We start from the raw sequence: 144,179 nt of genomic DNA on the forward strand, positions 1-144,179 counted from the left end.
AAATGACGCTTTTTTTTTTCAAAATTTTGGCGCTTTTAATAAATAAACACAGATTCTATCGGTCTTTTTTTCCACCTAAATGAAGTACAACATGTGGCGAAAAAACAGTGTCAGAATCGCTTGGATATGCAAAACCTTTTTGGTGTTTTTCCATGCTAAAGTGACACGTGTCAGATTTGCAAAATTTGGCCTGGTCATTAAGGCGCAAACAGGCTTGGTCACTAAGGGGTTAAAATAAAAGTTACAACCCCTCTTCTTGTTTAGCACACAAAAAAATAAACAAATGTTGTGGATTAAAAAAGCCAGAATTGTTTTTGGATTTCTCACACAAACTGGAATAAAAAGTGACCATAAAGTCATTTGTACCCCAAAATGGCACCAATAAGCGCTACAAGTTCTGCGAAGAAAGTCAAGTCCTCAAACTCTAGTAGCAGAATATGGCAACACAAAGATCCCCCCCCCCCCCCCCCCCCCTTTCCTCCACTTGGTATCGCCCTATTCACTGACCTGTAGAATCAAGGTTAGCAAGTAATTCTTCTACGTGTTGAACAGTATAAAAATAGTGTCCTTGCATTTTTCTCCATTCGACCAAACAATCTTCAATACATTCACTACATCAAATGGAGCCATTAAAAATTACAACTCCTCATACAAAAAAAGGCGAGGCAACTAAAAATATAAACCATTGTATCGGGAATAATGGTTAATGGATGGACAAATGTAAAATGTACGCACTTAAACTTCTCCGAGTAGAAAGGTGTTTAGGTACATTTATGTGCCAAAGCTTATTTCTTAGATCGTGGGAAGAGCAGACTGTCAGGAGTACCTGGAATGGCTTTTGTTCTGTGGTTTTTAACATGCCAGTTTTTTTTTTTGTTTTTTTTTTTAACTTTAGGATGGCCTTGGCTCCGCATCCCAAATGTTCCCCTCTATGATGCCATACGATGACTTAAATGTGCAGCCGCTCCCGAACTCCTCATATGGATCTGGTTTGGATCATTCCAAAGATCTCTCAACAGACTTCTCATCGGTAGACCTAAGCTTTCTGCCTGATGACTTGAATCCTGATCATGAAGCAAAGAATGAAGTTCAAGGGTCACAATTTTCCTCACAACTACAAGATAGTGGGATTTGTCTGGACTCTTCTCAGTTATCGCGGCCATGCACTCCATTTGAGAACAGAGATGCCTCGTGTGAGGCACCTAACCTCTGCCCCATGCCTATCACCCCCATGACCCCAATGACTCCCATGACCCCGGTTTCTGAGTCCTCTGGAATTGTTCCTCAATTACAGTAAGTCTATTACATAACTATTGGAAGGGGGGATTGCATTACCTATGGGATTAGCTATTTGAGCCACATTCTCCACTGTCAATTGTTGACTAATTAGCTTTTGGTAGTTTATACTAGCTTTCTCTATATGGGAAAAATCTGTAGAGTTAAAAGACGAACAATTGGGCTCTCTCCACTAGTATTAGACTAGACTACATGGCTTAATCTTTAAAACTTGCACTGAAAGGCTATTTCTCACTCAATGACATTTCTGTGAGACTATCTGAAAGATAGTTGCTCCATGTCAAGGTAACTTAAAGAGGTATTTCTATCTTGGGAATCCTATTGTAATATGTTTGAAAACACAAAACAATGCACTTGCCCAGAAGATGTCTATTTCCAAAATTATCCGTTCTCCGTGTTTTGCAGATAGATTCCTCTACTTTCTGGGTGTTTACTATGTGTTGCCAGGAAAACGGGCTACCATTTATTTTGGAAAAAAGAGCAGAGCAGTACCTGGTATCTATTACACTCCTGAGATCCCGGCCATCAGATTTAGATTTTAGGGGGCGCAAGTGCCGGCCTCCTCTCCTTTCTTACCACAGAAGGGGTTGTCAGTTTCCTGAGCAGTAAACAACCAGAGGATAGGGGAATCCACATCTGGAGAACAGAGCACTTTGGAAACAGTGTGTGTTTTTTATTTATTTATTTTTGTACACCTTGAAATAGGATACCTGAGATGGGAATGCCCCAATAACTACGGTAGTTATTCAGCTCAGTAAAGGCTGGGAGCAAGGTCTGTACTACTGATTTGCAGTTAGGGGCTGCTATCTCCTTTTGGACCTGCTACAGTACTGCCTCTGTGTAGGAGACTAGGTATTATAGGTAGGTACAGTCTTCTTAGTTGTTGGGCAGTTTGGGTGGCCACCTATGTTATAATCGCCATAGCTTCACACAATATAAGTGGGGCAGAAGTTGTAGTCACATTCGTCCAAGAGGCGTTCCCTCTGCTCCATATAAAGAGATGGCAGTATTAGACCTACTAATTTTGCACTACAGTCCAGGAGCTTCAAGTTATGACTCTATAGTACAGTGTGCGGTATTCCTCTCCACACCTCAGCCTTTGCAAAGCTTCTGCGTAAACACCATAAATACCCCTTTTTTTGCCCCCAGAAATATTGTATCCACTGTGAACTTGGCCTGTAAACTTGATTTGAAGAAGATTGCCCTGCACGCTAGAAATGCAGAATATAACCCAAAGGTAAGACAAATGCATAACCTAATCTGTTAACAATCTGTGTGCGAAATGCCTATTAGATTTTTTTTTTTTTTTTCTGATTCCAGAGGTTTGCAGCAGTTATCATGAGAATCCGTGAACCCAGGACAACTGCACTGATATTCAGCTCTGGCAAAATGGTCTGCACTGGAGCAAAGAGGTAGGGCTGAAGTAGCCTTGCCATGATCGCTACAGAAAGTAATCACCCAAGTGGATGTTTGGTAACCGTTGGCATAGGATATGTTCTCATGACAAATTTCACCCCGGAATTTACCACATAGAACCTACCTGTAAAACCGCAGCAAAAATCCGTAGCTATACTGCAGCGGCTCTGTACGTAGATTTAGCCCTGTCAATAGGTCAACTCGGCGTATGGAATTTCCGCCATGTAAACATGTTGGAAAATCCGCATGTGGGTCTGCAGAAGAAATTCGTAGCTATGCTGCACATTCCTACCAGTTTTACAGACTAATTGCGTGTAGAAAATTCTGCAGCGACATCTGCCGTGTGAATATGCCCTTGGATTCCCTCTCTCAGGCTACATTCACACAGGCGGGTGAGAAACTTCGTGTGTGTCGATGAGAGAGTGCTACAAATTGCATGTATGTGAAGCCCATGGTTTCCAATTGGTCTCTTCACATTAGTGATTTTTATCACTAATGCTATGTTGTAAGGGGGGGGGGGGGAAGTGCGGTTTGCTCCAGTATTTGAGCAACTTTTTTTTTTTTTTTTTTGGTGGCCCACATTTCCCTATGGAGCCTTCTTGTTTATCCCATCTCACAAACTAGCAATATTCGTGCGCTGCAATAAATTTCCCTACCCCTAAAATAAGCCCTAGCTGCATTCCCTGGTGGGGGAAAAAAAGGAATACTTGCCTAGTAGGCTTGGTCTGGGTCCTTCCACTGCTATCTAAAGCTCCGCCAGGCGTCCTGTAGTTCTTGTTCGCCCACAGAAGCTCAGTTCCTTGTTGTAGGATTTAAAAATCTCACCTCCAGGAAGCGATGGCTCTGGTTGGCTGAGTAGCACTGGATGAATCCATTAAAGGGGTTGTCCCGCGCCGAAACGGTTTTTTTTTTTTTTTTTCAACCCCCCCCCCCCCCCCCCCCCCCCCCCCCCGTTCGGCACGAGACAACCCCGATGCAGGGGTTAAAAAAACACCGGACAGCGCTTACCTTAATCCCCGCGCTCCGGTGACTTCTTACTTACCCGGTGAAGATGGCCGCCGGGATCTTCTACCTCCGTGGACCGCAGCTCTTCTGTGCGGTCCATTGCCGATTCCAGCCTCCTGATTGGCTGGAATCGGCACGTGACGGGGCGGAGCTACACCGAGCCCCATTGAGAAGAGCAGAAGACCTGGACTGCGCAAGCGCGTCTAATTTGGCCATTAGACGGCAACCATGGAGAAGAGGACACCAGCAACGGAACAGGTAAGTGAATAACTTTTGATAACTTCTGTATGGCTCATAATTAATGCACAATGTACATTACAAAGTGCATTAATATGGCCATACAGAAGTGTATAGACCCACTTGCTGCCGCGGGACAACCCCTTTAATGCAGTGCTCGATGAGCCAGTAACAGCCCTCACATTTGGTTCATCAAGCTCTGCACTAATTGGCTGAGCAGAGTTTGAAGAACAAATCGTGTTGTGGAGGTGGGATTTAGGAATTGGCCAATCAATGCCACAGCTCAGCCAATTCATAAATCCTGCCTCCGTGACTGCTTCTTCAAACTCTACTTGGCCAATGTGATCATCTGGGCAAACGAGGACTGCAGATGCCCACTCTGGAGAGCAGGAAGAGGACCCAGACCAAGCCTGCTAAGTAAGCATTTTTTTAATTAATTTATTTTTTTGAGGGCATGCAGCTAGGGCTTATTGCAGTTGTAGAGCTTAACCTTCTCGTGATAAAATCCAATTAGTTTATCGCAGGCAGCAACAAAGTAATGCATAATTTTTTCACAAGAAAAACGCATCACTAACTCTACAAAATCACAGGAACACGGCTGATCTTGTAGCGGTGATGTCGCCTGTGTGAAAGAGGCCCTAATCTTTATTTGGACTGTCTTGGCCATATTTCCCTTGCCAAACTGCACCCCCAAAACGCAAATTGCAACAGTTCCCAATTTTCTCATTCCTCTGTTTCCATGTCAGCAAGACATGATCAAGACAGGTTTTCAGCCACAAGGTCGTGTTAGCATTTTCATTCAAATAATGGAGAGAAAACAATACCTCCACAGCGCCACCTATTGCAAGGCAGAAATACCTAAAGTCAATGTTGGAATCTTTATACAAGCCTTGTAACAATGACCAGGAATTGAAAGCAAAGTCAGAGCCCATGCACATACAGCTGTTTCAGGGTTTTTGCCCTTCATCAGTGTGCTGTAGGATTCTGACTTTGCTAGAGAAAGGCCTATGACGTAGCTATCTCTTCTCCACCCATTTTCATTCATTGATGGCAAACAAATCTTTTTAGATGATGATTATCTGTTTAGTCACATCCGACCTTCGGTTACTCCATGGATCAATGTTCTACACACATTTCTGTCTTTCATGGCTTCTTTCAGTTCTGCGATTGACATGTTCGTCTTGACCTTGATTGTATCTAGCCAACTTGTTCTTTGCCATCCTGATCTTCACTGACTTTGCCAAACTTCAATAGAGTTTCCAGTAAGTTTAACTCGCATCATGTGGCCAAAAAGAGAGCCACTGTTTGATGATTTTTGCCCTCTAGTGATATTTCTGGTTTGACGCGATCTAATGGAATCTTTCACCCATCCTTGTTGAGATGCTTTCCTTATCTAAGGAGAGCAATAAATTTCACTCCCCTCCCTTCCCTCTTCTGGTCAGTAGGTTTGCAATTCTTAAGTCAGCTGCCTAGTCAATTGGAACCTGATTAGCCACTCCCAGTTGCACCTTAACCTTCACTATAATATCAGTGTAAGCATGTATGCCACGTGACTATGTGCTGTATTAAGTATGGCTGGATGAAGTGTGATGCAGTTTGACCATGGCAGTTCGACAGAGTAGGAGACAGGTAGGCCATAAACTCTGCCTAAATGCTTTACACTTCAAAGCTATCGCTAATGCGGTCACCTCTGTTCTCATCCTTGCTGTCAGTTTCAGAACTTCTTTCTTGTGCCCATCTCTGGGGCACTCTATTCACATTAGCCCCTCACCTATGCACAGCTTGCATGCACTCTTTACTTTCTTACTTAGCCTCGAAACCCTCTAATACCACTAACTAACATAATAGTCGCCCTCCTAAATCTCCTAACCATCTGCTCACCATTGCTAGCTTGCTGTTACTAGCAGCTGGAGAGATCTCTCCCAATCCTGGCCCACCCTCCACTGCTCCTAGCTATCATCCCCCTACCTGACGAACTAAGAAAATCCCCAAGCCCAACTGCTAGCCCATGCATACCCTCCCCTGACTCCTTTTAAATGTGCGCTCTGGAACTGCCAGTCAGCATGCAATAAACTCCCCACTATCCAACCATTTATTTATTTATTTTATCTATTTTTTTTTTTACCGCTCAATCTTTAAATCTGCTCGATCTCACAGAAACCTGGATACAGCACACTTACAATGGCCTGCAGTTGTCCCATACCCCAAGACCAGACGACAGGCGCGGTGGTGGAGTAGGTGCTCTTCTCTCCCCAAATTGTACCCTCACTCACTTTTCCACCATTTGAGGTACATATGCTACGGCTTTTCCGCCCACTGTCCATGCAAGTAGCAGTTATCTACCGCCCCCCAGGTGCTCCTCGCCTGTTTTTGGACCACTTTGCTGCCTGGCTCCCCCACTTCCTATCCTGTGAAATTCCAACCCTCATCTTAGGGTCATTAGTGCGGATGTTAAAATCGCCTGTCTCCCAATCTGCCTCTCAGCTTCTTTCACTCACCTCCTCCCTTGGTCTCTCAACTCACAGCCTCTCCCACTCACAGGGATGGCTACACTCTTGATCTGGTCTTCCTCCGTCTCTGCTCTGCTTCCAACTTCACTAACTCCTCTCCTGCTATCAGGTCATAACCTCTCTTTCTGTCACGCTCCCTAACATCTCTCCAGACCCACCTACCGTACCTACAGGAACCTTAAGGCCATTCACACCCAGGACTTTGCTGAGTCCCTACAGTCCTCTCTCTCCTCTCCTGCCCCAACCTGGCTGCCGCTCACTATAACATTGCTCACAAACATGCCCTGGATGAAGCGCGCCCCCCCCCCCCCCCCCCCCCCAGGACCCAAGACATCCGATGTAGAACGCTGCAACCCTGGCTCGCACCTCAAACGTGCTTCATCCGGCGGTGTTCTAGAAGTGCTGAACGACCCTAGTCTTGTCAGCACTGCATCTAGCTCCTGCTCACTGTCTGTACTCAGACCAACGACGGAGGAATAAGTCTCCAAATTGCTCTTCTCTGCTCGCCCCACCACCTGCACTAGCGACCCTCTCCCCTAACCACCAGGGAGAGGGATCGGAGGTGGTGTGATCTCCCACCTCACCACTATAGTCAACCTCTCTCTGCCCTTACAAGGGTATCCAACGATCTACTGACAGCCAAATCGAGGGGCGATTACTCCCTACTGATCCTCCTCAACCTCTCCACAGCATTTGTCACTGTTGACCATAAACTCCTCCTCCGTATGCTTCGCTCCATCGGCCTAAAGGACCCTGCTCTCTCCTGGTTCTCCTCCTACCTCTGACTGCTCTTTCAGCATCTCCTTTGCTGGCTCTAACCCTCCTCCTCTTCCCCCTTGCTGTTGGAGTACCCCAGGGCTCTGTTCTCAGCCCCCTTCTTTTCTCTATCTACACAGCCCCTATTGGACAAACCATCAGGAGATTTGGCTTCCAATATCACCTCTACGCTGATGACACCCAGCTGTACACCACTTTTTTTTTTTCTTCTCTAAATTGCATTAATTCCTGAAAAATCTGTGGGGTAAAAATACTGATTACCCCCCCCCCCCCTCCCCTCCCCTCAGTGAATACATTAAGGGGTGTAGTTTTTAAAATGGGGTCATTTGTGGGGGTATCTATCATTCTGACACCTATGAGCCTTTGTAATCTTGGCTTGGTGCTGGAAAATAGTGTTCCTCAAAATGCTGAAAATCAAAGTTGAATTTGCACGTCTCTTAAATGGTTAAAAAAAACACTGAACATTTTCTAATGTGCGCCCAAAATAAAGTAAACAGATGGAAATATATATCTTATCAAGAATTTGTACAGTAGGTTTGTACATATTTGAGATATCTCAGTTGAAAATGTGAAAAAATTAGACTTTTTTTTTCAAAGTTTTCCCAATTTTGGTGCTTTTAATAAATCTACACAAATTCTGACTATTTTCACCACCTAAATGAAGTACAACATGTGACGAAAAAACAATATCAGAATCACTTGGATAAGGAAAACCTTTACGGAGTTATGCTATGTCAAAGTGACAATGACCAGACCAAATTTTGGAAATCTGACATGTAAGGTGCAAACAGGCTTGGTCACTAAGGGGTTAAGACATGCTGCAAAATTTTTTTGGTTTTTTTTGCATGTGCAATTTCTGTATGCATAAAACCACATGTCTGAAAGCACCAATTTACTTTTAATGTGTTCTTGTGCTGTCCATATTTAGACCATTAGAAGCCTGACAGTATGCCCATCATGTAAATGGACCCTTAGTGTGTTTTTATTTATTTATTTATTTTTTTTTTTTTTTTTCCATACCTGAAATTCCTATAATGCTCTGTACTTCATGTTTGTGGTTTGTGCAGAAGTCAGCATAATGTCTATCATAAAGCTGAGTTCACATATTTATTAAATGTTTCTGGTCCATCACAAGAAAGGAAAACAAAATGGACAGCCTAAACAGTCACATAAGACAAATAGAATGGATCTGTCATGGTGTCTGTCACTTTACAGAGGGGAAAAAATTGGGTAAAAAGCAATATGCTGCTTTTCTGGCACCTCCAAAACAGATATGAACCTAGGTTAACATGGGTGACTTGAAACAATCTGAAGACCTTGAGACATATATTTTGATGTCCTTCAACAGTGAGGAACAGTCCAGACTGGCAGCGAGGAAGTATGCCCGTGTTGTGCAAAAACTGGGTTTTCCAGCAAAATTTCTTGACTTCAAAATCCAGAACATGGTGGGAAGCTGTGATGTAAGGTTCCCAATACGGCTGGAAGGTCTGGTCCTCACTCATCAGCAGTTCAGCAGGTAAAGATCTTGTCTGTCAACTTAAAGTTGTCTACTTCTTCTATTTCAACCATGAGACACTAAGGCGCTTTGACCGCCGTGTTAATTGTGGTATAACCCTCCCATTGAAATCAATGGGGTCTCGCAGACAAGCGCTCAATCGCAGGACGGTGCTCTCCAGTGCCGCCATTTTCAAGCACTGTCTGCTCTATCTTTGGCTATTTAGCACACCTCATCTCCCATCACAATGATGGGGTGAGCTAAAACACGCTGTCAGCCGCAGGAAGCTGCAGTTGAAAGCGAAAGTAAAATCACAGCAATGTGCCACAATTGAAATCACGGTGCTTTGCCGCGTTCGTGTGAGAGGGCCCTAACTGACCTGTACAAATATCTACAGCAATCAAAACTCACAGGGACTTTTCACCTGGGCTGAAATTGGCTATTGTGGAGGAAGACTCTGCACCAAAATCTGCTGGGGAAAAAAGGGTTTTGTGTTTTAAAAAAAAAAAAAAAAATTTAATACTTGCCTATTCCTCCCCAGGCAGCCTTCTTACCAGATTTTCTCCTGCCCCTTCCCTGTATGTCAGTGTAAACTGTCACCAGTGACGTAGCGTTCACTGCCTAGCGGGGAATGCCGATGCTCTGCAGCCTGCTTTAGCGCGCATGCGCAATGTACCGCCGCTAGTGTTTTGTATACTATATGAAACCCTAGTGGTGAGATATTGCGTATGCGCACTAAAGCAGGCTGCCAAAGATCTGGCATTCACTGCTAGCTAGTGAATGCTAACATCACTCCTGGCGTTCACTGTCCAGCAGAGGAAGTGAACTGCAGCTAATGGACGCTTCATAGCAGGAAGAAGAGTATCTGGCCGGCTGGAGGTGGTCCCCCGGGGGGACTGGAAGGGCCTGGAGAAGATGGGTGAGGTGAAGATCTAATATGAAGACTGCCTGTGAAGGAATAGGTAAGTACTGAGGTTTGTTCTTCTTCTTTTTTTTTTTTTTTTTTTTTTTTTTTTACTAATCACAAAACCCCTTTAATTCTGCTGGAAACTCTGCATTTAAGTACAACTTCTGGAAATCTCCTAGTCTAAAGGCAACAAAACTTTAAACCAATCACTGTGTAGTAAAAATGACATCTTTGCTTTATTCTACAGATCAGTACAGCTGTGGTGATAGAAAATGTATAACTTTTACTGCAAGTGACAGGGCATCTAAGGGGTTAAGTGGCCAGAATCTGAGTTCTCTGATCCTGGCCACTGCAGGTGGGTGTCGGCTGTTTAAAGCAGCTAGCACCAGCCATGTGTGGTTCAATACACCTCCTTCTACAGTAGATCAGTCATTAGGAAGGGGTTGGTGAACTTTACCCTCACTGGAGTATATGTTGGGGTGTTTTGAATAAATGTGGATCTTCTTGTTTGCTTCCAGTTATGAACCCGAATTGTTTCCAGGTCTCATTTACAGGATGGTGAAACCAAGAATTGTACTCCTTATTTTTGTCTCTGGAAAAGTTGTGTTAACTGGTAAGGATCTGGCTTATGAATCTTAACTTGTTTAGTTGTGATTGCACATAAGGGTTTATTCACAGGACCGTATATCGGCCGCTATCTTCACCCTTCCCTCACCGCCTTTCTCCTCCCCTCCGACTCTTTGTAATGGGAAGGGGTGGTGCTTAGCTCCGCCCCCATCCCACTGCAAACAGCCAGAGGGAAGGGGGAAGACAGCTCAGATGGTTGTGTGTGTATACAGTGAAGGAAATAAGTATTTGATCCCTTGCTGACTTTCTAAGTTTGCCCACTGTCAAAGAAATGAACAGTCTATAATTTTTAGGGTAGGTTAATTTTTAACAGTGAGGGATAGAATATCCAAAAAACAAACCCAGAAAATCACGTTGTCTAAATTCTATATATTTGCATTTTGCACAGAGAAATAAGTATTTGATCCCTCTGACAAACAAGACTTAATACTTGGTGTCCAAACCCTTGTTGCCAAGCACAGCAGTCAGACGTTTTTTGTAGTTGCTGATGAGGAATTTTGGTCCACTCCTCTTTGCAGATCATCTCTAAATCATTAACCTTTTGAGGCTGTCGCTTGGCAGCTCTGATCTTCAGCTCCCTCCATAAGTTCTCTGTGGGATTAAGGTCTGGAGAATGGCTAGGCCACTCCATGACCTTAACCCTTTCCAATCCACTGACCTCCTGAAGACATTATGATTTAAGGCTGTACAGCTCCGATGTTGGAAGACGTCTGTCGGAGTTCTTACTGTATATTGACAGCCTTTCTGCTGTTGGTGCCTATCCAATCTGTCACCTCATGCAGTACTGGCTTTAGCCAGCATATAGCGCCGTTGTATAACGGCAGGAAAATAGTAAGCCCCCTAGGAAACCCAGGATAAAAATTGGATTGGAAAGGGTTAATGGTTTTATTTTATTTTTTTTGAGCCACTCCTTTGTTGCCTTGGCTGTATGTCTTGGGTCATTGTTGTGCTGAAAGACCCAGCCATGACCTATTTTTAATGTCCTAGTGGAGACTCGGGATGTTATGGTCCCATTTTCCCATTGATGTGGTGAAGTAGTCCTGTGCCCTTAGCAGAGAGACCCCAAAACATAATGTTTCCACCTCCATGCTTGACAGTGGGGACTGTGTTCTTTGGCTCATAGGCAACATTTCTCTTCTTCCAAATACGGAGTTAATGTCAAAGAGCTTTTTTTATTTTTTTTTTTCTCCTCTGACCACAGCACCTTTTTCCCAATCCCTCTCAGAATCATCCAGGTGCTGATTTGCAAACTTCAGACGGGCCTGCACATGTGCCTTGAGCAGGGGGACCTTATGGGCACTACAGGATTTTAATCCATTACGGCGTAATGTGTTACCAATGGTTTTCTTAGTGACTGTGGTGCCAGCTGCCTTGAGATCATTAACAAGTTACCCCCGTGTAGTTTTAGGCTGATCTCTCACCTTCCCCATGATCGAGGATACCCCATGAGGTGAGATTTTTGCACGGAGCCCCAGATCGATGCTCATTGACAGACATTTTGTATGTCTTCCATTTTCTTACTATTGCACCAACAGTTGTCTCCTTCTCACCCAGCGTCTTACTTATGGTCCTGTAGCCCATTCCAGCCTTGTGCAGGTCTATGTTCTTGTCCCTGACATCCTTAGAAAGCTCTTTGGTCTTGCCTATGTTGTAGAGTCTGTGGACAGGAGTCCTTTATACAGGTGACTATTTAAGACAGCTGTCTTTTAATGCAGGTAACAAGTTGATTGGGAGCGTCTAATTGGTCTGGAGGAGCCTGAACTCTTAATGGTTGGTAGAGGATCAAATACTTATTTCTCTGTGTAAAATGCAAATAAATGCATATAACTTAGACAATTTAGTTTTGTTGTTTGTTTTTTTTTTGGGGGGGGGGGGGGGGGTATTCTATCTCACTGTTAAAATTAACCTACCCTAAAAAGTATAGACTAGTCATGTTTGACAGTGGGCAAACTTACAAAATCAGCAAGGGATCAAAAACTTATCTCCTTCACTGTAGGCCGGCTGTGAGAACGGCAGCCAATATACGCCCTGTGAACAAGCCCTAAAGCCAGGTTCGCCTGACCTGGTCGGATTCTGGCTGAGAGCCCACCCAGGGACACTGTACAATGCGCAATGTTATTGCATATGACTATGCACGCGTGCAGGAGGTCATACGCAGTACAGCTTTTTTTTTTTTTTTTTTCTTTTTTTTTCTTTGTTTGTATTTCTTGCACTTTTGTTTAGCATCGGGCTGCGGGTGCCCGCGTTATACGCCATGTACATTTATTTTTATTTTTTTTTTTTCTTCTCCCTTCTAATTGAGAAATACACAATTTATACCTGCAGATGTGGGGGGAAACTTTGAAAATACCTGCCTTTTCAATGCCAGCGTACTACCACGGAATCTGTAATTCAAATCTGGCCGTGTGAGACTGTCCTAACCCTTCAGGACTAAGGGTCATTAATGCCTTTATAGGGCATCTGTCATCACCCTTGAGCCTGATAAACTAAATTATGGGGCTCAAAGGTGATGGCACAGGGAGTCCAGTGAGATGGTTTTTATACTCACGGGGTGCCCTGTTCCAGCACTGTCCCCATGAAACTGGCATGCTTGCACAGCCTTGTTGCAAGGAGTCAAACTGTGGGTGCCAACTTCAGACACCGGGCTGGACTGGGACACCAAGTAAGTATTTAAAAGCAACTTCCCACTCATCTCTGAGACCTGTTACAGTGTATGGGACTCAAAGGTAATGACAGATGCCCTTTAAAAAAAACAGTGTTTTGGTCCTAAAGGACAAGTTTCCCCCCCCCTCCCCCTCCTTAGGCTAGGTGCACATACATGGGCATGTGTTTACTGCACATTATGTGGGCTCTGTATGCCCACTTGCTATGCAGTAACTTGCAGGCAATCAATTGCGTTGTCTTACGCAGTTTCCATCACACTAGTGTGTTGGAATTGCTTAATACACAAGTTCAAAAAAGGACGCAGCATGTTCTATTTTGCCACGTATATACGTGAGCTAGAACCCATTGTTCTCCTATGGGGGGGGGGGGGGGTGTAATTGTGTATGGGCTGTATAACTTTATATCCCTCAAAATTCTCTAAGTCTCCTAAGTATAAAGATGGCAAATATTTAAATGTAATTTTTGACCGATGCAGCCATTACTGCACCAAAAATCCTCATTGCAGGAATATTACCTGTAGTTTTGACCCTGCGTTGACAGCCTTGAGCGCAGAGGAACAGTCCTGGAAATGGATACTGACTAGGTACACAGATGGCTGTTATGTTGAAATGCCCATAATTAATTTATCTCTAATTTTGTAGGTGCCAAAGAACGTTCAGAAATCTATGAAGCTTTTGAAAACATATATCCTATCTTGAAAGGTTTTAAGAAGACAACATAAATGTTCAGCTTTTTTTTGGGGGGATGGGGGGGGGGGGATGTAATATTTATGGAAGATGATATACAATTAAAGGTTTGTAACACACATTGTGCTCCTGTGTCTGTGGTTATTCCTCCCCTGAGTTGCACTCTCAGCTGTCATATCGTTGGGCACAAAACTCCTCATAGTCAGCACATGGACCCATAATAACCTAACACCGGGCGTCTGAATGTGCTCTTAAAGGAGTTGTGCCAAGTTATACCTTCCCCACAGGATGGGGGATAACATTATGATCAGTAGGGGTCCAACTGCTGGTATCCCACCGATCTCAAACAGTGGACTCAAAGGCTTTACTATGTTTCCCTGAAAATAACACCCTGTCTTATTAATTCTTGCCCCGAAAGAGGCACTGGGTCTCCTTTTTGGTAAATGTCTTATTCTTAGCAGGCTCAATCTAGGTGACCCCTGCTGCTCTCTGGAGCTCCGACGTGTCTCTTACAGTCCTTGGCTGCCCGCAGATTACTTCCTAGTTACGGGGATTCATAAATCCTGCTTTCAGAAAGCGATGGCTCTGATTGGCTGAGCATTGCTCAAGAACCAATGAATACAGCACTTGATGAACCAATGCGATGCTGTGTTTGGCTGAGCAGCAGTCTATGACATCGATGCGGTGTTCGATGAACCAATCACAGTGTGGAGGCGGGATCTAGAAATGTATGCAGCTAAGGCTTATTTTGGGGGTAGGGCTAATATTTCAAGCCTCTCCGAAAATCCCTAAAAAATCAGGGGCGGGCTTATTTTCAGGATGGGTCTTATTTTTGGGAAAACTTGGTAGATGAATGAAGTGGCGGTTGTGCAGGTTACATCATGGCTCTATTCACTTCAATCTAGCACTGAATATTGCAGAGCGCTCATGTTCTGTAATTTCTGGTGCTCCTATTGAAATCAATGGAGCAGTGGCACCCATGTAGCAACTGCTGCTTCTAGCAGGAAGCTTTTGAGATCTTGGTCTTCAGAATCAAAACATCTCATGAGTGAAAACATCGCTAATGGGAAGGAAACTATTGTAAATCATTGGTTTCATAATCATTTTTTTTTCTCTCGCGACGCGCAAAAAGTGCACGATTTTTCTTGCCTGTGTAAATGCACCCTGACTCTTATATCATGAGCACCATGATTCCGGGAGTTTGGGAATATGGCAACGCAGCAGTCACCTGACTTTCAGTGCCTGCCACTGTCATAACAAATTCTGTGAGATTTCATCGTCACCCTCTATCTGGACAATCAGCATTTATTGCAGCGCTAACCTGAATGAGACTTTCAAAATTTTGTCCACAATTACCAAAAAAAAATAATCCACTGAAGCTGCGGGATTTAAATACGTAATATGTAAATTTTTACAGTGGCTATGCAGTGTGGATCCACCCCTTCAAATGAGGGGGTGAAGTCCGCATCAAATTCCATGTCCAAATCCGCTCCACAGTATGGGTTTTGTGCTGCAGGTCTGCTGTAGAATGTCTGTTGCAGGCGCTCCGCAGCAAATTCTGCCCCATGTGAACATAACCTTACTGTACAGAGTACTACTAACCAGCAGCGCAGGGAGAGCGCGCTGATATGAGGATACACAGTCCAGCACTAAAACCTTTCTGAAATCATTTTTACTAAACTGACGGCTGATATCGGCGCCTCTGCCATTATAACACGCAGCTTCCAGGACCTGACGGGTTCCCTTTAACTGACAACCCTGACAGATTCCTTATGGAGATAGAAGATATGGCGCCATGTTGGATCTGCACGCTGTGGTGGAGGCTGATCAGAGATGATGGAAGTGGGAGGGGATTATGACTTTCTTGCGTCACTAATATATAATATGACACTTCCATGTACCCGTATGCTTGATAAAGACCACCTGGCCGAAATGTTGCTGCTATGTGAGGAATAAAGACTCTTACATTTTGCACCTTGAATGCCGTCACGTCTTCCTTCTCTGGTTCTAGATTGGATCTGTGGATCCCGGTGACTAGATACATGTTATCTCACTGCTGACGTGTTCTGCATTGTGTTGGTTTCTATAGGTGTCTTTATGGTGGTCATACTGGTTGTCAGTCATCTTGCTGTAGCGCAGTGATTCCCAGGCTGGGAATGACTCGGGTAACATTAAATGGGTTTTCCACCTGCTAGAATACCCCTGGGTCAGACCGGACACACTGCTCCACCCCGGGTAGTGGCCAGCACTTGTAATTGCAGTTGCAGCTTGTGCTGTAATCAATGCAGCAGTGCGTCCGGTCCGACCCCCAATGCATGCCGGCGAGTGCTACCTAGAAAGCCCCTTTTAGGCTGGGTGTACACAAGGTGGATTTGTTTTGCGGAATCTCCGCATGGAAATTCCAGAACCTTTATAGTAGCAGCAAAGTGGATGGGATTTTGAAAATCTCCTCCACAAGCTGCAGCAACTGCTATGTAGTGTGCAATTTTTAATTCCGCAATCTGGCGATTTGTATTGCTGTTCCCGCTGCGGCAGACACCTCTTACTGAGGGCGGTGGATGTAACCTGCACAACATAGGCAGACACTCTTGTAGGGACATCCGCCGGGCCGAAGAAAAAAAGATCTGGCCGCAACGGAGGGCAGATCCGCAGCGTCCGGACACGTAAGTAAATTCTTCTTTTTAGGCCTCATGTCTGTCGGAAAGGAGGGACCCGCTGCGGGATTCTGCATGAAGAATCCGCGGCGGGCCTGATCTTCCCCGTGGACATGAGGCCTTAGAGGGGCTGTCCATGTGCTCAGGAAACACACTTATGGCAGATGTGCTTAGTTATATGACTGCCCAAGGACCCCCCAGTCACGTGTCAGCTGGCTGGGGAGCATTAGGACAGAGGAAGAACGAGCAGCGGCGGCGCAGGAATCCACATGTAGGTCACGTGCCTCCCGCCTGCCAATCACCCTTATCCCCGCCCCCTTTTCCCAGTATGCACCTGCTTGAAAACAAAGTCCCACGTGACAGCCGGTGAGAAGAAGCTGTCATGGCGTCTCCCAGTGAGCGGGGAGCCCCGAGCTGGCAGCACCTGGCGGGGGGCAGCGGGAGCCCCCGCAGAGGGCCGGAGCTGGTGGACTCTGTGGACGACGCCGAGGGGCTGTACGTGGCGGTGGAGCGCTGCCCGCTGTGTAACACCACCCGCCGGCGGCTGACCTGCGCCAAGTGCGTGCAGAGCGGAGACTTCGTCTTCTTTGACGGGCGGGACACGGAGAGGTAACGGGACCGGTGGGGAGGGGCGCCGCTTACATCCCGGTGGTCTCTATAGAAGGGTCTAGCATGGCGGTAGGACAGCGCGGCTCCATGATGGCGGGGTGCCCGCCGGGGGGTGTTGATGGCGGTGCTCCTATACCTGGAGGACCACTTGTTGGCTCTGGGGGGCGCTAGAGCTGCAGTCCTGCCAGCACCTGTAGGCCGGGGTCACCTGGTGGTGTCTGCTGACCGTCCCCACGGAGATACCGCTGTATTATTAAAACTGGGACTAACCAGCAAAGTGGGTGAGATTGGCAGAAATCCCATCCATGTGCTGCGGCCATGAAGGCCCATCACCATGTACACTGCCGCCTGCTTCTCTCTATGGAGAGGTTTCCACAGCGGAATAAAGCAGTTTCAGTCCAAATATCCACCAAAGCAATCTTGCAGAATTTCCCCCCCTTGGAAGCTGCCATAGGATTGTGTTAGAAAACGCAAACCTATGCAGACGGCCGTGATTTGTCCGCGCAGAATCTTGCGCGGAAAACAAACCGCAGCATGCTCTAATTCTGTGCGGGTCTCGCAGAGGCCCGCAGAGAAATGTCACTCCCCGGCCGCTGGCTCCGCTCTGTGCATGCGCCATCTGGACGGCAGCCGGCACATCACAGAGCCGGAGCCGCGGGAGAGGTGAGTGCTGCCTGCGCTGGTCCCTGCAGGGGCTCGGGTCGGGTCCCACTGCGAGAATTCTCACAGCGGGATCCGACCCGGCCGTCTGCAGGCGGCCTTAGTTTAGTTACTGACAGCAGATTTTGTGTCTGGAGACCTCGGGCGAGCGCCCCAATCCTGCCTTAGTTGTGGAGCGGCACGTTGCCCCCTGCTGGTGTGATGGTCAGGAGGTACATTGCATTTGACAGTCGGTCACCCCTAGTAGTGGTACCAGGGACAATGACAGCTCAGTGATATGTTCAGGGTGTCCTGCCGTCACGTGTTCCTCTCATGACAGGGCTTCCAGCAGGAGAATGCTCGGCCGCACACATAAAGGGGTCCCAGAAAGCCCCCACAACATTGTCACACTTCCGTGCTGCCCGGTCACCACATTTATCACCAATAGAACATGTATGGGACCATCTGGGAAGCCAACTTCAACAACCTACAAGTTGCACGATCTAGAGGCTCAGCTACAGCAAATGTGGACTGATATTTACAGGATACCAAACAGAACCTGTATACCTCCATGCCCACCCTTATCACATCTTGTATCCAAGCTAGAGGTGGCCCAACAGGGTACTAGAGCCTCCATGCCCGTCCGAATCACATTTTGTATCCAAGCTAGAGGTGGTATAACAGGGTACTGAAGCCTCCATGCCCGCCCGTATCACATCTTGTATCCAAGCTAGAGGTGGTACAACAGGGTACTAGAGCCTCCATGCCTGCCCGTATCACATCTTGTATCCAAGCTAGAGGTGGTACAACAGGGTACTAGAGCCTCCATGCCCACCCATATCACATCTTGTATCCAAGCTAGAGGTGGTACAACAGGGTACCAGAGCCTCCATGCCCGCCAGTATCACATCCTCCATGCCCACCCGTATCACATCTTGTATCCAAGCTAGAGGCTGTACAAGAGGGTACTAGAGCCTCCATGCCCACCCGTATCACATCTTGTATCCAAGCTTGAGGCAGTACAACAGGACACTAGAGCGTTCATGCCCGCCAGTATCACATCTTGTATCCAAGCTGCAGGCGGTACAACAGGGTACCAGAGCCTCCATGCCCGCCAGTATCACAAACTCCATGCCCACCCGTATCACATCTTGTATCCAAGCTAGAGGCTGTACAACAGGGTACTAGAGCCGCCATGCCCACCCGTATCACATCTTGTATACAAGCTGGAGGTACAACAGGGTACTAGAGCCTCCATGCCCGCCCTTATCACATCTTGTATACAAGCTGGAGGTACAACAGGGTACTAGAGCCGCCATGCCCACCCGTATTACATCTTGTATACAAGCTGGAGGTACAACAGGGTACTAGAGCCTCCATGCCCACCCGTATCACATCTTGTATACAAGCTAGAGGCTGTACAACAGGGTACTAGAGCCTCCATGCAAGGGTTCAGTTTTCCACAATAAGTTATCCTTTTGCTCTGATATTGTAATCATTTACTTATATCAACATTACAATCACACATAGAAGGTTTCATTCCATCCGACAACTCCTACTAGGGGCGTGATATTAATGTTTTGACAGTAAATGTATTCCTATAGTCAGAGTGGAATCTGCAGGCTTCCATTATAAAATGTTTACACCCTCCCACATACACACTGTGATATACATGTCTTGGGTATTAATGTATCTTGATGCCACCGGAACTGTGGGTGGTGACAAGATACAGATAAGCTTGACGGCCTGGGCACGCCCCCCATTTCTCATTGGCTGCAGGCCTGCCTCCCCCTGCTTGGCTCACTGGTCCTGCCTCCCCCTGCTTGGCTCACTGGTCCTGCCAGTAACTAAGAGCAGCTTCTTCGTTGTATCCGGTGGCTGTGACAGCAGTCAGTCGCACATCCTGGCCCGCTGTTGCCCGTCTTGCTCCTGATGGTGTGAGGGAGAAGCCACCGGACGCAGCCGACGCCCGGTACATGTGAGCTCTGCTGAGCTTTGGTCATGCTGCTCATGCAGTGGTGGAGAAGCCACTGGCCACACACATGGGTCCATGCAAGCGCTGCTGACTCCTGCTGCGGAGAGCCACTACAGCTGGCAGCCGCAGAGTAGCGCAAGGGAGCCCATACAGTGTAGTGGGAACATTCACTCACTGCCCCAGGGAGGCCGCAGCCGCAGAGGGAAAGTCAGTGACAGCCGGTGGTGGCTGTGATATAACTAATCCTAGCACCTTCCAGAACCTTCATCTTGCACCTATCGGAAGCTAGGGGTGTGACAGGGGCGTTCCTCCATGGAAGCTCTGTCAAACCCCTAGTTTCTGGTGGTGACAAGATACAATAATACCCATGTCTTGTATTCTGTACCTTGTAAAGATACGATGTAAGTGTACTATGCTGTCCTACACCAATATATATGTAATTTGCTTTATGGAGGGATTTCCTCCCATAAATGTCTGATAGGTGAGGATCCCCCTATAGAGAGCTCCGCTGTGAGGCATTCATTTGTAGGTGATTGTGTCTCTCTATTCTGCCTTATGGGAGACCCTTGTTCTGATCAGAGGGAGTCCCTACCAGCAATGTGAGGTCTATCCTGTGGGTATGCCTGAGGCTAATTTCACACAGGCCAGAGTGGTATTGCTCTCGCCAACATGCGCTTATTTTTTTTTTTGTATCAAAATCGCCTGGCATCGCTTTGGTGAAGTAGCGATTTCGGAGTGTTTTCAGTATGAAGCCTTGCATCGCTTTGCATTACTCTGGTGTACCTACCAGCAGGTGGTACGATGCTGCCGCCGGCCCCATTGTGAACAACGGCCATGCGAGGGCACGCCCCGAAGATAGGACGTGCCACAATTTATTTATTTATTTTTTTCTTTCCCACATCGCGGTGAGGGGAAGAATTGCTTGTGTATGACTCAGTTCAAAAGAATGGGGTTCATATTTGTACGTCTCAGAACGCGCATATCTCGTCTATGTGAAGCTGGCCTAAAGGTGTGTTCACATATTGCTGATTCGCTGTGGATTTTCTCGGATTTTGGCGCAGATCTGCAGCAGATCTCACCCTTTAAATGAAAATCAAATTGAAGGGGTGAAAACTGGCGGAAGGAAATATACCCAAAATGAAGGTTCAGATTCCGAGAACTAGAATGGCTTCCCTTTTCCCTTCTGGAGACAACCTAGCTGTATAACCAAGTCCTAAAGATGTGTGTAATGTCAGCATATGATGATCCCCCAGGAAATAAGCGGCTCCCGGTTGTCCGGTGGATGCCTATCTCCCCTTTCCCCTCCCCATTCTCCTTGTTATAATTAAAAGGTATTACTAGTTGAGCTCTGATTTTTCGAGTGCTATAATGGTTGATGCTAGACAGACATATTTCTCTTCTGACACCCCCTAAATGATGGGGAGTAAGGGAACGGCTGATGAGATCCCCTTCCCCCCCATAGGTGTCCGGCATCAGCTTATCTCTAGAGATGAGTAAGCATACTCGCTAAGGGCAAATACTCGAGTATACGCGAGTATTGTCCTTAGCGAGTACCTGCCCACTTGTGAGAAAAGATTAGGGTGCCAGCGGGGGTCAGTGGTGGGTTGTGGGAGTGGGAGGGGGGGGATCTCCTCCACCCCGCTTTCCCCCGCCGGCACCTGAATCTTTTCTCACGAGCGGGCAGGTACTCGCTAAGGACAAGACTCTCTCGAGTATTTGCCTTTAGCGAGTATGCTCGCTCATCTCTACTTATCTCCCATGGAAACATTTTGGAGTCCACATGATGGTGCGTCAGATTGTCTTCAGGTTTAGGTGACTTTATTCTCAGGTTTATGGGCAGATAACTGGGAGCGTACAGTTAAGGTAAAACAAATTCTTACATATGAGCCATGTAGGGCCACATCCGTCCTCATAGTCCTTACATAAGAAGGTGCAACGTGAGCTCTCATAACTGGAGGCCAGAGTGATGAATGTGATGTTGTCACCTGCCTGTCTCTGGTCTTAGTCATATCGCCACCTGCTGGTACACTCATGATTTTGCAACAGTCGAAATACAGATAGTCCCTGCCTTGCGAACATTCGATTTATGAACTTTGCAAGGTGCGAACAATCTGTTCTGCACAGTATGAAGTAATGCTATGGCATTACATCATACTGTGCAGGGACCGGGCAGGCTTCTATCAAGCCTGATAGAAGCCTGTCCGGTCAGATCGCGGGACACTGTGCGGTTGCTAGGCAGCCGGGGGCCTACTGAAATGCCCCAGGGCTGTCTATACAGAGCGCCTATCAAGCCGTGCGCTTGATGGGCACTCTGCATAGGCAGCTCTGGGGCCTTTCAGGAGGTCCCCGGCTGCCTAGCAACCGCACAGTGTCCTGCGATCTTATCGCAGGACACTGTACGGGCCCCCTGAACGCCGGGTGCAGGCTGTTTCTTACAGCAGACATCCGGCGGAAGCAGTTCCGATGAGCCGCGCTGCTCGTTGGAACTGTTAGCACTTTAAATACCGCTCTGGCAGCGATATTTAAAGTGTTAACAGTTCCGACGAGCGGCGCGGCTCATTGGAACTGCAGCCGCCGGGTGTCGCAGATGTAAAGCTGGTTTCTACATACACGAACTAAGCTACAACAGCCAAATGGCATAAAAGGTAGAAGAACGCTTCAAGTTTTTAATGCACCTTACAGGTGAGGGCTTCTTCGTGCCCATACTGGCCATCTGCCCTCCCTTCTGTTTACCTTCTTCCATAATGGAGTAGAAAAGACGGAATCCCTAGTGCCTATGTGAATATAGCTTAACATTGGGTGTGGAATTACAGCAGCGCGAAAAAGTTGGAAGGTGTGAAACTGTGGAAACTGCACCAAATGTGTTAGATGGGAACGTACCCTTAAAGGCAGGACATAATATTGTGGCGTTTTTCTTCACATTTGGTTAATTTTTGGGGATCCGTGTGTTCCCCCCCAGCTTACTCCAGTTCTGGCGCTCTTCTTTCTTTCTTTCCCGGCGTATTCCCATAGACTTCTCTACAGAAAAATAAACATCTGACAATAAAATAAGCAGCTGTATAATAATTCTGACAACCCCAAAAACTTGCTAAAAAAATGTAATTCATGGTGGTGTTTGCTTTAAAAAATGAAATCTAAAAGCTGCTGGAAGAAACCCCTCTCTGAAGGTTTATAGGGCAGCTGCCACCCATTTGTGGCATAGTAACACAGCGCTGTAGCACTTGCAGCCTGTATGGTAGACGTGGTTTTATTGAAATCGCCGCTGTGTTGTTCTGCCAGCAAACTTTTTTTTCTTCTTTTATTTCTTCCATCGGAAGGGTATGCTAATAACCTCCCTGGAGTCATCGGGGCGATCCTGAGGGCGTGGAGTCATCGGGGCGATCCTGAGGGCGTGGAGTCATCGGGGCGATCCTGAGGGCGTGGAGTCATCGGGGCGATCCTGAGGGCGTGGAGTCATCGGGGCGATCCTGAGGGCGTGGAGTTAGTCCTCCAAACGCGCCTGTTCCCTCTTTCCCCTGACGTTGGTTCTAGCAGTACTGTTGCACATAAAGAAGTCGCTCACCCACCTTGTAACGAATGTAGTCCTTACACAGTTGGATGGAAGGGGAGAACTCCAAGAAAATCTTCCATATATCCAGCACCCAGTTGAAAGTCTTCTGTCTTTACTTTCAAACTACAAATAAGACCTCCATTAGCACTTGGGCCACTCTCTCTCTCACACACCGTGCCTCCATTGATTTCAATGGGGATTCTCAGCCCCCGTGCCCCTGCAGTGACCTCCGGCTTACCTGTCTGGTGTCTTCTTTGCACTGTGGATATGCCGGCTGTCGCACATGCGCAGTGTAGAGTCAGCGCGTCATAGATGATGTGGCTGTGTAAGCCTCTGGGGGGCTTGCACTAGAATAGGACATGCCGCGATTTCCACCCCGCGAGCGGAATAATGCAGTTGATTTCCTGTCGTGGGCATGGAAATGTGTTTTTCAATGCATGTCCTATGGGCTGTATTTGCAGCGGGCAAATACGCCCGTGTGCATTGGGCCATAGATGAAACATTTCAGATTTATTTCCAATGTGAACGTTATCTGTATAATCCCATTGAAAAACAAAGTGACTACTTTTAGGGTGGAAAAATGTAAAAAAACAATAAATATGCACACCCTAAAACTAATACTTTAACTTCATGACAGCATTCAATCTTTTAGGGTTGGTGTCTATCAGCATGGCACATCTTGACTTGGCAATCTTTGCCCACTCTTCCTTGCAAAAGCAATCCAAATTTGTCACTGTTAGGGCATCTCGTGTGTAGCGCCCTCTTCAGGTCACCCACAGATCTTCAATGCCATTCAGGTCTGAGCTCTGGCAAAGCCATTCTTTTGGTGATTTGGTGATCTGCTTTGGGTGGTTGTCCTGCTGAAAGGTGGAATTCCTCTTCCTCTTTTTGGCAGAGGCCTGAAGGTTTTGTGCCAAAATGGGCTGATATTAGGGACTGTTAATAATCCCCTCTGCCGTGACTAAAGCCCTGAATGCAGCAGAAAAACAGCCCAAAGCATAATGCTGCCGGCACCGTCCTCACTGCGGGTATGGGGGCTTCTGGTGATGCGCAGGGTTGGCTTTGCAACAAACTTGTTATGGAATTATGGCCATAAAGTTCCCCCTCGGTCTCAGACCATAACACGTTCTCTGGCAGACTTCATGTAGGTTTTGGTAAAACATAGCCGGGCCTGGATGTTTATCTTTGTTAGAAGAAGCGTCTGTCTTGTTTCAGTCCAGTTTTGTACTACAGACTCCCATTAATGTCAGTTGGAGTTGTTCCTGCAGTCCCAAACCAGGCCAGTACAATGTTAATGGAGCTATCCGCTTCCAGCGTTGTCCACACTGATGGTGGGCCGGGTGGACAGCCGATCAGTAGGGACCCTGAGCCGCAGACACCTGCCAATCCTGAGGATAGGTCATCAATAGTATTTATTTATATCTCGGACAACCCCTTTAACTAGATTCAGATGGACACATACAGTAGATCTTTACAGTTAAATGAGTGTTCCAGTAAAGTTAACCCCATAGCCCACTTGTAGAGCCCTTGAGCAGCCAAAACAACAGAAAACCCCCACAAATGACCCCATCTTGAAAACTAGACCCCTTAACACATTCATCTAGGGCTGTGCTGCGTATTTTGACCCCACAGTTTTTGAATGAATCTGAGCAAAGCAGAAGGAAAAAATTACGATTTTAATTTTTTTGGCAATTGTGCCATTTTAAAAAACATTCTTTCAGCTCAAAATGGATTCCCCCCTGATAGGGATAAATCCATGTTACGTTAATATGCTGTGGGGCTCCAAATCAGAGGTGGTTATGGCAGCCACCATGAGAAAGCAATAGACACTGGCATCACGGTCGTGTCTTAGAGCAATCTGAGTTTATTGTGTACTTTGTCTTTCTTATACAAAAAATAGTAGGCGTATCAGAGGTTGAACTGCTTTACAGAGGTCGACCTGTTTTACTGGTACATAATTTTGTCTTCTCTATAAACAATGCTTTATTTGTTTGTATGTAGACATCGTGTCTGGTACCCTGATTATCATCACACTCTATATATTAATCACATGCCCTACCTAGACAGCAGACAATGATCAAAGCATTCCTCACAACCTTTGTAAACAAAAGCTAAACAAGATCTTGGAGACATGATGGACATTTAAGATTACACCTCTACTTCATTTAGCAGAGCTTTTCATAGGACACAGAATAGAGTGTACAATTTAGGCCTACAGCCTCCGGAAACGTATATCAAAGATACATACATATATAAATTAATATGTTCATAACCCTCACAATCCCCCATTTTGAAACAGTCCATCTTGAAAAGAGCCTTTGTAGTGGTACTATCAAGGGTGCTAAGCCACCCCCGCCGGTCTTTCTATCCTCTTCGCCGGATCCCCACTGTTGTTGCTCTTTTACGTATGACTGTTTTAACGATATCGTAGAGGGAGTGATTCCAGATAATTTGCTTGTCTCCGTATCCCACAGAATTTCCATAAATTGCAAACACTCAAAAGAATGAACAAAAGAAACAGTATTAGTAAAGGGTGAAACATAAAATCCATCATCTTTCCTGCAATAGGTGACCATTCAGTAAAAATATCATACCAGTTATACTCTGTGTCTACCTGGATCTTAGTACCTAGGCTGACTAGGTTATCTCCTACCCATACATTTTTCTAATTCCATAAGGGAGAGGTTAGTAACATCCAAATGTTTTTAAAGGTGTTCAGTATCTATCATTAGTCTTACAATTCTACCCAAGGATACAGTCAGAGTTGACATAGGGATAGCATCTGGGTGCTAGTAATACTTTATTGCAGCTTCAGCATCTGGCAAAAAGGTGTAAGTTTCTGTAAATCTATGTATCACCGATATGTTCTGTATACATCCAGACAATGGAGTGATGAGATTATACATACTGGTGGTTCCAGTTCGGTTGGCAACAAAGAATATATACATATTGGGGGCCAACTTCTATCAGCATATAGAAGAAGCAGGTAACACCGTCCAATCACATATGCTGATTGAAGGCTGCTGGAAACATGGCTCATATGCGGCTGTACTCCGTCCGCATGCTAGGCCATCCAGTGTTTCTTCACAGTTCTCTATACCATGGGTTTTATTTTCACTATAAATCATCATACCTGTGAACTTGGGCAACCAATATTGTAAAGCATATAGAGGCGGTCCGAACACCACAGGTAGTACTACAGACTTACACATCAGGCTTGTTTCCTTTACATCATAAAATCATTTCCCCAGTGCTATACTCATCAGAGCATTCTACACCATCACCCCCGGGCCGTATCCAGGATGCTACTGGAATTACATTATTGAGAATATTTCTCCACAATTTTTCATTATTTGTCATCACATCTGACTGCTTTGTCCCTCTCGTGAATCATATATACATATTGCAGGCTACATTGTGTATAGTTCATGAATTTACTCATATTTACAAACAAATCCTTTTAAACCGCAAAACCAGATTAAAAAGCGTTAATACATCCTTATCATATCCTAATGCAAGACATCGGGGGAGGAACAAGGAAGGCATGCATTGTGCCTGAACATTTATCAATCTAGAAACATCCTGTCCTACCCCAGCCATTTTATTCTTCATCACCTCTAAATCTATAGAGTTTAGAACCCCTACACCTGTACCAATTCCCCCTAATAGGGTATCATACCATTTTCGTTTTCCTCTGGTGCAGGGTTTCATTGCCTGAAGAGAAATATTATAATGCACAATGGTTTTCTGGCTCTTTGTGGATGATAAGGGGTGTCAAATACCTGGGAGTTACCCAGGGCAGACATGAAGTGTTGCATTATTTCACCTGTGAAATGTGTACCTCTATCTGACTCGATTACCTCTGGTACCCCGTATCTGCAGATTACCTTATTCATGAGCTTCTTTTCGGTTACCTGCTCATTTACTTTTGTAACAGGGTACGCCTCCAACCTGAAAAACATCAACAACAAGCACATATTCATACTTCCCAACACGTGGGAGCTGAATGTCGTCAATTTGCAATCCCTGAAATGGGTAGAGTGGTCCTGGCAAGTGCCTTTGTGGTCAATTTACTTCTACCCTGTTGCTTACGGCATAGCTCATGCAAAACTGGACAAATGATGTAGCAGCTACAAAGAACCCAGGGGGCAACCCTTTCTCTCTCAAGCGTAGGTAACATAGCTGCCTTCGATAGGTGAGTCTTTCCATGGATCAGCTGGGCCATCATGGGGTACAGGGATCGTGGTAGGCAAGTTACTGACTGTTTGCCATACACCACCCTGTTCTACTGCTCCCATATTAGTCCATTTATCTTTTTCTTCTTTGCTGGCTTGTGACTGTAATGTCTTTAGTACATCAATGTTCAAATTTTTATCAAAGTCCAAATCATAGTCTCTGACTTGTGCGGTCAGTATCTTCTTTTCTTCTTTCTTCCACGGCTTGAGGGCCGCTGTCTGCGTTGAAGTCTGCTAGGGCGTTGCCTTTTGCTTCTGCACTGTTGGCTTTAGTATGAGCTTTCACCTTCAGGATTGCTACTTTGTCTGGTAGGAGTAGGGCTTTCATAAGGTTCTGTACTGCTACACCATTGTCAATGGGTTGTCCTACAGAAGTTTAAAAATGTCTGGCCTTCCATATTGGGCCGTCACCATGATCTATGCCGAATACATACCAGGAGTCAGTGTAAATGGTTACCTTCTGTCACTCTACACGCCTCAGTGAGGGCCTTCAGTTTCGCTTCTTGTACTGAGACATGCGGAGGCATTCTGCTTTTAGAGATCTTGTTGTGTGAACACTGCATATCTGGTGTGGAGTCATCAATCACCCTGGTACCATCTATAAAAACAACTCAAAATATGTATTAACAAGGGGTTTCAATAACTCTTTAAAACTTAAACTTTTCTTGTTGCATCAATGCTAGACAATCATGCTGATATTCTATTCCAAATAGATCACGTTCTTATTTGCAAAAATTTTTTAAAAATAGCTGATCTGTAATACATAGATCACCTATGCATCCCCCTCCCCCATTTGATCACCTATGCCTCCCCCTCCCCCATTTGAAACAGGATACTCGATTGGAAGAAGAGTAGCCGGGTTCACCATTGAAAAGAAATATTAAAGGGGGGGGGGCATGAGCAAAGCACATTGCAACCTTATTTGACGAGCTAGAGACAGATGTTTAGGTTGCACTTGAGTGAGTATACTCTGGATGTCATGAGGGGTGAGAACCACTAGAAGGGTAGTTCAGGACCAACTCAGAAGACTTGTCAACCACTACTTGTACTGCTGCCACCGCACAGACACAGGAGGGGGCTCCTCGGGCTACCGGATCCAATCTCATGGAGTAATACCCAAGTGACCGTGGACATCCTCCATGTTTTTGCGTCAATACTGCTGTCGCATGAAAGGCCAGGGACGGCAGTATGAGACAAGTCCCAAAAAGGTGCGAAGCTTTGGCAGCAGAAGAAGATACAGAAATGGCTTGAACTGCAGCCCTGCGTCGTTCTGTGAGATGTCTGCCTTCTTGAGGTAGACAACAACCTTTTGTTTACAAAGCTGTAATTTTTCCTTTTTAAGCCTTGCAGCCATTTTCTGCTAAAAAAATTTTTAGAAGAGAAATGGGTGCAGATTGACATGTTTTCATATCCTCAGCACAAAGCTGGAAAGTCATTAACATATTGCAACAGCACAGTCCCCTCAGGCGGAGTCCAAGCCTGCAGGACAGTTACATAAATGCCCTTTTGTCTGAAAAAGGGCCGGAGATTCAGACTGTCTCCACTCTGGCTTATTATCTATGACCTTAGGGATTCCAATAGACCTTCTACAAAGGCCATACTAAGTACATGTTTGCCCATCTTTTCTATGCCCCTATACCCCAGATCTGACTAATGTTGTTGAAGGCGGGCATAGAATTGTTTTACACTTTCTTCCTTCTCTTTGTGTGATATTAGAAAGAGACAAGGAGGATTCTCTCAAATTTTTTTTTTCTTTTTCCCCAATGTTTCAGACAAATTAAAAATATTTTACCACTTCTCAATTCTCTATGTTTAATTTTATCCCAATCTGTGCCACAATAGTTTTTCACATAATTTTAGATTATCGTTCCCACTGCCTTCCCTGTTTTACATCTGCTCCTATTCCACCCTCCGCTCCCTGCATCTCTTTCTTGTCCTCATGCTTCCACTCACTAGCCTAGGATCTAGTGAGCATAGGCATAACCGGTTTGTGCCGAGGAGCTCCGCAAGCAGGGCAGCTCTCTCCCCAATCCGGGTTCTGTTGTCCACAATGCCAGCAGGTCCATCCCTCCAGTCCAATGTTTGACCTTGGAGTGGATGACTTGGCATAGGGTGGGGAGGAGACGGTTGGAATTGAGATGAAGGAGGGGGTGAAGATGGAAGAGGGAACTAACCCGACAATGAGAGAACATCTTTGAATTCTTTTCTCATTTCATTTTCAGCTACTGAACAGTATATATATATATATATATATATATATATATATATATATATATATATAATACAACATACTTCCTGTGTAGCCAAATATAACCAATTCTTAATTCAGATTTCTTTGCAAAGACAAGTAGGTCTTCTAAAGCCCAGTACTCCACCCTTTGAAATGTATCTTATCTTCTATAGAACACAGAAACTTCTTCAGACAAATAGCTGTATAACTGGTTCCACTGCCTGTAAGCATCTTCTATTGTGCAAATAACCTGGGCGGACTATTCAAAATGAACTTAGAGTGTAATACACTTGCCCCCACCTTACAAAAACTGCAAATTCACACTCACTAAGGGGGGTTTTATTCATTCCTATACGGACTGATAATATGTGAAGTAGAAATTGGGATTGTATTTACTGTACACCAGATTTCCAATAATGAGCGAATTATGTATAGATAAGAAAAACTCTTAGTACCGCGGTTTTTACACAATTCGCTCAGAATAGGCTACCCAATGACAAACACAATACAACTTATGCCCATTTCTACCTACATACTGATATTCACCACACTGCGACCACTCAGCGGCCAATATATTATAGGGGGCTTTATTCCACCCTGGCATTATTAACAATTCATCGGACACTTCTTTGTTCTTAGCTACCGACATTTTCGTACTATTGCGGATTTTCTTAAACAGCGACATTTTCACACTAAGCCCGATTATCACAAGAAATTCTTCAACTATCAGTTTATCAAAATTTTCCTTTAAAACAAACTAGTGTATTACTCTCTGCGTAATCCTGTTCACAGTGCCATTAATATATATTGCTGCAAGGAGCAAGACTTAGTTCAAATTACGCCTCAAAGAGAATAAGACACTATGAAAGGTTCATACTGTAGTTGATTGGGACCCTAATAAGTGGGATGGGGACCAATATTCATTTGCCAATTTCTTTAGCTATCTTTCACACCTTATCCTCTTTACCAGCAGTATGGACAATGGCTGGCGGTTTATGTACACCAAGAGGCTTATTGTTTTTATTCTTTCACACACATAAAACAATTGTTTGTTTCACTATTTTCTTATGCAGTCTTCCATACCTTATCCTCTTTACCAGCACTATGGCCAATGGCTGGCGGTTTATATACACCAAGAGGCTTATTATTTTTATTATTATTTTTATACACTCTTCAAATAAAATACTGTTGTTCATTGAAGATGAATTACACTTTAAATAGAACTTTTGTTATTAATTTGACTAAAGTACTTATCAGGTGTTTCAAGTACACAATTATCTCATATTAATATCTAAATTCAATAATATTCAAATTAACACAACTCAATATTTTTGAATTCCACATATTCCACGAATCTGTATATACATATATGCACTGTGGTAATCCTGGGCTATTATCTCACACAACTAGTCTCAGGAATAAAATTAGATGATTAGATGCCCCTCCTTTGGTCACTCCATTTGTTCAAGTGAGAGACTTAACATGGAGTCTAAGAGTGACCTTCACTCTATACATTACCACAATATACATATATATACACCAACATCCACTTAAAATGGAGACACACTTCTCACCTAGGCTGGACTGTGTGGAGGGTGGAGCAAGACCTGTTCCTATTGTTCTTCCCTCCCATCTCCTTACATCACCTAGCTCCACCCCCTGTGGTCTGGCTCAGCATTTGGTCATTTTTGCTTCATTTCGTTTCTGGTTACCGGACAGTATACACCATATAACACAGTCTAACTCTCATACAGGTCCTTCCATTTATACACACACATAAAGACAAAAACATTTGCATGTCAGTTACAATTTTTTTATTTTTTATTTTTTTTTTGTCAGTACTTTAAGTGTCAGTACTTCCTCACTTGTCTAAAAGTGTCGGTACTTCCCAACCCTGCTTATTTCCCCCCGTCTCAACTACTTCTCTTATACCTATAAGAGGCTCCCATCAGGGATTTTATCCCCTGAAAATTTTAGGCTTCCCTGGTACAATTTATACCATGCCTTCCCGAGATCGGCAAGCGGGTTTCATATTCTGTACTTCCTCACCCTGCATATTTTACCTCGTCTCTACTACTTCTCTTATGTTAATAAGAGGATCCCATCAGGGGTTTTATCCCCTGAAAATTTTAGGCTTCTCTGGTATAACTTATACCATGCCTTCCAGAGATTGGCAATAGGGTATCATATTCTGTACACTGACCATGCAAAGTAACAAATAAAGACAATAACAGTTAAACACCCGCACAGCATATTCAGCCCACCATATGAATTCTTAAAAAGCTTGAAGATTTATAAGAGGCATGCACTTCTTACCCCTCGGACAGGAAAGGAGCAGCCAGGAAGCACGGATAGATTGTGGCAAGATAAAACCTTACCTTACTGCGCAGTTTTTGTCAATCCGTGGTTCCGAGTGGCTCCTTATCCCATCTGGGTCCGGGGGGGTTCGAGGTGTAGGTGGTCCTCTTGTTCCATCAAGCCCCGCGATCGGGCGCCAATTACTGATAGGGATAAATCCATGTTACGTTAATATGCTGTGGGGCTCCAAATCAGAGGTGGTTATGGCAGCCACCATGAGAAAGCAATAGACACAGGCATCACGGTCGTGTCTTAGAGCAATCTGAGTTTATTGTGTACTTTGTCTTTCTTATACAAAAAATAGTAGGCGTATCAGAGGTTGAACTGCTTTACAGAGGTCGACCTGTTTTACTGGTACATAATTTTGTCTTCTCTATAAACAATGCTTTATTTGTTTGTATGTAGACATCGTGTCTGGTACCCTGATTATCATCACACTCTATATATTAATCACATGCCCTACCTAGACAGCAGACAATGATCAAAGCATTCCTCACAACCTTTGTAAACAAAAGCTAAACAAGATCTTGGAGACATGATGGACATTTAAGATTACACCTCTACTTCATTTAGCAGAGCTTTTCATAGGACACAGAATAGAGTGTACAATTTAGGCCTACAGCCTCCGGAAACGTATATCAAAGATACATACATATATAAATTAATATGTTCATAACCCTCACACCCCCCGTTCGTCCTGTGTTCAGAAACATACCCGTTGTGGCCCTAATTCTATGTCCGTATGCACAATGGGGCGCAAACCGAAAGGCGCATCAAACTTCAACTGTGTCTAAACTTTTACGTCATCGCCATTATTCATTGGATAACAGCGATCGGGGACCGCTCACCGCGGCCTTCAGTCACTGCTCGAGGATCTCGGCTACCTTTAGTAGCCAGGAGACTTTAAATTTCCCAGGACTTCGACAGCTTCTGCGCTTGCGTCCGCCATTTTGCTGATGGGCACATGCGCCGAAGTTGGGGAAAGGTCCACGGATAAAGATCCCATCCGGGGACATTGCCAGAGGCCTTAGATAAGTAATTTCACCTCCCCTCACAGATTGGATCTGTGATTGGAGGTGAAACTTGTAACTTTTTTTTTAACTTTTCTGTGATCGCCTTTTTTGTATTGGACCAGGGGCTGCAAATTGCGGGCCCCTGTGAAATCTCCAGGCTCTTGGCTATGTTTGCTATCCAGGTGCGGGGAGATTTTGAATTACCCTGGCAATCTGTAGCTTTTGCACATGCGTCCGCCATCTTGTCGGCGGGCGCAGAAGCCATGGTAAGGTCCACGGATAAATCCGGGGGCCTTAGGTACGTTATTTCATCTCCCCTCACAGATGTGATCCGTGAGGGAAGATGAGACTTAAACTTTTTTTCTTTTCTTTTTAACTTTTTTTTTAACTTTACATGATCGCTGTTATCCATTGGATGGCAGCAATCATGTGACCTGGAACCGCCTACAGCAGCTCCAGGTGACCTCTCTCTGCTACACATGAGAGCCAGAGAGTTTTTAACTTTCTCGGGCCGCGTGCCCTTCTGTGTGCGCCCGACGTATTATGTCCAGCACGCATGCGCAGAAGGCACCTTCGAGACCCGGGAGGCCAGGACAGCGCGGGACAGTGCAGAGAAGGCGGCTGAGTACTTTCGGCTGCTCTGATGAATCCGATCCATCAGGGCAGCTGAATCTTTAACTTTTTGTTAACTTTTATATAATCGCCAGTATTGGGTAAATGCCGGTGACCGGGGGAGGGGTCATGCAGCCCGGAATGGCAGCTCCAGGTTGCCGGCTACCTCTGGGAGCCAGCAGCAAGGAGCTGTCTCGTCCTCACCTCCAGTGCCTTAATCCCTACAGGAAACATGTTTCTATGTCCTCAGGGATTAAGGCTCAGCAAGCTAGGACGTAAAAAGGCAATGGGCTGGTCACTAAGGGGTTAATTTATCCTTGATCCATGGGATAGGGGATAATTAGCTGATGCGTGACGGTCAGACTACTGTAACCCCCACATTTACCATAACGGGGGTCCCACATTTCTCTGAGAGACTGGCAAAACAAATTAAGTGACCATGCACATGCTCACCCACGACTCCATTAATTTCAATGGGAGTGCTGAAAATAGAGTGCAAATGCCCGACAACCTCTGGTGCTCTTCGTTCAAATGAATGGGGGTGTCAGAGATGTCTGGGCGCTTGCACTCCCATGGAAATGAATGGAGCGGTCGCCACTCCATTCATTTTGCCAGTCTCTGAGGGATATGGGACCCCTGCTCTGCCAATGATTGGGGGTCCCAGCACTCAGACCCCTACTGATCAGCTAGTTGTCTGTGGATAGGGGGTTATATTGTCCCCTTCCTCCTGTGGGCTGGTGATGACTTGCACTCGTTATCATTCTTGGCGGCGCGTGTTAGTTGTTCTGCAGGATATGTACATGTCAATTAGATTCTCTTAATGACTTTGTAGTGATTATGGTGGCGGAAGCTCTAATTGCAAGGCATTAGGGTGACATCAGCGGTTATAAGTGTGTAGATTGCAGGTCTGACCATTATTTATATTAGAAGGTGGAAATATCAGCAATAGAGATGAGCGAACGTACTCGGTAAGGGCGATTTCGCAATCGAGCACCGCGATTTTCGAGTACTTCACTACTCGGGTGAAAAGTACTCGGGGGCGCTGTGGGTGACTGGGGGGTTGCAGCGGGGAGTGGGGGGGAGAGGAAGAGAGAGAGGGCAACCCCCCGCCCCACAGCGCACCCGAGTACTTTTCACCCGAGTAGTGAAGTACTCGAAAATCGCGGTGCTCGATTGCGAAATCGCCCTTACCGAGTACGTTCGCTCATCTCTAATCAGCAATTAAAGTTATGGGTGATGGAAGTAAAATCTGTCAGCGAGATATCAGCAGTTAGCGGATGTAATACCACCCACCACTGACTGCCCCCCAGAGACGGTCATTTTCGTATAATGTGTAAAGCAACGCAAATAATTGCAAGAACGTTATTATAATTTTTTCCTAGGGTTTGGGAGAGGCAAATCAGTGAGTTCTAGTTGCTATTGAGGCCCATGGTGCTATTTCCCGCAGAATTTCCGCCCCTACCCGCCTGCATAGGATTGCATTACAAAACGTAATCCTATGCAGATGGCCGCGATTTGTCCGAGCGAAAACACACGCGGAAAACCAATCGCGACATGCTCTATTTCTGTGAGGGTCTCGCAGAGGCCCACACAGAAATGTTAGTGGTGACGGGGCCGGCTCCGCTCTGCGCATGCGCTAGCTCATAGCAAAAGATGCCGGGAGTGGGTGGGCAGGCGGGTGAGTCTGCAGGCGGCCTATATGCAACTTTGTCTATTCTTGTAAGCTTTTGATTTGAGGCCCGTCCACACTGACACTTTCATGTACGTGAAAACTTATCTGTGGATAAAATGCTCGTTGACAAGTGCTATATTTCGGGCCGAGTTTCTTGGTCCGATATGGCGCCCGCCTGTGGGAGTGTAGCCTAAGGTTGATTTCACACGGCCAAGAAACACGTGCGATATTTGTGCATTGCGTGACGCACGAATATGAGTCCCATTCTTTTGAGTGGAGTCATATACATGAGTGACGTTTTGCAGGAAAATATCGTGGCATGTTCTAACTTATTGCCCTTCTCGGAACGCATCACCCATTGATTTTAATGGGGCCTCTAATGCATGGCATGGCTCCTGCATACTGTGTGATTGAGGGTTTCCCATTGAAATCAGTGGGAAACCCGTCCAATCCTCTATCATGCGAGAGGATCAGAACTTCACAGATGTGATGTGGGTTTTTTTTGCCTGAAAAACACCTCGCGTCCTCAAGTAAACTATACGTTCACCAGCGCGATATTGGGCCGAGTTTCAGGGCCTGATATCATGCTCACCCATGTTGGGGGTAACTTAAGGGTACATTTTTAAATCCCAGACGGCCCTTTTAAGAGCCCAATAGTCTTGGTCAGTAAAGGGTTAAACCTACCTGTTAACACTGCTATATAGGAACACAGAATTTAGCTCTTTGTAACTGAATTTATCATTGAGAAGTCTATTAACGCTGGCAGTGTCTGGGTTGGAGCGGTGATGGGGTGCATACTAGTGCTGGCGGTGATCTGGGTTGGAGCGGTGATTGGATGCATACTAGTGCTGGCGGTGATCTGGGTTGGAGCGGTGATGGGGTGCATACTAGTGCTGGCGGTGATCTGGGTTGGAGCGGTGATTGGATGCATACTAGTGCTGGCGGTGATCCTGGTTGGAGCGGTGATGGGGTGCATACTAGTGCTGGCAGTGTCTGGGTTGGAGCGGTGATGGGGTGCATACTAGTGCTGGCGGTGATCTGGGTTGGAGCGGTGATGGGGTGCATGCTAGTGCTGGCGGTGATCTGGGTTGGAGCGGTGATGGGGTGCATGCTAGTGCTGGCGGTGATCTGGGTTGGAGCGGTGATGGGGTGCATACTAGTGCTGGCGGTGATCTGGGTTGGAGCGGTGATGGGGTGCATACTAGTGCTGGCGGGGATCTGGGTTGGAGCGGTGATTGGATGCATACTAGTGCTGGCGGTGATCTGGGTTGGAGCGGTGATGGGGTGCATACTAGTGCTGGCGGTGATCTGGGTTGGAGCGGTGATTGGATGCATACTAGTGCTGGCGGTGATCCTGGTTGGAGCGGTGATGGGGTGCATACTAGTGCTGGCAGTGTCTGGGTTGGAGCGGTGATGGGGTGCATACTAGTGCTGGCGGTGATCTGGGTTGGAACGGTGATGGGGTGCATGCTAGTGCTGGCGGTGATCTGGGTTGGAGCGGTGATGGGGTGCATGCTAGTGCTGGCGGTGATCTGGGTTGGAGCGGTGATGGGGTGCATACTAGTGCTGGCGGTGATCTGGGTTGGAGCGGTGATGGGGTGCATACTAGTGCTGGCGGGGATCTGGGTGGGAGCGGTGATGGGGTGCATGCTAGTGCTGGCGGTGATCTGGGTGGGAGCGGTGATGGGGTGCATGCTAGTGCTGGCGGTGATCTGGGTGGGAGCGGTGATGGGGTGCATGCTAGTGCTGGCGGTGATCTGGGTGGGAGCGGTGATGGGGTGCATGCTAGTGCTGGCGGTGATCTGGGTGGGAGCGGTGATGGGGTGCATGCTAGTGCTGGCGGTGATCTGGGTGGGAGCGGTGATGGGGTGCATGCTAGTGCTGGCGGTGATCTGGGTGGGAGCGGTGATGGGGTGCATGCTAGTGCTGGTGCTGACCTGGGTGGGAGCGGTGACTGGGTGCATGCTAGTGCTAGTGCTGGTGCTGATCTGGGTGGGAGCGGTGACTGGGTGCGTGCTAGTGCTGGCGGTGATCTGGGTGGGAGCGGTGACTGGGTGCGTGCTAGTGCTGGCGATGATCTGGGTGGGAGCGGTGACTGGGTGCGTGCTAGTGCTGGTGGTGATCTGGGTGGGAGCGGTGACTGGGTGCGTGCTAGTGCTGGCGGTGATCTGGGTGGGAGCGGTGACTGGGTGCGTGCTAGTGCTGGCGGTGATCTGGGTGGGAGCGGGGATGGGGTGTGTGCTAGTGCTGGCGGTGATCTGGGTGGGAGCGGTGACTGGGTGCGTGCTAGTGCTGGCGGTGATCTGGGTGGGAGCGGTGACTGGGTGCGTGCTAGTGCTGGCGGTGATCTGGGTGGGAGCGGTGATGGGGTGTGTGCTAGTGCTGGCGGTGATCTGGGTGGGAGCGGTGACTGGGTGCGTGCTAGTGCTGGTGGTGATCTGGGTGGGAGCGGTGACTGGGTGCGTGCTAGTGCTGGCGGTGATCTGGGTGGGAGCGGTGACTGGGTGCGTGCTAGTGCTGGCGGTGATCTGGGTGGGAGCGGTGATGGGGTGTGTGCTAGTGGTGATCTGGATGGGCGCGGTGATGGGGTGTGTGCTAGTGGTGATCTGGATGGGCGCGGTGATGGGGTGCGTGCTAGTGCTGGCGGTGATCTGGATGGGCGCGGTGATGGGGTGTGTGCTAGTGCTGGCGGTGATCTGGATGGGCGCGGTGATGGGGTGCGTGCTAGTGCTGGCGGTGATCTGGATGGGCGCGGTGATGGGGTGCGTGCTAGTGCTGGCGGTGATCTGGAGGGGCGCGGTGATGGGGTGCGTGCTAGTGCTGGCGGTGATCTGGATGGGCGTGGTGATGGGGTGCGTGCTAGTGCTGGCGGTGATGGGGTGCGTTCTAGTGCTGGTGGTGATCTGGATGGGCGCGGTGATGGGGTGCGTGCTAGTGCTGGCGGTGATCTGGGTGGGAGCGGTGATGGGGTGCGTACTAGTGCTAGCGGTGATCTGGGTGGGAGCGGTGATGGGGTGCGTACTAGTGCTAGCGGTGATCTGGGTGGAAGCAATGATGGGGTGCATGCTAGTGCTGGCGGTGATCTGGGTGGGCGCGGTGATGGGTTGCGTGCTAGTGCTGACTGTGATCTGGGTGGGAGCAATGATGGGGTGCATGCTAGTGCTGACGGTGATCTGGGTGGGCGCGGTGATGGGGTGCGTACTAGTGCTGGCGGTGATCTGGGTGGGAGCGGTGATGGGGTGCGTACTAGTGCTAGCGGTGATCTGGGTGGGAGCGGTGATGGGGTGCATGCTAGTGCTGGCGGTGATCTGGGTGGGAGCGGTGATGGGGTGCATGCTAGTGCTGGCGGTGATCTGGGTGGGAGCGGTGATGGGGTGCATGCTAGTTATCCCAAACGATGAGTCCTCTTATGTTAGAAGATATCAAACACATTAGATTACCATAAAGTGGTAATTATTTTCCTGATCACAGGAAGTGGATTGTGTGACGGCGTCTCATACTGTGTATAGATCATGCCTGGAGGATATGTGTGTATGCCAGCACTCGGCATGTGATGTATAGAGTCATGGTGATGTCACCTCGTTGGACCTCATTCCACTCTGCCCCACCGATCCTGCAGTTGTGACAGATGCCAAACCACATATACACCAACGTTTTCATGGCCTGTAGGATCAGTGAGGACGGAGTGTACCGGCTCATGAAACACGTCTCACCGTTCCTGCAATGACTATGAGAATGGGGGCGATATTGGACAGCGATCAGCTTAACTGCTTTTCATACTATAAGCCCAGTAAAGGGGCGTTCACACTGCGGTTTTTGTATCTGTTAAATATACACATTTTTTTTATTTTTCTTTTAACTTTTTATTTTTTTATTTTTTTTTGGCATTTTAAGGAAAACATACGTGGGTGTACTTTAACCATTAGGCCGCCTGCAGACGGGCGGGTCGGATCCGGCGGCGAGGGGACCCGACCCCAGCGCCTGCAGGCAGGAGCGCGTACTCACCCGCGCCTGGCAGCCCTGGCTCTTTCATGTGCCGGGCAGCCGGCGCATGCGCAGACCGGAGCCGGCGGCCGGGTGAGTGACGTTTCTGTGCGAGGCTCTGCGAGCCCCGCACAGAAATAGGACATGCCGCTGTTTGTTGCGCGAGATTTCACGTGGCCAAACCGCGGCCGTCTGCATAGGAGTGCGTATTGTAATGCACTCCTATGCAGACTTTCAGTGGCGGAAATCCCGCCGCGGGATTTCCGCCCGTGTGCAGGCGGCCTTAAACAAAGTTCTGATCACATAATATACAGTTCTGTTACAGAAGCTTTTTCTTCTTGGTTAAACTTGGGGTTTATTGCTTATAACACAATGTCATATTCCCATACATATCTTCCATTTATATATTTTCCCCTTAAACCCCCCCTCCCCCAAAACTTCCCGATTCTTATAGTATATGGTTTTATACTTTTTACGGATACAAAAAACCGCAGTATGAACGCTCCCTTAAAGGTGAAGTGTAGATTTTGGCCACCCTCGGACCCCTCCTCTGACCGGATTGGCTGCCCTGAGCTACTTCTCTTCGGTAAAATAATGCAGCAGCTAAAATGTCATCTATGAAGGACATATAAAGGCTTTTCCCAGTAGTCACAGGGACGGAATACTGGCTGCCACAACTACATAGATCAGCAGCTGATGGCATCCCCTCCGTGCGTGTCAGCAGAGGTGGTCGCTGACCGATACTGACCACAGATAATGACATCAGTCTCCACACGGGAATATGAGGCTTCACTTACCGGTAGTAGCTGGGATGTGACTGCTGTGTGCCACTTCCTGCCAGCAGAGGGCGTACTGTGGGAGTGTATAACAGGTGAGAACAGGTAAGCAGGTACTGCTGGACCCAAGAACCTGCTGTCACACTGGGTCATAGAGTAAATGGCTGGCGCGAATGTACACGATGGAGGAGTGCCGTAGTAGAACTTGTAGATGGATGGATATCGCACTCTTATATCTGCGAGTGCAGTGTATTTTTGTGTGAAAATTGCTTGTTACAATAAGGGAAAAAATTAAAAATTGCATCGAACTCTGATGTAGAAAAGTTTTTTTTTTTTTCTTTATTCTTTTTAAGGGGTTTTCTGCGTTCTTGCAAAAACAAAACAAAAAACTTGCTATCGTTTTTTTATCTTTTAGCATTGCTGAGAGAGGAAAAACGCTTGAGTAAATTACCCTTTGGAAACAATGGTGTAATACATCACACGACTCTATGCGTCGTGCAAACGCACAGAACTTGTACGATTTTCTCGTCCACGTTAATAAGCCCTTACCTGGGGAAGAGAGAGTGCACTAAGAGCAAACAGGACCCCCACAATAACACGGCCCCCCCCCTTTTTTCCCCCCCATTTTCGTTTTTTCCTCTCCCCCTTTAAAAAAAAAAAAAAAAAAAAAAATCATAACCCCTTTATTTATCCATCAACGTCGCTGTATGAGGGCTTGTTTTTTGCGGGACGAGTTGTAGTTTTCAATTGTACTATTTAATGTACCATATAATGTACTGAAAAACTTTAAAAAAAAAAAATCTTAGTGGAGTAAAATGAGAAAAAAAAACCATTACACCAACTTTCTACGGCGCACAAACTGCAACAAAAATAACATAACTTTATTCTATGGGTCGGTACGATTACTATGATACCAAACATATACTGTATATACCGGCGTATAAGACGACTTTTGAACCCCCAAAAATCTGCTCTGAAGTTGGGGGTCGTCTTATACGCCGGTAATACAAAAAAAAAGAAAGTGTCAAAAAAAAAAAAAAGATTACTCACCTCCCCCCGGCGTTCTGCGGCGCTGCTGCAGGCTGTCGCTCCCTCCTGGTCCCCGGCAGAGCATTGCTTTCTGAATGCGGGGCTTGACATCCCCGCCTCCAGAAAGCTAATACTGTGATTGGCTAACACACACCGTCAGCCAATCATTGAATGGCTGTGATTGGCTCAAGGCGCACGTGTGTTAGTCAATCACAGCCATTCAATGATGTCATTGAATGGCTGTAATTGGCTGAAGGCACGTGTGTTTTAGCCAATCACAGCCATTCAATGATGTCATTGAATGGCTGTGTTTGGCTGACGGCGTGTGTTAGCTAATCACAGTATTAGCTTTCTGGAGGCGGGGATTTCAAGCCCCGCGTCCAGAAAGCAATGCTCTGCCGGGGACCAGGAGGGAGCGACATTCTGCAGCAGCGCCGCAGAACGCCGGGGGAGGTGAGTAATGATTTTTTTTTTTTGCTCCGCTGTATTCTCGGCGTATAAGGTGACAGTTGGGGGGTCATCTTATACGCCCCGTCGCCTTATACGCCGGAATATACGGTAGTTTTGTTTTTGTTTTAGCTGTACTACTTTTATTTTTTTTCAAAGACATTTAATTTTTTACAATTATTTCCTGCCGCCATCTTCTGCCTGCAATAACATTTTTATTTTTCCATCAACATCTGGGACATCCGGTAGTTTGTGTTGGTACCATTTTTGAATACATTCGACTTTTTGATCGCTTTTTATTGCATTTTTTTCTGGGAGACAATGCATTTCTGGTGTTCTTTATTTATTATTTCATAAATATGGGAAAAGGGTGGGGTTTTGTTTTTGTTTTGTTTTTTTATATATTTAGTAAAACTTTTTTATTCAGATTTTTACTTTTTTTTGTCCCCAACAACTAGTGATGCTTTGATCGCTCCTGCAGTATGATGTAATGCCGTAGCATTACATTAAACTATCAGGCAGGCAGTCTATCAAGCCATCCCATCGGCATGGATTGATAGGCAGTCTGCTAAGACCACCCTGTGGCCTTTTGGAAGGCCCCAAACTGCCATAAAAACCCACGTGGCTTCCTGTGATTTTATTGAGGGGCCCTACAGGACCCCCAAACATCTTTTGGGAATTTAAAAGTTCTGACAGCGGCACTTAAAAAGATAATAGTACTGATCAGCGGAGCTGTTGACGCCGAGTAACAAGCAGCCTGCGCTGCCTCTTCATACATACCCCAAGGCTGCAGGATGTAAATGTATGTCCTCTAGAGGGAAAGGGGTTAATGATTGTGATGCTGTGGAACATGTCCTGCTGGGTACAATATCAGTACAAATGTTCACAATCCTCTAGTGCTGCAGAGTGTTAAGGCAGCAGAATGCAGTCCTAAGCTCTCGCTCACGACCTGAAGGTTGCGGGTTCAATCCCTGCATGTCTCAGGTAGCTGGCTCAAGGTAGACTCAGCCTTCCATCTTTCTGAGGTCGGTAAAAGGAGTACCCAACTTGGTGGGGGGTAAAAAATAAATTACCTGAAAGCGCTGCGGAATAAGTTTGCACTATACAAATAACAAGATATATTCTTATTATTTATGAAATATTTTCTGGAATGCCAAGGTACCCTGACAACAGCGACCGGTCTCTCCTAATAGCGATAACCGCAGGACCCCCTTATAATAGTGAGTGGGGAGGCTGGGAAAACCCCTATAAGTGATCCTTAGATCAGATCTGTATTTTGCTTCAGTAAGCCAGAAGTGGGTCAAGAACACGGATGATGTGCAAACCTTTCCACTATCCTTAGTTCTACATAAGTTCCACTGAAGTCTAGCAGTGTATTGTAAAACCTATCAAGTGTGGTGAAATAGTCCCTTAATGGGACAAAAATAAAGTTAAAGGATAGAAAAAAAAGTAAAAACGTAAATAAACGTCAAAACCCCACGTTAGCGCCAGATCTGCCTTGTAGCTGCTTATCTCTATCCATAGAAATAGCATGCCTGTCTAGAGCAAAGTTTGCTCATCTGGATGATATTTCTGGCAATTGTGACCAATTGTATTTAATCTGAGATGACTTTGAGCGATAATCGTCCCTTGTAACTGGCCATAAGTCATCAATAGCAGATCAGCAAGGATTTCTCACCTGGGAGCCTCACCAGTCATCTGTTTGCCAGGTTGGTTGCGCTCATGCACTGAACTGATTTCTGCAGGAAGCAGACAGCTCCGTTCTCTTTGCAGTGGCCAGGCTTGGTATTACAGGCATTAATGTGATTGGAAACTTTGCCTGTAATACCAAGCCTGGCCACTGCAGTGAAAACTGAGCTGTGGGCTTCCTGCAGAAATCAGCTGTTGCATAAGTGTACCATGCCAGAGAATAGCTGATCAGCAGAGCTCCCATGCAGTTTACACCAGGACAACCCCTTTAATCATTGAGTAATGCATGCACTTGTTGCAGAGTAAACACTTTTAACATTTATTTTTTTGTTTTTTTTTCAGGTTTGCAGACAAGAGGGAAAGATTAAATCGCTTAAGGGAAACGCAGCTGGATTTTCAAAAACAGTAAGTGGCACTTCACATAAAACAGTGCACTTCAGTGACTGAAAACTGCAACTATTAACATTCCTGCTGCGGGTTGTGTTCTGCGATCAGTCGTCTCCTCACAGCGGGAGTGCGATTACAAACAAGAATTGACACGATCTGTTTAATATCTTGCAGTACAACATCTGAGACTGGCATAAGAAAGCCAAGTTCATCTTGAGCTATACCAACTTATAAACCCCCTGGCAGGGTGTCCTTACTTTAGAAGGAAACATCCCTCTTCGTAATTGATATTAACCCCTTTATAGCATACCTGTCATCTCATCCAATACAAATAAATATATGGGCCTATAGCCTCAGAATGTGTAATGATGTTCCTTCCTGAATAGTGCTGCTGTCCTGCTCCATCCATCCACTCATTATCATTGGGCAGTGACCTGCCTGAGGGCTCTATACATGCTGGTACTACCTTTCCCTCCTGCACTTGACCAAATGGGGTCTCTCCTCTAAGACTCCGCCTCTCTTCCCTATACGGAGAGAACATAATTTTAAAATAAAATAAAAAAAATCAAAACCAAAATCATACCCTATTTGGTATCGCTGCATCCATAAACGTCCGATCCATCAAAATAATGTGTTGTTTTTCCTGAACAGTCAATATTGTCAGAAAAAATATACAAAATGCCAGAATTGCACTTTTTGGTCACCCTGAAAATTCAATAAAACACAATCAAAAAGTTGTACGTACTCCAAAATGGTATCAATAGAAACCACAGACCATCGTGTAAAAAAACCAAAAAAAACGCAGCACCATCAACGGAAAGATAAAAACGCCTATTGCAGTTAGAAGATAGCGAAAGAAAATATATATACATATATAATTTTTTTAAAGAGACTTTTTATTTTTTTTATAGTACAGAAAAATATACATTTGGTATTGTCGTGATTGTCATACAGGATACAGTTGTGTAACTTTTGCCATAGTGTGTATGCTGTAAAGGCAAAGTCACCCCCCCCCCCCCCAAAAAGAGACCGAAGATGCCTTGCACTGAATATTGATATCTGAAAAAATGGCAAAGGATTGGATTGTAGATCGCATTGTTCACATCTGTATTAAAAATACGTCTTCCTTTTTTAGGGTGGCATCAGTTGTGGAGGGCAAGCTGGCAGCAGATAAGCTGGTGAGTTCTGGGTTAAAAGGAGCCACAAAGGACATGAGGCTTAAAGGGATTATGCTACGTTGGCATGTGAACATCATAAAGCAGGTCCCCCACTTGTGACCCCCTTTACGTCCTTGGACAGAGAGCCGCTCGGTAAGATAGGCTCCTATCCTGGCAGACCTTCTGCTGTCCTGCATTCTCATAGGAGTTGTGCATCTTGGCACAATCCACTTAATGCCACAGTTGACAGGTTTACATTGTGATGTGATTACTCTAAAAAGTTTAGAACATGGTCTGTGATCGTCAGTGGTCAAAACGGATCAGTTTACAATCTTTATACCTTTTTGTTATTTTTATGTATGTGAGCCCCTTCAGAGTACGTTCACACATCGCTCATTTGGTCCCAGATTTTGGTGTAGATCTGCAGTAGGTTTCACCCTTTCAATTGAATTTAAATTGAAGGGGGGAAATCTGTTGCAAATCTGCAGCAAAATGTGCCAAAAACATACCCTGAAGGTGCTCTCTCATTTCTAGCGGTTTTGCTCCAAGAAGTGTGTAGTTCTGTACATTGTGCAGTGGCCTGGGTTGGTACTGCTGGCCGAGTCCCATTTTCTGCAATAGGACTCATCCTGCAGCACTGACCTGGACCACTGTGCAATGTATGGAGCTGTCCGCTTCCTGCAGCAAAACAGCTAGAAGTGGGACAACCGCTTTAAAGATGTTCTGCCATCAGTCACAACTTCCTTCAGAATGCAGCACAAAGTCTACAAGAACCAAACGACTTTTTACAAAGAGGCTCTCTTTTACAGGTCATATAGGAGGGTCTGGAACAGGGAACCCTGCTCTATAACTTCATGTGCCATAATAGGGCATAAGAGTAGTTATTGCCATCTTGTCCCAACCCCTTCATGACATCCAACATGTACATGGGGTTTGAGCGGAGTCTGTGTAGAGGCCAGTGCTGGTGATTACAAGTGCAGCTCTTATTAGTTTTATCCGGAGCTATAACTGTAGTTACCAGTGCTGGAAACTAGACTTGTCCGAGCGATCTGCTTCCTCCCCTTACAGTGTTGGGGCTCTGACAGCGGGCGCTCACACAATTGATTGTTCCCGGCCCCAAGCGGTAGACCCCAGCTGATCAGCTATCGATGCCTTATCTTGAGAATAGGTTATCAATAGAAATAGACTGTAAAACACCTATAAATATACTTTTGTCCAGTATGACTGTGTCCTAAATCTGTATATATATACAATAATGGTGGCAGCCTTTTCTGATCCTGTTGTGACTGCAGACCTTTCTCTTTCAGAAATGGAAGATCATGTCTTGTAAGATGAGGATTGAGCAGCTGAAGCAGAGCATATGGAATGGCAATGAGGATATTGCAAAGAGTGAGTAGATTTAGGCTGTACACCCAATCATAATAAGTGTTAACCACAGTGTAAAGGTACATTTACACACAGATGATCGCTCAAAATTTGTGAGAAACTGACAGTTTTGAGCGATCATTTTGCGTTAGCTACTAATGGGTTAATTAGCCCATTAGAAGCTAAGTAGCTTCTTTTGCATTTATTTAGAGAACAGCGTGTGATCTGTTCTCTAAATACATCACTTTTGTTCTCCAGCGGGACAGCTGCTGAAATAATGTTATCAGGGCTGCGTGCGGTCCGACGATGGATTTTATGCTGAGCTGAACTCGGGAATGGACGAAAAGTGCACGATGGGCACACATTTACACACAACAATTATCGCTCAAAAAATGGCTTTTGAGCAAATTATTAGTGATCATCGTTGTGTGAAAATGTAGCTTAAACTTTTTATTTTTTATTTTTTTTAAAGCTCTGTATTTGGTCTTAGTCATGTGCTAAGAGGTAACAAATAGATGAATCTGTCTGATTTATATGAACTTTGGCCATAAACTGGTCACATTGTTGCATCTAGGAGATGAATGGCTTATTGACTAGTAACGAGTGTACTTTTCTTTCGACAAGCCGATGTTTGGATCGTGCTTTTTATACGGGATTTGTCCCTAGGGGTGGTGTAAAGAAAAACAACGAAAAGAAACTATGCTATAAAGTTATTTATTTTTAAGTCCTCACTGTGTTAAGTAGACTGTGTTCCCTGAAAATATGACAGGGTCTTATATTACGTTTTGCCCCCAAAGAGGTGCTAGGGCTTATTTTTAGAGACTGTCTTATTTTACTTACCTGGAAGGCTCGGTCCAGGTCCTCCCCGCTGCTCTCCAGAGCTCCGACATGGTTCCCGCAGTCCTCAGCAGGCCACACTGGATTACTTCTTGGTTACAGGATTAATAAATCCCACCTGTGATTAGTTTTTCAAGCGCTGCATTGATTGGCTTAGCTGCGGTGCTTGAAGAACCAATCACAGCCACCTCACCTCCACAAAGCGATGGCTGTGATTGGCTGAGCAGTGCTCGAATATAAGCCCTGGATCTCACAGGTTTAGGGATAAATCCAAGGGTTTTCAGGAGCAGTTAAAAACATGTAGTTCAGAATGTGGCAATGACTTGAGTCATAGGTCTCCTCCATCAGGGGAATATACTTATACACAAAATATATCAAACGCAGATCATTTCCTCTCCTTGTAATCAGGAGCAGTTTTTTAACAGCACAAAAAGTGTTCACGTTTCAATAAATATTCTAATACAACAGCATTTTGTAAGTACTTAACCCTTAGTGTCAATGTATGGTGTGGGGAGATACCACCATAAAGTTATAGCGCTGTGAACATTGGGGCACAGTTGTTGTGCCCACACAACCACCCTTGGAGATTGGGGCCCAGGGGTGTTTGGTTGTGAATTACAAATGGCAGCATCACCTCAGATCAGAGGAAGCTCTTTCCACATCCCAACATACATGTACATGACTGTTCTCACATGAAGCAAGAAGCTGTGCCTGCTGGCAATGTGTCAAGTAGTAGGTCCCCACCACTCAATCTGATTGGTTGACTTCAGACTGACTGTCAAGGAAGTCTGTTGTTCCCTATTGAGAGGGAGCAATAAGTATGTACCTGCCGGCTTTTGTGATGTTTAATATACAGACGGACTGCTGCAGCTAATTATCGTCTACCGCTGAAGTCTATGACTGCTGCAGCCAATCATCGTCTACCGCTGAGGTCTATGACTGCTGCAGCCAATCATCATCTACCGCTGAGGTCTATGACTGCTGCAGCCAATCATCGTCTACCGCTGAGGTCTATGACTGCTGCAGCCAATCATCGTCTACCGCTGAGGTCTATGACTGCTGCAGCCAATCATCGTCTACCGCTGAGGTCTATGACTGCTGCAGCCAATCATCGTCTACCGCTGAGGTCTATGACTGCTGCAGCCAATCATCGTCTACCGCTGAGGTCTATGACTGCTGCAGCCAATCATCGTCTACCGCTGAGGTCTATGACTGCTGCAGCCAATCATCGTCTACCGCTGAGGTCTATGACTGCTGCAGCCAATCATCGTCTACCGCTGAGGTCTATGACTGCTGCAGCCAATCATCGTCTACCGCTGAGGTCTATGACTGCTGCAGCCAATCATCGTCTACCGCTGAGGTCTATGACTGCTGCAGCCAATCATCGTCTACCGCTGAGGTCTATGACTGCTGCAGCCAATCATCGTCTACCGCTGAGGTCTATGACTGCTGCAGCCAATCATCGTCTACCGCTGAGGTCTATGACTGCTGCAGCCAATCATCGTCTACCGCTGAGGTCTATGACTGCTGCAGCCAATCATCGTCTACCGCTGAGGTCTATGACTGCTGCAGCCAATCATCGTCTACCGCTGAGGTCTATGACTGCTGCAGCCAATCATCGTCTACCGCTGAGGTCTATGACTGCTGCAGCTAATCATCGTCTACCGCTGAGGTCTATGACTGCTGCAGCCAATCATCGTCTATGACTGCTGCAGCCAATCATCATCAGTTGTTTGTCGAGGCCATACCTATTTTCAGAACTGAAGAGAAGTTGCAAAGTTTTTCTCAAGTATCCTGTATGCCAAGGTTTTTCTTAGTTTTTTTTGCTTAAAAAAAAAAGATACATAGCTGTTGATTCCCCCCAAATATTTTAGATAACCCTTTTAAGAAATGCTACGTGTGGATTAGGTTGTATCAAGCATTGTGATGATGGAAAAAGTTGTGTAACTAGCAACAGATGATATGAAGCTTTCCTAGCCGTCTCTGTCCTATGAGAAGAGTCCTTGCTTTCATTCCCCATATACCCTGGGAGCAGGGATAATGTTGTACTGGCGGAGCGCAGAGTCAGCACATGGAAGGTCTGTCCAGCGGCTTAATATTAGAAATCTGATACATGACACGCTATGCAAATGTGCCTGGAATAAAGTTCTTACGGCTCAGACATCTGATGGGTGGACGTTACAAGAAGACTCTTGTTCTTTTATTAGCACTTTTAATCTTCGGCTTAAAATAGCTATTTGTAGACAAACTTGTGGAAAGTTCCATTCCGGATGAATGAGTGGAAAATGTCTTTATAAATTAATTTTAACCTAAAATTCAACTCAAATATTTATCTGAGCTAAACAAAACTTCTCTCCTCTTCATTGGTTGGTTTTAGAATGAATCCTTAGAAAATCACTTTATGAAAACTTTATGCGGCCTATGGCTTGTGTGTAACCGTGTTAGAGCTGCACTCCACTAGAGTACATGCAGGCGCAGGGTTTGACCGGTAACTACATGGCTTTGTATTCTGCATGATCTGTTCAACACTGTAAGGCTGGATTCACACAGGGCGGATTTGCCGCGGAAATTCCAGACGGAATTTCCGCGCGGCAAATCCGCCTGCGGCCGCTAATCTCGGGATTAGCCAGCCATGTGGACGAGACTTCCCAGAAATCTCGTCCACGCGGGACGGGCAATCCGCTGCTGTTAATCCGGCCAAAGCTGCGGCACGGCTTTGCCGACCGCAGCATGTCCTTTCTTTTTTCTTTCCGCTGTGGCCGCGCTCTCCTCTATAGGAGCGCCGGCTGCAGCGGAAGAGCGAGCGGCTGGGCCGCTTCAAAGCTGCCGCGGGTTTTTCCGCGGCGCTTCTCCCGGCGGAAATCTCGCGGTTTTTGCTGCGGCCAAACCGCGAGATTTCCAGCGGGAATCCGCCCCGTGTGACCCCAGCCTTATATCTTGTTGCTTTTGTTTCCATTGTGATTCCTTGATATATGGATATTACTTTGGCATATAGTATGATTATACAGAAACCATAGTCTTAGTACAACATTAGGTCGTCCGCTGTGGAAAGTTCTAATAAGTAGATCAAAGGACATCTGAGGCAACCTGGCAGTAAGTATTCAACTCCGTGGTCTCCAACCTGTCTCACTTTCTGCAGCTGGATGGAAACCAATGATTATAATGTATTTGAACCATTCTCTTAAAGGGAAACTCTAGCTGTTTGAACTATTCAGATGCTGTTGAATGCAAAGAGTCTTCATTTCCATTAATTACCATTTTTCTTTTCTTTTTTTGAAGATTCTGAACTTCTTTCCAAGTCCAAGAAATACAACCAAGAACTATACCTCAGGAGTCAAAGGCATCAGGAGAAGAAGGAAAAGATACAGAGGCGGAACCATAAGCTCAGTGTGGTAGTGGAGAAGAGGAATAAAGATCTGAAGAATCGGCACGCAGAGTTGGCCAGTCTTCGGCGGTCACATATCTTGGAGCTGACTTCAGTTATATTCCCCATTGGGGAAGTGAAAAATATAACAAGGTAACGCAGGTTTTCATACTCAAAGTATAGCGTACTTCTGGATCGTCTCATTATTTGTTCTTATTGTACTTTCAACAAGTTCTTACCACACAACAACTTTCATCTTGTTTTCACATGATGCAAGAGGTCTAGCTGGTGCCAGAACAACCAGCAGTAACCGAGCAAACAACCACTCCGTTGTCATGATAGAACAGACATTCGTTAAACAGAACCTGTCGTCGCCTATAAGCATCATAAACTAAGTTATGGTGCTTAGAACTTAAGTGATGCCGAGTGCAGTGGGGGGTGACCGCAGGAACGGGGAACCATGTGAAAAGCAGATACAGCTCCCTGCACTCCACATCACCTTTAAGCACCATAACTTGGTTTATGGTACTTCTAGTTGAGGATGGGTTCCTTTTAATGTTATTTAGAGAGCATGCCAGGTTTCTATAAGGCCTTCTCTACTTGTAGACAGTGACTGCACGGCAGTGCCCAGCAGTTGTGAAGACATGTACTAAGAACTCTATAGGCTCTATGGATATGGCAAAGCTTTGTAGAAACAAGCCATGCCACCTCCATACTTGGCCAAACTGCTCCAACGGGTACTGAATGTAGAGAACCTTGCCTCAATACCTCTATACATACAGAGTCCTGATACGTACTGAATCCCACAGAAAAAAAGTCTGTTGAGGAAACCTGAGGTATGCAGATGTAAAATGGAGGCGCTATATACCTCTGTGAATCATGTTATAGCTCCGTACAGAACAGAGCCAAAATAAGTGCATGATGTTATTGGGGCACAGTAATACCTATAGTAGCTAGAGAAGCAAACCGGGTGCCCAACAGTGTACTGGTGAAGAAACGCTGATTTAGTAAAAGTGGTAACAATGTAAGATTTGCTAGGGTTCGTTGTTTATACTATATATTATACCTATAGTTTACTATTCTGCACTGCTATGTAATTGATGCAACAAGATTTTGTGTAAATTGTGTACGTTTTGTGTTGTCAGAGATCCTGCCGACGTTTCATTTGAGAATGACAATGCAATGACCTCTAGCACTGTGAGCAAGTTGGCCGAGGCCCGGAGGACCACTTACCTTTCTGGAAGATGGGTATGTGATGATCACAATGGAGATACCAGCATTAGTATTGCCGGACCCTGGATAACTCTACCCAACAATGGGGATTACTCTGCCTACTACAACTGGGTGGAGGAGAAGAGGAGTACGCCAGGACCTGGTAAGGACCACGGCATTGGGAGTATACAAATATTATTCAGCAATTTATAGGTTTCATGAAATCACTGTAAGGAACAGAATCCATGTTGAAATTAAGTATGCTGTGATTTTTCTTCTGCTTGCGGAATATGCAATTCGTACCCGTGAATGTGAAGGAAATGCGTGCCTTTCATTGCCCGCATTTACTGCAGATCTTCCGTGTGGACGGCGATCACAGAATTTGCAATTCAAATCCGTTCCTGTGAGCCCGACCTAAGAAAACTGCCAACTCTATTTGCATACAGCAGATGTTCTGCACAATAGGCATGTCTGCCCACCAGAGACAAGTGGCAAAGTGTGGCCATTACCTAGTGAGCTTGAATGTCAGTGCTGCCTTCTGCTGTGATCAGCTTGGGTATATTGTTTCTCTAGGTGTGATTATTATGAGGGGAGCGGGGAGAGTTCTGGGTGTGATTATTGTGGGGGGGGAGAGCTCTGGATGTGATGACTACAAGAGGGGGGAAAGGTTCTGGTGGCTGATCTTATTGTGTGTGGGGAGGTGTCTGACCGCAGAATATATTGTGATGGTGCGGGACTGATGGCTCCATTTATTTGTGGTCCCAGCCCTGAATTGGAAGCGATTCAAAGAGATTTCTTTTCTCCAGTGCTAACAAAAACAAGTTGGGATCGGCTGGCCTAATGTATACTTATTAGTACGTGTCTTAACATTTTCAGATGAATCCAGTCATTCAATTCCCTTTACATAGGGGTTAGGTGAGACTATCTGGGGCTCCTTTACCTTTGATGGCAAGAGTAATTGTCCCGTGTAAACGCGTGCAGAAAACTGAACGACAAGCGTTTCGCGTAACCGGCAGTCATTCACTTTTGAGCGAAAGCTTACCCTGAATGGAAGCGGGTGGTGGGAAAGCGCTCTACGGCTGCTTCACCTCCATTCAGTCAGTGATGCTGGTTCCTGTGTAAAAGCACAGGAATGATTATCGCGGGGGCGACCTGTCAGGCATCTATGGCCCGACACACCATCCCGTGTAAAATCGCCCATAACAATCAAAAGGTAAGTGAACGAATTACTGTTCATCAATCGGACATTGGCAGCGTTTACATCTTTTGATTTAGCACGAACAGCTATCAGGGTCCTTACACAGCATAAAGTGCTAATTTAGTTATCTGAATGAGACAAAACTTGGTAATAAACCTTTTTTTTTATTTGGATTGATCACCATTGACATTTTAATGTTTACATAAAATTTGAGTTTGTCATCAATACTTCAGAAAGTGTCCTTTTGATTTGCTTCCAAACCCGGATAAGACCCATTTGAAGATATTTGGACATAGACTGAGCTTGCAGGACTACTGATGGTTTCATTGGATTGTTGAAGTACACTATAGATGCTAAGTACTTTCTTCAATTTGGATTGGATCAGTCCTCCTTCGGATGTTTATGGAGCCTTCAGCTCTTGGTTCTCATTAGAGGAAACCAAGATCTGACAGGATGGATTTTTCTTTATCTGATCTCTTTCCCTGGAGATGAGTGGTGCCAGAGGTAGCCAGTCGCTGCTTATCCCTCCTGCTGTATTGAAATGACATGCATGTCTATGGGGCTCGTTAAAAGGGACCTCTGGACTTGGCTTCAGAAAGAAGAGCTTCTCTAACTGTCTGTTTTGTCATCTTACAGATATGGAGCACAGCAATCCTGCGTACACCATCAGCGCTGCGTTATGCTATGCAACTCAGCTTGTCAATACTTTGTCACATATATTAAATGTCAACCTTCCAAGAAAGCTTTATAATAGGCAAGTATACACCCTGCGGTAGCAAGCCAACCAACATGGCGTAATTGTTTTATTTCTACGTAACCCTCAGAGCTGCGCTCTTTTATACATGCTTTGTGATATCAGCCGCAGGCCTGATCTAGCAATGAACACTCAATGTTTACTTGTTACGTCTAAAGGCCCTTTTACATGACAAGGTAAACTGGAATGAGTGTGCAACCGGCGGTGAAATAGCGATCGTATCGTCGGCCCTTGTAAAAGGGGCACAAGTATAGATACCGTATTTTTCTGACTATAAGGTGCACACTTTATATCCAGAAAATGGAGATAAAATCTCTGTGTGTCTTATATGTGAATGTACCATTAAAAAAATGTTGTTCCTGTCCTTTTTCAGGGAGGAGGGGGAGGTGTAATGTCTTAGTAACAATCTGAGACAGTTCTGATCAGTCAGCTAGGTCAAGAGGGGTGTTGTCTCTCCTTAAGGAGAGCACCCAAGAAGTGTTTGGAGATACCTATGGGGTGAGTGGGTTAGGAAATGGCATCTTCTCTTCCCAAGGAGAGCACCCAGAAGGGGTGTAAGGAGACACCCAAAAAGTGAGTGAGGAGACTTATAAGGCCATGCTGGCCTTAGGAGGCATGCTCCTCTCGGCAGTTTATGCAAGTAAGGAAGATGGAACAATACCTATGCAGCACCAACTATTGGATGACAGCATTCCTGCAAAACAATGTATAACTTTTTAATAAGGTTGTAAAACACTGATTGGGAATAGGAAACCGAGTCAGAAAACCATACACAGACAGCTGTTTCGGGGTGTTTGCACCTCATCGGTGTGCAGTAGGTTTCTGGCTTGGCTGGTGAGAGGCCTGGGATGTGGGTCAAATAAGGAAAATGGAACAAAACCTCTGCAGCACCACTTATTTGACCCACGTCACAAGTCTCTCACCAGCTGAGCCAGAAACCTAATGCACACTGATGAGGGGCAAACACCCCGAAACAGCTGTCTGTATATGGATCACCAATCATTGTTTTACAGACTTGTAAAAAAAAAGTCGTACATTGATTTGAAGGAATGCTGCCATCCAATAAGTGGTGCTGCAGAGGTATTGTTCCATCTTCCTTATTTGCATATCAGTCAGCTGTAGTTGTGAGGGCAATGTGGAGGCTGCAGAGATTAATTGGAGTCTTCCGACAGCTTTGTTTCCTTGCTGCTGTCAGTTTGATGGCCAAAGAGGGATCTCATTGCAGTGAAAATCTGGCACTTCATCTCTTGGTCCCGGCTTCCAGCAACCTACATCATCTTTTAATCCTACTTCTGATATTTCCAGCACCACGTGGTTTAGGGGGCTTGGAGTATAATACTCTCTGTCCCGCAGGTTTCTCTCTTCTGCTACACAACATTCCCTGATTGGCCAACCTACCTGTGTACATAACAATGGGAAGCCACCATAATAGTACAAGTACTGCTGCTCCATATTGTTAATAGACAGGCAAGTTATATAGGAGACAACCAGTGTAATATTCAAGGTACAAATCCCCCACCCCTCCTTAATATCTCCATATATTCTGCATTATAGTAAAGACCACAATGTCCCTATATCAGTGTCGGCTGCAGATGTCAACTCTATTAAACATTGTTGCACACCATTTGGTTTGAAATATAATATATATATTTTTTTTTTTACTTTTTTCAACAAAAAATTAAATGCGTCTTATGATCCGATGTGTCTTCTACCCCAAAATGTACAGGGGATATGTCCATATAACCCATAATATGTCTGTAACCCTTTCAAAAGAAGAGTTGACTAGTTTTTGCCACTGCCGGGCTCCAGCACTAACCATTTTGACTAGTTGAATACATTCTCATATTCCTTTTTGTGTTTTCACAGTGAATTTTGTGGAGAAAATTTGAGTCGGTGGAAATTTAACCGTGCGGTGAATAAGCTGAACTCCAACATTCTGTATCTGTGTTTTTCTCAGGTCTGTATTATCATAAGAGGAATATTAAATGAACGTATGAAAACGTGACGATTATATAAAGTGGTAGCGTAGATCTGGGAAGGAAATGGATGAAACTTGCTGCTGTATGTTATCCTCCCCTTTGTCCATAGCGCATGTTCCTATACACTCTCAAATCATTGCCGACAGTATCAGAATGTGTAGGGCCTCATCCTTTAAAGTGTATCCGAGTTTTCACAAGTTTTCTAAAATATACCAGGTTCTCTTTATCTTCTCATTTGCTGCACTTTGCACCCTGTTTCATGTCTGTAAATTCTGATTTTTCAGGTGGTCCTACCCATTTTTCTACTGTTTGCAACCCACTTTCAGGGAGGAGTGTGTAGTAAGCCTAGCATTCTGCCAGTAGTTCAGTATTCTGCACTTCCTTGCCTTTACTTTCCATGCTGCACTGCACTGTCTCTGGTCCAATCAGCAGCGAGGAAGTATCTGAATGACCGTCCCTCTGCTTTCTCAGTAGGATTCAGGCATTTAGAGTGGGTATTCAGAGCATTTGGCCACAATGTCTCTTATGTGTGCATAGACACGCGGAGAAGCTGTAACAGCAGAAGAGGCTAAAACAGTGGAGATTGTTATCACAGTGTCTGCAGATCTGTCAGCCTGTGAGTGTAGGGAAGCCACCTGTGAAAATAACCCCTCCCCGTTTTGCTATGGAAATGTCCCTGTGTCCTTACTACTACAGAAGCTCTGTACCGAATGACTAAGAGTAGATTAAAGAGAAGCTGGAAGGGAGACCCCTAATGACAGCCACTTAATATACCTGCATTAAAAATATTGCTGCTTTACAACAGTAAATCGTATTTTACCATAATATATTAACATTATGCAGGAGACTAACCTAATGTAGCAGATGAGCAGAAGTTGTCTGAAAAGTTAGTTCCCCTTTAATGATACATTTCCAGTAATGACAGTTTGTTATTTGATGAGCAATACAAGTATTTACTAAAACAGTCATGTCAGGAGAGCTGACAGCTCCTCTTAGTACATATATATATATATATATACTTTGGTTATTTGTCTTGTGATGTTTCTTGTTTGCTTAGATGCTGCAGCATAATCCAACTGAAATAATAACGGTGTGTTTCCTCTGCAGCATGTGGACTTGGATCTGCTACATCCACTACATACCCTCAGGAATCTCATGTACCTGGTTAGTCCAGACAGTGAAAACCTAGGCAGGTGAGCTTGAAATTGTTGCTTGAGGTGATTCCTAATGTTCTCATTGCAGGCAGTGACAGCGTGTCGCATTGTGTTAGTGCAGAGTTTCCTATGTGGTGGCACATGATCCTTTTTGTTTGTTCGCTGGAACATCAATGTAATTCAGCGCTCACTCACAATGTAACTGCTCGTACCTCTTGTACATGAATGAAGGCACAGCAGCGATCACATGACCTGTTGGGTTTGTACTTTTTAATGGAAGTAGTTTTAACTTGTGTTGAGCAGTTCACAGTACTAGGGAGTTTTAGGTTTGGGAATAATACTTTTTAGTTGAGTTTCTTACTATATTGGTTTGATCATGCCATAGCGGGTTGATAAATGGTGGTCCCTGCTATCTCAGGAACCCTGTTAGTGCTGGAGAGGTGGCCGTACATGCACAGTTACTCCATTTTAGTGGGTAGGACAGACGGAAGTAAGCCTAGTCACGCACGAGATCACATCCCTCTTGATCATCCCATGCAGTCAAGCGTGCATGTGTTCTCCATAGGGAGAGAAGAGTAAGGGCCCCCATTTACGCTGAACCATTATCATTCAGTTAATCGTTCGATTGTGCGAAACTAATGATGATCGTTCAGTGTAAACATTGCCAAATATTGAAGGATTTATTCACTTATTGTATGCATGCACAAAACTGAAGAATAATCATCCCATGTAAACAGGCAGTTCATCTATAAACGACTGCCTGTTTACTCTGAATGGAGATGGGCAACCAGAAGAGCTCTTGACTCCTCCATTCGGTAAGCAATAACCTGCAACAGCTGTCAGGCACTTAAGCACCTGACAGTCATCCTGTGTAAAAGGACCCTAAGGCGATGCCGGAGACTTCTAGTGGTGGCTCACTATCTTGAGTAAAAATGAATCTGGTTTGTTGAAATCCGGCTGTAGTAAAGTTTAACTTGGCACTTAAGGTGTTAATTAACTGTGGTACAGAACTTTTTCTTGATTCTTCAATGGCTTTTAAATATTACAATAACATGGTGTAACAAAATTGGACCAAATGCTAATAACTTGCTACAATAAGTTGGACGGGCCCGCTGAAATTGGGAGGTTTGCCTGACATTCATCCAATGTGTACAGCCACCCTAAAACTGTCCATTTTCTGTTATATAGGTCTGGACCTTTTGAAATTAGTGCTGATCTTGAAGACTCCATGGAATTCGTAGATCCCAGTGGTGCTGGCGAGAGTGATGAAAGTGGAGACGAGCACATAAGCGATGAAGAAACCGACCTCGGCACTGACTGGGAAAATCTGCCAAGTCCCAAATTTTGCGACATCCCTTCTCAACCACTGGAGATGCAGGAGAGCCAGAGTACGATGATGTCTCAGCCCATCGCTAGCAGCAGTGCCGGTGGCATGATCTCTTCCGCTGCGGCCTCCGTTACCTCCTGGTTTAAGGCATACACTGGGCACCGTTGACTTGGCTCTGAAGGACACACGTTACCTCTCCTGTCACTAACTTTTTACACAGGCAAGATAAGTAGTTTTACGTCTGGCAGAGAACAAACTCTATATAGTCCTTTTTTCTTTTTGTGCACGGATGGAATTTTGTAATGTTGACACTGATTACCGCTAGATTCTATAATCGGTGGTAAGTCCTCGGCTCTGCTTTCTGGACAGATGTGCTACCAAGCCCGGGAGTGCTAAACATGTTCAAGGCGGCTTTTCTTTTGAAGCGATCGATATTTACAGATTTGCACTAAATATATAATGGGCAGTTGTATTGGTTTGCTCTTCTTTTACCATTAGTGATGGTGCCATGATACGATTTAGCCTACGTTCACGCCAGAGACCTGCGTTAGCTGTGCACACCAGGAAAGCTCCCAGCGTATAAATCCTATGTATCCAAACCTTGCATTGGTCACTCTATACCCATTTTTACTCTTTTAGTCTATGCGGGTGATATATCATTTTATATGGCCATGTACACGGAGATGTCTCACCCCAACACTAATGATCAGTGAGACTGTCAGGCTCATAGACTGGTGCCCAGCGAGGGTCAAATCCTTATTTTCTATGAAAAAGGGATGGATTTCCTAACCACAGTTAGGTCTTATTCAGACTGACCCATCCATGTTAACTCTGCTTACTCTGGATGTAACCCCTCCCCTGCAGTTCTGCAGAAAACAACTTGGCATATAGATCTCTATTATACATGGGTCTGGGTTGTACATTGATTAAAGCTTTTCTGAATGATGCCATACGGTTTCCATCATGTTGCATGATACTAAGCAGATTTGGTTGTCACAACTCGTCATTCCCCATAAACCGGCCTAATTATTGTATTAGGTCGTCATGGACATATGAATGGCTACCTTTATTTCCTAACCACCAAACTCGCATCAGCTTTACCTCGGGTCTTGTGGGAATCTCTTATATGGAGGAACATACTTTTTCAATCAGTGTTTACTACTTCAAGTAGTAGTCGGGTTCTTACGTCATGCTGTCTTTTTACTATATATTGGCGTAGACCTTTTAAGTAAACTTGTCGGGGGATTTTCTGCTGCCCTTTCTGAGAGTAGGATGCTGTAAAGAAGGTGAGCTCCGCCATGTTTAGGTTTATGATTTTGAGCAGGATGTCTGAGGAAAAAAGTGGAGTAAATCCTGACCGGACTCCTAGAAGAGAGATTGAGTCTGGATTACCCCTTCAACACACAATGATTGACAACCTTCTGTGTATACACTGATACAGGAAAGCTGTCCAACAGTGGTGGAGGTCAATCAGGTGAGCCTAATCAGGATGTATATGTAATGATGTGTATATATAATGGTGGCCATCGCTATGAGCAAAGACCCCTGAAATGTGTGAGTTTCCTCCATTTGACATCTATCACTGTACCGATGTATCTTTTTTTTTTTTTTCCATTGGATGTATTTAATAAAGATGAAGATTTTATCCATTCAAAGTGCTGGTTATTCATTTGGTTCCTATACACCATCCTGCCAAAAGTAATTGGACACCTGGGCAAGAATCAAAAGTAGAATTTATTTCCATATGATAATTAGTGGGGTTTCCTTTGACACTAATGACATCAGATACTCTCTGTAACATACTTTTAACTAACATCTGATACACTTCATGATATTTCCCTCCAATCATTCTGCAAATGTCTGGTGAGTTCTCTCGGAAAAGATGGATGCTGTTCATAATTCCTAACTCAAGGTTCCAGTTCATCTCCAAGGTGTTCAGTCAGGTTCAGGTCGGGACTCTGTGCAGCCAGTCTAATCGTGGAACATCCATATCCTCAAACCACTGTAAAACAGCGTTAAATATGTGACAAGGCGTGGCGTTTTGTTGGAAGTATTGCTGACTCTAGCATATTGTCTAAAGTGCCATGGTACACATTTCCATCGCTACAACCAATGAAACCATGCCACGTAAACCATCCCCAGATCATAACGGGACCTTCATCATATTTAACTGTTGGCACAGCACACTCAGGCAAAAGGTGTTCCCCAGCGTCCTCCACACCCATCTGATGTGAAGATGGAGTAATGTTATTCATCACTCCATAGAATGTTCTTCAATTGCTCAACTATCCAATTACTACGCTACTTGCACCATTGTCTAGAACTTGCTAGATGTTTGCAGGATGAATGGAGGGCTATACCAGCTGAAGTGTCAGATGTTAGTGGGGCCTCATTTGGCCTTGATGACATAGAAAATATGCCACAGAGAGTATTAATATATGAAAATCAATACAATTTTTTTTTTTCCTTTTTCTCAGGTGTTCCATTACTTTTGTTAGGGTAGTAGATATCCCAGAGCTCAGCTTCTCTCACTCAGTCATATCCTGCTCTCAGATAGGGTAGCACAAATCACCTAACAGGTTTATTTTAAGGTTGTAGTCCTGAAAACTACATATTGGGATTGTAGTGTAATGAAACTTCATTTAATAGACACATAAATGTTAACGATTTGTACGGCCCCCTCCCCTCTAATGATCCCTAGGCAGTGAAAAGCCTGACATCATTCTATCCTAAATTGCCATAATAAACTTGGTGTCAGCTTCTACCCCTAGTGGGAGGAGGCATGTGCCATACAGCTGCATGTGATCACTTGTCCCTCCCACGAGGACTGGTGCCTTACACCCAGCTCAGTGACCAGCTGCGGGATGAGTATGGAGGATGGCAGATATTTTTAATTTCTCCAGAGGGTATTTTGTAAATCTCCTCCAGTATGTAAATAATTGTAAAGGATCTGACTTTATTTTTATAGCTGTCCCTTTAATTTGCATCTAGCAGCACGTTTCACAGTGATGGGAAGATTGTTCTCTGTAGACCCCCTTCTTTGTCCTATACCATAGCTACAGAGTGCTAAGGCTGCAGCGTCTTCATCCTTCTGCCTTCGGTACTCAGGGTTGTAAACATCGGCCAAGTATCAGTCAGATGACAATCTGGGGCTGGAAACTTTTGTAGCTCTCGCCCTGTTGCTGAACTACACTTCCCATTATGCTTTGCACGACGATCACCACACCCTGAAGCATGATAGTAAATGTAGTTTGACCACCGCTGGAGCGGAGAGGTGTGGCGGGCCTAGTGCTAGATCTATACAACCAATCTGGCTTGTAGGTCCTTTGATAAAATGCTAGTATGTCCTATTCCCATTGGCTGTCGTCCTGATCCTGTGTGACCTGTCACTGATAATGCCTCTGCTTGTCTAACTGGGCAATAAAGTATTTATTTCCACCTTTGATAAGAAGCGAAGTGCCTTATTTGTGTTGTGATGACATTTCCACGGATTATTGTAATGTTATTACAGAGGGAGCAGTCAGCATGAGGTACACACCAGGAACTAGTGACATCACCGAGACGTCTCGTGCCTCAGCAATGCCAGATTCCTCAGGAGCTGATCGTCAGCATTCTCATTAATATTGATTTACCTACTACGTGCTGACGGCCGTGTATGTAGGGCAGGTGTCTTGGAAGTCAAGTTGTGTGACTGTAAGACAATTGCACTTTGAAAATGGTCCCCAGCACCCCCCCCCCCCCTCTTAAAGTCTGTCTGCGAAGAATATGATCCTTGCAACTTTTTACACCTTTAGTTGATAAATCCCCTTGATTGGAGGCAGTGTCACAATAGCAAATACTATACATTATGCTCTTTGTAGCTGCTCCAGCTCAATAGATTAGGGGCCCAAATGAGAGACCCCCCCCCATGAATAAGCAAATGAACTTCTTGATGCCTTAATCACAGGATATTTCCTGCATGAAGAACAAATCATTAGTGGTAATTTCTTGATCATTGCTCAATAATAGACATGTTCTAATTACCATGCATGGAATTTTCTGTTGTCTTTATCTGAAGTCATATCCTTACAATGTTAATATCTTCCTGGAAAGCCGAACTGAAGGCAACGCCTACTCGGCCAGCAGCGGTACGATATCGGTTTATTGGGCTTGTAATCTTTATGTATAATACATTATATAATGTCATACTAGGCTGTGTCTGCTTTTTTTTAGCATCTATATAATACAGGGGTGGCTTGTAGCAACTTACCTTATTCATAAACCAGCTGGTAATCAGCTAGCTTCACTAGGTATGGCCACTATTAACCCTTTCCAATCCACTGTCTGACGTCTTCAGACATTCTGATTGAAGGCTGTAGAGTTCCGATGTCAGAAGACGTCCGGCAGGGTATTCTTACTGTATATTACTAGGCGTTCTATTGTCAGGGGCCTCTGCATCATGTCACATAACACAGTACTGGCTCTAGCCAGCAGATGACGCCATTGTATAATGACAGAAAGAGAAAGCCCCCTAGGAAACCCTGAATCCAAAATTAAATTGAAAAGGGTTAAAGAAGCATTGCCTGCCTGAAAACACATTTTCTCATCCCTCCACCTCACCGGATTCCCTATGACAGGGTTCCCCAACTCCAGTCCTCAGGGACCAACAACAGGTCATGTTTTCAGGATTTCCCCAGTGTTGAACAGGTGATGTAATTATTGTCAGTGCCCCAGACATTGCTACAGGTGTTTTTATCATAGGATATCCTTAAAACATGACCTGTTGATGGTCCCTGAGGACTGGAGTTGGGGACCTCTGCCCTATGGCACACTGGAGGTCTCCTATCAATATTGCAGTCACTTCCATGCAGTGCAGCCTCCTGCATCTGTCACCATCGTGATGTTACTTTCACAGAGGTTTATTTATTTTTTTTTCGTACTATCAATCCCATGATGCAGCTGCACAACATCACTGGAGGAGCTGCAGCGACCGTACCATCTTTGCCTACTGGGAGGAAAGTGCAAATATTAACCTCTATATTCACCTACATAAGCATAAGAAGATAAGTATACCGTTATTGAAGATGAACTACCATCTCTCTCATTATAACTGTGCGATAAGAGCCTCTAATAATCAGCGGGAATGTGATAGAAGTTACTGACCCTCCCTGAAACCAGTCAGTGTGATATAGTCCATACAATTTCATCACACAAGATGTGCTAGTACTCCTATTCGGTACTGATGTACCTTGACGGCACTGGAAGCAAGGGGGTTTGACAGGGCTTTGATGGAGAAACGCCCCTGTCACACCCCTAGCTTCCGATTGGGTAGCAGCGCCTGTATTGTTTTTTTGCCTGGGCTGGAGAGTTCCCTCTAGGGCAGTCAAAAAGCAATACAGGCTGATTGCCTTGGCTGCCAGTCACATACATCTGCAGTCAGCAAAGCGCCGGCAAGTGTATTGTTCCTGCTGCTGCTAGGCGCTGGCCGAGTGTGGAGGTGCAGCTGCTGAGGCGCTCGTGCCATAATTTACCTGGCCCCCCTGACAGCGGTCCCGCTCCTACGCTGACCCCCCGGCCCTCAGCCTACTCCCGTAGGCGCTCCTGCGCTGTGTCTGTCCATGAGATCACATGGCCCAACCAAAAGGGAGTTTTCCCAGATATATAATAGTATTACTTTATTCTATGTAATTATTACAAACTTATAGCAGCAGTGTTTCTGGTGGCATACAGCTGTGCTACATCAATTGTTCAGCCTATGTAGCAGGGATGAGAAGCAACCTATGATGATGGAGTTGTTATGCTCTGCCCCTCATCACGACGGTGACGCCCATCCCAAGTGAACGACTCACATATGCTACCCCTGATCACATGATGATGACATCATCGGAGGTCCTGCATCCTTGTGCAGAATACAGGAGGACTACACACCCTTTGCGGCCTCAGTTGATATGGAATACTAATGAACACGTAGCCATGCAGCAGCTGTGTACGTACAGGACCTGTGATGTCATCATCATGTGATCAGGGGCAGAGCCGGTAACTACCTCACTGGGGATGAAGGACCTTTGATGACTTCATCGGCATGTGAGCAGGGGCAAAACATGTAAGTCACTCACACACAGACAGGTCATTGTTAGTAGTTTGATATTAAAAAAAAATAATAATCAGGGAGGGGAATAACATAACAAATAAAAAAAAAACAGAATTCAGGGGAGCGCATCAACATTTAGTATCCGGACCTCCTCTGTGCTCACTTGTCTGGGATGCTGAGAGAGGAGAGTTTGCTGCATCTGTATGCTGTAGAGCTGCCGCCACCACAATATGAGTAGGGATATTTAGGTTAACTGTGCAGCCATTGACAACCAGTCAATGCTTAAATGAGTATCGTAGGAAGTCACAGGGACCTGCATCACTAATGGGGTCAGCGGAGGCATTTGTGCTGCAACGCAGTGAGATGGACCCAAGGCACAGTCAGTACCTGAAGGGATTCACACCCCTCTAAATAAGCCCCATCTTAGATGGCTAAACTTACCTGTTTGAGGGCAGTCAGCTAGTGGTGCTATTACATGCGATTTCGTGCCAATTGTGGGGCCACACCAGCAAGTTCAGCGCAGCAATTATCTGAACACCTGAGCACTAGTGACGACTGCTAGCACTTGTGTAATAGCACCCCAAGAATACAGCTCCACATCGCAGCCGGTTGGGTTAGGGTAGTGATGTGGCTGACTGATGAAGTAAGTCTTTACTAGCTGTTAACTGTGAACGTCCGCACCCTGTTTTAACACCTTATTGAAGTATAGTGGTGGGACAATAAGGACATTTCTGTACACCCCCTAATTGGTATAGTTTGTGACGAGCCAGGGTGATAAAGTGCTAGGGTCCTCAGAGCCCAACTTCTAAAATAAAAACCTTGTTCTTCCTTAGACCAACATGCCAGCTAGAGCAGTTCTTCACTAGCCCTATAAACTGACCAGAAATAAGAACCATAAGCGGTTTGGATTCCTTACTTATACGGACTTCAAGATGGCTTCTGCAGGATCGTTTGTACTTAAAAAAAAAACATATGGCATCGATAGAAGAGAACACATAGACCATTTCATCAAGCCGCATAATGTGTTCTTAGTAGAGTCCTTGTGTTCTATAGAAACAAGGGTGTGGACCATGTGCAGTACAGGACCAGTTAATAGTATGGGCAGAACAGGCAGCAATGCTGCAGCTTCGGTAGTGAAAGCCATCTGACTTTTTTTTAACTTTATCCACAGCAGAGTGTATATACTGTAAGTTATGGCTTTTAAATCTGCAGCATATTAAGTGATTGTTACCAAGTAACTTGTCCCTTTACAACTCAAGGGGGAAAGTAATAGCAAATCTGCACCAGGTGGTTCAGATTTTCAACTGCAAAATAAGAACTGTGAGCACATACTCTTAGGCTGCCTGTCCACAGGCAGGTTTGAATTGCGTTCGCCACGGTGCTAATCCAGCCGCAGGAAACACAGTGAAAGTTCTCTTCCCCACCCCCCGTCCATGAGCAGAGAATCATTGCGAATTAACCACGATTCTCCATGGTCAGCCTGTCAGAGGCTGACAGCGGAGAGCCCTCTGCCGGCTCCTACTCCAGGGTGGCGGATCTCCGCTGCAGAATACTGCAACGGCCGTGGACAGGCAGCCTATTACTGTACAGTTATCCAAACCTTGTCTAGTCCAGGACAGATTTTTATCCTATAGGAACAAACTAGGAATGCTCCAGTAATATGGCAGCAAGTAGTGTTCTGAAAATAGATGGATGGATGGATACAGAACTATCACAAAGTTATTACTCATCACTACCCTGTATATGTCTTTTTTTCACAACCCTTTCCTTTATAGTGACAGCATTGGGAGAACACTGTGGAGACTTATCACTTGCCCAGTCTCTAGTCTTTCGCCGCATTTGGTGACTGCTTATGTAACCCAAGCCCAGGACAGGGGGATAAGAAAAGCTGCAAGAACATAGTCAGGAGCAGCTACACAGAGATGGTGAATTATTTATGGGAACACTAGACGTCTAATGTCTTCTCAGTGTCTCGTTAAATAATTAACACATTCATATTTGGAGAACAAACAAGAAAAAGCCTTTAAAAGTGCCCAGCAGTGTGTGGCTGGAGTAGATTACAGGGGTAAAGCCATAATGTTAATATACAAGCAGATTGTATCCCAAGAAAAATAAGAATAGTGAACTACTGAGGGGGGAAAACACAACTTGGGAGCAGGTGAAGCTGGAGGGACCAAAAGAGCAACTGATCTTGGTTGCCTAGTACTGCAGCACATAAACAGCAGAGGTGCTATGTCACTCCACAATCTCCGATTTGCAGAAGGAGGTAGCCATTGCGTGGTTATCCTTAACCCATAAATAGTTAGGGGCTTGTCCATGACTTTTACTGTTGACCTATACTCAAGCCAGGTCATCAAAAGTTGACAAGGCTATCAGTGCTAGAAGTAAATAGCACTCTGTATTGTCATGGCCCAAGTTGGTGCTCCCACTTAATGCAAAAGGAAGCTATCCCTGCAGTATCAAACCATGCCACTGAAAGAATCATCTGCTTCCAGGGCTGTCTGCACTGATAGCAGGCCCAGGAATCAGATGATTTGTTGGGACCCTGAGCCTCCTCCTCGCACATAGGACATAAATAGTAAGAGTCCTTGACAGCCTTTTAAAGGGGTTGTCGAGGCCTTAGCCCTTTAAATGGACAGGTCAGCAATAGAAAGCATTAAAAAAACAAAACAAAAAAAAACTATCAATATGTGATCAGCAGGTGTTCATCTCCAGGAATCCCTGGCAAATAGCCGATTTATCATGCAGCTACCAGCATAGGAAGCAAACTGCACTCCCTCCATACTGCAGTGGCAATAGTGCAGGTGCAGCTCTTATGAAATGGAATGCTAGCAGTTTCTGCACTATTTTCTCTGTGCTCTCCATACTGACAACCCACTTATATGCAGGGATCCCAAGCAGGATCCTTACCCTCCCCCCCAAAAGGAAAAGTAAATACAATCAATTGATAACTTTTGAGGATACGTAAATCGATACCAAGAGTCCCACTAAGAATCCCAGACAACCCCTTTAAACACTGGAAAACTCTTGGAAACATACAAGCCCAGAAATTTTAAACTTTCCAGCATGTTGCTAGCCAGAACTATGCAAATGTTCCATTTCAGCTGATATGGGAAAGAAGTTTCCAATAGAACCATGAAACTTGTTATAAGGTTCTAGTTCATCTGTGTAGTTCTGAACGTGTCAAGTCCCACCGCACACAAGACTGTTCAACGGACTAGATCTGCATAATTCCCGCTGCACATGTGAACTCCTCAGCAGCGACTTCTATTCCTAGAAAAAAAACAAAAACCTCCTGCTGACGCAGCATGGAAATGCCATGAAGTGTTGCAGAACACCTTCACATCCAGCCATAGATACCAAATTCATTTCTCAGCTACTTGTTTTATTCACAAAAAATATATATACACGTAAAATAGTGTACATTACTAGTGCCATTAGTTCCCCTACAACAAGTGCACTTTGGAAGGCTCTGTGATAAGCAGTTGGGAGCAGTGAATTACAGAGCATGTCCCGCCAACGGCACCAAGAGTGCTGCAAACAAATTGCACAGCAATTCAACTTCAAAGAAAGTTTGGAAACTTTTTTTTTTTTTCACCCACCGTGAAAGTCGATCAAGTTTTTATAGTAAATGTTATTAGACACGATAACAAATTATATATTTAATTTTTGCACCAGATTTGCTGTTAAAAATGGCTTCAACATTTCCACAAATTGTACATCTATAAACGCTGCTGAAAACAGAGCCGCTTATAAAAAGGAAATCACACGCAAAAAGAGCAAGATACGAATACTGCATATTACACGTTATATATATTTAAAAAAAAAAAAAAAAAAAAGTGCAATGCAAGAGATAACAAAAACCCCAACAGCCCATTAAACAAACGTCAAGGCCAATGCATTCAGCAAGATTCAGGATGCACATTTTTATTGAAGTAAAGCCAGACAATATCTTCCTCATATAGTTTGCCGCTATACAATAAGTCACACCTCATGTATTCACTTGTCACAGTATTGCAGACACTTGTGCCAGTTCCGAGTACAACGCTCTCCAGTTAAACCAATTATAAACACTTTTAATGCTTCAAGCCCTATATATTTTAGAGTTTCTTTTTTTTTTTCTTAGAAACATCATACAGGATATACAGATTGAACAAGACACTTAAAATGGAAAAAAAAAATAAACCAACACACATCCACGCAGAAGAAAAAAAAATAATCCATCCGTACATACGCACACCTATAGCCACGACAACTTCCATAGCTGCATTGTAAAGATTAGGTGCCATCAGCTAGCAATAGATTTTTATATACACATCTATTAGGAGTTATTTACATAAAAGGGCTAAATATCCAGTTGAAGAAATGAAAAAGTAAAGGCTCTTGTGTTAAAGAATGTGCAGTTTCGCATCCCCATGAAAAAACCTCATGATTATGTACAATGTAAACAGCATGGGGCATGAAAATCTTTATCTACGAGACCAATACAATTCCTGCCCGCGTCGTTAGTCGTCTTCAATCTCCGACTCTCTAGACTTCTTGCAAACTGTTCGGTTAAAGCTGTGAAAAGCGGGTACCCAGCGATTGTCGTGAAGCCCCACCCTACAGCCACGGCTTTCTTTTTGAGACATGTGACAGCACATCCAAAAACCAGGGCCGTAAGGTAAAGCTTGGCAGTAAGGTTTGGGATGCCACAGGCATAAAGACACGTCGCCTCTTGCGTACTTTTTCTTACACTGCTTGCAAGGGTCGTCTTTGTAGCGTGGATCCCGGACCCACAAGGAGTCGCACGGTCGAATGTCATAATGTTCGATAATGAATTTGAAATAGCAGGAAGTGCATTTTAGGGCAGCGAGAGAGCGGGTGGGAAGATATTTGAATATCTTCACTAAGATATGATGGGGTAGGAAAGCCATGTACTGCTGAGGCTCCAAGAGCTGTTGGATCTTAAATCTAGTCTCAAGAAAATCATGAGACACCTGCCTCTTTACGGAGGACGTGTCAAGTACCTGAGTTACGTTTCCGAGTGAGGAGATGGAGACAGCGTACTGTGCAATCATCGAGCTATTCTGCATACACAGAGTATTGTCAAAGGCATGTTTCTCTGGGGACAGTGCCTGCGACTTTACTTCAGGGTTGATACATACATGTGCATGGGTTGCATCTTTTTGATCATTTTGAAAAAACAAGACCCCTGGTGAAGGGTCCCCTGATAAAGCTTTGTCCTGTGTGGGTCCTACATCCTGTATGTGCATCAGTACATCCGCAGTCTTACAGGAGGGCTCAGTGATCCTATCCGAACACTCCACCTTTTCATCAGCTGCACCATCATTCACCGTCTGACTTTCGAAAGAATCAGAGACACATTCAACAGCTTTTATACAGACAGAAATAGATAATTTACAAGGATCCACAGTTATCGCAATATCACCCCTACACCTCATTTTCAGGTAAGTCTCTCTCACAAGTTCAAGGTCTACGTTGGCCACAAAAAAGTCTTCCATGGGTGGCAAAGACTCAGCATCTTGACACTTGGGTGGAGCACAGGTTTCACACGACTCAACAGGAGAAAGGTCTTCCTCGTTTAGCGAGGCATTTTTCTCCACCACAGAAGCAGCAGAATGGTTTTCGGGATCCGATGCATCATCGTGAGGACAACTGGCTCCTTGTTGGGAGCCACTGGCGAGCAGCATCCGGCCAACGTGCCTTCTGAAACTGTTGTTCCTCGAAAGCCCTCCCGAATCCCGATCATTCTGGCGCCTCAAACATTCAGACTCCAGTTTAGCAACCATTTCCAAGACGCACACGGACTCCAGTTCAGCCTTCTCTGAATTGTCTTTCTCAGATGGGTTGTCACTGGCTCCAAGTGCCATCAAGGATACGGGTGGAAGGACACATTTAGAAGTTCCAGTAGGTTTTGAAGAATGGGAATTGGAAAAGGGTTTTGCACAATCAGAAAGTAACGCGCTTGCTCTTTGCTCTAGAAAAGCTACCATCTCTATCACAGAAAGGGGTCTTCCAGGAAGCATGCCATCGTTATCGGTGACAAAATTAAGTGAACACTCTTCAACTCCACTTGGGAAAGACTCGGAGAGGAGGCACTTTTTCTGCGCTTCCTGCATCTTCTCCAGATGGTTCTTCACGCGTTTAAGGTCCACAGATTTTTTTCGCCTTTTAGCAGCTCTTCCGCTCATATCCCCAGTGTTTTTAATCTTCATTGAGCAGTTCCTATTGTTGCTGCAGTGATGAGAGGCAAAAAAGGCAATCTTCTCTTTTGTGTTTCCAGGCTTGATGAGCGCACAACTATCCAACAGGCCCTCTCCGTCACCCTGATGGATTGTTGCAGGTGGAACATTCTTTGCTTTGACCTCAAAGTTGTTGGAGGAGCTCATCCCTGCTGTATTGCACATGGTGTTCTGAGACAGAGTGCTCAATGGCCTGCGAGGTGGATTGTCCGTACAAGGTAAACAATTCTTGGTGGTGACATTACACTTTTCTTCTTTTGCAGAGCTTTGGTTGTTCAGATGCATGCCTTTGTTTGATCTTTGTTCTAGAAGAGATTCTTTTTTCTGTATCTTGTGATATGGCTTTAAATGCATTCCAGAAGCCCTGCGAAAGGAAAGTACACCACCGTTAGTTCTACATTCTTGCTAGCAGTACATAATATAGCTAAAAAATAACTTATTTCAGCTAAGAGCGCTTTACAGGAACCGTCCCAATGCCGCCTGATCCCATCAGTGCAAGAAATCTCTTATATGGGAAAATACATTACTTGCAATTCTACACCAGATCTGGATAAAGTGGCCTCAACAAAAGCCTTCAACACGAGGAAGACCATCTTAGCCCTATCCGACATCTGCCTTGCTCTAACAGTCTGATATCAGGTGCCATATGCCAGCTTACATAGACAGTGTCAGGTCCTTTCTTCAAGTAGTCTTTTAATTTAATGTCTATACAGTGCTAACATATTCCATAGCGCTTTTCATATCTGAGTGAGCAGACAAAGTAAGACATTACATATAGTAATTAGGGCATTCTATAATTTGGCTACTCTAACTGTAAAAGAAACCTTTCCTATATAGATGCCTAAATCAGCTTTCCTCCCAACATGAATGAAGAGACTTCAAGGGCTGCACAGACAAAATTTATTATTGTTCAGAAACTAAAAATTTGCTAGAATTGAGAGACGTGAGGCAGAATTAAACACATTGGACATGCAAGTGTAAAAACTGGTAAAATGAATGTTAACACAAAAAACTTATTTTTCAGGGTGTCCTATATGCAAATTGACCCGCCTTGTATCACGAAGGCGTGTGACTGGGGTTCCAGTGGCACGTCTGCGAAGAATGCCCACTCACCACCCCCGTTACTCAGCCGCTCACTTCTGCCGCCACATCAGCAGAGGCTGCAGTGAAATCTTAGACACACTGAGGATTTCCATTCCTGCTTTGGCAGAGACGCACCGTAGAATTTCACCATGACTTGAGCGGATGTAGCATACGGGGGGGGGGGGGGGCAATATTTAGAGGATGGTGTGGCTCCAGCAGCCAGCCTATGTGACTCAAGGTGGGTCAATTTGCAGAAAGGTTGCCAGAATAAAACTGGTTAGTGCATTTCAGTTACTGTTTTTTAAAAACACATTTAGAGTTTAAATGTGCCCCCAACGAAAGGTAGTGGTGGCTTAAGATCGAAAAATCTGATTAAAGAATTGCTTTAAAAGGCGGACTGCCATTTTTTTTTTTTTGCTTTTACTCCCCTAAAAGTTCAGACCCTCCACCTATGAGGCATATACAGCGTATCTTGTGGCCATGCCATAAATGCACATAGTAGGAAGACTCCTTTTGAGGGTTTGTCTAGGGTTACTACCATCCAGATGGGCTACAAGAATTGTACTAACGTACTTCCTATACACTAAAGCTCAGAAACCATCATGTATGTTCAGCTTAAAGAAAACAGACCGTTCTCTTGTAGGTGCTTGAGACAAAAAGCAAGAAACAAATCAGTGACATCCAACATGGCTACTTTATTCTCCCCTTGAATGGAGCCTCTCATTAACTCCAAGTACCATAAACTAAGTTATGGGGCGTATAGTTTAGGTGGCGGGGAGTTGTGTCTCCTACCCAGTCCTGCGGTGTCTCCCGCTGAATTTGCACACACCAGCTTGACACATTTCATCTGACTTTGCTGGGGTCATACGGCAGTAAAAGGGGGATCGGGTAAGTTGGAAAAGAGCCTTCCTGGACTGCATGTCACCCAAACTTTGACAGGTTCCCTTTAAGAAAAGAATAAGCATGTAGGGCTGCCAACGAACACAATAAAGAGTGTAATACGTTGGTTTACTGCCCTTTTTGATGTGTATTCAGTCCACCCACTAGTGATATAAACAGAAATCGTCATTCACAAGCATTAATGACCCGGACAATGGTTATTTACAAGCTACGTCACACCCTCGTCTTATTTACCTTAGGCAGGCAGTTACACAATGGGGAACTTTGCAGTAGAACACCTGGGAGAAGACTGAGCATATCCACGGTAATATACTGCATATCTGCTGCCTATTGTAGGATAGCCCTCCACATCCCAAGCTCTTCCTGAACACAGACAGCCAACCTCTACATGGCCAAGGTGCAGGGATGACTCCAGCGACACTTACCGCTTGACATGTTGATAGGAGTGGAATTTCAGTGGTTCCCTGTGGAGGCCGGCTCTGCTGGAACTCATCCTAGCTGCCTGCACACAAGGCGTGTCGTCACAGCCAGTCCATGTTGGTTACGGTGTACGCACGGCTCGGCAACGTTGGGATGAACTGCGGAAACAGAAATGGGAGAATTAGCAGGACTGATCTGTATCATTAATCGCCATACACGAAATGGGCAGGATGTGCCATAGTAAACCAACATCATTGCCCAACACACATGGAGGCCCAGAGAAGGACTACATGACCACTTTATATGGGCATTATAAGAAAAGTTTTCAAATATTAAAAAAAGTGCAACTTCCCACAAGGCTTTGCTGGAGACGACTGTACAGCGTGACGTGTGATGTGTAGCAACTACAGATCCTTGTTTACACTACAAAGTCTATTTTTGGCAAAAACTACAGAAAACAGGTTTAAAAATATCCACAGTGAAGATTTGCACAACTCAACACTTGTGACGGCGTGGAATCTGCCAGGGACTAAAAATACAGAAGCCGACACTTGACATTCCAGGCCGTGACACTTATCAGAGGCACCCAGGAGAGTGTCCAGCACTGAGGACAGACTTGTACACACAGACCAAGCCATCATACACCTTCACAGCTCATTACAGGTGTAGCGGGTGAACATTACTGGACCCTGCGGCCTCCTGTCTGCTACACAGCATTGCTTTTGGGGAGAATATCCCCATATACATCACGGCACATGGAGGCCCCCCTAGAGTACAAAAACAGCTGAAGATGGTACAGGTTTATGTAAATAGGTCCCTTGAAATAGGGAGTATTAAATAACCGAAGTAAAAAATAAAATCCTGGTGGAGCCAAGATTGACAGGGGGGGGGGGGGGTGACGCCCCCTCATGACCTATCCTGAAGGATAATCAATAAAAATAGCCCAAAAAACCCTTTAGACGAAAAACGTACACATTCCTAAAAGCTGTCCAGAAAAAGAAAAAAAAAAAAAGGGAGGCTAGCACCCCTGGTTGCTGCTACCATGGGGAAGCGATGGGGTGTATTTTAGGATGGGTTATACACCCAGCACCTCGCCATCTGCTGACAGCGCAGGTATGTTATAAATGAGAGAGGAATCCAAACGACTAGGAAATCATTAACGAAGAGGCATTTCAGTTTATGAATCATTAATCGTTTATGAAATGCAGCCAGAAAAAGGGCTTAAAACTGGGAGGACAACTTCTTAAAGGGACAGTAAATCTTAAGAGCATATAAAGATATTTTCATTGTCTGGGTCAATACAAATGCGGTAATACCCATTATGTATGGTTTTTTGGGGGGTATTTATCTGTTTTGTGGGGAAAAATGCATTTTTAAAACTGGATTTTTTTCTTTTCAGTTCCTTTGACACTCTTCAGTCCCTAAAGGGAACTTAAAGTAATGATTGTTCGATCGCTAGGATAGTACACTGCAATACTTATGTAGTGCATCTCTGTAAATCCTGTCCACTTTGCTGCTACTGTAATATACTGCATATTTTCCACACATATACGGCAGACAAAATACATATGTATATGGAGTGTATATCCAAAAGCACGCAAGCGTATTTTCTGACTAGACTAGCAACACATGGATCCATAGTAGTCAAAGTACCAAATCACATCCGGTTTTCACACGACGCGCTTTGTGAGAAGAAAAAAAAACAAAAAAAAACAAAAAACACAATCACACAGTATGCACTATTCTGATGCAATCTGTGGATGACACCCAGCTATTCATCTATCATAGTTTGTTTTTTGCATATGGAAAAAGCAGATTACATACTGAAGTCAAAAAAGGGAAAAACGGTCAAATGGACGCATATAGAATTGTACATTTATGTGTGGAAAAATCAAGCAAAAACTTTTGTTGCGATCCGAAAAAAATAAAAAATCTAACGCTTAGGAAAAAGAAAAAAAAAAACAACAGGCCTATAAACATATTTGGTATTGCTGGATTCGTAAAAGTCTGATCTTTAAAGTAGCCCATTATTTATCCTGCACATGGAAAGTTTAAATTAAAAAAAGAAAACAAAAACCTAGAATTGTGCTTGTAATAAAAGATAATCCTATGTGCCACAAAAGGTTACCAATCGAGACTACATGACATCCAACAAAAACACAAACTCATACAGCTATGTGGACAGAAAAATAAAGCTTTGGCTGTCAGAACATGGCAGAATTTTCCCCCCAAAGATATGTAAACTTAAAAAAAAAAATAGATTTTTATATATAATATAAAAAAAAAAAAAAAAGACTGTACATGGTATATAAATTTGGTATGGTCATAATTATACTGACCCATAGAGCAATGTCATCATGTAATTTTTGCCATAGCATGTACACACGGTAACCCCCCCCCTCCCCCCCCCCACACACAAGATGGTGGAATTGCATGTTATTTCCCATTTCATGGCACCTGAAATCTTAAAAAAAAAAAAAAATATTAAGTACATTATATGTTACTTTTACGAGTGGCATTGAAAATACGGCTCTGACAGCCCGCTACGTTGATCGAAAAATAAGATTTTTTTTTTAAAGTTGGGAGGAGAAAAAAAAATAAAAACAAACAAGAAAAAAGGGCCGTGTCCATAAAGGGTTAAGATAATAGTGTACATACAGTGACTACATTAACACATGGAGAGGTCCTCTGGATATCCTGTGCTGCAGTTTTAGGCAAAATAGTAAACCTACACTAGCACCTCAACCAATAAGTACGGAGGTGACCCATACACCCAGGAAGTCAGTTGGCCCACAGCTACTTCCTGCCCTGGAAACTGAGGGAAAGTGGAGTTTGCAGACTTTCTAGAGCTTTGGCGCAGATTCCCACCCAACTAGCACTACAATGGTTTTCCCAACTCCTCCCTCATCTTCTGCTCAGTAAAACAATCACCAAGTAGGTTTCCGCACATCCAAAGGTCACAGTCTAGACAGCACTTTCTAATATCTGGCTTCTTACTGCACAGAAGGCAGACACTTGTTTTCAGAGTAGCATAAAGTGGGCAGAGCTGCCAGCCATAGCCAGCGGTGTGCGGTGTATGCAGGATACAGTATCTGTCTGCAACTTACTAGGTTCTGCTACAGCTAAATTAAAGGGGTTGTCCGGCTGTTACTGAACACCCCGCTTCACTAACACTGGCTGCAGTAAAACATACAGAACTATACTTACCCCTCTGTGGCCGCCAGATCAAGATCAACCACTTTAAGGTGACCCTCTAGTCCTAGATGGCCGCAGCACTTTTCTGACTTCCTGATGTACACTGTGCACTAGTGTCCATCGGTCTATGACTACATGCTACTCTGACTGGCCAGTGCTGCTGACATGGGCCAATCACCGGCCAATGAAAGGAGAGCAGTGTCTTAGGCTATGCTCACATCTGGGTTTGGGGATTCAGTTTTCCTGCTTAGTTATGTGAGCAGTAGAGGGGAGTTCCCTCGCCAAAAAGACGCGTTTTGTGACCGAACTCAATGGTGCCGAACAGACCCCATTGACCAGGATAGGGTCAGTTCAGCATTTTACCGGACCCCCCCCCCCCCCAAAAAGTCCTTCATGCAGGACTTTCATCCAGCCTTTCATGCTAGATCTACACTTGAACTTCTGAACTAATGATACATACTAATATACAGTGTGCAGCAGTGTCACTAAGCTGGTGCAGCCATGTTTGTTTGTCCAGGACTGGAGGGTCGCTTCAGCTTGGATTAGGTGTAACCCTGGAATACCACCATGGGTGAAGACTCATTCCATCAAATTTTCAAAGTTTCCAAACAAAAAGTGCAGAATTAAAGGGGCTGTACCAGAATATCAAGTATAGAGATAACTTGCTGATTGGTGTGGACTCCGCACCGAGACCCACACCAGTCTCAAGAATGAGGGTCCCGTGTCCCCCTCACTGCGGGGTTGCTGTACCCCTCGCAGTGAGGAGAAGACTGAACGGAGGGCTGCTTCCACTGGCACTCCAATAACTCAATGCAAGATTACATATGGATTCTACGGCAGACTTGCACCCATATCCGAGATGGGGCGTACCCTGGAGCTCGGGGGCGGGGGGGGGGGGAGCGCGGTTAACACATGTTACTGCGTTGCTCTTCAAATTCCATCTCATATCTTTCATACAGTTTAATCAGTTTGAAGCTGCAGTGCAACTCTCTCCCTTCAGTACAAGACGGATGTCACACGGGCGTCAGCGCATTTACACATGCATTTGCATAATTTGCGTGTTTTATTGTACTTTCTGTGCACACAAAATAAAAATTAAAACCAACATTTTGTAGTTCTTCACACTACTCCCTATCAAACTCCAACTGAATTGCAGTTTAGCCGGCTTCACACAACCAGATTCCTGTTGTGGAATCCGTGATCCCCAGCAAATCGCACGCACTGAAAAGATATGCACTTTTGCTTTTTCCTTCACAATCACAGATTAGAATTGCATATTCCGCGATCGGAGCAAAAATTGCAGCATGCTCTACTTTGCTGCGGACCCCTTGCAGACGGCCTCCGTTGAAGTCAATATTAAAGGGGTTGTCCCGCGCCGAAACTTTTTTTTTTTTACTTCAATAGCCCCCCCGTTCGGCGCGAGACAAACCCCATGCAGGGGTAAAAAAAAAACAACAAAACGGATAGTACTTACCCGAATCCCCGTGCTCCGGTGACTTCTTCCTTACCTTGCTAAGATGGCCGCCGGGATCTTCACCCACGGTGGATCGCAGGTCTTCTCCCATGGTGCACCGTGGGCTCTGTGCGTTCCATTGCCGATTCCAGCCTCCTGATTGGCTGGAATCGGCACACGTGACGGGGCGGAGCTACGAGGAGCAGCTCTCCGGCACGAGCGGCCCCATTCAGAAGAAAGAAGACCGGACTGCGCAAGCGCGTTTAATCGGGCGATTAGACGCTGAAATTAGACGGCTCCATGGAGACGAGGACGCTAGCAACGGAGCAGGTAAGTGAATAACTTCTGTATGGCTCAATTAATGCACGATGTACATTACAAAGTGCATTAATATGGCCATACAGAAGTGTATAACCCCACTTGCTTTCGCGGGACAACCCCTTTAAGTATGGGCCATAGGGACCCGCGTCATTGGGGGACATACAATATCGGGGGGTGGAAATGTGTACTGCGCATGCCTGACGGTGAGCCCCCATGGTCATCCGCACTAGGCTGAGTTCACGTAGGACCGCAAGGAGATTGAGTGATTCCTGTGGCAGAAATTTGGCACAGGATTTGAAGCGGCTTTATTCCGCTGCGGAAATCTCTATAGAGAAGTGAGACGGCAGCAAAACGGCGATACAATTGACATGTTGCGGATCTGAATTCCGTGCCGTATGTCAGTTTCTGCGCAGCTTGACTGCAGTGGACTGTCTGCAGCGTGTGGATGAGATTACTACTAATCTTGTCCACTTTGCTGCTTAATCTAAGCCTTAAGAACGCATGCAGAATTTGCACCCCATGTGAACCCCGCCTTACAGATAATGCAGGTACGTGGGGTCACAGCCGAATTCTGCTGCGGGATACCGAGAGAAAAGTTTTAAACACCAAGGAAAACACTTGCATTTTCAGAAAAACATGAAAACCGCCAAGAGCGGCGCGGCATATTGGAGGAAAACCCGTTTAAAATACAAAAACTATGTGCTTTCGCTGTGTTGATAGGGGGTTGATTCACGCATGTTGTTGACACCATCTTTCAAGCACTGTGACAAGCGGGCCAAGAGACCCCGGCCGTATTATTGTAGGTACTCGCTGACTCCGCCAAAGAACACACACGGATGAGAACAATCCACTTTATTTTCATGGCAGCAGAGACGTCTGCCAAATGCAATGGGTGGAGGCCGCATGAAGCCGTCTTGGAATCTGCTACTAGGATGCAGGAAGAAGTGAGTAATGACATGCTGACTTTTCCTTTACTTTCAATATTTTCAATGGCTGCAGGTCGTGGAGAAGTGTTCATACGATTACTAGTTGTGGAGAAGACAAGTGGATACTTCTGTAGAACACGACTGTCACCAACAGGAATCCATCGTCTCCCCATATGCATTGCATCACGCCGAAGGAGGCTTTCCAGGATTAAACCATTATCTATCCTCAGGATCGGCCATTGCTGGCGGAGGCCAAGAACACTTATCTCCTCATCTACAGAGCTGTAGAAAGACTTTCTTTGCAGGACAACCTGAAGTTTTTATCGTCACCATTAAGGACTACAGATGAATCTCTGATCACTTTTTATTCCACTTTTTGGAGAGGTAGGAGTAGCCAAAACACAGCAATTCTATAAAAAAAAATGTTACCGGCATCTACTATGCGGCATAAATGACCCTTTACCTTCATTCTGCAGGTCAATGCAATTACAGAGATACCAAAAACACAATAAAAACACCTTTAGGCCTCGTGCCCACGGCCGCGACGTCCTCTTCCAGCAGAATATCACAGCGGAGTCCGTCACAGCGCCCCCCTCCCCCCCCCAAACATACTCCCTTTTTCTGGATCCGCCACATGAGTCCCATTCGGCAAACAGCACAGGACGCACCGGCAGTGGGCGATGACGTGGAATATCACGTCACAGCCAGCCTCCATTGACAACAATGGAAGCCGGACACGCGCTTTTCTGCGGCAATTCGAACATGCCACGGTAGAATTACGCAGCGTGAACATTGAGCCATTAGGTTCAATAGAACCCAATAGCCGCGAGATAATGCCGCGGATTTCCGCCGCGTTTCACACAGAAGAAATCCGGCCGTAGGCATTAGCCCTTAAAAGGAATAAAAATTGAACTTCCAACACTGCATTTCAACAACTCCAACTTTATTTTTCCACGGGAAGAGTTGTAGTTTTCACTGATTCCAGACACTTGTGAAAACGTCACGCTCTTAAACGCACATGTTTTACAGTGTTTTCAAATGAGTTTGACAGTTTAACAACCCCCCCCCCTCCCCCCATCATTGCAACGGGTGACGCGGTGCGTTAAAAAGCGCTGCAATGCACTAGAATAAAACAGACAGCGTTAGAAATGCTGCACTAAATGATGTAAAAAGTGACTGAGAGCAGCCTTAGCATTTACTATGGTTTTATACAACCCCATAGAGACTTTTAGGAAAACAATAGAAAAAAAACAAAAACAAAAAACACCACACTCATCTGAAACCACAAGTGCAAATTAAGAGTATTTGCAGGATGTTTTTTTTTTCCCCTTACAGATAATGTAATACACCCTACTGACAAAAAAAAGCCCCCTTGTGAATGTGCTCTTCGTTAAAAGCTTCACAACTACACAGTTATTATAAAATTGCAGCATTACCAAATCTTACTGGCAACTTCCACGATTTGCTATGAGAAAGCGGCTCAATAAAAAAAAGCCAACACAACCAAGTGGGAAACCTAGGAAGCCGCTGAGTCCTCCCAGGAGCTGACCATCTGAGGGCGCCCGCACACGGGGGAAAGCTCATGTCTATCATATTAAAAAATCTGACAAAGATGAAACATGTCAGGTTGATTTCCACCTTCAGTGACCAGTTCTGTACAATTCCACTGTGAATACAAACTGATCTGTAAGGCCCAATGTCCACCGGCGGATATTAATTATACAATCTGCGAATCTCCCACGCAGGAGACCCGCACCTCTAGCCGCCCACCGGGATGCATTAGCATCCGGCAAGACAAATTTAAAGCATGCGGATGTGATTTTTGTTTGGCATGTGTTTTACCAACAAATGGAGCTGCGGATCACCGCGATTGTGACATGACAGCGTATCGCACGCATGCTGTCACGCGCCTGGTTTTTACTTTCCCTTTATTGTCTTCTAGTAACATGCATATAAACCGCTGCACATACCCAGTGTAATTGCATATGTACAGTGTTTAGTACGCACTCATGTAGAATAATAGAGCTCTATCACACGTAATAAGCAGTAACCTAGAACATGCTGCAGACCTTCAATGGGATTCAGGTCTGGGCTCTGGCTGGGCCATTCTTTTTTGGTGATTTGGTGGTATGCTTTGGGTTATTGCCCGGCTGAAAGGTGGAATTCCTCTTTATTTTCAGCTTTTTAGCAGAGGCCTGAAGGTTCTGTGCCAAAATGGGCTGATATTAGGAACTGTTCATAATTCCTTCCACCTTGAATAAAGCCCCAGATCCATCAGCAGAAAAACAGCCCAAAGCATAATGCTGCCACCACCATCTTCACTGCGGGTATGAGGGCTTCTGGTGATGCGCAGGGTTGGCTTTGTGCCACTCATATCTTTTGGCATTATGGCTAAAATCTTCCCCCTCGGTCTCCTCAGACATAACACGTTCTCCCACATACTGCTGGCAGACTTCATGTAGGTTTTGGTAGAACATAGCCGGGCTTGGATGTTTTGATTGTTCGAAAAGGCTTCCATCCCTCTAGTGTTGCTGTAGGCCTCTTGGCAGCTTCCAGAACCAGGTTTAATCTGGACTCTTAATTTGTGAGGGAAGTCCAGTTTTGGGTAAGGTCACTGTTGTGTCAAATTTAACCCACTTCTTGGCTGTCTTCACTGTGCTCCATGGTATGTATATAATGCCTTGGAGATGTGTTGGTCCCCTTCTCCTGACTGATACCTCCCAACAATCAGACCCCTTTGATGCGTTGAAACGCTTTATGGCTTTTGCTGAAAAATGCAACTAAGAAAATGTCAGGAAGATCCTTCTAGAAGAGCTGAATTTATGGGAGAAATCAGAATCCCTGTAAATGGCAGCGGAGTGCTGACTATCTCGAGTTTAGGTGTGATTGGCTAATTCTGAACACAACTACATCCCCAAATATAAGGCGGAATGCCCACGGACGGATTATCGCTGCGGAAATCGCAGTCAGACAACGGACGCGATTTCCACAGCAATGTCCGTCCATAGACATACTGTGTAAAACAATTCTCCCCTGCCCAGGAGCAGAAATCAGCTGCGATTTTTCACTCGCGGGGGGAGAATCGCAGCATGTTCTAATTTATGCGGAAAAACGCACAGACAGCTTCCATTGCAGTCAACAGAAGCCGACCGTCCCGCGACACTCCGCATCATATCCCAGAACCGATGCATCATGCACTACGCCGCGCACACCCACCGGCCAATACTCTTGCAGCTGATCCAGACAGGTGAGTATAGGGTCTCTGGGGGGCGCCGGGTCCGATTCCGCTGTGAGATTTGGCAAGCGGAATCAGACCCGGCGCATGAGGCCTTAGGTGTTCACATTTATGAAACCACATATTTTAGTTTAGCTTTGTTTATTTTTCCACCCTAAATAAGGCCAATCTGTTTATCAATACAATTGTACATAACGGGTTCCATTTAAAGTGGAAATAAATCTGAAATAAATTTTTAAAAAAATTAACAAAACCATGGCATTTTAACTGGGGTGCGTAGACTTTCCCTCCACTGTATAAAGTTCCATTCTACTCCAACAACTTCTACATGCTTTATGTTTTCCTTCTGACCATGAGTGTAATGGCAGACGGCCATACCCAGAGAGCTGGATTGTAATAGGACTCCAATACATTGTTGGTGTAAGAACCATATATAAAGACAACACATTTGGGCCACTCCTTTAGGGTGATAATTAGCCTTTTCACTTTCTAATGGCCGTCTCCATGACATGATAAAGCTGCAGGATGGGGATGAGACAATAAGCAGGAGGGTGCGGTGGCAGGGCTTGTTATCTGGAAGTAGACATGGAGGAATGACATGAATGTACGTTGTGTAATCATTTAGGTGTGGCATCAAGTCCACAGAATTCAAGGGAACATTTCACCCTCTGAACATAAAAGAATATATATGACAGTTTTGTTTTTATGACATAGCAGTAAATGTTACTGATTACAAGAGGCTCTGCAGTGGCGTTACATAAGGTGACTCCACAGTCGTATCATGTGCTGACAGTCTCCGACAACCTCCTATTACAGCGGACCAACCAGACCCGAGCATTCAGCATAACCATTAGCAGTGGGTGCGGTGCCTGACCCGTCTGCGACATGGCACACACATTGCACCTGCACAGGACGATACTCCTAGCCACAACGTACTGAGGGCAGTCAATTGCATAGGCTTTGGGCAACTAACTAGGCACTGCCCACACACTAACGTATCCTCTTTACAAGTCACTAGTCAGGCCACACATGGAAGATTGTGGACAGTTTTGGACACCGGTATTTAAGAAGGGCATATCAGAGCTTGAGCGGGTACAAAGACGGGCGAGTAATACTGGGAATCCATATATTTTTTTGGAGAAGTGCATGGCCAACCTTATGCCCGCAGAAACCTGAAAGTATTGTCACTTCTCTTCCCCCTGATGTACACATTCTTCACAACAGATGCCACGATCGCATAGCCACTGCAAACGCTTTTTATAGGGTCTGTTTTGCCCACTGGAAACCCTGTGACCACAGTTAACCTCCTTCATCCAGGCCTCATTCAATGTGACTACATTAATGCAGTCATCACAAAATCAAGATCACCCAACATGTCGCCACGAGCACAGCCTTGTGATTATTAGTCAACATTCACAGCACCAGCCTGAAGGAATCTTTCCACATCTTCATGCAGGATGGTGTGCATAGATCCTACGGGAATACCGAGTCTGCACGACCATATCAGGTTGGCCTACAACAGTTCTAAGAAGGTTGAACATTTGTGTGAGGACAAACCTGAGGAGCCTTGGCCGGGTGTTGGCCAACCTGATATGGTCGTGCAGACTCAGTATTCCCAACCTTCTTAGAACGGTTGCCCGCACGAACACACATTTTTACATCCATGACACCTTCATTGTAGATCTCACTCAACTGACAATTAGGATAGCTGTCATTGCACACAAGAAAACAGATTACACTGTTCAGGGAACGTGAACGTCACCATTTTAGGCTGCCTGCACACGGGCAGATTTGCATTGCCGAGTCCGCAGTCGGCGTCCACAGCACGGTATGGAAAAAACACTTTCCTGCACACTTGCTGAAGCCAAGTTTGTGCATGGTGCGCATGGACGACTTCCATTGAAGTCAACAGAAGCAGTCCAAATTGCGGACAGCTCGTGGATTCTGTGTTACCATCTAGCCACAGTGCAAGAAAAATAGAGATTTGAAAGAAAAGAAAAAACAAAACAAAACAAAAAACTGTGCTGCACATGTCCGACAGTGAGCCACCGGGTCCATCTGCAGTACAGCTAAAGAAGTGAAATTACAGGTACGTGCGGGCGCTGGCTGCAGTTAGAGTGGGATTCCACTGTGGGCTCCTGCTTTCGGAATCTGGCTCTGCCGTGTGCAGGCAGCCGTAAGCATTGAAAAAGCTTCTACCTTCCGCCGCTGCACTGGATGACGCGGACGTCTATCACTCACCCCCAAAGAACGTGCCAGTCTTCTAAAATGTGCCCCGTGTTCCTATCTGCTCCTGGTCCCCAGAAAAATAAATAAATAAAAAGCTTGGAGACCCCAGAACTTGAATGCGCCTTGTATAACCTAAGGGAGTTATGGAAGCGGCTGCATGCAGCATAGACCCCTTTAAAGCATCATGCACACAGCCACGTGCATTATAGACTGCAATACTTGCTGTTCAGTAGTGTCTGACATGTATTGCGCTGTGTAACCTCGCCCTCTAGAAGCTATCAAAGTGGAAACTGCAAAGTGGAAACACTCCCTGCTCAGTGTATACATAGGATGTTACGCGCCGAGCGAGGGGTCAGCGAGAAGTGAGCGATTCTCAGCAATGATCTGTCTAAAAATTCTGCACAAGCGCAGACAACTAGCGGTGACGTCACCTGCTTGTGCGCTCGTTTAGACGGGGCATTAGCACTGCTGCCAGACTCCTCTGGCGGTGACTTGTCCCCAGCTGAAATCAATGTCACCATCTTTCCCACATCTACATTGGGAAGAGAATCAGGGCTCCCGTCTACATATTAGCAGGTCGTACAGAAAGCAGACAGTTCATTTGTTTAATGAATTATGTACATTCAGTCCCAAACGCCCCATTACACAACATGCTTTCCATAGGTGTAGCTTCCCCGAAGGGCAGAGGCGGTGAGCCAGATCTCCTTCACCTAGTCACAGACCGATGGGATGCTGGATTCATGTGCCCAGCCACCACTACTTGTAAACACGGGCTTGTGTCCCTTCTAGGCTACATATCACACCTCTGACCGCGAGCACACAGGCCAAACACTACAGTAAGATGTTCCTCCTCTCCAAGGAGCACTGGGGGTTCCCGCTCAGTAACCAGGCCCAGCATAGGGTCCGTCTAGAAGACCCCCCGGCCTCACATACTCCACCCCCGAGCCTATATGGCAGCACTGTATTACAAACCAGGTGATATACTCGTGCATTGAATGGCGATTTTATGAATAGCGGTCCTGGAATATACAAAGTGGGACAGAAAAAAGAGCCCAGCACCGCACTGTTATGGAAGTCGTCCAAAAGAAAATCTGTGTTGCCCATAGCAACCAATCACAGCGCAGCTTTCATTTTACTTCAGCTGTGTAAGAAATGAAAGCTGAGCTGTGATTGGTTACTATTGGCAACAAAGATTACAGGAGAAGTCGGTGAGTTTCATTATTAACCATTTCCAATCCAATTTTTATCCTGGTTTTCCTAGGGGGCTTACTCTTTCTGCTGGTATACAACGGCGCTATCTGCAGGCTAAAGTCAGTACTGCATGAGGTGACACGTTGGATAGGCTCCGATAGCAGAGAGGCCGGCAATATACAGTAAGAGAACCCCGACGGATGTCTTCCAACATCGGAGCTGTACAGCCTTAAATCATAATGTCTTCAGAGGTCAGACAGTAGATGGAAAAGTGTTAATTCCAACACTATTAGTCTTCTGGTGCTGAAGAACACTCATCAGAAATGTCACTCAAATCGGGCCAGAACTGTGGATTTGTATACGACACAAACAAACAGATTATGTTTTATAGACAAGACTAAGCCGGGTACCCGATACAGAACGCGTGCAATACAAAACGTGACCTCTAAAAAACACAAAATGTGTTTGTGTGTCGTATACAAATCCCCAATTCTGGTCTGATTTGACTAAAATTTGACATTTGTTGCCAACGGCACCAGAGCTCAGCTTTCATTTGTTATTCTGCTGAGGTAAAATGAAAGCTGCGTCATCATTGGTTGCTATATATTATACTGCTGAGGTCAAATAAAAGCTGTGCTGTGATTGGTTGCTATATATTATACTGCTGAGGTCAAATAAGCTGTGCTGTGATTGGTTGCTATATATTATGCTGCTGAGGTCAAATAAGCTGTGCTTGGTTGCTATGGGCAACAGCTTTTAATCCTCAGTGCGGAGATAAAACGAAAGCTGCTCTGTTAACAAAAACCTGTTTGTTCACATTAAAGGGGTTGTCTCGCGGCAGCAAGTGGGGTTATACACTTCTGTATGGCCATATTAATGCACTTTGTAATATACATCGTGCATTAAATATGAGCCATACAGAAGTTATTCACTTACCTGCTCCGTTGCTAGCGTCCACGTCTCCATGGCTCCGTCTAATTTCGCTGTCTTCTTGCTTTTTTAGACGCGCTTGCGCTGTGCGGTCTTCTCCCCTTCTGCTCGGTCCAGGCACGAGCGGCGTTCTGGCTCCGCCCCCTTCTACGCAGCATCGCGTAGCTCCACCCCGTCACGTGTGCCGATTCCAGCCAGTCAGGAGGCTGGAATCGGCAATGGAACGCACAGAGCCCATGGTGCACCATGGGAGAAAACCGCAGTGCATCCCTGGGAAAGGACCGGCGGCCATCTTGGGAGAAGATTTTTTAAAGTCCTTATTTTTTCGGATCGGTAAGTAGCAAGCGGCTTAAAAACCGCTTTACTTTGCTATTTTATGCCGGGCGGGGGGGTGGGGTAAGGTAAAATTTTGAGGTTTGCCTTTAAGGCCCATTTAGACAACGATTATCGCTCAAAAGCCATCTTTTGAGTTATAATCATTGTGTCATTGTGCTGGCAGAACAGCAGATAAGCAGGACCGCATGCTGTGTTCTGCTGGGGAGAGCTGATTGCATTGTCTCAGCTGTCAGCCCCACCAGCAGGTCAAAGCAAAAGTAATCAGGAAACAGCAGGACATCTGTTCCCCCAATTACAGCTCCAGGCAGCGCCCACTGCTAATTGGTACTAATTGGCATTAGTACCAAGTAGTAGTTTATGGAAAATGATCGCTCAAAAGCCTTCTTTTGAGCGATCATCTTTGCATTGTAAACGCTCCCTTAGGCCTCCCTCATACAGGCGTTTGCAGAAACACTGCGTTTTTCAACACTGTGGTTTCAGACTGGTTTCAGCAGCGCTGGCATGAGTTATGCCAGCGTTTGGCTGTGTTTTCAGCACAACAGAAGGCACAGCCAAGGCTGCTGGAAAAAAAAAAAAGAAAATCAATACAGTACTCACCTAGCTGGTGAAGGCGCTGCTGTCGGGACCTTGTGAAGCCGGCCAATTGCTCTGATTGGCTAAGCGACACTGAGTGATAGCCGGCTGAGCCAATAATGGATGTGTCTAATCACAGCCATTTAATGAATGGACGCATCTAATGCTGGCTGTGATTGGCTGAGTGGGCTGGCAATCAGCAGCGCTCAGCCAATCAGAGAAATCTCACGTTGGAGGCAGGGATTTCAAAACCCTGTCACCAGAGAAAAAGTTCCCCCTGCCGGCTGACAAGTCCAGAGAACACCCCTGGGGACAGAGACATCTACAAGGGCAGTATTGATTTTTTTTTTTACTCCGGTAGTGTACCTGGGGCGTTTAGCGCTACCAAAAGCCCAGTACCAAGTTGTGTCGCGTTTTTGGCAGCACTGAAACCGCTGTCCATTCATTTCAATGGGCAACACAGAGCTGAAAACTGCCAGAAATAGGACATGCAATGTTGTCAAGGCGCAGCATTGAAGACGCTGCATTTTCAGCCTTGTGTGAGCAGGCCCACTGAAATGAATGGGAGCGTTGTACAGCGTTTAGCGCTGGGCTGACAAAGGAGAGCTAACCGCTGTACAAAAACACCCGTGTGAGGGAGGCCTTATTGTTAGACAGTTGTGATAAATGATGGCTGGTGTTCATACATTGGCTCCATGTATTCCTGTCTGGGGACATATCATTTGCAAATGGTTATCCACACGGACATTCAAGGTGAAATTTGGCCTCATGCCCACGGCCGTGTTGGACTCCGCCAGCAGAATATTGCAGCGGAGTCCGACACGGCGCCCCACAAAGACCCCATACTCACCTCTCCAGATCCGCTTCGAGAGTCCCGTCTAGCGAGCCAACGCGCATGGGTGGTGACGTGTATTCTTGCGATTCTTCCGCTGTGCTCACAGCAAAAGTATCGCAGAACGAACGGCTTCCATTGACAATGGAAGCCTGCCATGCGGTTTTCCGCGGCAAATGGAACATGCTGCAATTTCTTTCACGAAAGAACTTGGATCCTATGTAGGTCTCTGTTCCGGCATGCCTAGTCGTCCAGCTCCCATATCCCCTCAGAGCATGGTAGCAGAACGTAGGGGGTGGGGGAAACCGATACCAAAACTGATCCCGTAGGCATGGTTTATGGCATCCAGTACATCAGTCCATGAAGCATTTGTTGTGCCCTGTATGGACGGATGGCGGACTGCTGCACTATGTCACAAGGCATAAAGCAGCTGCTATGTGAGCCCCCAGCCTAGCGCTCATTCACACAGGCGTATGCAATTCTGCTCGTGTCCACGGCTGTACCAGTAAACCGCAGCGTTTTACCAGTGTGCATATGAACCGCCACCCATACGCAATGTATGGCAAATGTACTGTGTTTGCAGCTGCTGCTAATACAGATGTATAGGGCTCACCCTGCACGGTACGCAGAGAAATGGAGCCGGCGGCAATCTTTTTTTCGTGCATATCCAGCCGCATATGGATCAATTCTTTTGTACAGCCCTATTCTCAATGGCTGCGTACAAAAACGCTGTATATACACAATTACACTGAGGATGTTGCATTTGTATAAAACATTTGAGACAAAAAGGAAAGTTTAAAAAAAAATTAAAAGAAAGCAAGTATCCAGTGCATGACATCACGCGTGAGCTGCGCAGTCATACATGATCACCAGACGCAGCAATACTCAACTCCACACGCTGGTGAAACACTTTTTTTGTGCAGTGTTTTACCATATGGTTGGGTGAGCCCGGCCTAAGGGGATTGCTTAAATTGTAAATGTTGGTCTTCTCAATAGCAAAATGTCCCGAGCGTGAGCAGTAGTGATAATCATTGCAATACGTTAATAGAAACCTCACTTCCAAAGACGACGGATGTCACATCTCGATGTCAATCTATAGAAGCTGCTCTTATTAACCATGTAGAAGGCCATCAGCAAGTATCAGATGCTCTTGTAAACTTCCTGCATCGCACCGCAGCGACTTCCTGGATGAAATCTACACAGACGTTACATACAAAGCGAGACCGCACCGTCCCGTAGGCGCAGCAGCGAACCCTCCGCATGGTGGCCGGGTTATGGAAGCACTTTACAGGAATGTAGCTGTACATAATTGTAGGTGTTCAGATCATCGCATGCACAGACATGCCCACCGCTGGTGGAGAACACAAGCTGCTTATATACACACACAAGAACTCGCCGTCTACAGTGCAAGCCATGTGAAATCGCAACGCACACGTGTCATGTGACCTACAGCGATCAACAAGGAACCCCAGCCCAATATAAGATCCCGTTCATACTGGGACAATAACTTCTGTCCCATCTGTCCTAGTGCCGTATTCCATCATGTTCTAGATTTGTCAGACTTGTCCCACCGATTACACCTCCACACACAGAAGCGATGAGCCCCAGCGTTACGTGCGTCACTTCGTTTCCACGATGTAAATGGCTGACAGCGGTATCCGTGAGTCACCTGGTGAAGGTCGCAGGTACAGACGCTCGCTTCCTGCACCGCACGCTGAAGTCCTGACCTGCTAATAGTTAATGCTGGAAGAACAAAAAACAATATAGGGGAACAAACACCAAGAACAAAAGGCAAAAAGCGGCGTGTGTGAAGGTCTATCAGGTGGAAATGTATGCCACTGACCAATGTGCTTGTCTACAAATAGAAGAGCTGGCACAGCAAACAAGGCTGCCACTTACAAAGCACTCATTAAGAATCTGCACAAGTAGAAAGCTTTGTTCCTCCGCTTTCTAAGTAAATATGCCAAATGCAGCGGCTCTGATAACTCCACTAATAACTGGCATGGATAGGGGCAAGACTCCATTTGTGGACCTAAAAGTGAGGGACTGGTCCCTAGCTTTTAGGTTGATCTCTATTTGTGGGTCACTAAGGGCTCATATAGAAGACTGCATCTGTACGAGGGCACCGAGTCCCTATGGTTTCTTATTACAGAGCCCTAGGCGATCCATATGCCACTGTATTTGGCTCCACAAGGCGTCACATTGTTGTCTAGAAGCAATCCAACTGGGATAGAGTGCGCCAAGTCAGCCCAGCTTTCCAGAAATGTGTACCAGCACTTTAAGTCAGATTGATTCCGGGATGGTTTTAACTTAAAGATGAAAATGTTAGATATTTTAGTGGTCGTCCAGGAATCAATCTGACTTCATTGCCGCCCACAGAGGTGAGCGGGTTCACACAAGGCATTGTTTTTATGCGACGACACATCGAACACAAAATCCACTGCGATTACACTGCAAATTGGCATCAAATTGCAAGAACTGACTTATGTGGCGATTTCTCTGTGGTATATAATCACATCATGCATGAAACCACCCCAAGAACGTTCATGATCCCCTAAGGCCGCACAGCAGACTTCTTCCACTGCATATTACAAAGCAAATGTGCAACAAAACACGAAGCGCGCAGATCTAACCTCTAATTCAATGCAAGAGGTGAAATCTGCAGCAAAGCAAACAAGCTGTGTGATAGAAAATCTGTAATATACGCTCAATTCCCCACAGATTTTGTTTCCACTATACATGAATGCAGTTTTAGGCTTAAGGGTGTACATGTGCACCCTCCAGGTGCAGGGTTTGCATGGAGTGTGATCAGGAGCCAAGCCAGCTCCATAAACTAGAATCATAGAATGGTAGAGTTGGAAGGGACCTCCAGGGTCATCAGGTCCAACCCCCTGCTCAGTGCAGGATTCACTAAATCATCCCAGATAGATCCAGCCTCTGTTTGAACACTTACATTGAAGGAGAACTCACCACCTCCTCTGGTAACCTGTTCCACTCATTGATCACCCTCACCGTCAGAAAATTTATTCTAATATCTAATCTGTGTCTCCTCCCTTTTAGTTTCATCCCATTGCTTCTGGTCTTTCCTTGTGCAACAGCAGGAGCTTTGTTAAAGGGGTTATCTGGGTACATAGTGTCACACAAAAGCAGCAGTAAAATCACAGAATACATACTCACCCTTTCGTGTTACTCGCTGAACTTCACTTCCATGAGGGAAGTGGTGATGATCCTATACTGGGTCCCATTAAGAGAGCTGGTGACGGGCTGCAGCGGTCACATTGCCCTTTTGTTGGGGACATGACCAGCTCCCTCCACCTGGTAGTGAAGACCAACAGGGACCACGGAAAGGTGAGTATGTATTCTGTGATTTTCCTGCCAACAAGCTTTTGTATAACAGGTCCCTGTATAAACTCTTTAAAAGATGCTGTGAACTCTGACAACAGCATTTAAATGCCCCAACTGATGTTCACAGGCCTCTGGGTTGCCATTAAAGGGGTTCTGACATGAATCATTTTTTTATGCTTTACCAGCCATTGTTCCCTGGTCTGCCTAATGGACACAGGGAACCCACGATTTAATGGCTGTTAAAGCATAAAAACATAATACTCACCTTGTCTCCTGTTGTTGTTGACATCGGGGGGGGGGGGGGGGGGGGCGGGTCATCTCCCAGCAGGCGCTGTTCTTCTGCTTCTTCCTCCACGAGCCGCACCGCTCCGGGATCGCGCGCATCCGCAATGGAGAGGTGCCCTCTGACAGGAGTCAGGACGGGCCGTGTCTCCACTGCGCATGCGCAGAATCTCGGAGTTCAGCCAAGACGGACGGGCCACCCACAGCAAGCACTGCTTGTGACGTGCTTGCTGTGGGCGGCCCGTCCGTTCACCTCGGAAGTGACTGACGGACGGAGCTGAGCAGGAAGCGGTCATTTTGACCGCTCCTGCTCTGCTTCTACAAGCCACAGAAGAAGATGCCGACGGAGGGGGCATGCCTGGCGATGGGTCCTAGCCAGGCAAGGCGAGTAAAAATTTTTTTTTTTAGTGTCAGAACCCCTTTAAGGATTGCCTAGTAGACTACAGTATAAACACACCGCCAACATCTACATAGGTGTAAATTGCTGCGGCTGTCCAGCAGCATACAAACTAGGGGTCAGGAGCCCATATCTACTGGCTCCTTGCCCCTCACATGTATAGTAATTTGTCCTTCACTGATCTATTGTAATGTACCCATCACTTCCAACCTATGTAAATGGGGACTATTCACCAAGACAATACTGTGCCCTAAATCAGTAAACAAGAATTCACCATGGGGGGCACAGAAACGTCTCCCTTCGGATGTTCCGCCTTAATGCCATTTCCAGCATCTCCTTGCGACAGAACCCCCAGACCGAATCCCACGGCATATGAAAACCGCTGTGTGAACACTCCCAAATTTGTGAGCCGTGCCAGACTGACTTCAATTAAAGTCCTTTTAGGCGAGCCAATTCTCATTTGAACGAGTGAGACGTCCCCACTAGCTCGTTTGTTCCAGATACATCGTTGGCTCCTTCAAACGAGAAACCTTTCAGTCTTCTACATTTGTTGCATAAGTAAATGAGAACAACCGAACGATCTCCACTTCAACTGAACGATAAGTGAATGAGCCAACGATGATTTTTATACCTGCATAACATGAATGAAGAGCAAAAAGCGAATTATCATTCGGTCATTGGCTGCATTTAAACCAAACGATAATCGTTCCATCTAGAAGCACTTTTAGTCCATGATATCACAGAGCTACAGCACAATCATTGACCAATACAACCCATGTCATGACGAGCGTCTGGGTGCACGCACACACACGTGACCCTTACACGCAAGTTACATCTGCTCGCAATATGGACGGAACTAGCACGAGAGTAGAACACATTGATTTCAATGGGTTACCACAGACCAGCGATTTTTCTCTCGATGGTCCAAGAAAGAAAAGTCGCAGCATATCCTATTTTTTTGGTTGATTCTGTAAAAGAATCCCCCATTATTTCATATAGGAGACAAACAAAACAAAGCCAATTTCAGCTTACAAAAACAAAAAACAAAAATAAATAAATCTATAACTAGTTACTAGTTGTTACTCGTTTGGTGTAAAGTTACAGTATTTGTAACAACTTGTGAACAAATTAGCAAGGAGATGCCCTTTATGAACGAGATCTCTACAAACCACCACCATCGCTCCGTGTAAAAGCAAACCACCGACCGCCATTCATACCCTTCCACGACTTACCTGAAAGGAGATGTCCCGCGCCGAAACGGGTTTTTTTTTTTTTAAACCCCCCCCCCCCCCGTTCGGCGCGAGACAACCCCGATGCAGGGGTTAAAAAAACCACCCGCACAGCGCTTACCTGAATCCCGGCGGTCCGGTGACTTCAATACTTACCGCTGAAGATGGCCGCCGGGATCCTCCGTCTTCGTGGACCGCAGCTCTTCTGTGCGGTCCACTGCCGATTCCAGCCTCCTGATTGGCTGGAATCGGCACGTGACGGGGCGGAGCTACACGGAGCCGCTCTCTGGCACGAGCGGCTCCATAGAAGACTGCTGAAGACCCGGACTGCGCAAGCGCGGCTAATTTGGCCATCGGAGGCCAAAAATTAGTCGGCTCCATGGGAACGAGGACGCTAGCAACGGAGCAGGTAAGTAAAAAACTTTTTATAACTTCTGTATGGCTCATAATTAATGCACAATGTACATTACAAAGTGCATTATTATGGCCATACAGAAGTGTATAGACCCACTTGCTGCCTCGGGACAACCCCTTGAACCATAGAAGCTAAATGTACCTTTTATACTGGCCGACTAACTAGAAAACCCACCTAGCTATGAAGCGATCCCCCGACCTTCCACCACAGCATACCTTGTTAGCGCTCAGTTGCTCCTTAGCAACAGACTACAAGTAGGCGAGGGATCTGCCACCTGCAGCTCTCCAGCGGTCGGGCATGCTAGGAGTTGTAGTTCCACAAGAGCGGCAGATCTCAGGGGTACAGCTCATGTTCTCAAGGCTTTCTGTACTGCATTTATTGGCTATATTACTGCTAGATCTAATGCCCCAACCTGTTGGGGAACTACAACTCCCAGTATGCACTGCAGGCAGGCAAAGTGAGCTGGGAGTTGTAGTTGTCCAACAGCCCGCAGACTGGTGGTCTCTACTGTGGAGTATTGGGTGGTCTGAAAGATGATCACCTGTCTGCAGCAAGGCAAAACCTAGACACAAATCCCATCCATCCCCCTGATTGTAGCCACAATCACCCTGTTACAATGTATCAGGTGGAGGATCGGCAGGTCTGGTGAGGTCTCCCCTGCAGGATACACAACACGCCTGCACCGTCAGGGCCAATGGCTGCCCGCACGGCACAGCGCCGCTCGGCCTGGCGCTCAGGAGAGCCCGAGGCTGCGGCCTGCGCTCAGCACTGCCTATACGGACGAGCAGCAGCAGCACGGCGGGCGGCCCGCTCCCCCCAGCAGCAGCGCTCACCTCGTCTCTTAGCGGCGACGGCCCCGGCTGCAGGCGGGAGGGGGGGAATTGGGGAGGGGGGGTTCCACGAAGGGTAGCAGCTCTCCCGCGCTCCGCCCTTCTCAGCCCTCTGCTCGGTGTGACTGTGTAAATCCTCCGGTGCTGTGCTCCTCAGCGGTAACGGCAACACTATAATACCGATCCACCGAAACCAGAGGAATGGGGAGGAAAGGAGATAAGCGCTACGTCACCAGCAGAAACCGGGCGGCCGCCCTCCATTGGTCCACTCTACCTGCCAGTCTAATGTGACTCCGCCCCTTTCCATCGCCCTCTTGACTTGAGCGTACCTGTCCACGGGAGCGCGCCTGCCTTCATGGCTATACATAGCGGGAGCGCGCACTGTTCCAATCCTATACACAGCGGGAGCGCGCACTACTCCATACTTATGCACAACGGGAGCGCGCACTGCTCCAATACTATACACGGGGGGAGCGCGCACTGCTCCATAGCTATACACATTGGGAGCGCGCACTGCTACACAGCTATACACAGCGTGAGCACGCACTGCTCCAATACTATACACAGCAGGAACACGCACTGCTCTATAGCTATACACAGGAGGGGAGAGCGCGCACTGCTCCATAGCTATACACAGGAGGGGAGAGCGCGCACTGCTCCATAGCTATACACAGGAGGGGAGAGCGCGCACTGCTCCATAGCTATACACAACGAGAGCGTGCACTGCTCCATAGCTATACACAGGGGGGAGCGCGCACTGCTCCATAGCTATACACAGGGGGGAGCGCGCACTGCTCCATAGCTATACACAGGGGGGGAGCGCGCACTGCTCCATAGCTATACACAGGGGGGGAGCGCGCACTGCTCTATAGCTATACACAGGGGGGAGCGCGCACTGCTCTATAACTATACACAGGGGGGAGCGCGCACTGCTCTATAGCTATACACAGTGGGGAGTGCGCACTGCTCTATAACTATACACAGGGGGGAGCGCGCACTGCTCTATAGCTATACACAGTGGGGAGTGCGTACTGCTCTATAACTATACACAGGGGGGAGCGTGCACTACTCCATAGGTATACAGAGGGGGGAGCGCGCACTGCTCCAATACTATACACAGCAGGAACACGCACTGCTCTACAGCTATACACAGTGGGAGCGCGGACTGCTCCAATAATATACACAGCGGGAGCGCGCACTGCTCCATTACTATACACAGGGGGGAGTGCGCACTGCTCCATAGGTATACAGAGTGGGGAGCGCGCACTGCTCTATAGCTATACACAGCGGAAGCGCGCACTGCTCCAATACTATACACAGCGGGAGCACGCACTGCTCTATAGCTATACACAGCGGGAGTGCGCACTGCTCCATAGCTATACACAGGCGGAAGCGCGCACTGCTCCATAGCTATACACAGAAGGAGCGCACACTGCTCCAAAACTATACACAGCGGGAGCGCGCACTGCTCTATAGCTATACACAGCGGGAGTGCGCACTGCTCCATAGCTATACACAGCGGAGCGCACACTGCTCCAATACTATACACAGCGGGAGCGCGCACTGCACCATAGCTATACACAGCGGGAGCGCGCACTGCTCCATTACTATACACAGGGGGGAGTGCGCACTGCTCCATAATTATACGGAGGGGGGAGCGCGCACTGCTCCATAGCTATACACAGGGGAGAGCATGCACTGCTCCAATACTATACACAGCGGGAGCGCGCACTGATCCATAGCTATACACAGCGGGAGCGCGCACTGCTCCATTACTATATACAGGGGGGAGTGCGCACTGCTCCATAATTATACGGAGGGGGGAGCGCGCACTGCTCTATAGCTATACACAGCAGGAGCGCGCACTGCTCCACAGCTATACACAGGGGGAGCGCGCACTGCTCTATAGCTATACACAGCAGGAGCGCATACTGCTCTGTAGCTATACACAGTGGGGAGCATGCACTGCTCCATAGCTATACACAGCGGGAGTGCGCACGTCTCCATAGCTATACAGAGAGGGGGAGCGCGCACTGCTCTATAGCTATACATAGCAGGAGCGCGCACTACTCCATAGCTATACACTGGCGGAAGCGCGCACTGCTCCAACACTATACACAGCGGGAGCGCGCACTGCTCCAACATTATACACAGCGGGAGCGCGCACTGCTCCATAGCTATACACAGCGGGAGTGCGCACTGCTCCCGTACTATACACAGCAGGAGCGCACACTGCTCTATAGCTATACACAGCGGGAGCGCGCACTGCTCCATAGCTATACAGGGGGGGGGAGTGTGCACTGCTCTATAGCTATACACAGCAGGAACGCGAACTGCTCCATAGCTATACACTGGCGGAAGCGCGCACTGCTCCATAGCTATACACAGCGGGAGCGCGCTCTGCTCCATTGCTATACACGATCAGTAGCGCGCACTCTTCTATAACTATACACGATTTTAAGCGCCCACTGTTTTATAACTATACACGATCAGAAGCGCGCACTGTTCTATAACTACCCTGTTTCCCTGAAAATAAGACATCCCCTAAAAAATAAGACATAGCATGATTTTCCAGAATTTTTGAGGATGCAAAATGATTTTTCAGGCTTTTTTAGGATGCTTGAAATATAAGCCCTACTCCAAAATTAAGCCCTGCTAACAGTTAATTCAAAAAGTTAATTTAAATAGTGTCCAGGCAGCTATACATGTAAAAAAGTTAAACCTTTTTGAACAAAAATTAATATAAGACACTGTCTTATTTTTGGGGAAACACGGTATACACAATCGGTAGCCCGCACTGTTCTATAACTATACACGATCGGTAGTGCGCACTCTACTATCACTATACACGATCGGAAGCGTACACTCTTCTACAACTATACACGATTTTAAGCGTCCACTGTTCTATAATAATCTTTATTTGTATAGCGCCAACATATTCCGCAGCGCTTACATAGACAGGGGGAATACAGAAAGACAAAAATTACAGAACCACGGTTACATAGTGATCAGTTGATGGAAACAATAGGGGTGCGGGTCCTGCTCCAACGAGCTTACATACTGCAAATAATGGGGTGATACAGAAGGTAAAGGGCTGGAGATGTGCACGGTATGGCGAGGTGGAGAGTGAGGGATGCTATATACAGACAATGGTCAGACATTTGGCCGTGTGACGGCAGAATCGTTATGACTGCAGGAGCGGTTTATTATGGCTAGCAGGGATTGCAGTCAGTAGGTCAGGGAGCATGTTATCAGGCGGAGTACAGAGGGGTTTGTTTAGAGAATACGGTATGCCTCCCTTAAGAGGTGCGTTTTTAGAGCACGTCTGAAGTTCTGCGCGTCCTGGATTGCCCAGGTAGCCTTTGGTAGTGCGTTCCAGAGGACCAATGCTGCTCTAGAGAAGTCTTGGAGGCCGGAATGAGAAGCTCGAGTTAGAGGGGCGCGCAGTCTAGTTTCGTTAGCAGAGTAGAGAGCCCAGGCTGGGTGATGGATTGAGATGAGGGAGGCGATATAGGGGGGCGCTACGCTGTGGAGGGCTTTGTGGATGAAGGTAGCGAGCTTAAATTTTATTCTGTATTTAACGGGCAGCTAGTACAGTGACGGGCACAGGGCAGAGGTGTCCGAGTAACGGCTGGACAGGAAGATGAGCCTGGCTACTGCATTCAGGATGGATTGGAGGGGGTAGAGTCTGGAGCTGGGAAGGCCGATCAGCAACGAGTTGCAATAATTGAGCCAGGAGTGGATGAGGGCGACAGTAAGCGTTTTTAGCGTGTCTACAGTGATAAAAGAGTCGAATATGACCCCAAGGCAGCAGGCGTGCTGTCTGGGAGTATGGTGGCATCACACACTGAGATGGAGATGTCAGGATGAGGTCGGTTAGTGGAGGGGGGAAATACCAGTTTAAAGAGGTTTAGTTTTAGGTAGAGAGAGGACATAGTGTTAGAGACAGCGGACAGACAGTTGGTGATGATTTGGAGGAAAGGTGCAGAGATGTCACGGGAAGAGGTGTATAGCTGGGTGTCGTCAGCAGACAGGTGGTATTGGAGGCCAAAACTCCTGATGGTTTGTCCAACAGGGGCTGTATAGATGGAGAAAAGGAGGGGGCCGAGCCCTGGGGGACCCCAACAGCAAGGGGAAGAGGAGGAGAGGTAGAGCCAGCAAAGGAGATGCTGAAAGAGCGGTCAGATAGGTAGGAGGAAAACCAGGAGAGAGCAGTGTCCTTTAGGCCGATAGAGCGAAGCATATTGAGGAGGAGTTTGTGGTCAACAGTGTCAAATGCTGCGGAAAGGTTGAGGAGGATCAGTAGGGAGTAATCGCCCCTCGATTTGGCTGTCAATAGGTCATTGGAGACCCTTGTAAGGGAAGTTTCTGTCGAGTGTTGGGGTCGGAAGCCAGACTGTAGGGGGTCGAGGAGAGAGTTCTCTGATAGATAGCTTACAAGGCGAAAGTAAACTAAGCGGGAGATTAGAGATGGGTCGGTATAGATACCTATACACGATTGGTAGCGCGCACTGTTCTATAACTATACACGATTGGGAGCGTGCACTGTTCTATAACTATACACAATCGGTAGCGCGCACTGTTCTATAACTATACACAATCATCAGCGCGCACTGTTCTATAACTATACACGATTGGGAGCGTGCACTGTTCTATAACTATACACCATCGTCAGCATGCACTCTTCTATAACTATACACGATCGGTAGCGCGTACTGTTCTATAAGTATACACGATCAGGAAGGGGCACTGTTCAATAACTATACACGATAGGTAGCGCGCACTGTTCTATAACTATACACGATCGTCAGCGCACACTCTTCTATAACTATACACGATCAGGAACGCGCACTGTTCTATAACTATACACAATCGTCAGCGTGCACTGTTCTATAACTATACACGATCGGAAGCGCGCACTGTTCTATAACTATACACGATCGTTATCGTGCACTGTTCTATAACTATACACGATCGTTATCGTGCACTGTTCTATAACTATACACAATCGGTAGCGCGCACTGTTCTATAACTATACACGATCGGTAGCGTGCACTGTTCTATAACTATACACGATCGTCAGCGCACACTTTTCTATAACTATACATAATCGGTAGCGCACACTGTTCTATAGCTATACACAATCGTCAGCGTGCACTGTTCTATAACTATACACGATCGGAAGCGCGCACTGTTCTATAACTATACACGATCGTTATCGTGCACTGTTCTATAACTATACACGATCGGTAGCGCGCACTGTTCTATAACTATACACGATCGGTAGCGTGCACTGTTCTATAACTATACACGATTGTTATCGTGCACTGTTCTATAACTATACACGATCGGTAGCGCACACTTTTCTATAACTATACATGATCGGAAGCGTGCACTGTTCTATAACTATACACGATCGGAAGCGCGCACTGTTCTATAAGTATACACAATTGGGAGCGTGCACTGTTCTATAACTATACACGATCGTTATCGTGCACTGTTCTATAACTATACACGATCGTTATCGTGCACTGTTCTATAACTATACACAATCGGAAGCGCGCACTGTTCTATAACTATACACGATCGGTAGCGTGCACTGTTCTATAACTATACACGATCGTCAGCGCACACTTTTCTATAACTATACATAATCGGTAGCGCACACTGTTCTATAGCTATACACAATCGTCAGCGTGCACTGTTCTATAACTATACACGATCGGAAGCGCGCACTGTTCTATAACTATACACGATCGTTATCGTGCACTGTTCTATAACTATACACGATCGGTAGCGCGCACTGTTCTATAACTATACACGATCGGTAGCGTGCACTGTTCTATAACTATACACGATTGTTATCGTGCACTGTTCTATAACTATACACGATCGGTAGCGCACACTTTTCTATAACTATACATGATCGGAAGCGTGCACTGTTCTATAACTATACATAATCGGTAGCGCACACTGTTCTATTGCTATACACGATCGTCAGCGCGCAATGTTCTTTAACTATACACGATCGGTAGCGCGCACTGTTCTATAACTATACATGATCGGAAGGTCTGCTCCACTGCTCCATAGCTATACAGAGGCGGGGGGGGGGGGGGGGGGGGGGCTTATGTATATATGGACTGAAGAATACAATGAATGAATATATTCACCTTATTCTATTTGGCATATCTATTTGCCCAAGGCACCCTGGAGACAAATGAGCTTATGTCTATAGCCTAGAACGTTTTCTTTGCTTAATTTCAGTCCTCTCCATAGTGTAAGCTGCAGCGTTATTACCTAACTAAAGATGGAATCTGGATATCCATCATTTTACTCTAGTAATCGCTGAGTAATTCAGACGGTCCCTATGTATTAGATCCGCTCCCATGGCTGGATATCCTCACACAGTCATAGTTCAAATTTACCAAAAAGGGGTTGTCCCACAAAAGATATTGCTTACACCCTGAAGCCCTGAAAATAAGCCCTAGCATGATTTTTGGATAGAGTGCAGGCGGCTATACATGTAAAAAATACATATTTTTGAGCAAAAATTAATATATGTCTTATTTTTGGGGAAACGTGGTAAAGGCAGGCCATAAGTATAAGCAGTTTTATATTCACCTTAGGGCTTCTACCCACTAGCGTTTTTTTAATGCTGCGATATCGCTACATTTTTTAATGGGACTTTCTAATGTTAAAATCCCATCGCACATGCGATTTTAACATCAGAAAGTCCCATTGAAAAAAACACAGCGATATCGCAGCATTTAAAAAAACGCTAGTGGGTAGAAGCCCTTATTGAAAAAAAATCTTTCTATCCCCAGATATTCCAGGAGATATGTTAGAATAGCGCCCCCTGCTGTTTATATTGAAGAAAGAACCTTTCACAGTTCATTGCAGTTAGGGCACTCTTACACCGGCCGTTTTTTACAGCGTTTACCATGGAGTTTCAAACACCGCTCTAAATACTCTAAAAGGTGTCCATTCTTTTTAATGGGGCTTCTCAGAGGAGCTCTAAAGCGCGGCGTTTCTAACGCTGCGTTTTTCGAGCGCTGTCTGTTCTATTCTTGGGCATTTCGGCGTCTTTAAATGCGATGCGTCACCCATTAAAATGAATGTGGAGCGTTCTCAACGCTGTCAAAAGTTGTTAGTACGCTGTGTACCGCTAATCACGGTAAAAAGCGGTGTGTGTGAGAGCGGCCTACAGGTCAATTCATGTGGGTAATTTTCTTGCGCAAATTCCATTTGATTGTAATACGGATGGAACTCGCAAGTGAAAAGAACCTTCCGTATTATTTACGCTCAGCAAATAAACGCACCAATCGAAATGGCTAATTAGCTCCAGATGTGTCCTTTTTCCAGCGCACATCTCTTCACAAATAGCGTGCACACATTTACGTACCCCCCATTGTGTTCTGTATGCAGAAAAATACATTTTTTTTCGCGCAACTAAAATGTGTGCGCAAAATATGGAAATGTGAACAAATCTATTAAAATCAATGGATTCCATTCTCTGCATATTGCGCGCAAATATGCTCATGCAAAGCCGGCCTAAATGTTCCAAGGCGGTCACACCTATTTAGTCCGCTTTCACACAGACAAGAAAATCGCGTGAGATGTGTGTGTTGTGAGACGCACAAATCCCGCTCTAATGTAAACGCTATTCTTTTGAATGGAGCCATATACATGAGTGAAATAATGAATAGCATGCTCTATCTTTGTGCGTTCCACGGACATTGCTTTTAATGGCCACGGAAAACACATCAGACGGCGCACAATGTGCATGCGAGGTGTCCTATTGAAAACAATGGGAATCACTTGCCGATCCTGCGCCACGGCTGAAAGCCATGCTGGAAGATCGCCACTTTAGTGAAGTGGTGGGAGGCGTTTTTAACCCTTCCCAATCCACTGTCTGACGTCTGAAAACATTCTGATTGAAGGCTGTACAGCTCCGATGTCGGAAGACGTCCGGCAGGGTATTCTTACTGTATATTACTGGCTGCTCTGTTGTCAGGGGGGCCTCTCCAGCATGTCCCATACCGCAGTACTGACTCTAACCAGCAGATGGCGCCATTGTATAGTGAAAGAGAAAGCTCCCTAGAAAACCCTGAATCTAAGGGCTCATGTCCACGGGCAAAATAAGAATTAAAATCCGCAGCAGATTTTAACTCTTCTCCTGCCCGCGGATCCGCACCCCATAGGGATGCATTGACCACCCGCGGATAGATAAATACCCGCGGATCGTCAATAAAAGGGATTTTTAAAAAAATGGAGCATGGAAAAATCTGGACCATGCTCCATTTTCATGCGGGTCTCCCGCGGGGACGGCTCCCGCGGGCTTCTATTGAAGCCTATGGAAGCCGTCCGGATCCGCGGGAGACAAAAATCGGATTTTACTCACCCGCTCCGTTTCTTCTCTTCGCCGCGGCGCCATCTTCTCTCCGTCGCGGCCGGATCTTTTTTCTTCGGGCCGGCGCATGCGCGGGGCACGTCACCGACGTCATCCTGCGCATCCGCCGAGCCGAAGAAAGAAGATCCGGCCGCGACGCAGAGAAGATGACGCCGCGGCGAAGAGAAGAAACGGAGCGGGTGGGAGGTAAGTTTATTCTTATTTATTCTTCTTTTCAGCGCTCATGTCCGCGGGGCAGGAGGGACCCGCTGCAGATTCTCCATGGAGAATCCGTAGCGGGCCTGATTTTCCCCGTGGACATGAGGCCTAAGGCTGCATTCACACGAACGTATATCGGCTCGGTTTTCATGCCGAGCCAATATACGTTGTCCTCGTGTGCAGGGGGGGGGGATGGAAGAGCCAGGAGCAGGAACTGAGCTCCCGCCCCCTTTCTGCCTCCTCTCCGCCCCTCTGCACTATTTGCAATGGGGAGAGGCGGGTCAGGGGCGGGGCTAAGTGGTGAGAATTAGCCCCGCCCCCTGGCCGGCTCTCCCCATTGCAAATAGTGCAGAGGGGCGTAGAGGGGGTGCAGAGGAGGCAGAAAGGGGGCGGGAGCTCAGTTCCTGCTCCTGGCTCTTCCATCCTCCTCCCCTGCACATTAGGACAACGTATATCGGCTCAGCGTGAAAACCGAGCCGATATACGTTCGTGGGAATGCAGCCTAAAATTGGATTGCAAAGGGTTAACGCAAAAACGTCCCGTATCTGCATCGCACTAAACCTTGTGAAATTAGCTTCCCATTACTTCGGTATAATGGGATTTAACACGCCCATGTGATTTTGCCCTAATGAGTACACGCAAAAAACCCCGCAATAAACGGAATACGCAGCTTCGGTCTGTGGACACACTGCGTATTTCACCCAGCGAGACTGAATGCGTCCTTTTAACCAATACTGAAAGCAGCAGGAACAAGACTGGTACGTCTTGTCACTGCGCATGCGTACTTCTCACACGGGCCCGCGTACGCATATTTCGGATTTCACCCGCAGTTCAGCAGCGCTGCTGAATAGAGCCACCTGATTGGCTCTTCGGCACCACGTGACTACACAGCGTGCACGCGGATTGCCTTCAGCAGCCGGGTGCACTACACACTACAGTTAAGCAGACGTGCACTACACACTACACTTAAGCAGCACGGGGTTGGGTTTAGGGTTACCTAAACGTAACTCTAAATCCTAACCCCTTTACTGTAGTGTGTAGTGCACGGCTGCTGAAGGCAATCCACGTGCACGCTGTGTAGTCACGTGGTGCCGAAGAGCCAATCAGGTGGCTCTAATCAGCAGCGCTGCTGAACTGCGGCTGAAATTTTAAATATGCCCCACGTACCGGCACCACGCATGCGTAGCTCAAGATGGGCTCCACCCCTACAGCCGTGACGCTCTTCTGAAAAGCAAATAGGCGTTTACTTAGGCAGCAGTTGAGCCAATAAGAATGAAGGAGGGGAACTTCCGCTGATTTGAATTTAGAGAGTGCGGGAGCTGCGGAGGACGCGACATCCCGGGGTCCGGTGAGTCCTGTGCCCGTCCCTTATGCCTTAGACGGCCGATAACGTTGCAGTGTAGCAGGATCGCGGTCCTGTCCATTCAGTAACCGGTGTCTCTTGCTGTTTGTTGTGTACTCCGATGGCCCCCGGGGGTGACGGCGGGTGCTCACATATGGAGGGGCTTGGCTGGGAGCTGGAGGGGATGCAGTGAGAAGTAACAGCATTCCTCATGTCTGTCTCCTGCAGCTACGAAATACGGTACATACATGAGACCGGTGATTAGCTGCAGCGGTCACGTGGGTACACAGCGCCGCATTGCATAACAAGCCGGACGATCAGCTGATGGGTGGGGGTCCCTGGCAGATAGCCCCCTCCCCACATCATCATTAACTGATTACCTATAGCTATAGACTATTCATGGCTGATCCATAGGCCCGGCCATTTGGGTGCATTCACACCGGCGTATGCATATACCAGAATGTGAAAATGCATCGTATTCATGGGGCGAAATATGCTGCTGCCTTGTGTTTTTCTGCCTGTTAGCCCTACTACTCCTTTAAGTATATGCAGCGTATTTGTATGCGTAAAAAAACAAAAAACTGCTGATTAGCTGTTTGCTAGACTGAGTTAATTTCTGCAGGAAGCAGAGAGCTCTGTCTTCTCTGCAGTGGCCAGGTTTGGTATTGCAGGCACAGTTTGCATTCATTTTACTAGACACCTTGCTTGTAATACCCAGCTTGGCCACTGCAATGGGGACAGAGCTGTCTGCTTCTTGCAGAAATTGGGTCAGCCCACGAAAAAAACGACCTAATAATGATCAGTGGGGGTCCCGAGCGGTGGCCCTCTGCTGATTTACTTTTGATTACTTATTCTGAGGCTAGTCTAACGTAGTTTACAGCTGGACGACTCTTAAGTCCTATTAGCTGAGAGGTGAGGCTTCCATAGGTAGGACTTTTTTATTTTTTGCAGCACATTCCGCAGCTGCTCAATTGGAATAAGATGTGTGGGAGGCCAAATCAACATTTTTGCTGTGTTTTGCAGTTTGGAGGATGCATTATCCTGCTGTAAGAGGCCACTGCTATTAGGGAACAGTGTTGGAATGTAGGGGGCACTTAAATGTTCGGACACATGACAGCATTGCAGCAGTAACTAAACTGTTTTCAGATAAGAGGGCAGTACTCACTCGTCCTCTATCTCAGAATCTGCAGGAGGTGTCTGCACCTGCTGCAAATGTCGTTCATAGCATGCTATGGGAAATCGCTTTTTCCTGCATCCTAGCGAAAATCGATTGCGGTTTCCGCAAGTGGAGAAAAAAAATCACAGCTTTTTTTTTTTTTTTTTGCGGATTCCACACAGACAGCTTCCATTGCGTTAAAGTTGCGGATTTCGCATCATCTCCTAGCCACGGCACGGGAAAAATAAGCATTTAAAAAACAATTGTACTGCGCATGTTTGACAGCGAGCCGTCCATGTGCCGTACAGAAAAAAATTAATGACAGGTACACAGGGACAGGGCCAGATTCCGCTGCGAGCTCCACATGCGGGATCCGACCTGTTACTGTGCAGGCGGCCTTATTCATTCCCCCCCCCCTCTTGTAAGATCTATGTCTCCCATGACGTCATATAAGACCACTTTTGTTTTGTTTTTTTAAGTTCACACTTTTTCACTGTAGCTGTGACATCCATAGAAACCCAAGTTACAGGGGATAACCTTCCCCTATAGTGACAGTAGTCATTAACAGAGCTGATCAGGGTCTGCCGGGACCCTACAGCTCTGCTGGGTTCTGTTGTATTTTGTCTCCACCGGAACTAGGGGTGGAGATGTGGGTTGGCCGCTGTCAGAGAGGGGATGGCTAGGTGACACCCACAGCTGGTGATTGTCTGCGCTGATGCAATGACAACCCTGCTGCTGTCAGAGTGCCCTGGCGAACCCACCTGCTGCTGGTAGTGTTGTGCCTCCCAGATCCCCTGGCACAGTGGCATTAGTCCTCCCGACCGCCATGTCAGTGTGGCAGCTATCCCTGCCCTCAGCGCTGGCGGTGCTTGCGTCTCTCCTGGTGAGGGTGGCTGACGGTGCACTCCCTGCTTCACTCTCGCTATCATCAGCTCCATGCAGGGGGCCTCCAATTTTAGTGCCTGGGCCCTATGTCTCAGTCCCCAGTGTCCTCCCTTCTCTGGTGGCCTCCCCGCTCTCACAATTGATGCCATGCTTCCATACACGTCCGCTGACGAGAGCGCGGTCACGCTTCCCGCCGACCTTCCCTTCTGTGCTTCTGGGTCCGCTTTGATTGTCCAGGTGGCTAGAGGGAGAACCAAAGCCACAGGAACATCTTCGCCTCTGGTTGCCTCAAGGTCTGCAGATGGGAGGCAATCACTCCCTTCCACCCACCTATGGCCACTTTGGTGAGGGTGTGTAGATGGTGTGTCTCTGGCTACCAGTTAGAAGCTTTGTCCATTTCCTTTGCCTCACGGCCAGCAACCCATGCCTCCACCCATAATTCTGGTGAAGACAAGATGCAACAGTACTGCTGTGCCAGGGGACACCCAGTGGTCAAGTGGTCACCGGGTTGAACTGCAGAAGTGACTCTTCCACTTTCTCTTTTCACCACATAGCTCTTTTTGAGTATTATGTAATCTTCAAGAGAGAAGACAGAAACTGTTAAAAAGTGCTTCTGCATTCTCCTCCGGGTCCTCGGGATTGGACCAGATTGCCCTAACGCTGTTTCCGGAAGACTAGTTGTCCTTCCTTGGACCACTTTTGTAGGTGCTAACCATTGAGTACCAGGACCACCCGATAAAAACTTCTGTTTTGGAGATACTCTGCCCTATTCATCCAGCCATCACATTTTGGCCAGATTCTTAAACATGACCATTTTTCCTGCTTCCAACAAGTCAACTTTAAGAACTGACAGTTGACTTGCTGGCTAATATATCCCCCTCCTTGGCAGGTGCTGTTGTCACAAATGCTATTTGTCACCTATCAGTGGTTTCACTATGGCAGATCAGTTGTATGTAAATGTTTGAGGGTCTCGGGTTGTAAGATAATGCAGTGACCATGGGGGCGGACATTTTTCGGGACTGTCTTAGAGCAGACTTGTGAAAGAATATTCTAGTCATCCTAGTCCCAGCATGAAATGGAAACTAGGCTAAAAGGGGTTTCCAGGAATCGGCCTTATGTCTGTTTATGGACTGTCCGGTGTTGCATCCTTTCCACGGACGTAAACAGGCCAAGAGCTGCTCTACTAACCCTGGACAACTGCAAATGTTTTCTTTATTTTTTCAGGTACCAAAGCAAAAATGGAGGTTCGCTCCCAATATGCCGACCGATATAAAAAAGACTTGAGCGTAGACAACTTAAGAGCTAAAGTCGCCCGGCGTAAATCCATAACCCAGAAGGAGAACAGACATAAGGAGTTTAGAAGGAGCAGGGGTCTTCTGCTAGCTGATGTCAATGTTTCCCTTGTGAGGGAGCAGGAGCTGACCGTAGTAGAGGAGATGAACGAGTCCTGTCATCTAAAAGGGCAAGAAAACAAGCCGGGTAAGAGGGTTATTTACATTCTCCTATCCAGTAATCAGCTGCTCACTATATCCACAATAGCCAATGTGTATGTTTAGGCAACAGAATGCAGTCCTAAGCTCTCGCTCACGACCTGAAGGTTGCCGGTTCAATCCCTGCATGGTTCAGATAGCCGGCTCAAGGTTGACTCAGCCTTCCATCCTTCCGAGGTCGGTAAAATGAGTACCCAGCTTGCTGGGGGAGTAAAGATGACTGGAGAAGGCAATGTCAATTGAGCTGGCTCCTCAGTTGTGCCCTATCCATAAGCCTCGTAGCCTTCATAGAAGGGAACCAGTTACAAACTTGACCGCCATGCTATTGAAACCCATGCTTCTGTTATTTGTAAATGTGGGAAGAAACCCTGTTCGCCCAATGGATAGGTGCATTAATGTATTCTAGGCTTTTATTCTGATTTTTTCCAATGCAGCAAACAAGGGTAAAACTAAAGAACAGATGATAAAAGATGAGCGCCATGCGATGTTACAGCGCTTCAAAGAGGAAAAGCAACTGAGGAAACTAAAGGAGCAACGAGAAAAAGCCAGTAAAGGCGTCTTTAGATGTGGGATCTACAAGCCTGAAACGGCATTTATTCCTGCCTTCCCAACTCAAACTGCTGCAAAAGTGAAACAAAAGGTAACGCTTTACTGCACATGGTGTATCTTGTGTGCGAACCCATCAGAGGTCGCAATAATGCCTCTATAGGAGTATATGTCTGCAACAGATTCTCAATACTTGAAACTGTTTCATGCCTATGGTTACACATGAAAGTAAATACACTCTGCATAAGTGCATATGAAAATGTGGGTCATAAACTCCTCATATATATCACCTTAGTTATTCCTCTAATTTTTGCATGTGTTTTTTATTTAAAAAAAAAAAGTGAAAAAAGAGACTTCTCAACAGCTTTATAAAATGATGTTATAGGACATGGCGGGAATCTGGGCGATGCGTTTTTTTTTTAGATGTTTTTTTTTGTTTTTGTTTTTTCATTTTTATACACTTTCCCGCTCCCGTCTTTTAGCATAGTTGTTCTCCGAAGATTGTGCACCACTGGAAAATCTGACTCTTCTCATAGGATAGCACACGCACAAGAATCTGAAAAGTGCTTCCCCCCCCCCCCCCCCATCCATCCATTCTGCACGATCTTCAGAGGGTGACAGTGCTGCATCACAGGAGAATATATAAAAAAAAAAATAACCCAGCTCGCCATAGTGCTGTGGGAAATGGGACAGGTTCCCTTTTAAAAAAAAAAAAAAAAGAAAAAAAAAAATATATATATAAATATATATATATATATATATATATATATATTTCTATTTCTATTTGTATAGCACCAACTTATTCCGCAGCGCTTTCAGTTAATTTATTTATGAACCCACCACCACCAAGCTGTGTTCTTATTTTACCGACCTTGGAATGATGGAAGGGTTTATAGATGGATATCTCAAAACGTGCTGTTGGGTATCAATTAGGGATGAGCGAGTATACTCGCTTAAGCACTACTCGCTCGAGTAATGTGCCTTAGCCGAGTATCTCCCTGCTCGTTCCAAAAGATTCGGGGGCCGCCGCAGCTGACAGGTGAGTTGCGGCGGGGAGCAGGGGAGAGCGGGCGGGAGAGAGAGATCTCCCCTCTGTTCCTCCCCGCTCTGCCCTGCAGCTCCCCGCCCCGCGGCGGCCCCCGAATCTTTCGGGACGAGCAGGGAGATACTCGGCTAAGGCACATTACTCGAGCGAGTAGTACTTTAGCGAGTATACTCGCTCATCCTTAGTATTAATGTTCTTTTCTTCACACCTAGGTCCCGGCCCCCAATGTCACTAGAGTTACTAGATCTACAGCAAAAGCCGAATCTGCTGCTAGCAAGACTCGGACTCAAGCAATTCCAGTAGGACTCTCCTCCTTATAACATCTGCTCTTTTAGATCTGTACATGTTAGAAATAACTCCTCAATTCTTATTTTTTTGACAGTTAACTGTGCAGAACAAGAGGGCCCCTATCGATCGTGGCGTTACGAAAGGCCGTGGGCAGACCTCGGCTATAAAAAAGAATGAAAGCAAAGGTAAATTGACTAAATAGAACGACATACAGATAGATGGTAATGTATTTGGGACTTATCAGTATACTTATGTATATACTTAATGTATTAACTCTCCAGTGCCTGGCACAAATGACTGGGCGGGGTTACTTAATACGTGATATATTGCATCTGTATAAACTCTGACTATATGAATGGCTGTGTACAGAGATCTTCCTGCACACGACTGCAATGTACTTGAGAGCAGAGCTATTATTCGCATTCGCACTACCGTCCCAGCCATATTCCGCTGCTCACACTTTTACTATGGGGGGGCAATACAGCAACTTTCTTGTAAACTCCCCTTCCCCACCTATCTAAAATCCAACATTGTTCTTTGTTTGCAGTTTCTACTACTTCATCTACAAGAACGACAAGATCTGCTGCACAAGCCATATCCAAACTCGCAAGTGATGTTAAAGCACCACTGAAAAATACTGCAGGTAATCCATGTTAATTTCTCGAGTAACTGGTGGACGAATAGACTGCTTAAAGGGGTCTTCCAGCGAAATACTATTGACCTATCCTGATGAGAAGAAATCAAGTTGATTGGCCAGGGTCTGCTGCTCAGGACCCCGACCGATGAGCTGAGCGGGCGTATGCGGTCAGCGCCGCAGTAACACAAAGGTCAGAGTGGAAGCCTCTGTGCTGACCTCTCTGTAGTGGCCGGCACTTGTAACTGTAGGCAAGGCTCCCATTGATTTCAGTGAGCCATGCCTGCAGTTACAAGCACTGGCTACTATAAGAATGCCTGTCCGTGGCTGAGGCAGGATATCGCTAGTGATATTGCGCCACAGGGCAGCAAGGGGGGAACTGACAGGTCTCCGCGGTGAGCCTATGTAATAGATGGGCTCACTGCTGAAAATCGCAGCATGCCACAATTTGGATTCCGCGAGCGGAGAATCATTATGATTCTCTGCTCATGGACGTCGGGCTGCACTTTCCATAGTTAGCCTATGTAAAGTGTGTCATGCGAGGTCCGCGGACAAGCAGCCTAAGGAGGCTGGCGCGAAGGCTTCTGCTCCGACCTCTGTAATTGCGGCGCTGACAGCATGCGCCCGCTCAGTTGATCAGTCGGGGTCCTGAGCGGCGGACCCCAGCCAATCAACTATTAATGACCCATCCTTTTAAGGTACCTTTTTATACAGAGTGATTATCTCAAATAATCTCTGGAAGCGCCGACAGGGCAATGAGTAACTAACTAAATCGCTCGCTTATTGGAGTTGCTTGGTTTTTAGCAGAAGTAAAGCCAAGTAACTACCCATGAAAACAGGATTCACTCAATCTTTGGGCAACTGCCTCTTTGCTGTGAATGGATGCAGGCAGCCAGAGCGATCTCTGGTCTGTCTTGCACCTCCACTCACAAAACTACTATAGCTCCTGTGAAGAAGCACAATCACTGGGATGGCTGTAGAGCGCTTAGGCACCTGGAAGTAGTCCTTGTAAATGGACCTTTTAGAATGGCTCATCTGTGTCAGCTAATGAGCTGTTTTAATAGGTTGTATTGTCTGGAAGAGTGCTTTCTCTGCCTATGATGTCACGTAGCCTTTGTGCATCTCTGTCCTATTCAAGTGCATGGACCTAAGCTGCACTGCTGCTATACAACGTGCAGCACAGTGCCTGGTATACAATAAACAGATCAAAGTCAACATTTTCAAAGAGCTGATTGGTGGGAGTGTCGGTAGTAAGGCCCTATAGGGATGTGTTGTCAATATGTACGTCCCGGAAAACCCCTTAAGTCTTCATGGTGCCTTTTGTGCAGTGTTCAGGAATTCAGTCCCCCCCCCCCCCCCCCCCCCCTCAATCCCAGGACTTCATCTGGATGGTTGAAGATGGCGTCCAGGCAGAACCCTTGGATTAAACTCCTATTACTAAAGTTAAGACCAAAGCTGCGAGCTTTACTCTGTTTTAGTAGGTTTCAATTTCGGCTAGACAGAATAAGCATTGTTTCTGCCGTCCGGATGGAGCCTTAGGATGGAAACCCCCAGTGGCGTTTTTGGTGCAGTGTGAATGTAGCCTAGCCGGAGGGGTAGTGTGATGAAAGAGTATTGCTTTCAATTCTACCACCAAAAGAAAATTAAGCTGAATTGTTCAATCACTATGCTGTTATTTCTGCAGTTATCAAACCACAAAGGAAAACTGTGAAAGAGAAGAGTCCAGAAATGGTCGTTGATAAAACGGAGGTAAGATTATTGCATGTATCTAAAAAAAGTTGCCCAGGATTAGGGGGGGGGGGGGTCTCTCCACCCCCCCACCCCACCCACACACACACACACACACACACACACACACACACACACACACACACACACACACACACACACACACACACTTTTTTTTTAAATCCATGCTGTGATAGTGTAGTGTGTTATCACCACAGTTGTCCTGAATTAGGGCCCTTTTGGACCAGCTGATTTATCGTTTAAACAAGCAAGTGACGTCCTTGTACACTCATGCAGCCTGTTTATACAGGCAGATACGTTGTTGCCTCGTTCAAACAAGAAATCGTTTAGTCTTTCACATTCGCTGTATAGGGGAATGAAAACTATTCAACCAGCGCTGCTTAAAACAAACGATAAGAGAATGAGCCAACCTTTTTTTTTTTTTTTTTCTATCCCTACTTAAGATGAACAACGTCTGAAAAGCAAATTATCGTTTGTCATTCAGTCGTTGGCTCGCATTTGGACGGAGAGATTAACGTTCACTTTTACTTGTTTGAATGATTGTTTTGAAATCTAATCGTTCCATCTAAAAGCTCCCTTAGAATATGAATTAAAGGGGCTGTGCCAAGTGTAAAACACATCCCCAGTATATACGATAAGTGGGTGATTGATGTCTGGGCCCATCGCTAATCTCGTACAGGGGTCCTGTGTCCTCTTTCCTACCCCACTCCCCACACATCCTGTTGATGGGCAAGGCTTAAAGGGGTTGTCCCGCGAAAGCAAGTGGGGTTATACACTTCTGTATGGCCATATTAATGCACTTTGTAATGTACATCGTGCATTAAATATGAGCCATACAGAAGTTATTCACTTACCTGCTCCGTTGCTAGCGTCCTCGTCTCCATGGTGCCGTCTAATTTCAGCGTCTAATCGCCCGATTAGACGTGCTTGCGCAGTTCGGTCTTCTCCCTGGTGAATGCGGCCGCTCGTGCCGGAGAGCGGCTCCTCGTAGCTCCGCCCCGTCACGTGTGCCGATTCCAGCCCATCAGGAGGCTGGAATCGGCAATGGACCGCACAGAGCCCACGGTGCACCATGGGAGAAGACCCGCAGTGCATTGTGGGTGAAGATCCCGGCGGCCATCTTAGTAAGGTAAGGAAGAAGTCGCCGCAGCGCGGGGATTCGGGTAAGTACTAAACGTTTTTTTTGTTTTTTTTTAACACCTGCATTGGGTTTGTCTCGCGCCGAACGGGGGGCCTATTGAATAAAAAAAAAAAACCCGTTTCGGCGCGGGACAACCCCTTTAAGCTTGACAGAATACCTTTTTAATAAGTTCATAATTGCAGTCTTAATATAAATTTTATGGTTGTTTTTTCATGTAAAGTATAATATGAAGCAGTAACTCGTGCTTTTATCTCTTTATAGTCTCTGGTAACTGATCAGTCCTCTAATGACAAAGTTGAAGAACCAGAGCCCATTCTTGAAGAACCAGAGCCCATTCTTGAAGAACCAGAGCCCATTCTTGAAGAACCAGAGCCCATTCTTGAAGAACCAGAGCCCATTCTTGAAGAACCAGAGCCCATTCTTGAAGAACCAGAGCCCATTCTTGAAGAACCAGAGCCCATTCTTGAAGATACCAGAGTAGAAACTGAGAGTTTGCCAAAGATGTTGCCTATAGTACATGAAAGAAAGCCATCCTTTGCCCCGCAGAACTTTGTCTTTCAGCCCCTGGATGGTTTGTCTATTTTCAACTTTCAGCCGATGACACCTAAAAGAGCCAATGCGTTTCTGACCCCTACTTTTACTTGGAGCCCCCTGGATGGTAAAAGGTAATGCTGTGTAGGAAAAAGTGTTTTGCTAACATTTGCGAGCCCATGAGGAGTAGTGGAGTCACTTTTTTTGTATTTTCATTCTAGAAACTTTGTGTTCACACGAGATCATAATTCACAAGACCATAAGCCTGCTCCTATATCCCTCACTGAATCTCCAGTAACAACCACAGAAGTAAAACCGGAGCCAGAACTAAATGTTTCACCCCAGGATGAAGGTATTTTGGCGCAGAAAATTGGAGTAAATGGCAGGGATGGAGTGGGGGTGGGCTTACAATACTTTTTCTTTTTTTTCTTCTTTTTTCTCAGTTTTAGAATGTGCAAGTCACGCCAATTCCACCCCAGAATCCAATCCTATAGGGACATCTCCACCTTCGGAGCCAAATGCAGAGGATGACAAGACCACACAGCCAGAGCAGGCTTTACATGACGTGAAGTACTTCAGGTGAGACTTGCTGGCAGACTTTTTAAAGTGGGCCTGTCACCGGAATATGCTGTCCTATGTAATGGTAGCACATTGCACCAATACGTCCATTTTACATGCTGTTGTGTATCAATGTATACATGTCAATTACAGGATTTCATACCTAGTTTCCCTGAAAATGAGACCCTGTCGTATATTAATTTTCTCCCCAAAAGAGGCACTAGATCTTATTTTTGGGAAATTTCTTATACCTACTAGCAGGCTCAGCCCAGGTCCCTCCCACTGCTCTCTGGAGCTACAAGCTTCTTGCAGTACTCTGCCACCCACAGAAAATCACTTCTTGGTTACAGGAATCATAAATCCCACCTCTAGGAAGCGATTGGCTAAGCAGCGCTCGATGAACCAGTCAGGGCAATCGCTTCCTGGAGGCGGGATTTATGAATTCTGTAACCAAAAAAATGATCTTCTGTGGGTAACCGAGGACTGCAAGAAGCGGGTTAGAGCTCTTGAGAGCAGCAGTAGGGACCTGGACCTCGACCAAGCCTGCTAGGTAAATGTAATGCAGCTAGGACTTATTTTCGGGGTAGGGCTTAGATTTCAAGCCTTCCCCAAAAATCCGAACAAAATTTAGTGTAGGGCTTATTTTCTTTTTTTTTTTTTTCTTTTTACCCCCCCCCATGTGAACGTCACACCAAAAATTCACAACTAATCTGTCATCCATGAACACATCTTTCCTCTCTCAAGTATGCGCATTCTAGGAGGCACCTTGTACCTCTGCTTTAGTCTTTATGTAATTGTGACCACTTTTTTTTATTTTTTCATTCTAGGGACATCTTGAAGTCTGAAATTCTGAGGCTGTCGATCTTGTGTAGTGACTGGGATAAAAGAATTGACATTGATATTCCAGAAGATGGTAAAAATAATTCCTCCATACTCCAAGCATTTGATATATGTTAAATTTGTAACTTCTGTAATGTTAATCCCTGAACAACTGCACTCTGTCTTTGGCTAGTAGGCAGTGCAGTGACATCCTTTAACTTTGTTGCTATAGAGGGGAGTTAATATCTCGGCTAGGTTTTCTGCTCTTATAACAAGCCATTACAGTTGGCTCCGATTCCTGAGGAGCCTTCTGTTTAACAGCTGGGATTGGAGGAACCAGTGATCCCGGCTTTTACCCCATTGATCACCGCAGTGCATAACTGGCATGATCAAAGGGGATTCTCCTTCTGCACTCAAGTTTGAGAACCTAGAAAGGATCCCAGGGTTGTCTGAGTAGATCTGCTGTTGTGGCAACACGTTGGATGCACCAATAGCAGTCTGTTATAGTGACATTGATAACAATGTACTAGCATAAAGGAGAATGTGAACACATTATGGGGTTAATATTTAGAATGTAAAATGTTAGTGCCTTAATGGGATTTAAAAAAAACAAACAAAAAAAACAAACTTTGAAGGGGGTTTCCCACTAAATAAAATTTGCTTCACTATCATTCTGTATTTCCTGGTTGCTGCTGATCAGGACATGTGACTGATGCAGCCAATCACTGGCTTGTGGTTTTGTCTGCAATAGGATAACATTTGATTTGTGGCTATACTGTAATTTTACCAGGATATTCGGGTAACACCAGATTTGGCAGCATTTTCTTTCTTCAACCCCATATTTTTGTGTCATGCAAATATTACTATTAAAGGGTTCTTCACATATTAAACATTCTTGGCATATCCATAACTGTGTGATAGTTGCAAGTCCAAGAGGTGGGACCCGCACCTCCCAACGTGGTATATGCAGTGGTTTTACCATAAATGTCTACAATGTTAATCCTTTTAATGCACAAAGAAATTGCACTGACACCTCCAACATTAAACAATGTGTCTCCTTATTTTCTTAAGCCAAAGACCTGATCAGAACCACCATTGGACAAACAAGATTGTTGATGAATGAACGATTTAAGCAGTTTGAAAGTCTGGTTGACAACTGCGAGTTTAAGCGGGGAGAAAAAGAAACAACATGCACAGATCTTGATGGCTTTTGGGATATGATCTATTTTCAGGTATTTTCTCGCCAAAGTAGTTTTTAATTTATTTTTTATTTTTGCACATTTCTTTCCTCTGACAGTGTGTATTAGTGGATTGGTAAATTGTAGTCCTCACTGGCAGGAATGACTGTAGAATAAGATCTATGTGAGGGAGGTGACCATGTGGAGTCTATGGGTGGAAATACATGGAGGAAAAGTAATAAAACCCACATAGGGGGCTGCTATAAGTCACAAATGTTACAGAAGTCACTGACAATCTATTACTAGGGCTAAAGGAGGTAGGGCTAATCACAATGGGGTAATTATTATGGGAGACTTTAATTATCTGGATATAAACTGGGAAAAGGAACCTGCGAATCTCATTTAAGGTAACAAGTTTCTGTCAAGAACTAAAGATAATTACCTTACCCAACTTGTACCTGACTAGAGGGACAGGCAACTTGGACTTAATATTAACCAATAACCCGGGCAGGGTAACTCTTGGGTGGCCTTACAGCAGAGTTGGTTGTTGGGTTTTTGTCCCCCCCCCCCCCCCCCCCCTTTTCCTTGGCTCTCTTTAGCTGCTGTCCTCTGGCTGAATACCTCTCACCTTCCTTCCTTAAAACATTACCCCACTATTGAGGCAATTTGTCTTCTGTTGCATTAATGCGCTTATCCGCTTGTGCATTCTTCCTCCTCTATGCTCAATCCTTGGAAACCCTGACTTTTCCACCTGGCGTGGGGGTTCATTGATGTTCAGAGCTTGGGTTCTGTCCAATCTGTTTAGGATTCTTCACATAGGAAACTGAACAACCCGATAGTTGTGAAATGCAGTATAATAAAGTAAACTCAATTAAATTTCATAAGTCTAACCCAGGAGGAAGCATGGAAACACCTTAAAAATTAAAATGGATAAATCACTGGGTTCCGATGGCATACACCCCTGGCTTAAAAGGGAATTAGGTAAAGGGATAGACCATTGTTACTTATATTTAAGGGGACTATACTGATGGAGTCTGTTCTACTGGATTGGAGCATGGCAAATGTGGTGCCGATATTCAAAAAGGGGTCACTCGGTGAACCCAGAAACTATAGGCTAGTAAGTCTAACTTCTGTTGTGGGTAAGATGTTTAAAGGGTTTCTAAGAGATGCTATCATGGTGTACCCCAAGGAAAATGGCTGTATCAGCATGGGTTTCTGAGGTCCCTCTTGTCAAACCAATCTGATCAGCTTCTTCGAGGAGGTAAGTTCTAGACTAAACTGGGGAGAAGTCATTAGATCCTGTATGTTTTTTTTATTTTTTTCTCTAAAGCATTTGATACTGTGCCGCATAAAAGGTTTGTATATAACATGAGAATGTGTGTAAGTGGTCAGTGATAGAAAGCTGAGGGTGGTTAATGTACATATTCTGATTGGTTTACTGTTACTAGTGGGGTACCACAGGGGGCAGTACTGGGTCCTATGCTTTTTATTATATTAACGACCTTGTGGAAGGATTGTACAGTAAAATATCGATCTTTGCAGATGCTACAAAGCTATGTAAAGTAACACCCGAGAGGAATGGATAGAGTTTGAAATTAATCTGAATAAGTTAGTAGCTTAGGTAGAAAAATGGCAAATGAGGTGTAACACTGATAAATGTAAAGTTCTGCACATGGGCAGGTAAATACATGTCACCAATATACAGTAAGGGAAACCACTGGGTAACACTGACATGGGAAAGGACTTGGGGAGTTAAGTTAACTGTAAACTTAGGGCTAAAAGTAAGTGACAGATTCTCTAAGATAAGCTTATGAACTGAAAATGGGTGAGCCACTGAGTGTGGTGATGGTAAATGCTACCTTCCCTGTCGTTTCCTCAGTGTGACCACTGGAAGCTGCTGCTACGTAGTTCACGCATTCTAAAACTAGAATGTGTTGAGCCATGGCTTTCATTGGTGACATCAGGGGAAGGCGAGTATAACACTCCTTGGACTTGTCAGGTCATCTACTTTCAATCATTAGCTTGGCTTACAGGGCTAAAAGTAGGTGACAATTCAACTTAAGTAAAATTGCACCTTTAAGATTCCCTTTAACTGGAGCAACCGGTGTCAGCTGGCAAATGTGCAGATTTATTTGTAACTTTTTATAAAACCCTTCATAAAGGATCAATTTTGTCAGTGACCTAAGGGTTTTTTGTTTTACGTAAATGACACTACCTTCTGAAGGCCTTCCAATCATGGGCCATTTGTGAAAATATCAACACTGCTGATAAAGTAATACATTCATTAGTGTCATTCGTATGTATGTATGTCACTACATAAAGCCCTGTTGGATTGAAACCCTTAATTACTAGGAAAAAGCACACAGTGATTTCTGACGCCTCATGGAAAGTATATAATATTTGATCTTATGTTGTCATCTCCTGTATTTCCTGTAATATCTACATTACAACTTATTTTGACTTTTAGATTGAAGATGTCAGTAAAAAGTTTGTTAATCTTGGGAAAATGGAAGAAAACTCCTGGCAGCAGAATACAGTCCATACGAAAAAGATTGTAAGGGTAAGTTGCTTGCCTTTAAGAGGGTATTTCCATCTTGGGAACCCCAATCGTGCTGCAAATAGGAAAGTAAAGCACTCTCCAATACCATGTCTGGTGCAAAAGAGCCCCATCTTCTTGAAAAGCTGTAGTCTTCTTTAAAGTTGTTCTATTGCTCATTGCTAGGGAAACCGGCCACCTCCACTGTGGAGCAGACACAGCCGTCACTTGCACACTACTAACTCCATGTGCGGCGACCTGCTGGGTGGCCGGATCTATGAAGCACATGTGCAATAGCACCCGGCCACCAGCTACCGCTGCTCTTTTTGTGTAGGGAAATACTGCGCAGTGTGAACAGCGAGTGCCTGACTTTCCACCTTGCAGCCCATTGGAATGGGGTTACTCAGATAGGAATACCCCATTAAGTTCCAGCTGTCTACTTCTTTACTATCAGATTAGACCTTTTTTTTTTTTTTTGCTGTTTTAAGGTGTGGTCTCATAAAAATAAACATTACATAATGGGGAACATTTCACATTGAGGTACAATTGAAAGCACTAGCAGATTCCATTGTAATGTAAGCTGATCACATGGCGGTCATCAGAATAAGCTGTAATTAGCTGGATGTTTTTGGAGAAGTTGTAAATTTAAAGGGTAAGGTCAAAATGTGATGGCCAATCTTTATCAGTGTATGGTTTGTTTTTTTGTTTTTTTTTGAGGAAGCATGGAGTGTAGACCCTAAACATCTATATTTCATATGGGTGAATTAATGTGTGGTGTTTTTCGTGTGCAGAAAAAAATTGCTTCAGCTCCAACAGTGAAACCGAACCAAGCAGACGTTGGGAGAGCAGCTGCTAGAAGTCGCCTTGCTGCTATCAAAGCTGCAATGAAAAATAAGGCCAAAACTGAAGAGCCGCTTGCTGAAGTCGAAGCCCAAGTAATCCCCATGCAAGTGGATCCAGTCGTGTTTGATGCTGGATTCTTCAGGATAGAGAGTCCTGCTAAGCTACCCGCCAGTAAGTTCTTCAGTACTCTGACCAATGTACAGGCTTATATCTCTGGAAGTCATGGAACTTTAGTGCCTGCCTGCAAAGTCACCACTGTAGATACTTCAATGTGTCTTTTATTCTCCACTTAGTCTCTAGAGCAGTGTTTCCCAACTCCAGTCCTCAAGGCACCCCAACAGGTCATGTTTTCAGGATTTCTCAGTATTACACAGGTGATGTAATTATTGTGAATGTCTCAGACATTGCCACAGGTCGTCTTGCTATAGGATATCCTGAAAACATGACCTGTTGGGGGGTGCCTTGATGACCGGAGTTGGGGAAACGCTGCTCTAGAGCTTGCTTCAGTTTGCAATTATGTTCAAGACTCCTTTTTATAAACCAACATATAGAGAAACCCTTTTTGTTACTTACCTCTTTAGGTCTTAGAATAAATCGAAGTTGTTCTGAAACGCACACTCCAAAATCAACCAAAAAAACTGTACAGAATTCGGCAACGCCAATTAACAGTGTTGTAGAAGAAGCAGTGGAAGACTTAAAACCTGGAAAATCTCCAAGTCCTGCGAAGTCCCCTGTGAGGAAAGCCCTCTTTGGTAGTCCAGAAGAAGAAAGGTACGGTCTACATTTAAATTTTCTACTTGCTAGATGAGGCTGTTCACCTCTAAGTCCAGCACTGACCAAAGCCTCACTATAGAAGTCCATGTGCCTAATAGAAGACTCTTAAAGGGAGACAAGGTTATGGGTGCTGTTAGGGAAGGAGAGGGGGAGCAACCCCCCCCCCCCCTTCCTCCTTTTTTCCCCACCTTCTCTTCTAATACCACGTTGTCACTCATTGAAGTCTATGCACAGCATGAAATGCTGACTTTTTTCAGATTGCCGTGTGCATGCTCTTTCCCTTGGGATCAGGACCGTACAATGTTAGATAGATCTCCAGCTCTCCTAATGAAACTGTTATACTGCCTTCATAAAATCAGAGGTGAGAAAAAATGCTCAAAGACACAACTCACAGAAAAAGAAGCCAGATACAGGCTATATACTACAGGAAAAGCTCAATCGCTGTTTAACCTGGCAGCATGCAGCAAGCAAGATGGCAATATAGAGGAGCAAAATGTTCATGTGCAGACTAATCGGCAGCCACTCAACTCAAAGATGCCTTTTTTTTTTCTCCTCCTCCTAATCCATAATGGAAACCATGAGTGCAGTCTAATTGTCTTACTGATATTTGCACATTTCTTGACTTGGTGTATCAGTAACTTATTGTAGCTGTTTTAGTTTGCAGAACCAAGAACCAGGTCCTTTAATGCCGCATCCTGAGTGTACAGAGACTGATTCAGTAAGTTGGCGGATATAACTTACACCCGATTTTATTGGTAATTTGTAGAATGGATGTAAATTCTGTCTTGTTCCAAACAGGTTCCCGCAGTAGTCGACCTGGCACAATATTTGGTCCCAGCTCAGATGATGTGCTTGGGAGAAGAGGAGTCTCCAGGCCTGCTGAGATGTCTAGGCATTGCAGCAAGTGTAATGACACAAGATGGCTGTGATACGGAGCCAGATATTGAGTCAAGTGTGATTGATGATGTCTTCATGTGCAGTCCAGAAAAAATTGTACAAGCAACAGAAGCTGCTTCACCTTCTGAACCGGGACCGTATGACGGTATGCATCTCCTACACGCTTCTTGATTTATTTATTTATTTTTTTTGTATTATTTTGTGGAACTGTTTAAAAGGCTCCAAAAACTGAAGTATGAAAGTGCAGCATATACACGTGATATCTTATTCCAGACGCCCATCTAGTAGCATTTTGGACCTCATTTTTGGCCTTCAGAACTGCAGCAATTCTTCATGGAATAGATTCCATTAGTGACCTTTTCACATGGGACAGAATTGTTCCACAGTGGAATATGCCGCTGCAGAAATCCACACGCCTAAGGCCTCATGTCCACAGGGAAAGGAAGAATTAAAATCCGCAGCGGATTTTAACTCTTCTTCCGCCCGCCGATCCGCACCCCATAGGGATGCATTGACCACCCGTGGGTAGATAAATACCCGAGGATGGTCAATAAAAGTGAATAAAAAAAAAAAATGGAGCATGAGAAAAAACGTGACATGCTCCATTTTCGTGCGGGTCTCCCACGGGCACGGCTCCCGCAGGCTTCTATTGAAGCCTATGGAAGCCGTCCGGATCCGTGGGAGACCTAAAATAAGAATAACTTACCCGCAGGGGACCAGGCAGATCTTCTCTTCTTCCCGGCCGGATCTTCTTGCTTTGGCCCGGCAGATGTGTCCGGCGCATGCGCGCGGCACGCCGCCGACGTGCTGAGCACATCAGCCGGCCGAAGAAAGAAGAGCCGGCCGCGAAGAGGAGAAGACCTGCCCGGTCAGCTGTGGGTAAGTTATTCTTATTCTTATTTTCAGCACTCATGTCCGCGAGGCAGGAGGGACCTGCTACGGATTCTACATGGAGAATCCGTAGTGGGCCTGATTTTCCCCGTGGACATGGGGCCTTAATGCGGAAATAAAGGGGTTCTACCAGAATTGCAAGTTACCCTCATGGGTCAGCAAGTTTTTCCCTATCCTGTGGATAGAGGATATCACTGCTGAGACCCCCAACGATCTTCAGTGCTGGCCTACTGCAGCCCCCGCAGTGAGGAGGAGACTGAATTGGAGCACTGGTTGTACAAGCGCTCTATTCACTCTCAATGCGGCTGCTTGAGAAAGCCGAGCAGCAAGCGCTCTGAGTATGTCTGTCAGCTCCATAAAAATGAATGAAGAGCTGACTGCACACGCTCAACCAGTGCTTTAGTCATTCTGATATCTCTGCAGGGAGAGAAGTGACAGGCAGGGGAACATGGGTCTTCTGTTCTCAAGATCGGCAAGGGTCTCGGTGAGGAGACCCCCACTAATTGCCAAGTTATACTCAGAAGGAAAAGGCAGAAAGTGTTAAAAACCCCTCTTGCCTATCTTCTGTCACTAACCACTGATAACCTGTCCTACCTTTTGATTGCAGAGCAAGGAGGCTTAAATCCCCACCGTAATTTCACTATCGGCGGGGCTTTAAGCCAAGTGCCGTATATTTTACCTAGCAGGCTCTGTCCAGGTCCTCCGGCTGCTGTCTGGAGCCCTGCTGTGTGTCCTGCAGTCCTCGTTCACCTACAGAAGTTCACTTCCTGGTTGCGGGATTCATCCAATCGATTCAGCGCTCGATGTACCAATGTGTGATGGCTGTTGATTGGGTTATCCAGCGCTGCAATGATTGGCTGAGCAGAGGGTGAAGAGCTAATCAACAGCCAGTGTGTTGTGGAGGCGGGGATTTATGAATTAGCCAATCAATGCCACGGTTTAGCTAATTCATAAATCCCGCCTCCACAACTGAATACTAGTGTTTCTGCCATCAGGTTGGTCATTACCACTTTCACCTATTTTTACAGGAACATTCCTGGCTAAACTGTCATGTAGCGCCCCCATCGTACCTGCACCGAGCAGAACCGATTTGCCAGTATTGATCCATTAAACATCTAGGTTAATAAGAGTATGCAGTAAATATCTGACTGTGCTTTGTCTTTATTCTTAGATGTAAAGGCCAGCGATCCACTTGATTTCATTGGAAGCTGCAACCAGACTACGGTAGAGAAATGATTTAATTCCTCAGAGCATCTTTGTCAGCTATTCGAGAAGATACAGTTGACTTAGAATATCTAAACAGAAGTTTGTCCACTGATATTTTATGTTCTACATTAAAAGTTTATATCTATTAATATTGTGTGGGTTTTTATTTGCCTTCCATGCTAACAGATATTCAGATACTGTGTCTTAGTAAACCGGCATGAAAAGGGTATAAGATATGCCATAAATGTCCAATGGGTGCTCCACAGATGGGACACGCGACCACTAGGAGAAGCTTGCTTGGCCTTTTCCGTAACTCTAATGGAGTAGTAATATTGAGCCAAATGCAATACTGTACAGGGATGACTCTCCTCTGCTGCTTACTCCCCTATTGTGACAAAAGGAGAGTAAGCAGTTTTGTCATGTAAAGTGTTTTTTGTTTTTTTTAATCTATAGATGATCCATAGATATTTCAGAAATGCGTTTTTTTTTTTTTAGAATATACCCTTTAAAGTCCAACTGTTCATTAAAGCAAGAAAAAATTACTGATTTGGTTGCATCCTTGGCCTAGTATGTGACCGAATGGTCTAACATTGTTGGGATCTATGGCTTTGCCTAATGTTTTATATTGTAGCAAGCGGATAACTTTTTTTCTAAAATGATATCCAAAGTGTTTGTGTATGTAATATATACACTGCACGTGTAATAAATTAAAACTGATGCAGCCTTATAATCAGGGCAGCAAGAATTTACCTATTGATTGTTAACTGAAATCTCTCTTTGCAGGTAAAGCATTCGCCTCTGAGGGTCACGTCTGGTGCGACACTAACAGACTTAATAACCTTTTCACCAATGGAGAATTGATCCCTTTTGTAGAACAGCAGCATCCCTACTGGACAGATGGGAAGTCATGACCCGGACATTGCAGACCTAACCTATTTTTTATAGTATATATTTTTTTTAAGTGAATGTGTGATCCGAGTGTTACTGTAGTCATACGGCTGTAGTGTTATGATGGAACTTTTTTTAAGCTGTTATATGTAAATTGTAAAATATTGCAAGCACTGCCTTGTGACCTGGTTTTTCTTTCGACCACTTACAAGACTGGTTCTGTATATAATGCTTTTTTAGACCTGTTAGTAATCTGCTATTGCCTCTGTCCATCTAGTATAATGTGCGTATATCCTAGTATAATTCATAGTGATTGATTTCAATGAGCTGAATTATATATATATCACTTGTGAAATAAGTTGCATTAAACTAAGCAATGTCCTCTTATTTGCCTGTGCTATCTTTTGTAACCTTAGGGGACAGTATGGTGGGAGAGAGACGTGTATGTCGAACGTTCGGATAACACAATAGAGTTGCTTGCACCATTTTGTCATGTACTTCACACTTTTTCTATTCGCACTAGTGCGTTAGAGTATATGACCAGCACACACTGAAATTCTCATCTAGTTTAGAGGAAAGGTAATTGAGCAGCAGGTGGCAGTATCGCACAGCGAGTATTCTTACGCAGCCGACTGTTGGACGTAGAAGTGTTAGGCGGTCCTCCCATCTATCGCTTCTGTACTCGCATACCGCCTATTGCTCAGTCAATGGAGGGGGAAGATCTTTTGGCTGCATCCCATTGTGAACAGGCAGTTCAAAGATGAATGACTGCCTGTTCTATACTCGACAAGAAGTCTCTCACTAGAAGTTTCAGTGAGCTGAAATGAAGGGACTAGCAACGAACTAGGGATTTATCAAAGCTGTTGAGTCCTGTGTTTCCACAGGATTGCATTTTTCGACCTTTGTGTTGGGGGCATGTGACTCACTCGATGCTGTATAAAAGGAGCAAAAGTTCATATGTTCGGTCTAAAGACTTTATTAAGCTTCATAGAACTTGGGTACAGATAGCTGTTATACAAGATTCACTTGAACTAGACTTTAGTATTTTGTCTGCAGTTGCCATATACCGGTAAATCCACGTTACACCATAGATAGTGTTGCGTCGTTGATGGTGAGGTCGCCATCAATGCATATAGCTTTGATCGCTGAGAAGTTTTTCATCCTGTGCGGATACTGGCAGATGCCCTCATTGTTCACAGCCACTTTATAGCAATCTTGATCAAAAAGAATTTGAAGCTGGGGGAAGGAAAAATAAAACAGGATATGAAGATCAACTTGCCCACATTCACGCTACAGTTCATTGCAAACTTCTTGGCGTTTCCAGAACCACCACATTTAATACAGGACTGCATGTTTCTCTTTCATTTACCCCCACTAAAATGGTTATTAAAGGGGTTGCCCAGGTAAACTATTTGATCGACCAGTCCTTATGATAGGCAATCAACAGACTGGCAAGGGTCCACCACCTGGGGCCCCTGCTGATCAGCTGCTCTCTTCAGTGTAGTGCACTGAGCTGATTCCTGCAGACGGCTCCGTTCTCACTGCAGTGGCCAAGCTTGGTATTACAGGCCAAGTTCCCATTCACTTCAGTGGGAACTTGGCCTGCAAGGGAATAGCGCATGTGCAGCAACAGGTTTTATTCACTGGAGGATGTGGAAATGCAGCAGATTTTCCACTGCAGAAACTACAACCCATCTGGACAGACCTTTTGGCCTAAACTTACATGGCCGCTCGCAATATCGGGCTGAGAAACTGGGCTTGATATCACACTTACCAATGTATGCTTTTCATTCAAAAAATCCTTGCATCCCTTCTGTAAAACTACAATTCTCAGGCTTGTGTTTTACGTGCGTCAGGATTGCAAGTGTTTCCCATTTATTTCAGTGGGAAACATTACATTGCATGGCATGCAAGCACTCTGCAATGTCTTTTTAAGGTCCCATGGAAAACATTGGGCAAGGCATTCCAAAGAACGGCAAAAGATGGAACATTCTGCAATTTTTATCTTTTTCCATCCTCGCCGCACTGCTGGGGGGGGGGTTGGTGTTCACTTTCATGCGCCATGCAACTTGTGCAAGATTCTTGCCCTGTAAATGTAGCCTTACTACTAAGAATTTAAAAAATAAATAAATTAAAATTACCTTGAATCCTTGTCCCTTCTGAAATGGAAACTTTGGACATTGACGTTCCTCATTTCCCCATCCACCGCCAATCATTGAGTTGCACACAATTGTGTTGGGCTTTTCATCAAACCGGGGATTGAAGTGGAAAGCAATGTCACGCCCATGGTTAAAGTTAACAGCAAACCTGAAAGGGGGGAGAAAAAAAACCTAGTATACACACGTGTTAAATGATGGAGAATTTGACAGAACCATATAGTACAATGTTCCTACTGCAAAACTACGTATTACTGCATTACCCCTTTTAATGGATCCTTAAGTGTATGTGCCTTCATACTGTCTTGGTTGGACTGGTCTCCAAGTCTCAAGGCTGGAAGTGGTGTTAGGACAGACACTATATGGCAGAGGACATGTGGCTGGCGCTGTACTTGTGAAGGCATTCTTGTCCTTGAGGCCATGCAGCTATCTCTCTAGGTGGTTCTGTTGCTAATACTTTGTGCACCATGCAGCTGGTGTATCTATAGGGGGCTCTAAATGTGCCTAGGAAGACACAACACAAAAATGCGCCCAACTAGGGTCTACTGTCCCTATAACATTGGTCTGAAAGTTGGAACATATGAGGTGTGTAGACATTACCACTATCCTACCTCTTGCCATTTGGTACGCCATTAACGGTCAACATCAGTCCTTTTGTACATCCATTGGGTAAAGGTATATCACATGGTACTTTCTAAAAGAAAAAGATCAATTAAACAGAATTGTGCATGCTTCCTAGCATCGTGGCCTAACAACAAAAAGATTGTTATTCTAAAATACTACAAGTTCTTGTTCCAGATGAAAGCAATGAACAGCAGAAAAGTGTAACTATATATATATATATATATTATTTTTTTTTTTTTAAATATATTAAGTCCTAGAGTTTGTCTTGCAGGTATGCTTTATGACATACCGTATATACTCGAGTATAAGCCGAGACAATACGTTTCACCGCAGGAAAACTTATTGACTCGAGTATAAGTCGAGCTATACTCGAGTATATACTAGGTGTAAAAAAAAAACAAAAAACCCCTCCATACTCACCTCCCAGCCGGCGTCTGTGTCTGTGCAACAAGCTGCTTGAATTCCCCCCTCTGTCATCCCCCGCCGTCCTCTCTGCTTGGCTGTCTGTGATGTGTAAGTAAGTGCAGTGATTGGATTGAGCGCCAGCCAATCACAGCGCTTACTTACAGCACTGACTCCAGGGGATTTGAAAGCCAAGCAGGGAGAATTCTAAAGCAGCTTGATTGGCTGTGAATGATCAAGCACCGACTGTGATTGACGCTCGATCAAATCTAGGCTCTTGCTTACACAGCACTGTCCGCGTGGCATGACAGAGCTGAGCAAAGAGGACTGTGGGGGATGACAGCGGAGAGAATTCAAGCAGCCTGCCGCACCGCCACCGGAGACAGACGCCAGCTGGGAGGTGAGTATGGAGTTGTTTTTTTTGTTTTTTTTTTTAAGCTGTCCCTGGCCAGAGTATAAGCCGAGGGGGGCTTTTTCAGCACAAAAAAAAGTGCTGAAAAACTAGGCTTATACTCAAATATATACAGTACCTACCCTTGGACCAGCAGGTGTTGAAGGTAATGTCTGCCCTTGTCCTGGGGTAGGAGCCCCTGGGTACTGCGGTCCAGCCTGTCCTGGTTGTCCTGGGTATTGTCCATCGGAAGGAAATCCAGGGTATGGCTGGCCTTGGCCAGGTCCTGGGAACTGTTGGCCGCCTTGGCCTTGTGGAGGGTATCCTGGGAACTGTTGGCCGCCTTGGCCTTGTGAAGGGTATCCCGGGAACGGTTGGCCGCCTTGGCCTTGTGAAGGGTATCCTGGGAACTGTTGGCCACCTTGGCCTTGTGAAGGGTATCCTGGGAACTGTTGACCAGGAAAACCTGGTTGCCCGGGTTGTCCAGGGTTTTGGTTTCCCCAGGGGTTGTTGTTATTCCAGTTCTGACCTTGGTTCGGATTTCCTGGACCAGATAAAGCATCGTTGAGCTGGTTAAGAGGAGGGAAAAAAAAGTGTCAGAGTACAACATTCTCCACTTCAGCCATGTGTCCAGGATTCAGCTGGGCAGTAATAAAAACATGGGCTAAATGTACAAGAGCGGGGGGGGGGGGGGGGGGTTAGCGTGGATTTAATAAATTCCCAAACTACAACCTATTTTGTGGGAGTAAAAAATGCTGTTTTGCTACAGTCAACAAAAGATTGTGGTGATAATACAATAAAATGGCTAACCGTGGGGTCACACGGGACAGAAATCCTGCGGAACGACTGCATGGAAATACTGTGGGAGAAACGCAGTTTTAAAACCTGCAGATTTTCGCTGCAGATTTTGGAGCGGCTTTGCCACCTACATTCTGCTGCGGCCATCTCTCCCCATTGACAGGATAGAGGCAGCCGCGGAAACAGGGAAAGAATTGACATGCCGCTAGAGATGAGCGAGCGTACTCGGATAAGCACTACTTGCTCGAGTAATTGGCTTTATCCGAGTATCGCTGTGCTCGGGGCTAAAGATTCGGGTGCCGGCACGGAGCGGGGAGCTGCAGGGGAGAGCGGGGAGGAACGGAGGGGAGATCTTTCTCTCCTTCTCTCCCGCCCGCTCTCCCCTGCCCCCCGCTGCGACTCACCTGTCAGCCGCAGCGGCACCCGAATCTTCAGGGACGAGCACAGCGATACTCGGATAAAGCCAATTACTCGAGCGAGTAGTGCTTATCCGAGTACGCTCGCTCATCTCTACATGCCGCGTCTTTTTGCAAATCTCGTCCGCTTTGCTGGATAATCCGGGATAAAAAGCTGCGGGTGGAATTTCCAAAATTCTACGGCAATTACGCCCTGTGGAATCCCAGTCTAACTTAGAAATGCTTTTCTCCCTGCAAAAGTGATCAGTGCGATCCTGTAGGTATGCTCGAGTGCCAGTTCTGTTATAGGAGTATTGTGGTTTGCACTATTATGGTGGTACTGACTGTGTCTGGCAGGGGCATGTTGTCGTTTACGGCATAAGGGTGCATTCACACGGGCGGGTGCAATATCGGCCCGAGGAACTCAGACTGATTTTGCTATTGTTGACCTGTGTTTTTTATACAAGTATGATTCGTTTTGCAAGAAAATTGGACAAGCAAGCGCAATTTTTTTTCTGCTCTCATGAAAACGGAATCCTTTCAACAGAATCGCCCCAAAATAGGGCATACTTTGTGTTTCTTTTGCAGCACTGTGACAGGAAAAAAACATTGCACATGTAAATGTAAGCATGTAATTGGTTATATTTACGTGTGATGTTTTTATGCTGTGCGCAATTTCTGCGCATTTTGCAATAGACAGGAATTGTGCGGGAAGATTGCCCACATAAATGTGAAATCTGGCTGTCAATTTCATGTGATCGCTGACTGTTGCTTACAATGTTAAGGTGGAACTAACTGTGATCGGTAATGTGATATAGGCACGGTGTGTGTGAATGGAACAAACACACCCCTCCTGCCCCCCAAATTCTTCACAAAACCCTAACCCTGCGTAATGTTTCAGTAGCAGAAATACAGGTTGTAAGTAGTTAATTGTAAAGCACTGAGAAATGTCAAAATGAACATAGAGCTATGGTTAGAGTTGAGCGAACATACTCTCACGAGCTTGATGCTCGTTCGAGTATTAGCGCGGTATTTGAAAAATTTTGGTCTGGCAGGAAGGGGAATGGGGGGGAGAGAGAGAGAGAGAAAAAACCACGAACGAAGAAAAAAAAAAAACTCGGGACCCTGCGTTCCACATACAAAAATGCTTGAGTTTCTGAGCCCATAGAGAATAATAGGTAGATTTCAAATGCATGAAAATTGCAAGTGCAGAGATGCAATTTTCTGGCAACATGCATCGTGCTCACATAACACCAATGGGTTTGCAAGTACGATGTTGGTCTGAGTTTCTTGGAACAGTATTCCACTCTCCCGTCTAATTGTATCCTTAGTGGGTGCTGCAAGTACATTTCCATTATGTAATATATAAAATGCCAACCAAAGCGCCACAACAAGGGCTGTCACGGTGCAGAGGGATCAGCCCTATTCACATTTGTGCAAGGAAAGCCTAGAAGCAATGGGATAAAACTGAAAGAGAGAAGACACAAATTAGATATTGGAAAACACTTTCTGACAGTGAGGGGGATCAATGAGTGGAACAGGTTGCCACGGGAGGTGGTAAGTTCTCCGTCAATGGAAGTGTTCAAACAGAGACTGGACAGACCTCTGTCTGGGATGATTTAGTAAATCCTGTACTGAGCAGGGGGTTGGACCCGATGACCCTGGAGGTCCCTTCCAGCTCTACCATTCTATGATTCTATGAACAGTTAACAAGCAGCAAGTAACAGGGATGCGTTAATACTTACTGAAAAGCCGTCAGACATTTTCTGAAATAAAGGAAAAAAGTTTTAATAACATTATCCAAAGCAAGTGATATCAATTTTACAAAGTCTGTGTAGCTGAGAGCTGCTATTCCTTTTAGAGGCATAAACATTATGAATGGTAACACCCAGTTGTCAATCTATTAATACATTTTCAGGAAGAATAATAGAGGAATAGAAGATTGCAGAGTTCTAAGAAAAGATGCTCCAGAATTACTTGTAGAACACAAATATTTACCAAAGCAGGTATCTTAAGGGCTCATTCACATAGGTGTAAATGCGTTCCATATTGCATGCATGTTTTTCATGATTCAATGGGTGTATTCACATGAGCTTATGGTATGTTTTACATGATTTTTGGTTGCATGAAGAAAATTGATCTTTTGGTGCGTATTATGCACTGAAGTAGGCCATAGAAGTGAATAGGACAGTGCAATTATGCATGAAACATGCACATTCACTGCATATTTGTGCAGCAAAACAATGAGCCAAACCTGCAGGGGGGGTTTTGTGTGTATAAATCCGCAGCAATTATGCATGTAAAAAAAACACAGCTGAAACAGCCGAAATTCAAAGGGTATAGGCAATATGCTGCATATTCACGGACCAAAGTACACTGACACCTGCGTGATTGAGTCCTAAGGGCACTAATAGATCCTTTTTAAGTTGGATATCCAATTATCAAAGGGGTTTTGTAGGCAATAAAAGGGGTACCTATTAGATGGATTAGTTCTTTCACTTGAGGACTAAGGCTGCTATTACACAAGTGCCATGAATAGTCTTGCCATAGTGGTAACTGTGGGGCTGCACTTGAGCTTGCAGGTGCAGCCTGGCAATTGCAGAGAAAATGTTAGCGCTAGCAGATACCACTGGCGCTTGTGTCATATCAGCCTAACAGGATCGGTACATTAAACAATTGATCTGATTTGCTTAAAAAAGATTATATATATATATATATATATATATATATATATATATATACTGTATATATATATACACACACTGTGGCAAGGCAGTGCACAGCATGGCCTACAGGGGGGCTGTAAACAGACATTCTGTGTGCTAATCAGCAGGGACAGTTGTGTGGGTGTGTCTGGAGGAGTTAAAACCTCCAAACACATTGAGTTCCCTCCTGGAAGACAGGGGAAGTGGCTGCTGAGACAGCTACAGGAGTTGAGGTCCAGTGTGAACCAGACTGTGTCCATCACGAGTCTGACAGGGGAGGACGTCCCCTAGCCACCCTTAGTGGGGTAAGTGACAAGGAGACTGTGGGTTGTAAACCCAGATCGCGAGTCTGACAGAGAAGGACGCCCCCTAAATGCCCTGGTAGTGGATTGCGACAAGGATACTGCAGGTTGTAAACCCAGAAGTTGTACCGTGTTCCGGTGTATATGCAGAGTGTGATGCTGTATAACCTGTGATGTGTGCAAAAAAAGCTGGCAGATGCCAGATATTTAAAGAGATCCAGAGTTTCTCGGTCTAAGGTAGCGCTCTCCAACGTGTGTTTTCACGGCGATATGAGGCAGTTTTCTGTCAAACATGCCTCCCATCACTTCAGTAAAGTAGAGATGGGCGATGCGATCCGAGGAACACGAAAAATGTCGCAATTTCCCCCCCCCACATCACTCATGTATATGACTCCATTCAAAAGAATGATGTTCATATCCGTGTGAGATTTGTGCATCTTGCAGACACAAATCTTTTGTGATTACCTCAGCCGTGTGAAAGCGGCCTAAGAGGGTTTTTCTAAGTGGAGCCTTACTTTAAGGTATCATTTATCTATGAGGCCTGTTACAGATGAGTGCATGAAAACATGTCAGTAATACAGATCTGTATTATAATGTCATCTGGAACAAATCCATATCAGAAATTCATCAGTATTTGCCTCTGTATAATTTTTTTAATGGTCAAGTACTGATCGCCGGCAGCCGAATCTTAGCTCCCGAGCGGGCAGGTACTCGCTAAGGGCAATGCTTGATCGAGTAATTGCCCTTAGCGAGTATGCTTGCTCATCTCTAGTTTCCATACATTCCTCTGAAACTGGCCATGCATTTGCATAAGTTTTGTATCGCGGTCCCCTAAACATGGTACAAAGCTCTTCTAAAGCCGGCCTCGTAGGGAGTATCTTCTTTACTAACCAGGATGAACACACATGTATAATGAAGGGGTGAGGTCCTACAGGAATGTGGGCACATTGAGATGTAGTTAAGGAAGTTTGGGTGTGGATTCGTTGATTTTGGCAAGACTTATTTATATCCAGAATTACATGCACATGCCCGCAATGTATAAGGAAATGAAATTCAATCTGATTTCCCCTTTATCAGAAGCTAAGTCCAATTCTGATATCTGAGGTATCATCTCTTAAAAAATTGCCTAATAATATACTCCAGCACACATTACCGACCATTAGCTCTAGAAACACAATGGTAAAATCAGCACCACCCCATAAACTCATTTACAGATATGCAAATCCCAAGGGATTATATGCAATCCATATGATACATTCGATAAAATACGGGCACCACAAATTGTAATTAGAGCATACTTACTAACATGTTTTCTTCACAAAATGTCTTATTCCTTATACTCTTGAAGCCCTGTTTTCTGTACAGCATACAATATACTGTATGGTACAAGTACAGAACTATCCATTTTGTTTCATTGTATTCAGATAGAAATACATTTAGTCATAGGCATGAGACCTCAAGCCAGCTGTGATAGGCTTAATAGCCTTTTACATGGTTGATCAGGCTCGTAAGAATGTTACTTTGCCCAAATGGGCCATGTAAACATGCTGTTGATCACCCAAAAAAAGAAATGTTAGTTTGTTGGGTGATTCCATCTTTCATGTGGCACCAAAAATCACTGTTGGCAGAGAATGTGCGGCTGACAGCAATTATACAGTATGGGGAATGAACTGTCACATGAATGATCGTTCGTTCCTCATACATCCTGGATTGGCGTATGAAGGCCAGACAAACAAGCACCAATCTCGTTGCCCCTAAGGATCCTTTTACATGGCTCAATATGAGCCATGTGAGAAGCATCAATCAATGAGATGGGGCTCATTTGTCTGGTCAATTCAGCATGTATGAAGGACGAACTATCATTCATGTGATCTTTCAATCCCCATACTGTTTTATCGCTGATCATGTTTGGTGCTAAAATTGAGACTCATGAAACAGTTTCTAGTAAGAGAACCATCAATATCCTAAAAAGACAACTCCTTTAATTGCTAATAATGCACTGTAAGAATGATATTTAAGGGTAATAATCCCTATTCCCATCTATATGACTACAAATATACAGTATATTCTATAGACAAAAATGAAGCATGAAGTGCAGTACTGTAGTTACCCAGCCTGGCGACATATAGTATTAACATCATGACTCATTCTGGTCTACACAGGACTTAGCCCGAGGGGAAGGGTAGGACCTGTATGTCTCATCATAAATAGTGGGTAGCAATTCATCTGTGATACGCCCAAAAGCAGTCACTCAACACCAACGTAAACTGGGTTTTGTTTGTTCATGGCAACAGTGGCTTCTGTTTAGTCAAGGGTACTTCGTAAGCCTTAATTATGGTTGTGTATAGCCTACGTAATAAAGTTGCCTGGTTTACAAAACCCATTTTCCAATAACTTATTAGCAAATGATTTAATAGAGGGGTGGTCGGCTTATAGGACCCTGATCTCACCATGGAGAACCTGCATATTAGTGCATTACATGGGTAGTGCACTGATTTCAATGCGTACAGTGTCATGCTTAATTTCCCCTGTGGTGGCGCTGTAGGGGAATTGAACACTTACTGCATGGTCCTCCACATTTTACAGCTGATCACTTGGGGTCTCAGAAGCATGTGATCGGTTTATTTTTGTGGGACCCTTTAAAAAAGAAATTCTAACAAGCAAATAATCACTTTAATAACTGGCACCACCAGCAGAAGAAAAAATAATAGCTGTCACTATTTTCTAACTATAAAAATAAACTTACAAAAGTGTGCATGCCCACTAAGCATTAGTTATATATAGCTTTTTCCATCATCTACATTGTAGGTTATTGGTACCCTCAAATCCCTCACACCATCTATGCTAATATGCCCTTTTAAGCCAATCTAGCAACAAATAGAATTGCTTCACTAAAGGCCTAGACAGGAAGGTAGCTGACAGCCCCTATGCAGACCTATGGGTCTACATGGTTACAGACTATAAAATCCTGTGTAGTTTGATCTTGCAGTTGTGTGCTGCTTACTTTCACCTGTACTCTATTCCTTGCAGTATCAGACTTCAGAGAGTTTGTTTGTAGTCTGTTACCATGGAAACAGCTATTTCTGCAGCTGCAGGCATGGTACGATAATGTTAAACTACACTTTGCAAATGAAGCATTTTTGTATTTTCGATTAATTGGAGCAATGGTTACAGAAATGGACAGACCTATTAAACCCACCTTTACAAGCCCATATATAATGAGTTCAATGAACTGGAAAAAACTGTCAGCTCACCCCGCCTTGCTATTCTACCGCACCGAATGCATGGAAGCGGGAAGTCACTGCTGATAAGCACAGAAAAAAAATGAAGGTTTTGCAGCATCTCAAACAACATAAAAGACTTCTTTACTTCAACTTTTCAGTAAGAACATAGATAAAAATACCAGCATAGATGTTTAAACGCCTACATGTTTCAAACATCTGTGCTGTTTTTTTATCAATGTTTTTACTGAAATGCTTTATGCTGTCCAAGCTGCTGGAAAACCTTCATTTTCTTCCGTACATAATGCTAGCGCTAATGTTTTGTATTTAAACAATCTCTAGGGTACTAATATGGCAGACATTTTACATGTAGTCTATTGCCATTCTCTACAGACAGATGTATTATGTAACCTGTCACGAAACCAGAAACTTCAAGGAATAGCGTAAGATGATCACATCTGTGTCTCAACATCGTGGGAATGTCACCAACTGACTACAGGTGATATGTCAAATCTGACATTATCTGTCACACCTCAGCTTAGGCCTAAGGGCACCTGTCAAACATGCAAATTTTTTGATGAATCCTTTGAAGCCAACATCAAAGAAGATCATAAAGGTAGTATAATGGACAGGTATTACCACCTTTTTTGTAAAGGGCCACTTTGGTGATTTTGTTTTCATCTATTAGGTAGCTATCCCCACAGTATTGCCTTGCTTAGTTATTCCTTTCTGTCTGAAATTCCCAGTCCCTTTCTTCTCAGATGGTCATATGACCTCAGTACTGACCAGCTCAGATAATGCTGTCTAAATACTAGTCAGTTTGTCAGTGTTATGCTGTTGCATGAATCCTACCATAGAAACTGCCTAGAGCGGGATGTAGACACACCTATCACAGTTACTGATGATGATAACACAGCTTCTGTCACACAGTTATAATATAGGAGATCACAGCTCATCCTCCTGACTGTAGACTTATGTAGCTTTTTTAGAAGACTATAGAAAGTAAACTTAATTAAACTGTCCCCCAGCTGGCAGAAATGGTATAGCCTCTAGCTAATGCATCAAGGGATTAATTTGACAGTGAAAGTAATACATCTCACTCTCAAGATGGTGTCTGATAAGCATCAGATGGGGGGGGGGATGCACTGCATGGAAGTGGCTGCAATACACAAAGGAGACCTTCAGAGTGTGACAAGCAGTCAGTTGAGGGTGGCAGTGATGGACAATTTTGTTTTCGTCTGAGGGGCCTTTTAATCTACCCCTGGTTGTAGTATCAAAAACTGCATAAAAACCCTGAACAAAACTTGCATGTTTAACATTATTGCAAGGGGTGATATAAGTTACAGCTGCATACAATGCTACTAGATAAATGTGACTCATTTAATAAAAAAAATAGGTCACATTTTTAAAGGTCTTTAAAGCTATTCTATTTTATGGCTCATCACTCAGTTACATTAGTAGATGTCCAACGTTGTACAGACTCCGGTGAGTGGTGTATATATGGGGTCATCCTTCCCTGGTCAGAAAAGCTTCATACATACGATATGTGATGGAGCATGCCACAAAAATCTCCACATGCCTCGCCCTTCTTATGAAATACGGAGATATAGCAGATGCCCAAATGCACTAGCATGGGAGTGTCTCTACTTTCTAAAAGCAGCTGTAAAAAACTAACTAGTTTTTTAACTGTAAAAAGTAAAGGTATAATTTAATGCAAAGAGAAGGCAAGAATTACAGGTGATTTTACCCTTCCAAGTGCGAAAGAGAACAAGCCGTAGCATGTTCATTTTAACCATCCATTATAAGACTAGAACATGTAGAAGAGTTGGTCTCTTGAACATTTAAAGGAACACTCCAATTAAAGAAAATCATACACTGCTCTGAATTATGCATCATGCCCCCAGACCTTGTACTAGGCACACTATTAAATACTATACAACTCACACACAGACAATCATACACATTAAAAGACTACATCATCATTCAGATTCTTGGGTTGACAAGAATCACATTCTGGCACAGGCGGGTGAGACGCTTTGCTGCCCCTTTACTATCATTTGTAGATAAAAAGAGTCATGTGACTCTGTAGTGGTACCCTTTTCCTATCTGGTAACGTATAGATAGGCAGAACCCTTTATAGGCTCGCTCAGTTCACATAGAAGGGGGTTATCCTGAGCCAAGTCTCCTGCACAGGCCAATAGCCCATGCACTAATTAATTTATAAACCAGTATACAGTATCAGTTCAGCTATGACAATGAATAAATTTAACAATAAGCAAAAGTGAATGTAAAAATAAAAAAACAAGCAAAGTTTTAGGGCAGTAAATACTCACTGATGGTAACAGGAGCCACAAGCAGGTCAGAAAAAAAATCAGCACAGGCTACGCAGCAGCGAATGCACTGATATAAAGAGTCCTTTGAGTGCTGAGGGGAGAGGTAGTACACGCCCCATGATGCCACACCTATCCAGGCTCTTCTTCCAAAACCTGAAAAGCGACATACCCATAATTTCAATAGAAGGCACCATTTATGCTAAAGAAAGAATTTTTATTTTACATTTTTTTGTGGAAAAATGCTAATTTTAGGGAAGATTTAATTTTACATGGAGTGAGAGCACTTCATGCAAACTAAGCTTTGAAGGAACATATAACTTATAGTCTACATTTACTGTACCGTGAAATGTTATGTATTCTTCACTGTAAGCAGCCAGGAAGAATAGTGCAAAAGTAAAGCTGATTTCTTCATTCATGAATTGACATACAGCAGTCAGAATGACATGAGAAGATAGAAGAACTCTTCTAGTTTTTATTGCACCTTACAGATGTTTGATGTGGGTGCCATTGGCAATGTTAGACGACCTAAAAGAACAAATCCGCTGCAGTGGAATTGATAGAGCATATACCTAAATGTGTCTGGGGAGAATTGGACTACCGACTTGACATCTGCCATGTCTCCAACAGCGCCACACTGAGCATCTGTTAGGTGCAATAACAACTTAAAAAGTTATTTTATGTTCTCATGTCATTCTGCCTGTTGTATGTCAATTAATGCATAAAGAAATTGGCTTGGGGGTACATACACATGAGTGATTTAAAAGTTGTGTCCGAGATCTCGTCCGTGTACTGTCGGATGTGCTGAAGCCCACACGCTGACATGTACTGTTCCCATGTGAAAATCTGAGAATAACACATGCTGCAATTTTTTTACTCAGACTATCAGTCCAAGTAAAAAGCGTATGTGAATACACCCATTCAAATGAGGCGGTGCTATTCCTGACCACTTTTTCAGACCGTGTGCATGTAGTCTTACTTCTGCTCCTTTCATTTGAATCACCCTGTAGATCTGCCTCCATAATCATTATTTTATCTCATATAATCCCAAATTATGTTCCATTTACATACACGTCTGTATGTGACCAGCTGCTTTTATATGCATCAAAAAGGGGATGAACCACAGGTAACCAACACTTTCCCATTAAAAAAAAAAAAAGTTAGGTACCATGTTAGTCAGTAAAGCATAATGTGATTGTTCTCAGTAAGAGAAACAACGTAATTTTGAATGCATGATGCCTTTTAATGGTTAAGAAAAAGAGATGTTACAGCAAGCTTTCAAACCTACCTAAGATTCTTCAAAGACATGATGATACAGCAAGCTTCCAAAACTACTGAGGGTTCTTCAAAGAGATGATGTTACAGCAAACTTTCAAACCTACCTAGGGTTCTTCAAAAGAGATGATGTTACAGCAAGCTTTCAAACCTACTTAGGGTTCTTTAAAGACATGATGTTACATTAAGCGTTCAAACCTATTTAGGGTTTTTCAAAGAGATGATGTAACAGCAAGCTTTTGAATCTACACTATGTCTGTGCCCTTTTATATATATATATATATATATATATATATATATATATTAGGAGCAAGTCCGTAGGCTGGGAGAGTATGACAGAGAGTGGGGGAACCTGAGGAAAGTGCAGATCCTATGCAGCTGCCATTTTGGACTCTGCAAGTTAGTGTCATTATGAGTGGAAAGCGGGAGTAGCAAGTCCGCAAAAGAACCGAGAGAGCTCGTATGCAGGACTGGCTTGCTGTCAGCCTGATCTAAGGCCAACAATAGTGTACAGTAAAAGTGTGTGTGCTGGGACTAGAGGACCAAGGCAAGCATCTGCAAGAGTTGAACTGGAACCCATGTCTCTAGTGATTTTCCACCTGCAAATGAAAGTGGTACCAAGTGGTAGTAACTGAACATGTATCAATATCTGTGAAAACTACTGATTTATTGTATTGCCCTGGTAGGGTTGCATAAAATTCACCATAAGTGATACTCTTATAGCGGTAAAACCCATAGCAAAGAGTTGGACTTCAACGGTGTTGGGCACATGGTGATCATGGACATCATACTAGTTGAAATGCCTAGTATTGGCAGTTACACATAGTCTGGAAGAAATTCTTGAGAAATGTAGTGGCCTAACAATTGCTATGACCGTTTGAGGTGTCAAGTCAAATGTAAGTGTCTGGTATAATCCAACATGGGCGGCCCCATCAGCGACTGACAGCTATCCCTGTATGCACAGTCATACCCAGATAGCTGTCAATCACTGAAAGGACCGCCCACTGGACTGTTCAGCTCAAAGTGTGCAGAGGTTTAAATGTATAAACTACAAATTATACTGAATCTTTTCCATAAAACTATATATACAATCTGCTCAGTACTTCCTGCTCTATCACATGATGCCTGCAGTTTGACATCATGTTCAAGCTGACAGATTCCTTTTAAGTTGACAGTAACCATTGAACGTGCTGTGCCTCAGGGTAAGAAAAGGAATGAATACTTTGTTAATCTAAAAAATGTGTGTGAGATTCCAGCAGGGTGTTACCACCCTATAAGCTGCATACCGTATATCAGGAAGGGGGTAACCATGTGGACACAGAACACTGCAAGCTGAATGCAAATGATAGGAAGCTTATTTACATCATGTGCCCTTGGGCTACTATTTGTTTAACTAATGGAAACAGTGTTTTACAGCAAAATATATAAATTTACCAACCCTCCTCTATTGTCCTGAAGATTCTCAAAAAATAGTGTGGAGACTTACTGAACTAGTAAAGGAGCAGACATGTCTCCCTCAAAGCTGGACCTCTAGATACTGGAGGACGTAAAATGTGAGCAGCTGCTTGTTGGATGCTGAGATTTTATGTATAAGGAAAGCCATTTTCATTGGCAGCTAAGTGCACTGCATGTACAGAATCCCTGAAAAAGATACATTCCTTGGCATCTCCATTTATTAGACATATACAGCACTGTGCAAAAGTTTCAGACAGGTGTGGAAAACCAGAAGTGTTCGTTTTTTTTTGACTATTAACAAAATGCAAAGTGAACGAAGAAAAGAGAAATCTAAATCACATCAATATTTGCTTTGACCGCCTGTTGCCTTCAAAACAGCATCCATTCTTCTAGGAACACTTCCACACGGTTGTTGAAGGAACTTGGCAGGGAGGTTGTTCCAAACATCTTGGAGTACTAACCGCAGATCTTCTGTAGATGTAGCATTGCTTTGATCCTTCTGTCTCTTTGTGCAATCTCAGACAGACTTAAAGGGGTTGTCCCGCGCCGAAACGGGTTTTTATTTTTTTTTAACCCCCCCCCCCGTTCGGCGCGAGACAACCCCGATGCAGGGGTTAAAAAAACAACCCACACAGCGCTTACCTGAATCCCGGCGGTCCGGCGTCTTCATACTTACCTGCTGAAGATGGCCGCCGGGATCCTCTGTCTCCGTGGACCGCAGGGCTTCTGTGCGGTCCATTGCCGATTCCAGCCTCCTGATTGGCTGGAATCGGCACGTGACGGGGCGGAGCTACACGGAGCCGGCATTCTGCACGAGCGGCCCCATAGAAGACTGCAGAAGACCCAGACTGCGCAAGCGCGGCTAATTTGGCCATCGGAGGCCGAAAATTAGTCGGCTCCATGGGAACGAGGACACTAGCAACGGAGCAGGTAAGTATAAAACTTTTTATAACTTCTGTATGGCTCATAATTAATGCACAATGTACATTACAAAGTGCATTAATATGGCCATACAGAAGTGTATAGACCCACTTGCTGCCGCGGGACAACCCCTTTAATGATGTTGAGATCAGGGCTCTCTATGGGCCATAGCATCACTTCCAGGACTCCTTGTTCTTCTTTACGTTGAAGATAGTTCTTAATGACAGTTGTATGTTTAGGATTGTTGTCCTGCTGCAGAATAAAATTTGGAGCCAATCAGACACCTACTATTTTTTATTTTTTTTTACTTTGCAGCATTTTTTCCACATCTGCATAAAACTTTTGCACAGTACCATAAATAACAGTTACTGACAGTACTTTTCTTCCTGGCACCATCATTTCTGAGTGTGGCCTCAAATTCACAAGACAGTTTAATTTCTGAAGGACTGTGTGCCTATACAATTTTAACTAGGGCTGTCCACTTTTGATCACCCGTCATAAGTTTATCACTTCCTCAACTGTAACCTAAATGCAGGTAGTGTACCAACCGGGTGCCTCATAATCAGCCATTTATGATTAGTACCAATGCTTATTATATACTGTAAAAATGAGCATAACAAGCTGTCCTTTGTAATCAATTGGTGCCAATGAAGCTCTGGTTTACAGCAGGTATCCTTTTGTAACTGCAGACAAAGGGTAAGACTGTAGCTAATGAGGGAGCTCACAAGCGAGTGCACTCCTCTTAACCCCTCAGGGACCAGCCCATTGCCTTTTTTACAACCTGGCTTGCTGGGCCTTAATCCCTGAGGACGTAGAAACATGTTTCCTGCAGGGATTAAGGCCCTGCAAACTGAGATTGTGACAGCTCCATGAAGACAATCATAGGAATTAACCAAAGTTGGTCAAATAACCTGGAGCTGCCATTCAGGGCCGCGGGACCTCTTCCCCAGTCACATGATCACCGTCATTTTCCAAATACCGGCGATAATATAAAAAAGTCAATAAAAAGTAAAAAAAAGTTAAAGATTCAGCTGCCCTCATAGATCGGATCCATCAGAGCAGCTGAAAGTACTCACCCGCCTTCTCTGTGATGTCCCTCGCTGTCCTGGCCTCCCGAGTCCTGCCGGCGCGCGGCCCGGGAAGTTTAAAAACTTTCTGGCTCCCACGTGTAGCCGATAGCAGAGAGATGTCACTGGGAGCCGCTGTATGCGGTTCCTGGTCACATGATCGCTGCTATCCAATGGATAACAGCAATCATGTAAAGTAAAAAAAAAGTTTTAAAAAGTTTAAAAAAAAGAAAAAAAAAGTTTACGTTTCATCTCCCCTCACAGATCATATCCGTGGGGGGAAATAAACTGGTGTACTTAAGGCCTTGTAACGGTTTCTGCGCATGTTCCCGCCGCCAAGATGGGGGACACATGTGCAAAAGCCGCAGATTGCCAGGGTAATTTGAAATCTCCCTGCTTCTGTCTATCAAACATAGCCAAGAGCCTGGAGATTTCACGGGGGCTCGCAGTACGCAGTCCCTGGTCATGTGATCTCCGATTTCCAATTGAAAACGGCAATCACGTAAAAGTGAAAAAAGTCGAAGTTTGACCTCCAATCACTGACCCGATCCGTGAGGGGAGGTGAAATTACTTATCTAAGGTCTCCAGCGATGTCCCCCAACAGGATCTTTTATCCGCGGACCTTTCCCCAACTTTGGCGCATGTGCCCATCAGCAATATGGCAGACGCAATCGCAGAAGCTGGGAAGGGCCAGAGGAATTTAATGTCTCATTGCTCCTGGCTACTAAAGGTAGCCGAGAGCCTGGAGCAGTGACTGAGGGCTGCAGTGAGCGGTCCCCGTTCATGTAATCACCGTGATCAAATGGATAATGGTGATTACGTAAAAGTTAAGACACAGTTGAAGTTTGATGTGCCTTTCGGTTTGAGCCCCATTGTGCATACGGATATAGTATTGGGGCAACAACAGGTATGTTTCTGAACACAGAGCAAACAGGGGGATCCATTTTGGGGTGAAAGTCTTCATTCATATGTGTTCTGTACAAAAAAAATGTTTTTAAAATGACACAATTGCCCAAAAAATTTAAATCGTAATTTTTTCCTTCTGCTTTGCTTAGATTCATTCAAAAACTGTGGGGTAAAAATACGCAGTACACCACTAGATGAATGCGTTAAGGGGTCTTGTTTTCAAAATGGGGTCATTTGTGGGAGTTCTCTGTCGTTTTGGTCGCTCAAGGGTTCTACAAGCGGGCAATGGGGCCTAAAACCCCCTTAAACAAAATATCTGTTCTAAAAGCCAGCGGCTGCTGCTTTCGGTTTGGGCCCCGTTGTGCATACAGACATAATATAAGGGCCACAATGGGTATGGTTCTGAACATGGGACAAACAGGGGGATCCATTTTGTGGTACAAGTCTTCATTCCTATGTGTGCTGTACAAAAAAAAAAACAGTTTTAAAAGTGACGTAATTGCCAAAAAAATGAAAATTGTATTGTTTTTCCTTCTGCTTTGCTTAGATTCACTCAAAAACTGTGGCGTCAAAGTACGCAGTAAACGCCTAGATGAATTCATTAAGGGGTATAGTTTTCAAAATTGGGTCATTTACGTGATTCTCCATCGTTTTAGCCGCTTAAGGGCTCTAGAAGCGAGCAATGGGGCCTAAATCACCTTCAACCAAAATGGTTGTTCTGAAAGCCACCGCCTGCTCCTTTTGGTTTGGGCTCCGTTGTGCATATGGACAGAAGATTAGGGCCATAATGGGTATGTTTCTGAACACAGGACAAATGGGGGTATCCATTTTGGGTGCAAATACTCACTTTCATGTGCACTATAGAAAAATATCATGTCCTTTAAATGGCATATTTGCAAAAATATAAAATTTTATTTTTTCTCCTCTAAATTGCATTAATTCCTGAACAAAAACTGTGGGGAC

General features: G+C 45.2%; 5 protein-coding genes across 10 annotated transcripts; 3 read left to right on the forward strand and 2 right to left on the reverse strand.

The window, feature by feature from the left end:
- Positions 1-924: 924 nt before the first annotated feature.
- TBPL2 (TATA-box binding protein like 2) lies at positions 925-13,655 on the forward strand. The gene is made up of 6 exons (XM_066605830.1): positions 925-1,293; positions 2,446-2,533; positions 2,617-2,708; positions 8,590-8,757; positions 10,162-10,256; positions 13,576-13,655. The coding sequence occupies exons 1-6, from the start codon at positions 932-934 to the stop codon at positions 13,653-13,655; spliced, it is 885 nt and encodes a 294-aa protein (XP_066461927.1). The 5' UTR covers positions 925-931.
- Positions 13,656-16,625: 2,970 nt separating this feature from the next.
- ATG14 (autophagy related 14) lies at positions 16,626-61,376 on the forward strand. Its single transcript, XM_066608277.1, has 10 exons — positions 16,626-16,883; positions 43,435-43,497; positions 44,615-44,657; positions 45,944-46,025; positions 50,118-50,355; positions 51,348-51,577; positions 53,249-53,366; positions 55,233-55,323; positions 56,453-56,538; positions 57,688-61,376. The coding sequence occupies exons 1-10, from the start codon at positions 16,657-16,659 to the stop codon at positions 57,992-57,994; spliced, it is 1,485 nt and encodes a 494-aa protein (XP_066464374.1). The 5' UTR covers positions 16,626-16,656; the 3' UTR covers positions 57,995-61,376.
- A 6,426-nt stretch (positions 61,377-67,802) lies between these two features.
- Positions 67,803-94,483, reverse strand: FBXO34 (F-box protein 34). 3 transcript variants are annotated; one of them, XM_066608278.1, is made up of 3 exons: positions 94,267-94,482; positions 72,550-72,702; positions 67,803-70,505 (listed from the first exon to the last, which is right to left on the reverse strand). In XM_066608278.1, the coding sequence occupies exons 2-3, from the start codon at positions 72,615-72,617 to the stop codon at positions 68,402-68,404; spliced, it is 2,172 nt and encodes a 723-aa protein (XP_066464375.1). In that variant the 5' UTR covers positions 72,618-72,702; positions 94,267-94,482; the 3' UTR covers positions 67,803-68,401. The 3 variants fall into 3 exon arrangements, with proteins under 3 accessions (XP_066464375.1, XP_066464377.1, XP_066464378.1); XM_066608280.1 differs by lacking the exon at positions 94,267-94,482 and adding an exon at positions 93,649-93,790; XM_066608281.1 differs by lacking the exon at positions 72,550-72,702 and having other exon boundaries at positions 94,267-94,483.
- Positions 94,484-104,142: 9,659 nt separating this feature from the next.
- DLGAP5 (DLG associated protein 5) lies at positions 104,143-124,655 on the forward strand. 4 transcript variants are annotated; one of them, XM_066608282.1, is made up of 19 exons: positions 104,143-104,219; positions 107,479-107,733; positions 108,179-108,384; positions 109,548-109,634; positions 109,718-109,808; positions 110,171-110,266; positions 111,942-112,006; positions 113,409-113,812; positions 113,900-114,030; positions 114,122-114,257; positions 115,064-115,149; positions 116,127-116,287; positions 118,701-118,793; positions 119,561-119,783; positions 120,194-120,383; positions 121,044-121,104; positions 121,185-121,428; positions 123,346-123,398; positions 124,164-124,655. In XM_066608282.1, the coding sequence occupies exons 2-19, from the start codon at positions 107,493-107,495 to the stop codon at positions 124,239-124,241; spliced, it is 2,646 nt and encodes an 881-aa protein (XP_066464379.1). In that variant the 5' UTR covers positions 104,143-104,219; positions 107,479-107,492; the 3' UTR covers positions 124,242-124,655. The 4 variants fall into 4 exon arrangements, with proteins under 4 accessions (XP_066464379.1, XP_066464380.1, XP_066464381.1 ...); XM_066608283.1 differs by having other exon boundaries at positions 120,194-120,378; positions 121,042-121,104; XM_066608284.1 differs by having other exon boundaries at positions 114,128-114,257.
- A 573-nt stretch (positions 124,656-125,228) lies between these two features.
- On the reverse strand, positions 125,229-137,726 carry LGALS3 (galectin 3). Its single transcript, XM_066608286.1, has 6 exons — positions 137,596-137,726; positions 130,780-130,800; positions 127,985-128,410; positions 127,036-127,118; positions 126,410-126,575; positions 125,229-125,504 (listed from the first exon to the last, which is right to left on the reverse strand). Exons 2-6 carry the CDS (start codon positions 130,795-130,797, stop codon positions 125,349-125,351), a joined length of 849 nt encoding a protein of 282 aa, XP_066464383.1. The 5' UTR covers positions 130,798-130,800; positions 137,596-137,726; the 3' UTR covers positions 125,229-125,348.
- Between the last annotated feature and the right edge of the window lie 6,453 nt (positions 137,727-144,179).

The sequence above is a fragment of the Eleutherodactylus coqui genome, chromosome 6 (assembly GCF_035609145.1).
Source record: "Eleutherodactylus coqui strain aEleCoq1 chromosome 6, aEleCoq1.hap1, whole genome shotgun sequence".
NCBI lineage: Eukaryota > Metazoa > Chordata > Amphibia > Anura > Eleutherodactylidae > Eleutherodactylus > Eleutherodactylus coqui.

Excerpts from the sequence above, each read along its gene's own strand:
- TBPL2 (XM_066605830.1), top strand. The coding sequence starts at position 932 with ATGATGCCATACGATGACTTAAATGTGCAGCCGCTCCCGAACTCCTCA. Across the intron at positions 8,758-10,161 it reads ACTCATCAGCAGTTCAGCAG|TTATGAACCCGAATTGTTTC; the intron begins GTAAAGATCTTG and ends GTTTGCTTCCAG. Across the intron at positions 10,257-13,575 it reads TGGAAAAGTTGTGTTAACTG|GTGCCAAAGAACGTTCAGAA; the intron begins GTAAGGATCTGG and ends CTAATTTTGTAG.
- ATG14 (XM_066608277.1), top strand. The coding sequence starts at position 16,657 with ATGGCGTCTCCCAGTGAGCGGGGAGCCCCGAGCTGGCAGCACCTGGCG. Across the intron at positions 46,026-50,117 it reads CAATGAGGATATTGCAAAGA|ATTCTGAACTTCTTTCCAAG; the intron begins GTGAGTAGATTT and ends CTTTTTTTGAAG. Across the intron at positions 56,539-57,687 it reads GACAGTGAAAACCTAGGCAG|GTCTGGACCTTTTGAAATTA; the intron begins GTGAGCTTGAAA and ends TCTGTTATATAG.
- FBXO34 (XM_066608278.1), bottom strand. The coding sequence starts at position 72,617 with ATGAGTTCCAGCAGAGCCGGCCTCCACAGGGAACCACTGAAATTCCAC. Across the intron at positions 70,506-72,549 it reads TCCTATCAACATGTCAAGCG|GGCTTCTGGAATGCATTTAA; the intron begins GTAAGTGTCGCT and ends TTCCTTTCGCAG.
- DLGAP5 (XM_066608282.1), top strand. The coding sequence starts at position 107,493 with ATGGAGGTTCGCTCCCAATATGCCGACCGATATAAAAAAGACTTGAGC. Across the intron at positions 109,635-109,717 it reads CTCGGACTCAAGCAATTCCA|TTAACTGTGCAGAACAAGAG; the intron begins GTAGGACTCTCC and ends TTTTTTTGACAG. Across the intron at positions 115,150-116,126 it reads CATTGATATTCCAGAAGATG|CCAAAGACCTGATCAGAACC; the intron begins GTAAAAATAATT and ends TATTTTCTTAAG.
- LGALS3 (XM_066608286.1), bottom strand. Across the intron at positions 126,576-127,035 it reads GGCGTACCAAATGGCAAGAG|GTTTGCTGTTAACTTTAACC; the intron begins GTAGGATAGTGG and ends CCCCCCTTTCAG. Across the intron at positions 125,505-126,409 it reads AGAAGGGACAAGGATTCAAG|CTTCAAATTCTTTTTGATCA; the intron begins GTAATTTTAATT and ends TCCTTCCCCCAG.